This window comes from Pelmatolapia mariae, linkage group LG14 (genome assembly GCF_036321145.2).
Source record: "Pelmatolapia mariae isolate MD_Pm_ZW linkage group LG14, Pm_UMD_F_2, whole genome shotgun sequence".
In the NCBI taxonomy this organism is placed as follows: Eukaryota; Metazoa; Chordata; class Actinopteri; order Cichliformes; family Cichlidae; genus Pelmatolapia; species Pelmatolapia mariae.
In genome coordinates, this window is record NC_086239.1 from 15,306,315 (window position 1) to 15,426,694 (window position 120,380).

Consider the following 120,380-nt stretch of genomic DNA (forward strand, 5'->3'; position numbering starts at 1 on the left):
TTTTATGTTTGAGGTATAGTTTTTCATGGAAAAAAAACTGCAGTAATTTAAGACAGTTCAGTGTAATACTGAACTCAGAGGATAGAAAGAAAGTATCGATCCTATCATGCTAGTGTACCACCACCAGCGTCGGTATTGATGTCATCGATATTTGGCTCGATCCGCCAACCTGTACCTTTCAGTGTGAAATCCTTTCTAAATTACATTCTGTTCAGTTTTTCCACATGAAGTTTTTATTTTCTAAACTTTAGTTTCATTGTAAGAATGGAGCCTGCTCGAGTAAGTCTCATACGCAATAACCCTGTTAGAGTCCTTGAACAGTTTTTTTTCTTCTTCGTGAGTGGTCTACATTCCCTTTCATAAGAAATTAAGGACACTGAACATTTATATTAAAAGAATCTCCTCTACATGCAGGACTACAATGGTCTTTTTTGTTTGTTCTGTTTTTTTCCTAGTTACCGTCACTTTATTGTAATACGGTTTTCTTTTTATTTTGTTTCTTTACCCGCTGGGTACCATGGCAACCGTGAACATACATCTACAAAAAATAATAAATAAATAAAAAGCCCCAGCAACGAATAGTGAACTAATTCTGTTCGTATATAAACAAACTATAGTTTAGCCTGCTAAACATTACAGCCTGAAACAGAGAGAGGTTGAGAAGACAGCCACGCACAGAAGCAACTTAGGTTGGTTTATTAACGTTATGGCTGGTGCATTATTTATTTTACCTCGTGTAAATTCTTATTTATGCCCAGTCTGGCTTTGAACTGTGCTTTTTCTCTCAGGTAAAGAGGATTCGTGAGTGGGAGGTAGCAGGGCCTGATGATGCAGAAGGCAGTTGCCCACGAGAAGCAAGGTGAAGGTATGACCTGCAGCTCTGACACCTCTAGGTGGTCCAGTCCCTCCGGACTATATAGTAGCTCTGATGATCCACAATACACCTCTGTGTGTGAGGACAAACCAGATGCCATCCCATCATTTCAGTGGCAAGGATCAAAGCGGTCTAGAAGACTTGTATTTGGTAGTTTTCATATCTCAGACATCTCAATATCTAAATATTTTATATACAATTCCCTCTACCATGAGTAAAATGTTTTGGGGTGTCCTCCTTCCTCTTCAGGTAATAAAGCTCATGGGGGCAGCATGCAAAAGACAAACCCTACTACAAACTGCTATATGGTTAGCTTGCCTCCAATCAGGTCCCTGGAGACTCCAAAGCCAAGCCTGAAGTGCATCAGGGAGCTTAAGAACAAGGTGTGGAGTCTGCAGCAGCAGCTGTGTGAGTCCAGGGCGGAGAACAAACTCCTGAAGAACGTGCAACATCGCCACATGGTGGCACTGCAGTACTTCCAAGACTCAGAGAACAGTATTGCACAGGTGGGTTTGTGGTTTCTCCCACTAGTCTCTCCTGCTTTTCAGATTCATGTTATCAATTAACTGTATGTGTACAAAATACTGCTATTTTTCCTCATCTTTCTCTTTATAGTGCCTGTATACTTCCCTTTCACAAATAACACCAGTGTTTCAGTTATTGTCATAATATTGGCCATATCTGCTCTCAGATTGAAACCAAGCACAAAAACGAGGCCAGAGCTCTTCAGCATTTGCTCCGTGAGACACGCACCTGCCGTGACAACCTAGCAAGGCAGCTGAGGAGCACAGAAGACAAACTGTTGCATACAAGGGAAACTCTCCAGCACCTGCAGCTGCTCATCCAGGACCACAACCTGCTGGAGCGGGAGGAGCTCACCCTGAGGCTGGCCAAGGCCTCTGCAGAGCTGGAGGAGAAGGACAAGAAGATACTGGTACGAAGGAGCAGAGAGTAGAATGGTGGTGGACGATATAGCATCCTAAAAAAATATGTTTTACATTAAACATTTGCTTCTTTATTGTCTCTTCACTCTATTCTAGGACATGGAGAAGAATTTTGAGTTGTGCCAAGCTTCATTCAAGCGGCAAATAGTCACAGAGCAAAGAAAGATGAAAGAGGCGAGAAAAATATCCATCCACCTGCAAGAGCAAGTATATCAGCTCACCAGAGAACTTGCGGTAAGCTGAAGGAGATGTGTGTGCTCATTATGAGGCACCTCCCCCCCCCCCGCCGCCATATAAGTCTGGGAGAAGAAAAAGTGAAAAAGTCTTGATTAGCATTTTTTTTTCATAGAAAAATAACCAATGATCAACTGTAGAAACACAAGGCCTTATGCTTGGGTGTTACTAGTTAAACTCACTTGTCATTAAATACAATAAATATATATATATATATATATATATATACGTTACAGTAATATTTCTTATCATCTCTATGCTGATGACATTCAGTTATACTGTTCTTTCAAAGCTTCTGAGTTTTACAAATTGTCTTGTTTAAATAATTGTCTGTCAGAAATCAAACAATGGTTAAATGACAATTTCCTTCAGTTAAATGCAGATAAAACAGAAACCTTGATTATTGCACCTGATCACATGCTCTCAGAAATTCAGCAGCATATCAGTTTTTTAGACCCTTCATTTCAGTCGAGTCTCAGAAACTTAGGTGTTATATTTGACAGTTCAATGTCTCTTGAGAAACACTCAAAACAACTTGTCCGGAACTGTTTTTATCATCTAAGAAACATTTCTAAACTCAGACTACTAGTGTCAAAGACAGAACTTGAGATGATTATTCATGCTTTTATTTCTTCTCGTTTGGATTATTGTAACGGTCTTTTTACGTGTCTCAACAAATCTGCTCTGGATCGCCTTCAGTCTGTACAGAATGCAGCAGCAAGACTTTTAACTGGTGCAAACAAGAGGTCTCACATTACTCCAGTTTTGGCTTATCTTCATTGGTTGCCAGTAAATTTTAGGGTTCATTTTAAAATTTTAGTTGTAACTTTTAGAGCTCTGCACGGTGAAGCTCCCCAGTATATCTCTGACCTGTTGAAACCTCATGCTTCATCCCGAGCACTTAGGTCTTCAGGTCAGAGGCTACTGGTGGTCCCACGTACTAGGTTTAAAACACGTGGGGATCGGGCTTTTCAGGCACTGGCACCTAGGCTGTGGAACTCCCTGCCGTTGTCTTTACGCTGTCTAGACTCTACTGACTCCTTTAAAAAGCAGCTGAAGACATTTTTATACAAACGGGCTTTTAATTAATTTTAACTTGTGTGTCTGATCTTATTGTGAAGCACTTTGTGATTTTTATCTGTGAAATGTGCTATATAAATAAATTTTACTTACTTACTTACTTATATATATATAAACAATTTAAAGGCGCTGACTGATGATCGTGTGCGGTATGTTTTTTACTCATACAGTACAGAGAGCGGGAAATGGAAAAACGTAACATTTACTCCCACCGATTCCAGAATGGGTCGAGCAACAGAGGTAAAAAAAACAAAAAAAACAATCTGCCTTATCGCAGCTTGCTCATGCTTGATTGGCTGTCTGAGTGGTTTTGATTTTTAGGCAAGGAAAACAAGATGGTTCAAACAGATGGATTAGTCCTGCTCCCCATTGGCCCTGCAAGTCTTTTGGAGAATGAATATTCAGAGCCTGTTCAGAGACTGGAGCAGCAGGAGAGCTCTGTGAACTGGGTATATGGTTCAGTTACTCAAAAACAGAACAACCTTCTCATATAGCTGTCTTTTATCATTTTTAAATTATTTTATCAGCAAACCAATTTAAATCTTTCTCTTGTTTCAGGGTCGTTACGGTCCAGCGCAGGAGTCTTTGGTTATAAAACGTCTAGAGAGAGAGGGTCCTGCTCATCTGTCTTTAGAAGAGAATCACCAAGACGATGCAAAGATATCTGCAAGTAAGCTACTCAAGCCTAACAAAGTGACAATTCTCTAACAATATACAATCAAGAAACCAAACAGTGTAAAAGGGGGGGAAAAAGAACGGTTGAGATCGTAGTAACAGAGGCATAAGTTGTTTTGGCATTTTTTCAGGCTATTCAGTATTTTTCAAATTGAAATATTTGCTTCCAGATTGCAGTGACAACAGGAGTTCAGATAACAGTCCAGAGCCTCTAAATGAAGAAGATTGTATCAAAGAAAATGAGGAACCAGAACCCACACGGGCGCTCAGTGGACCTGAATCCACAGTAAAATATCAGTTTTCAGACATCTGTTCAGATGAGAGCCCAGAAAACGAAAATAACGGAGAAGCCCCACAGGTGCTGGAAGAGACGCGACAAACACAGCACGAAAGCACAATGGCCTTCACTTTAGAGAGGTGTCTGAATCGAGCAGCACCGAAGAGAAAAGAAAGCAGATTCCCCAGAATCAGAAGCAGCTACACCTTCAAACAGACCACAGAGAACCTGCACTGTGGAAGACCAGCTTACAGCACTGAGGACTTGAGCCCACAGGAAAGCTCTGAGGTGGAGATCCTCAGTAGAATTCCTGAGCTTCATCTACCAGATGAGAAAACTGATGGAGGTGGAGCACACAGCTCTTAGACTGAATAAAGTGCAATTGAAAGGAAAGTGCAGGCTAGCTCATCATATGATTATTATGCAGCTACCATAGAGAAACTCCTTTTTGCATCATAACACACACAGTGAGACTTTCTGAAACTTTCCATTATTAACACCTGTAAACTAATGTTTTCCTACTCCAGACTCTTTATTTCAATCTTTATTTCATTACAGTAATGTTTTACTACCCAATTTGCTTTGGTTGGCTCATTCCCAGGTAAAGGTAAAATAACAAAACACAAATCTTTTTTTTTTCTTTTTAATAAAAATTAATTTCCACATTTCCATACCACTGTTTCACAGTAATATACACACAATCAAATAGCCACATAATTATACTTAAATAAAAACAATGCTAACAATGATAACACTTTTTATAGTAAACTACTGCTGCAATTCGAGATCACCAAAATGCACTGCATTATTTTAACGTTCTTTGCTAGGATCAGCTGACTGAAAACGACAAAACAAAAACTGCAGCGTTCGTCATCAAAGGAAACTGTTGAGCAGAGGATTAGGAAACACTCTAGCTGACAGCATTCAGAGCCAGAGTAACTACTTTGTTGCAAACCACCAACCAGCATGTGATTCCAACTCCACCTGAAAAGGAAAAACAACAAAACAAACAGCTCATTGATGGAGCTTGACTCCAGGCGGAAAAGAACAGCACATATTGATTTACACTACATGCATCATATTGTATAAAATCTACATATTGAAGAATACCTGCACTGAAGTGAAATGAATTAGATTTTATTATCAGTGGATAATAAAATCATCATGATTTCTATTAAACTATAAGCTATGTGTAATTTTTTTGTTTTGTTTTTTAATAAAGAAGCTGTTATGGATTTACCATCCACTTCATTAGGTATACCTGTTCAACTGCTCCTCAACACAATTATCTATTCAGCTAATCACATGGCAGCAACTCCATGAATTTAGGCATGAAGCTATGTGAAACATGACATGCTAAAGTTCAAAATGGGAATCAGAATGGGAATGAAAGCTGATTTAAGTGTCTCTGAATGCGGCATGGTTAGTGTCAGATGTGTTGGTCTGAGTATTTTAGGGATTTTCCCACAAAACCATCTCTAGGGTTTACAGAGAATGGTCTGAAAATAAGAAAATATCATGATTGTTGAAGTCAGAAATCAAAGGAGTCTGAACAGACTGCTTTGAGCAGCAAATTAAAAAACAAACAAACAAACCACTACTTATAACCAAGGTATGCAGAAGAGCATCTCTGACTTTTGAAGCAGATGGGCTACAGCAGCAGAAGACCACACCAGGTGCCAATGCTGTCCACTAGGAACAGGAAACTGAGGCTACAGTTCACACGGGGTCAAAGAAAATTGGACAACAGAACAGTGTAGCCTGTTCTGATCAGATTTCTGCTACAACATTCACGTGGTTGGGCGAAATTTTGGTTTAACAACATGAAAGCACTGATAGATCCTGCCCATTACCAGTACTTCTGGATATTTTCTTCACGGTCACCAAATCTCAGGTCAATACTGCAGCTTTGGAATGTGGTAGAACAGGAGAGTCACATCAAGGACGTGCAGCTTGTGTGCATTGAGTGTATACTATAGGCTATGCTATCTAACACGAACCTGCCACTCCTGTTGGAAAAGCCACGAGGCGCTCCACAGGAGCAATCCATCTACTTGGTACCACAGTCACTGGATCAGAGTAATACTTCCATATCAATGAAATCATCAGCGCAGCCTGACAAAAAAACACAACAACAAAAAAACCCAAAACAGACATATAGTGTCAATAACAGTAAATAAGCTGATTCAACTACTGAAAAACTATTATCTGGAGGTTTTGGCCAGTGCTGTAGGCTCACAACTAAATTAAAATACATTCATGCTTCTACTCGAAACCTCCACCTACCTGGAGTATGTAAAAAACAATGCTCACAACCCACTTCATTTTGGCTTGTTGAGCGGTTCTTGATTTGACTGCAATAGACAAGAAATATGCAACTGTTAGTCTCAACATATTAATTTTTCTTTATTTTGTAGTGACACTGCCAGTTCCTTTAAATCAGATGGAACTGTCATTTTGTTTCACTTTATTATTTGACCATCCCATGTCCAGGGAACTGAAACCAGGATAAATTCCTTTTTTTAACCAGTCACAGAGTAACAGGGAAAGTATTAGTCCATTCTTTATATGGTCTTTGTTAATACCAACATTACACAAAGTAAATCTTTGCTTAAATGTAAACAGACAGCACTATTACTTTTTATTCAAGAATCAGGTGAAGACTAGAGTCAACACTTTGAGAATCACAAGACAGTGCGGTCAGAATAAAATCAAAATAATGACTTAAGTACATAGAGAAGAGCCTGGGTGTAATGCTGATTGTACAATAATTTAAAATTGACAATGTGCAGGTTTTGGAATAGGACAGCAAAGAAACAGTCTTTAGCAGCCTTTGTATTGCTAAGTAATTTATCACACAGAATAGACAGTGTTTCTTTACCAGATTGTCTGGGGTCAACCAACCAAAACAAGAGAGAATGAACAAGAGAGGTGAAGAGTAGAGGGCAGGCAGGTTGGAGTGGATGGAGACAAGTGTCAGGTGTGATTTGTGACAGAAGGATAGCAACAAGAGTGAAAGGGAAGGTTCATAAGATGGGAGTAAGATCTGCTATGATGTATTTTTTGGAGACGGTGGTGCTGACAAAAAGACGGGAGCTCAAGCTGGTGGTGGCAGAACTAAAGATGGGAGTGACCAAGATTGACAGGTCTGCAGTCTGGAGATATGGTTAGAGGCAAGCTAACATGGTTTAGACATGGTTTTAGACATGTGCAGAGGAAGCTGAATGGACATACTGGATGAAAGATGTTTAATATGGAGTTGCCAGGCAGGATGAAAAGTGGAAGACCACAGAGAAGATTGATGGATTCAGTGAAGGAACACATGCAGAGGGTTGGTGTGACAGAAGTGGATGCTAATCCTGAGGCTATGGGGCCAAAAACAGTCACTTACCTCTAAAAAACCCCCAAATATGTCTTCTGACTGATAATTTTTAACATGTAAATCTACATTAATAGACATTCACATCTATGGAAGACATAATATATGCCCTTTAAGAGTATCTACTACATATTTTCTGCTGTGTTACATAAAGAAAAAGCAATTAGTTTTAACTTTTTAGAGCTCATCACTCTGTTGCAGTTAACTTCATTTTGAGGCTCCTGTCACACCATCTATCCTCTGAACGTCAGTAGGCACTTTTACATCTCACCATGTGTTTTCAGCTTGTCTGTTGTCTTGTTGATTTTGCGCTCCAGTCTGGCATATCTAGCAAACTCATCCATCATGCTAATGGAGGACTGCTCCTTCTTCATCTCTTGGATTTCAGCCCTCATCTCACTCTCCTGCTCAGCATCTTTCTGCACCATCTTTGAGAGCTTTAAGAAGGGGAAAAAATACTATCACTGAGCAGCCTGGGCCTGATTGAAATGTTTATAATTACAGTAGTAGTCCCCATTAGGCAGTCTAATCAGTACCTACGAATGTCAGTTTAACACTTTCCATGAGGATTTCCACGAGGCAACCTTTCGAGCTACAAACAATCTTTAGCCGTAAAGCTAAGCTGTAAACAGTTTCTTAACATTAAAGCAGGACATTTGGCGATAAAGGAGGAAAGGGAATCCCAGTTAAATGCAGCAACTACCGGATTCTCGGTGAAACCCCACCCTCTGGTTGTAGCTCAGCTATAACTGAGGAGGTACAGCAGCTATAAGTTAGCTTGACAGACGGCTAAGCTAGTCAACAACAATCCACCGTGTGTCCGACGAGGACACAGATAATAATACACCGGCATTCAAACAACTTTAACAACCACCATATATGCAAACAATAACTCCTACTCACGAAGGAAGATATGGTCGGTAGAAGGATTTTCATAAGATTGCAGAGAAAAACCGAGCCAAGCACCAGGAACCATGCATAGCCGGCCGCCATGTTTGTTTCCTTTCTCCTCCACTCAGTCAGCCTCCTCCTTGTTGCAGCTGTTGAGCGACTGGACTGCTTGGTGCACTGACTTTAATAATTATCCCACTAAAGACGGGACATGCTGTTAGTAATTACGACTGTCTTTAAACACTGCAGTAGTGAAATAATGTAACGTGCATATATATGGCGTCCTCTATAATAAAGGACTGGATAGGAAAAGGGGGAAAATGCAGGCACTATTTATTTTTTTTAATATTCTTCTTTCTTTATGTAAACTATATCTCAAACTCACCATTTGCCATGCATTATTCAAACCCTACACGTACACACACAACTAATACACCCTGTGAGCAGCCAGCCAAGCGGTTATAAAGTTAGATAAGGCCTGGATTGACTGATTGGCACACTGTCCTGCCCACACAGGTAAAGATGTTGTGTTTCAAAAATATGCTGCCTCATCCTCAAAGCCAATCACAGGAAGCAGTGGGCGGGGGCTCTCTCTTCCTGGTAGGTTGGTAGGATAAGGGATAAAATATACCGAGAGGGGGATCCAATCCGGTTTGAGCTAGTTCTGGTACTGCTCGGACGTTTATGTTAAGTTACAGACTGCAGCTGGTGGAGGTGTAGGCAGAGGTGGCTGGGCTGACAAAACAACAACAACTCCTCCTTTTGTTTGTGTAACTGTTATAAGAAAGGCAGTGTTCCTTTTTTTTTTAAATTCCTGCCGTGCAACCTAAGCAACAATGGGAAGGAAGAAAGTAAGTGGAAAGAAATGTGTGCTTTACGTTTGGGTCGGCATGATGCAGAAATAACGTTTTAAGAAACTGTAGCAGTTGTTTTGTGGTGTTAATAGACGTATGCAGGAGCAATGCAATGCAACACGCTACGGCGTGTCCATGTGCGTGCCGTGGAGTCCACCTTTGCCTGCGCTCAGGTCTGTCGTGTCTCACTCCGCTGATACAGGGAAGTGGCGCCTTTTTACTTAGCACTGCTTTTTTCGCTCTCTTCCCTCCAGTCCAGTTTAAAGCTTCTGTTTTGTAAAACGTGTGCCCGGCTGAGTTTTAATAGTCACCAACTGTGCGCTGAAACAAAGGGGTGTAACCACCGTCGAGGCGCACAGGTTGGCATTTCGAGGAAATTTCTTTCGTAATTGCCTCCTTATTTATTTATTTACTTGTGCTCTGGGTTGCACGCGTGCTGTTTCAGGTACCAGCTGCACCTTCGGTCACGTGTCGCGTTTTTAAGTCGCATTTGCGGCCAAATTTGGCGGAGATTTTGACCCCAGGCGAGTGTGCGCGCACTGGAAGGCTGGTGCGCGTCACTCCTGAGGTGTGCAGTCCCTTTCCCCCCCTCTCTGGTTAGGCTCGTTAATGGCAGTTGATGGATCTTCGACAGCACAGCGACACATCTGGCCGTTTTGATGTCAAGCGGAGCTCTGTTAGTAATGGAGGATGGTCTTATTTTTTCAGTTTAGTCACGCTGGTGATATAAACAGTGACAGCAGGCGGAGCGAGTCCACTCCTCTTGTGTCCACGGAGCTGCTGTTGCTTTGTGGGAAATAAACTCGCACCCGCCAGATCCTTTGAGTCAGCTCAAAAACGTGACCCTCCCCACATACGGATTGCATAATTTCTTTGTGACTTGAGGGGAAGGAGAGGTGCCCATCCCCCCCCCCCTCACCATCCCCCCCCCCTCACATTACACACCCACTTTAGCTCACTCTTGAATGGTTGTTGGTTTTGGCTCGTTATGTTTTTCCCCCCCCCCTCACTCTCTTGTCTTTTTCAGGCTACCACTGATGCAGATGCAAGTGCAGAGGTTAGTATTTCCACTAATAAATTCAAAACTAATGCTGATACCCAGAATAAGATTGATGCTTCATAGCCAGTTCAGTGCAGCCCAGTCCTAATCGGTGGAGTTTTGAGACTGACCGTAAATCGGATGGGTTTAAAGTGCAAGTTATGTTGAGTTTGTGCAGCCCAAATTGTTCTTGTTTACCGGATTTGTCTTAAATTGAGTGCACAGGTAAAGAGTTTAGTGTTTCTAATGCCCTAAAACGGTAAACTATTTGTTCAATTTATTTCATTTAGGGGAAAAAAGGAAGGACAAAAAAATACTATACAGAATAAAGCAAATTACACTCTGATAACGCTCTATGCTGATTCAGTATACATATTGAATAGGAGCAGGAAGAAGTGCACACTTGTTTAATTCCACCCCTTCTCCTTAAGTTGGCAATTAATATTTATCCAGCTTCCTTATTGATTATAAACCTGAATAATAGCAATATAGATATTTCTAATGCTAAATTTGCAGCACGAATCAAAACTCCCAGAATGGAAAGTTTCATCTTTGCTCCCTTTAAGGACAAATAATGAAGTGCATACAGAGTGCAATTATATCCACAGTGTGTCTTTGTCCCCTGTCCTGTAACCTCAAACCAGTCACAGCAGAAGGCTGCCCCTCCCTGAGCGTTTCTGTCGAGGTTTCTTCCTGTTAAAAGGGAGTTTTTCCTTCCCACTGTCACCAAGTGCTTGGACATTGGGGATTGTCTGATTGTTGGGGTTTTCTCTATTATTGCAACATCTTTACTTTACAGTATAAAGCAGGGGTGTCAAACTCAAATACACAGTGGGCCAAAATTCAAAACTGGAACAAAGTCGTGGGCTAACATTAATATTTACTGAAAAAAAATCTTCCTCCAGATATAAGAATGAATCTTTTCTTATGGACTCAAACAAGTTTTGCTGAAAAACTGAATATGGAACAAGCAAAGCTTAATACTAAACAATATATATATTAGCTGTATAATACCAGTAGGCCAGCTCTAATAGTAATTTTGTATGGCTCCGCGGGCCAAATGTAATTAAGCTGTGGGCCAAATTTGGCCCGCGGGCCAGAGTTTGACACCTATGGTATAAAGCATCCTTAGGTGCCCTGTTGTGATTTGGTGGTATGTAAATAAAATGGCATGTCTGAAACACATGCTGGAAGTTACTACTTCCCTTTGTGGGCTCACTGTGTCATTGTAACACCTCTCATTGAGTAACATTGGTTTTTTTCCATCATAAATGCTTGGGGGAGGGGGGGGGGCTCTGTCTCTTCTGGAGTGCTTAACTGAATTAATGTGGCCTTCTGTGTTTTTTATTCTTTTTTTCTTCAGCCAAGGAGAAAGTCTCAGAGGTTGTCAGAGGTAAGTCTACAAAGCTCAGCAAAGACCTTGACAGGTTAATCTCTGGATTTTCTCATTGCTGTGTTTGTAATTTTGGAACATGATTGTGTGTTACAGAAAGAGACACAACCAAAACCCCAGCCAGAAAAGACAAAGGTAAAAGACAAATCTTACCATTGCACACAACCGCTATAACCATATAAAATGCACAGCAGGTTCATGATGCTTGGTTTGTTATTGACACCACAGGCAACCCCCAAGACCAAAAAGGTGAAAGAGGCAGCCAAGGCAGAGGAGAAAAAAGAAGAACCTCAGGCAGAAAAGGAAGAGGTGCCAGCAGAAAATGGAGAGGCCAAAGCTGATGAGGTATTCTAAGTTTCCCTCTTTTGTGAGCGCCACATGACATTTACACTGTCGCAAAACAGAACAAAATAAAAGTGCGTTTTCTCCATTCTCCAGCAGGCCGCAGCAGCAGATGAAAAGGACGCCAAGGCTGAAGAGGAGGAGAAAGCAGCAGAGTAGTCGTGTTGCCACTGAACTAACTCGTCAATGCTCCCTGTACCTCCTTTGTTGTAAAATGCAGAGAATATTTTTATCTACTATTTTCTTAAGACAGCAGTGTTTTTAGGGATATGATTGCTTTTTTAAGAATAGTACGGTTTCCATTCAGTTTCACGGCTTCTGTGAAGGGAAAGTTTATTGTGTCCTTGTGATCTTTTTGTCTTGTGTTTAATTTCTTTTTCTTTTCTTTTTTTTTTTTAAAGCCTGTTTACCCGAGACATTTCAGAGGTACCTTTTTGGAACTTTGTAACCTGTTTTGGAAAATGCATCAAAATTCTGTGCTGGATGGGTAATCGTTTGAAAGTTGTGTTCTATGCTAAGTAATGCCTTGCTCATTTTCATTATCATCACAGGAAGTCATTGGGTTAATTTTTATGTTATCGTGTGTTTGAGACCAATATGATCGATCCATGTTTTCTGCTTTGCTTTAAACTAAATGCATTAGAGTTGTACTTCTGACTTTTTTCCTATTGTGAAATCTGTTTGGTTTGGGGATTTCTCTACTAATGTACAGTTTCCTCCTTTAAACAAAACAAGTTTCCTTTTGTTATAAATGGTATAAAATACCAATTAAAGTGAGGACTTTGATTTAAGTGTGCATTTCTCAGCAGTTGTGTACTGTATTTGGCCAAAGGGATTTATTTTAAATGACCTATTTCAGATGTTTCTATTGTAAACCACTTAAATTATAGATATTAGAAATTGTGATAGAAAGTTACTAATTGTTGCTTTATAATTTTTTAGATTTCTCAGTTAATTTCATAAGAGAATCACTGAAGATCACTTTATAAAAATGGTGATCAGGAATAACATTATGACCACAGGTGAAGTAAATAACAGTGATTAAATCTCCATCATAGCACCTGATGGTGGGTGGGTTATATTAGGGAGCAAATGAACATCTTGTCTTCAAAGTCGATGTGTTGGGGGCAGGAAAAATGGACAAGCGTAAGGATTTCAGTGAGTCTGTGAAAGGGCCATATTGTGATGGCTAGATGACTGGGTCAGTCGATCTCCAAAACTTCAGCTCTTGTGGGGCGTTACTGGTCTGCAGTGGTCCATGATGAACCAGCAACAGGGTCATGGGTGGTCAAGGTTAATTGATCTGCGTGGTCAGATCCAATAGTGAGTTGCTGTAGCTCACATTGCCAAAAAAGTTGATACTAATTTTGATGGAAAGGTGTCAGAATACACAGTCTGTTGCTGTTTGTTGCATATGGTGTTTAATAACCTCAGGCTGCCCATGCTGACCCCCGTCCACTGCCAAAAGTACCAACAATGGGTGCTTGACCATCAGAACTGAAGCACAGAGCAATGGAATGGAGGTGGCTTGGAAACGGTATTCCCAGATAGCTGTGGGCTCTTTCAACAGGCCAATGAGCCATGCCACACAGCAGAAATGGTTCAGGAATGATTTGAGAAGCATGAGTTTGAGGTGTTGACTTGACCTCCAAATTCCCCAAATCTCAATTCAATTGAGCATCTGTGTGATGTGCTGGACAAATGTCTGGTCTATGAAGGCCCCACCTAGCATCTTGCAGAACAAAAATGACCTATTGCTAACATTTTGGTGCCAGATACCATAGCACACCTTCAGGGGTCTAGTCGAGTCCATGCCTAAATGGGTCAGAGTTATTTTGGCATCGAAAGGGGGACCAACACAATATTAGGCGCATAGTGTTATGACTGATCAGTGTAAATATCTGACCATTGTGCTTGGGGTAGTTGGTACTGAGCTCCTGAGCCCCTACTGTACACACAGTTTGGCCCAAGATTTTCTATGTGATTTTTGATTACGTACGTTTAAAATTGCATTTGCTCATCAGCTAAAAATAATTAAGATCTTGAACCTTGACAGTGGCACAGAACCACTTAAAAAAAAAACTTTTGCAATTCTCCACATGATATACTTGGCATGCTGGGAAATAGACCAGTCCTTTTAAAGTGCTTTATTACTCTAACCTTTTGTATAGGTTAAAGAACCAGTTGTTATGTACCACTACTAGTAAAAGTTATGATTTTATTTTTAAGAAGAAAATCATGGTGAACAACATCTGTGGCCTGCATCTCTCAGTCAGCAATGATTTTCTTTCTGTGACCCCTCCCTCAGCCACATAAGTCAGTCCTCAAACTATATATATATGACGATCAAAGAAAAGAGACCACAGAGAAGATTCGTTGGCTCATAACTTGTACTAAGTGTACATGTCGACATATACAAACACGCAGTCAAATAAATGGTCCTATATTTATTCCTGCATACACACTTCCATACATACTTTAGAAAAACAAGAGCCAAAAATAATGGGCGCAAGTTTAGGAAAAGCATCATTGGCCACATGATCAGAGAGGGCAACTGCAGTAGTTCTGCTATATATATGAAAAAGACTGGGCAGGTAGCGTTTTAAATGTAATAAACATTTTTTTTTAAAGGAACCTCACCTGAAGCACTTAAGAGGATGCAGTGAAGGAGGGTTGGTGTAACAAAAGAAGATGCTAGTGATAGGGTGAGATGAAGATAAATGTGCTGCTATGGTGGCCCCTAAAGGAAGTGAATGAAGAACAACTGACTGTGGGGGTTTTTTTTGTTTGTTTGTTGGTTTGTTTGTTTGTTTGTTTTTTTACATAAAACCCCAAAGACTACGTTCAACTTTAAAACCAAAGGCAGATCTTTTCTGTGAAACTACAACACATCTGACAATAATGTTGTCTGTAATAGCCTTACCAAGTCGTTCCATCAATATAGTGTATATCACAGATCTTTTGTTTACAGTCTAGGCTTTCAACCTTGTCATCACCCACTGCAGGTCATGCCCATCCAGAGTGGAACAGAAAGCACTGATGAGTAAGTGTAATTTTCAGCTCTCAGAATGACTCATGTAGAGAAATTTTAAAAGGTATAAGACACAATTAACCAGTATTGAAAATAAAATAAAAATGCCATGCATATTTTTTTCTTTAATTTTCAAATAAATAAAAATTTTTTTTTAACTTTTGTTGTATTTTTTTTATATATCTTTGGATATTTTTATTTGCTTTTTCAGCGATTGAAATGACCTTCCGGTATCTGTTGCTCAAGTCAAGAATGAGTTTTGATTCTCAGATTTGTAATACATCATTTTTCGTGTTTATTTAATCCTGACCGCATGCCCAATATATCCTGTCTATAGGCCCAAGAGGGGGGAAACAAAACAAAGCATGTATTTTGCATAAGGAACAATCACTAGAATATTATTATTGTGCTTGAAATAGATGAAATCATCATTTGTGGTCTGTATAAACCTAAATGCTAATCATAATCAGATTTCGATACAGCTTCTCTGGAAGACTAGTCCAAAAGATTACATAACAATGCGGGAACCAGTTAATTTTAGTGTCGAAATGTGCAATCAAATGGCAAATTCTTTGGTAAAAGCTGTCAATTTTATACAATTTACAAAGAATATAATGCAAGTATATTTCATAATAACCCACCAATAAAAATCGCCTGCTCTTTAGATAAAAAGCATGAAATACAGATTTCTATATATATTTATACAGCGTGCTAGAAACGAGGATGGCAATATTATTAGGGCTCATCACTGATAATTGCGGAAAACCGGTGAAACGCATTTATCAGGAGGTCGATAAGGCAATTTTGCGACCATTATCTATGACGTCATGTGCAGAACTCACGACCTTGGTCGCTAAAAAAAGGGGGCGCGCGATGGATTGATCGTGTGTATTTTTTTTTTAATGACTTGTTATCGACACGTGGTCGGGGAGTCGTATCAATACCTGACGTTGCACTCCGAACCTGCCGTGTACCTAACCAACACGCGAACGTATACTTTTGTCTTTTGTTGAGCGAGTGCTCCTCCCCACCCCCTTTTTCCTGTGTTACTCCGCTTTGGCGGAAGTAAGCCGTATCGCTGAGGCCTCATCCTTCCAATGGCGACTGCAAACAGGCTGAATAGAAAGCGGGAGCAACCGTGGAGGGGGCCAGAGCTGTGTAACTGAAATTAAATAAATATATCATATTCTCTGTAGCCATAAAGTTAGCGGAAAATTTGTTTCACCTCTCCAAATCACGGCCGTTTCAATGGCCAAAAATCGGAACATTTCGCTCCTTGAGTCGGGTAAGCCGTAGAAGTAAAGCCAGTTGAAAAGCTTAATATTACAACGGTGTCGCTCGTGTTATAATTGATATCCCAGTTGCTTTTCCGGCTGTTAAATGTTCTCCCCGTTCATTTCAGAGCTCTATTACTTGATATCGCGTTTTCTCACAACGGGTCCATGTCGGAGAGCGGCTGAGGTGAGCTGGCGTGCTTTGACTCTCACACTGTGTTGTATTTCAAAATAGTTGGCTAGCCACTTGATAATGAGTTGAGTTGATGGAGACATTCTCATCTGAATCGTGTGTTTTTTAATCCTTTGCAGGTCCTTGCGAGCGAACTGGAGGAATATCAGGTGTGTATCCCAGCTGTCTTTGCCTTTAACAGCTAACTAGCTGCTACCCGTCGGTGTTGACTGAGTCCGGGTATAAACTTGTTTCACTCAGGCGACTTTTAATACCCCGTTACGTCTCACTCCTTTGACATCACCCGGTTTTTTACTAGCTTGATGTGGAGCTGCTGGCGTTTTCTGTTCTGACTTCGCTTTACCAAACTCTTTTCGACAGCTCTTACCCGGGAGATTGGACTGGCTTGGAAATGAGCACCCGAGAACATATGAAGATGTGGTAAGCTTTAACTTCGTGTCTGTTGTTATGCGCTATCGGCGGTTGTTATTATTGTCTTGTGACGGGGGACCGTGCGGCCACGCTCCGTGCTTGTTTACGGTCTTTGTTCTTTTTTCCTGCTGGGTTACTGTTGGAAATCCTCGACTTGTGGCTTTGCACAAGGTCAAAACTCGCTCTCAGTGGCTACATTTTTCACTGTGAACTGTTGTGTGGTGCAGAAAAAAACGGCATTTAAACATTGAGTTTGATATTATTTAGCCCGACTGTTGTACCGCAGATAGGGTGGGTAGTTTGGCTTCTCTCTTGGTTGAGACGGCTGCACTGGCCAATCAGAAGCCGAGATGCGCTGTCTCTGCGTTAGTTCGCTTTCGAGATGCGCTGTGATTGGTCGATAAAAAGAAGCCACGCCTGTGAGAATAAGAGTTCAGAAACCTATCTTTCTCCCTGTTTGTCCATCTGTTTAACATACATTTACTATTTACTTTATTTACTGGTTATCAGAATTGCTGCGTATTCATTTTTAAATGATCTGCTTTTATAACAGTGGTCTGTTTTCACTGTCATGTCTGTACAATGATTTATTTTATTTGTTTGTTTGTTTGCCCTGGTAGGTTGCAGCCAACAGACATATTGCACCAGACCACTTGCTACAGATATGTAAGCAGATTGGACCAGTTCTTGATAAAGAGGTGCCATCATGTGTCCCAGGTGTTCACTCTCTCCTGGGGTCTGGAAAGCAGTCCATGCTTAGGACTGCAAAAGGTGAGCAGTCTTCAAGAACTTTGTATGTGGTGGGTGTTACTCAGAAACACATTTTGATCCCATTATTATAAAGGTTTGGATGGTATACTGGTCTGTATGGACAGCAGAACTGACACTGTCTATGTCAAATAGTACTACTACTGGCAATCAGCTGAATCATTCTGTGAACTTTTGGTTTTGATTTTCAGACTGTGACAGCATGAGGTTTAAAGCTTCATCATATGCAGCCCTTCACCGGGGCAGACCACCAGAGAGGCCTTTGAACTGCAAGAAACCTCCACAGCTAGGTAGGCCTGACCTTCCTCTGTATACTCTCATTGGTGTGAAGTGAAATGGATCAATGATATGCACACATTAATAACTGGCTCAGTCTAAGTGTAATACAGCTCGGGCTGCAACAATTCTTCGAGTAATTTGATAATAAAACGTTCTTGACACAAATTGTTTGTTTCAATGCTTTGTTTAATACACAGCTCTGTAGTGCACCATTGTCACCATGGAAATGCAAGCGTTTCACCGGCATTTGCGATGAAAAATAGACATGAAATAGAAATATGTTTAGGAGCAGCGAATGAATACAGAGTCTGACAACATTAAGCCCACACAGTCCCCAGTTTTAAACAAAAAACTGGTAAGAAAACAGCAGCAGTAATGATGACGCTGACATAGTTTAATGTGGAGTCGTTACCGAGATGCTGAGCTCAGGTAGAGTGAAAGAAAACGTGTTTCTAGCATCCAAAACAGCAGCGCTGTTCCTGTGATCAACATTAAATCCGTTACTTGGAAAAAGTGAGCAGGACTCTTTCCTCAAAGCATCTAAACAACAAACCCCGACTCGAAGAAAAGCAAACTGTAGCTGCTCCATTCACCACTGTTTTACACAGCGAAAAATCTGCAGTAATCCTCCAGGAGTTGTATTAAAACATGCAGATGAGCTGATAACTTAGTCTGATAGTGTGTTTAAATTTAAATTATACAGCTTGTTGAAGGCTGACGCCAGCTGCTCTATTTTACATTGAAGCGATACCTGCAGCAAACAGGGGTGAGTCTAAAGCGGGGCATGAGGTTTACTAGATCACATTAATTTCAAGGCTTTCGTAACATCTTTCAGATTGAAGGTGAAATAATATAAAATATTGTGTTCATAAAATTGCTTTACTATTTAAAAATTAAAAAATGCAAGCTTTTTCACAAGCCAATAAAAATGTACGTGGGCCAGTAAAACTCTGGACACTGAATAATAATAATAATTATTATTATTATTATTATTATAATTATAGAGTAACACCATCTACATCTACACCATCATAACATCTGTTTTGAGCAGCTCAGAAACTTTCCATCAAAGCACAGTGCAAACTTCAGAATGCTGATATGCTCGCTTGTCTTCATTGCAGCCACCACATTCTCCTTTAAAGACTTACAGGCACAAACCCACTCTTCGCTTGACTTCACACGCAGAAACATACACATGCACAAAAACTTATAAACATGAACACACAACAAATCTACCTCATCCAGGAGATAAAACTCTGAAAGAGAGTACTTGAGAGTATTTATATTTTTCAATTAAAGAATGTTTTCTTTAAAAAATTACATTTTAATATGGGACGTAAAAACAATCACAGGGTGTAGAATTTTGTTTTTGTTTTATGACGGATGTTGTGTGTAGTTAAACTTTAAATAATTGGTTTCATTTTTAGAAATTACAATGAACAGTTTATTTTGAAAGACCTTATTATTGCCCATTAATAAGACTAAAGTATTTATCTGATTACTCGATTAATTGATGATTACTTAATTACTAAAAATAATTGATTGCTGCAGCCCTAAATACAGCATTTAATTTTCTTTTGCTTGACAGGCTTACGCCCCACCAGATTGTTTGCCATGATGTAGCGAGCTGTTAATCACAAGTCGCCATTTTTAGACGTTTAAGTGGAATTATCATTTTACTCATGCAATTCTGTGGGATTTCTGATTATTCCTGTTTGATCCTGGAGCTGGGCCATCTATTTCTTTTATGCTGTCATAAACAACCTTGTAAATCCCATTCCTTCCTCCTGACAAACAGCACACACATCAAAAATACTAGTGAAGTAACTCTTTACCAAGATACTTTTGTATAAATTGTAATCTAAAATCTGTCCTTAAATTTTTAAAGCTCTAAGACCTTAAAGCAAAAAAGGAGAAAAAAAAAACCTTATGGAGGACTTCTTGTTTCTCATAGTTTGTTTCCCCTAGCAACATATAAAAACCAGATGGAGCAGATTTAAGAAAGGAAGTGATTTTGTTCTTGTTTACGAATCAGTTTTGAATTGGGAAATGGAGTTTAATTTCAAGCTGTGTTTGTGTAAATAAAGCCTATGAAACTGAAATGAAAAATGTAAAAAAGGAAAGGTGAAAGCTGGTGAGACAAACTGAAACCTGACTTTTATTTGGTGATGTATTTAAAGGCTTATATTTTCCTTTGCGTTCATCACCCTCTGCTTCTGCCTTACTGTATTTGTAGTTTATTTACAACTCTGTTTACTACTACTATTTTTCTGATTGCATGCTGCCAACAGTGAAGGTGCATCGAGGGAGAGAGCTGACCGGAGCGCAACGCTTCAGCTCCATCTGTCCTGTCAGCAACTATGAGCGCATGCGTCTACATAGGCGGATCCTGGGGCATCTGTCTGCAGTGTACTGTATTGCATTTGATCGCACTGGTCTCAGGATCTTTACAGTAAGTTGGAGCTTGTCACTCTTCTCAGAATTAAACACCTACTTTTTAAGAATAATAATCAGTGTTTTTCTGCATGAAAGAGCACTCAGATTGCACCCACTGTACATGCATTGTTAATATTACATTGTTAAGTTGCTTGTGCCCACCTTAACTGTGTACCCCAGATTCTTCTTCTCATACAGGTATACTAAAGCATATGCTCTTGGTTTTTGTTTTTAAGGGCTCAGATGACTGCTTGGTGAAGATTTGGTCTTCGTTTGATGGAAGGCTTCATTCAACGCTGCGAGGACACTCTGCAGAGATCACAGACTTGGCAGTTAACTATGAGAATACGCTAATTGCTGCAGGAAGCTGTGACAAAACCATCCGTGTGTGGTGCCTTCGTACCTGTGCCCCCGTAGCTGTGCTGCAGGGACACAGTGGATCCATTACCTCCCTTCAGGTAAAGGAGTTTCAGTCTTTATATTATGCTGTTTGTTTTAAATGTGGGTTCATCCAGTGCTTTATTTGAAGACAAAATCCTCAGGGAATCACGGTGTGACTGTATCTTTTGGTTTGGTGTGAGATTCTCTTCTTACACTCTGTGACCTAAGCAATTGTTGTCAGAAATAGACCGATTTATGGCTGTGTAGTCACGTCCTGGAACAGAAACTGCAGAGCATAAGTTGCACCTGGATCGCTCTGGCAGTGCACCAGATTTTGTGCATCAACATTCGTTGCTAGTAGGTTTAGCCCATTCTTTTATCCTTTGTTTTTCTCTCACAGTACTTAATAATTTAAACAGTCTTTTCTCCTTGGCCAGAATTTAACATAAGCACAAAATCCATTTTAGTTTTGTCCAACAACAGTTCAGTAAAGTTGATTCAAACAAGATGGCTGTATCTTCAGTGTTGCAAAATGCACTGCTGGCTTTAAATGTTCATTGAAGTTAAATATGAGCATGTGCATGCTTTTCCAAAGTAAATGATAAACTGATTTCATTAATTTCTTTAGATTTTTCTCATGTGTGAATGTTGTGTAGTGGCACTCTGAAATCACACAGTTGTAAACATTAGTGCTGGCCGATTCATGAAGAAAATGTTCTGGGTAAAACACCGGTCATAATCTTTACTTTTCTACAGTTCTCTTGCCACCTTCTTTTACTATAAAAGCATTTTTTATTTCAGTGAGTTAAGTTTACCTGCCATGCAACTGTTTTTAATGGCATAGAAACTCCCTGATTGCCTGAAATGAAACGGTACAAGTTCTGGTTTTATGTGAAAGATATGTTCCCTCATGGTTCATTTGGTCTTCTCTTTACTTCAGCTCCTCTTCACCCCATAGCTATGTGTAGAAACAGTACTGCGTGATACTGGGAACGTATTTACTGTTTAGAGTCATTTTCCGTGCTCTGTCGCCTGTTTTTCCTTTCACTTAAAGATGAACTGATGTCCTGAAGCCAGTAAGAGCATTTCTGGTCCAGTCAGTCTGAAAATCATTGTTGGTGCACACCAGAAAATAAAATTTAACCTCGTCCTTCTTAACCGTTGGCTCAAGATCAAGATTTTGTCTTGGCCAGTACAGGGGGGAGAAAAGGTTAATATTCACCTTTCTCTGTGAAATGCAGGTTTCGGTCTACATAGACTGACTCACTGTCAGATGGGGTCTGATGGGTGGTTTTTCTTGTGGTTTCAGTTTTCACCGTTTGCCAAGGGCTCCAAACGTTACATGCTGTCCACTGGAACTGATGCTACTGTCTGCTTCTGGCAGTGGGATGCCAACAGCATAAACTTTAGGTGAGTGCTGTATGTTAACTCGTTACCCCTTGAAAGCCTCCCAGGAGTAACCCTTATAGCTCCGTTCTGAACCGAGAGGTTTCTGTAATATTTCAGACCTGCTTCTAGAACAAAATGACTGGGTGTGCGTCAGACAGTAGTGAGGGTGGTCTCTGCCTCTGCGGCTGCTCTTTGGAAAAACACGGAAACTATATTAATGGTTGTCAAACCACATGCTTATTGAACACTTGATAGAGCATATCACAACTGCCACAAGACGAGATGCAGGGCACACCCTGGATGGTCGCCAGCCTGTCTCAGGGCTAAGAGACAGGTGTTAATCTGAGTGCGAATGGGTAATTTAGAATCACCAATTAGCCTCAAAATGTTGGTGGCAAATATTCTGTCAAAGCACTCATCCCAAATCAGATGAGTATTCCATTGATGAAATGCTGTTGAATACAGTTTAGCTGGAGCAGTAAACTAAGACTGCTAAAGAAGAAAAAAATAAAACTATAATAAATGTATTAAAGTACAAAACAGTTTAGTTTCTGTGTGTGTGTGTCGCTTCCACCGAGGCACAAACAACGCTAAGCTGTGCAACGCCTTGTACATAGGAGTGGGAATAATTTTCCATTAGAAATTATTATTCTAATGGAAATTAGCAGTAGGGCCTAAGGCATAACTGGAAAACAAGTCACATTGGGCTTAAAAGGTTTTTAACTCCCAGTGTTGGCTGCTGGTGTATTGCCATTACGTCATCTTTTATACTGGCGTCTGCCTTGTCTTAAAGAAGCTCAGATAGAAAGCATATAGATAAGAAAATTTGTTTGTTCGATTATTTCTTTGTAACGATGCTTCTTGGCAATAAATCTTATACCACTGGGAACGCTGATTATTTCCCTTTAAGTGGTGCCACATTTTTGGGTTGAACAGCAGAGTTGAGTAGGTGGGTTGCGCTCATGAATCACTTGTCAGATCTTTTCTGCCAATGCTAAACAGCTTATTCTTGTTTTGAGCTTCTGGTAACACAGGTGCTGCCAATCAGGTGTCTGATTGGCAGCACCTGTGAGCAGGGACCCTGCTACAGCGGTCGGTTGGTGTCTGCTCCAAACATGCTACATTTCACTAATCTGGAAACTTCAAGCTGGTGTTCCACAAACCAAGATGCAGCATTATTTGGAGTACCTAGTACCATCTCCAAGTTGAAGGGCAATTTACATATAATGGGTGATGTCAGAGAACATGTGGAGGAATGTTGTGTTCAGCGATGAATTGAGATTCTGCCTGCGGCAGGTGGATCGTTTGTGGGGTCAAAGTGTGATGATGTGGGGCGGCATCTCCCTCACTGGAAAAACGGGCTTGTCGACATTGGAGGCAATCTCGGTGCAGATAAGATAAGTTTCTGCATGCAGTGGCAATCCCACATCTGCGCTTTTTAGGACCAAACTCTATCCTCCAAGGTGACGCTCGTCCCCACACATTGGGATTTATTGCAGACTAACAGAATTTTTGAGTTGAGAGGATGGAAATGCCTGCCCTTAGTCCTGACCTCAACCCCACTGAAGATTTTTGGTATCATCTTGGGTGTGCTGTTCATACCAGAGTGACCAACACAACCACACTGGTTGATGTGCAACAATTGCTGGTTGAAGAATGGGATCCCACAGCAGTGTGTGACCAAGTTGGTGATTAGTATGAGAAAGTGGTGCCAGGTTGTTGTATCTGTCACCTTCCACATGCTACAGGGGTCCCTGTTTGTTAAATAAATAAATAGTTAAAATTCCAATATATCTTGTTTCCTCAGACTTCAATCATGTAATCCAGTAAACAACAGCAAACAATAGTCAACAGCAGAATAAGCTGTTTGGCCTTGATGCTCAACCCACAAATGCAACATTAAAGGGGAAATAAACAGGCTTTCCAGTGGTGTAAGATTTATGACAAGAAGCATTGTTACAACAAAGACATTACCCACCACACACAGATCTCCTTCTGTTTTTGTGCTAAGTTTAGTTGTATTCTAAACCTTGAACGCCTGTTTAACTGATATGCAAGTATGTTGTTGTCTCTTATCTGACCAAAACAATGGCAGCGTGACATCCGACCCGGTGTAATCTCGTCTGTCATCCAAAAAGTTGAAATGCTGGTTGGTTTAGATGTAAGGTTGACTGTCAGTTTATGTTGAAGGACAGGGCAAAAGGTAGACACTAAATATAAAAACGAAAACATCATTTTTTTTAGCGTCTGCTCCTAATTCAGTCACGTGTTCTATTTTGGATGAAATCAGTGATGTTTTCTTCTCTGCTTCCAGCGATCGACCGCACAAATTTACAGAGCGGCCAAGGCCAGGTGTTCAGACTGTGTGCTCCTCATTCAGCCCAGGTAACCAGACATTTTCATGTTGAGTCCCTTTTCCTGCCATTTCTCCACTGTCTCCTCCACCATCCTGTAAACAAAGTCTAGAACCAAAGCAATCAATAAAGAGCTGCTAGTTTTTAACGACCTCTGTGCTACTTCATGTGTCTAACTAAAGAATTATTTAGTTCTTTTATTGTTGTAATTTTAATGGTTGTCTGGAACAGGTCTCTTGTGAATGAGACATTGAGTCTCCATGGGACTACCTGTATAAATAAAGGTTAAATAAAATAAGTCAAGTGCAACACGCCATTTCATGTTATCAACTTTTTTCCAGGTGGGATGTTTTTAGCAACAGGAAGTACTGATGATGTCATCCGAATATATTACTTGGGAAGTGGGAGCCCAGAAAAGATATCAGAGCTCCATGAGCACACGGTAAGCATCATCTGAAGAGCAAAACTTTATCCTTACAAATATTTTATTGGCAGAACTTTGAGCTGCAAATGCAGATTTGATGTAAGAATTTGTTGTTCTTCTCCTTTTGATCCTGATGATCCTTTTACATGTCTCTGCTTTCTAGGACAAAGTTGATAGCATCCAATTTTGCCACTCAGGTGAAAGGTATTATAAAAGCTCATTCTATTATTATTTAAAAATTATATCAAGTATTGCAGTATTCAGAGTACACGTTTAACTGAGTGGGATGGTGTATAAAGTGATGGTGTTTGTCGCTGTCTCGTGCCAGGTTTGTGAGTGGAAGTCGAGATGGAACAGCACGGATCTGGAAGCTCCACCAGCGGCAGCAGTGGAGGTGCATCCTGCTGAACATGTCTGCCACTATTCCAGGGTGAGTCTTTGCTCTTGTGAACCAGCGCGGACGAAAGTGGGTCTTATCTTGGTGAAGATGCCTTTTTGATTTTGGTTCTGTAATAGCACAGAATAAGCTAGATTCTCATTTGGAATAAAAAGTGCCCGATTTGCTGAACGAAAAGGAAGCGTTTGCTGCCTAAGCTGCTCGGAGGAGCTGTCGGAGCATGTCCAAGTAAACCAGGTGCTGACGACAGCTGAGGAAACCGTTTGCTCAAATACTTATTTGTTCAGTTGTCGGCTTGTATTGGCTCGGTCATCTGTTTGGAAAGCAAGTCGCCAACAAAGGTTTTCTTTATATGTATAATTATACATACCACTGAAAGAACTTGTTTGCTGAGGGGTAATACTGATTGATGTATTTTCTTGTAATTACAGGGTTGTTTTATGAATAAGTTTGTCAGGTTCAGTTGTATTGTGTCCCCAGGATTAGGCTTTGTGTTGTCTTAGGTTGTGTATAGCTTCACTTCCTTACTATAGGCTAGTTATTCCTGGAGAGTAACCAGTGGAAATGGAAGACAGATCTTATGTGTTTGTTTTTATCTGCCAGTTAACGCATGTTCAGTGTCAAACTGGGGAGGCTTTCAAACATTCAGGCTGTGTTTCACTGTACATATGTATATAAATTAAAGCACAGTTCTTGTACTGGCAAAAATTTAGCTGCGTAAAATCAAAGTCTGCCTAAAAGAAGCCACTTTTCAACACTTTCAGGCGCCTATTTATGGATTTATTTTGAAGCGTTATGTAAATGAACTTTTAATTTCAGCAGTCACTAGAAGAAAGAAAGCCGCATGCATAGAATTACCAGTAAATGCAGAATGTGGGTTGGCATTGTTTTATTAAAATAAGCAAGGACTTACCTGAATGAGACTCATACCTCTAGGTATACATGGTGTTCTCAGTTTACCAGCAGAGCATTCCTCTGGACAGTTTGTTCTGTGCTAAACTAGATCTGCTTCCAAAATTCAGTCCCTATTCTGTAGCTCATGCAGAATTTATATGTATATGTAAACATGAGCATATATTTAAAATGTACAGCTCCTGTTTACCAAGGTGTTCCGATGCCGTGTAAAATGTAAATAAAGACAGAATTCAGGGATTTTGGGTGATAGCTTGTAGCTCCACATGCTGCACACATGCGCTGTCAAAGGTGTGCAAGTTACCCATGCCGTGTACTCTCCTTTAGTGTCATGAGCGCTGGGGTCAGAGCTCTGCTTTGCGTGTTTGGTTTTTATCTTGCACTTGCAAATGCAGCAACAAACCTGTGTGCACTGATGACATTTCTCAGAAGTGTTCCCTCGTCCCTTATGTACACAGGACCTCCGGATTCTCTGAATCTTCTAACGATAGCTGAATAAATCCTCTAGTGTTTCTCATCATAAAACTGCAGGGTGTTAATTTTAAATCAAACCATTTGCCCACATAATGGTGAGGCATAACACTACTTAATTCTGCAAAATTAACTCATCACACATTTTTTTTTTTTCCTAGGCTTTTGTTGCCTCTGTCAATAACGGTTGTTTTCAGTTTCAAAACTCAATGTGACGTTTGTGCTATTTTCAGTTAAATTTGGGAGGTGAGGGGCGTTCAAATGATTTCCAGGTAATTGCATTCATCTCAAACACATTTGCTAAACAAGTGAACGCTCCCCAGCTTCAATTCCGGGAGGAGACACAAATCCCTTTGGTGTTGTGTCGGGAAGGGCATCCGGAGTAAAGTCTGCCAAATCAAACATGCGGAGCTACCCCGCGTGAATAAGGGAGCAGCTGAAAGTAGCATATTTATATTCATCTTTTTTTTCTTTTTTTAAATATCTCTGCATGTGTTTTTCAAATATCTTTAAAAAAACATTCTGTTTATCATCCAGTCTTTTTGTCTTGGAAACGACTACAAACCTCTCATGTGCCAAAGCCTGCCTTTCACAAGAATTTAGTGATAATAATCTGGTACTTTGTGTTAGAATTCAAATCTGGATTTTTGTGATTACAGTGTCATCACGAGATGTGTCAAAGGGACTTTATAGATTCGTTTCCATATTACTTTTTTAGTATTATGAATAATTTGTTATTGGATGTTCGTTTGTTATTTTTCTCTCTCAGTGTTGAGCCAATGAGTGAAGAGGAAAGCTACTTCAAACCCAAAGTCACCATGGTAGCGTGGGATCGCCATGACAATACAGTCATCACGGCTGTGAACAACCATCTCCTCAAAGTGTGGAACTCCTACACAGGACAGCTGCTACATATCCTTAAAGTAATTGTGCTGCGTTCTGCTGCAGAGCTCATATTAATACTGACTATGATGTAACTGCCACAGATTCTCATTTTAAACCAGAGATCAACTCGAGTCTGCTTGTTTTTCAGGGCCACGAGGCAGAGGTGTTTGTCCTCGAACCTCACCCTTTTGACCCCAGGATCATCCTGTCTGCTGGCCACGATGGGAACGTGTTCATATGGGACCTGCTGCGAGGCACAAACACACAGCATTACTTCAACATGGTACGCTGACACAGCACTGCCTGAAGTTGGCTTTTATAGGATGGTGCACAGCGGAAAAGTTGTTAACCCCGGCGGGATGGAGCGATTACATGATGCGCCCAGAGTGTGATTCATTCGCTATAACACTTAATTGTGAGGGACTGAAGGAACAGTGTAGTTGTTTTGGCCAAGGTGCATCTCTGCACACAGTAAGAGGCAAGTGAGCCAGATTCTTTCCCCCTTTACATCCTATAACCGCGGGAGAGCACTGACTCACACATGTGACAACGAATGATCTATGACTGCTAGGCAGATGTAGTTATAAGTTATAATGTTTGTATTCTGATGGACACTAAATTAGGACAGTAGCATGATTATAATTAAAAGCAGTGCACATAAAGTTAACCCTGAAAGCAGGATTTCTTCTATTTGGATACATTTTTTGTGGTATTTTCTGTGCAAAGTGAGAGAAGGAAATACAACATCATTAGTCTTTCCCAGTTACTTTGAGGGAAGGATTTGTGCTATTGTTAAAAATTCTCATTTTCTGACAAGTTTCTTCTTCTGTTTTGTGGTTTTTCATCCAGATTGAAGGCCAGGGTCACGGAGCTGTTTTTGACTGCAAATTCACTCCCGATGGTCAGCGTTTCGCCTGCACGGACTCCCATGGCCATCTGCTCATCTTTGGCTTCGGCAGTTCCAAGCCCTATGAAAAGGCAAAAAGAACAGTTGCATTTTCGAGATCGAGAAAATGGTTGAAATTTTATGTTTTGTGAGCAAAGTGAAGACATTTACTTATTTCCTGCTTCTCCTGGTCTCCACGCAGCTTCCAGATCAGGTGTTCTTCCACACAGACTACAGACCTCTGATCCGGGATGCCAACGGCTTTGTGCTGGACGAACAGACACAGCAGGCTCCCCATCTTATGCCACCACCGTTTTTAGTGGATGTGGATGGAAACCCTCACCCCCCACGGTAGACGTCACCTTGTTTTCATTATGCAGCATTACAGTCTTCGTTTATTGCCCATAAGTTCAGATGTTTGAATGTTAAATCAGAGGTTCTGATTGCCTGAGAGCAGCATGACAAAGTTAAAATGGTTTTCCTTTGACTATTTTTGAATTCAACATTTTTCCTTGATTTTTAGGTACCAGCGACTTGTCCCAGGGCGGGAGAACATTGCTGCAGAGCACCTGGTACCTCAGCTGGGATATGTAGCCACCAGTAAGACCATAATTCTGCTACAATTAGTCCATTACCTTAATGGAAGATTATATACTTTTAAATGTCACAGACCCATTTTCACTGTTTTATTGTCCCGATTTAAGACCATCTGAACTGCATTTACAGCTAAACATATCAAGCTTGATAGTATTTGACATGTATCACATCTTCAGGTGATGGTGAGGTGGTAGAGCAGGTCATCAGCCAGCAGACTGCAGAACCCGAGGAGGTTGCGGTCAGACGCAGCAGCCTTCTGGACGAGGCCATCCGACAGCTTCAAGAGCAACAAGACAGACAGAACCAGCCTGGGACAGGAGCAGTACCCGAAGGGCCAGCCGAGGCCCAAGGCCCGGTGTTGGCTCCAGCACCAAGCACACCGCGAAGAGGTATCAGTACACCATCACTGCTGCACTGGATTGGGTTTAGTAGACGTTAGAATTTCTCAGAATATCCAGAAAAGACTTAAAGGATTTACTGATAGCGAGTATTTTTCACTCCAGTGTCCGTGAACGACCGAGCAGATGTGCAGTCACCCCCTAATGTGGGTCTTCGTCGCAGTGGACAAGTAGAGGGCGTACGACAGATGCACCAGAACGCTCCTCGCAGCCAGATGGCCACTGAGAGAGACCTGCAGGCCTGGAGACGCAGGGTGGTGGTACCCGAACTTCCACCCAGCAGCTATAGGTACAATATGTGCCAAGATGTGTGTCATTGTTTATGGGAAAGATTTTTATAGTTTATAAATAAATGGAAACCAATTTTAAAAGATTGGAATCGATTGCAGATGTAGTGAATATTGTTGATTATCCAATAACAACGGCGTGTGGGATGTTTTGATGTAGAGTGAAAAGTCACTTCTTGTAGTAGGTATGTTGGCTGTAGGTCAGATGGGCAGGTTAAAGATTAGTATAGTTTGACAACAGGTAAACCAGGGAAAGGTAAGGGCAGATAACGAGCATCTCAGAAATGGCAATTCCTGTGGGTTTCTCAATCCCAGTAGTATTTTTTGCAAATCAACTGTATAAACAGGGACAGCGTGATGGGGCTTGCAGCTTACTGGACTTAAAAAGATTTGGTGCCACGGTCTCCTTACAAGACACCACAGGGCACCTGAGTGGATCGTATCTGTTTTGCTTCATGCTGGGTAAAGATGTTCGTAATGTTCTGGCTATGCAGATTTATTCAGTAGATTCCAATATGTAATTAATTTGGGTCAATAATTAAAAAAATACATTTTTGTGTTAATCAGGTCTGTCGATTCACAAAACCTAACAGGTTTACTCAGTCCTTTGGTCTGAAATATATAGATTTTTTGTCTGCTAACGAAGGGCCAGTACCTTGTGGGAAGCACTGGGAATGACATGAACAGAAAGTCACTCATGACTAAACTTAGTCATCAGTCAGGTTTTCTAGCATTTCTCTGGGTGCTTATTTTGACGTGAATTATATTTTTCAGGAACCAGGAGGACGTTCGAGTAGCCAGAGGAGACGAGGAGGTGGTTCAGTACAATGCAAAGAAGAGACGTATTATGTACAGCAGCTGTCGAGTAGGTTTCCTGTTTTTCCACCCAGTGAAGATGGTTTTAAATAGCAGTCAACGAGTTGTTATTCACAGCATTTAGTAAACTTTTACCAATTTGCAAGGGAATGCTGCAGTTTAAAAAAAAAAAAAAAAAAAGCTTGCTAAAGGATCGAAGAACAAAAGGCACGCTATATATCGAGTGTCCTTTTGAAACGGTTAACTAAGTGATGAAAGTTGTTTTGTTTGTTTGTTTTTTTAGTACAACTTTATTTTCACCGATGCTGAATCATTCCCATCTGTCCCCCCAGGATGATTCAGACGATGAGCCTTCCACTGCGAAGCGAGCGCACAGCCGTGGAGATGCACTGGAATACATCGACGAATCGTGTGAAGAGGGAGAGGAGACGGCAAGTTCGGAGATGCACTCAGAGGTGATGCACTCTCCTCTTGATGAAAGCGCTCTTTACAAATCCCCCCCCTCTCAACTGTGTGTCATTTTTTTTTGTTTTTCATCTCTCCAGGACAATGAGCTGGATGGCAGTGACCTGGATTCCTCCAATGATGAGGAAGAGTGGAAAACTGACAGCTCGAGGTGAATATACTTTATAGTTTATAGATCAGGGTCAAAGGGCATCATTTTCCCCATCAGTCACTTTTCAGAGAAACAGGCTTACCCTGGTAACCAAACATTTCCTGTATCAAAAAAATATCTAGAGTAGCAATATTTGTGTAATTAAATGTGTAGCTTTTTGTGGTAATCACACCTGCTTTTGATTGGACAGCCATACATCCAGCGAGTACTCTGACTGGACGGCAGACGCTGGTATAAATCTGCAGCCCTCAACTCCACTGTCATCACGGAAACGAGTAAGGCGCAGACTCAGCAGCTCTGAAGAGGAGGAGGAAGAAAATGAGGAAGAGGAGGAAAAGCAGCAAAGTGATGAGGAGGAAAGACCTAAAAAGAAAGGCAAAGAGAAGGCAAAGAAAGCAAAGAACAAGTTTCCTCGGGTAAGGTTACTTAATCCTCATTTATCTTTTTCTCTTTGTGAATCTGATTAATAACTGCTTAGACATGGCTGCAGACTCTGCCACTGACAAAACAGAATGATGAGTGTGAAATATTTGAAAATATTTCATATTAACTTGTTTAATGTTTTACATGTTGGCTTCAATCAGCGTCCAAAGCCCAGACCATCCATTAACAGGGAAGTGTCCAATGAGTTCAGACCATCACCGTGGATCACTGATGTCATTCCCAGGAAGTCTCCTTTTGTTCCCCAAATGGGTGATGAGGTAAGAGGGTCATCACCTTAATGCCTAATTGGAAAAGAAAAATCATACTCTCTCATTTATGAGATTGCAGTAGCCGACATTTCTGCTTAGTGATTTATTTATTTATTTATTTATTTATTATTATTATTATTATTTATTTGAACAATTCTGCAATAAATTTGTTTAAGCTTTAACCCTGGATAAGGTCAAATGCCTTCATCACCACAAAACAACCAGTCAAGTTTATTTTTAAACTTTTTTTTATTAACAAACCAATACTTGTACTTAGTAAGTATACTTCATTTTATTGCAGCAATATTTAATAGTAAGCACACGGTGTAGAAGGAAATGAAGACACTGTTTTGGACATGAAATGTATAGTGGCTAAATTAAATGTAGTCTTGGGTTTTGGCTGAACAACATGAATAGGTCTTCTAGCCAAAAAGTACAAGATCACGATTTGGTCTGGCAGAGCTCAATCCTTCAAGGTTTTTTGTCGTTTTGGGGTTTTGTTTTGTTTTTCTTAAATTAAAAGGACAAGTACATTTACTTCTTGTGGTTTTAGTTGGCAGCCTTATACTTGTAGTCATAGTTGTAAAATCAAGAAATGATGCTCATGTCAAACCAGAGGGGTAGACTGTGAGGGAAGTTCAACCCAGCCAGGCTTTGTGTAAGCTGGCTCCACAAAACCTTAAACCCTAGTCTGATACGACCGTCATCATTCTCTGTTAAGGACTCTGTGTACACTCGCATATAAAGGATGTTGCACATGTCACGTGACTCTCATAGACAGTGATCCTATGGAGTGCCACCTGCTCCGATCGGGAACGTCATCAGATGATGATAATACAATGGTGCTTAAAATCTAGAAGTCTAAAATATAACAATAAAATGCAACACTGTTGCAAATAAACAAGATTAATGCTACAGAAAATTGTTATTTTGGTCATTTATGGCCCAAGAACGGTTAAATAAGCATTTTGATTTAATAATTATTTCATTGCAGATTGTGCTCTCAGTACTGCTGCTTATTTCTAATTTTAAAAGCAGTGTAAAAGAGACTTTCCAGCTTTATTCCATACTTGGAATCAAGTATAAAGCAAGTATACATTTTCTGCATCACCAAACGCATACAGGCACTTTCCAGAGACGGTGTGATGCACTGCTTTAACTTTAACGTTGGTAAGGTTCAGCTTAACAAGTGGCAAAGTTGCACCCCCTGAAAACATGATTGTATGAGACACATGTAACACTTGCACAAAATGCTGGGTGTAGCAAAAATGATACAAATTAAAAGTCATCGATCCAAATCGATTTAATTTACGTTTTCTTTCTAATTTCTTTTTTTAGCAGTTATTTCATATTCAGGCTGTACAGGGTTTATACACCTATGTACAAACATTCCCTCTAACCATCTGCACGATTTGTCTTTCAGGTGATCTACTTTCGGCAGGGACACGAGGCCTACGTTGAAGCTGTAAGTCGGAGTGAGCTGTACGACATCAATTTAGAAAAGCAGCCCTGGAAGAGAATGGAGCTCCGGGTAAGACGAGGAACAAACAAAATAAAGATCGTAAAAATTTCCCAGTAGATGATGAGTTCAGAGGAATACATAAAATGCTAACTGCTGCTAAAGTTCTCCAGTCTGCATGTGTCAGTTACCATTTTCAGTGGTAATATGTAACTGCAGATTAAACAGGAATCCTGCTGTGTGTTTTTGTAGGACCAAGAGTTTGTGAAGATCACTGGAATCAAATATGAAGTGTGCCCGCCAACACTTTGCTGCCTGAAGCTGACGCTCATTGACCACGGCACCGGCAAAATCACAGACAAGTCATTTTCTATCAAGTAAGCAATTCGGCCCTTTGGTTACATTCCTCTACGATAAAGCACATCAAGTGTCTGTGCTCTTCATAATCACATTACCACCTGCTCGTTGGGTCAGTATTTGAATGTAACACATCATGGAGGAAAAGAAAATGTGTGAAATGTAAAAATACTGCCCACATAATTTGGATGATCCTGGTCTTTTTTGGGAAAGGCTTTTCTTACTGTAGTATTTGTTAGTGTTTCCAGCATCAGCTTCACCCCCAAGTCTTGAAGGGATTTTTGTACCTTTTTGTCAAAGTGACAGTTTTTCCTCTTTCTTGTGTCCCTGCAGATATCACGACATGCCAGATGTGATTGATTTCTTGGTGCTGAGGCAGTGTTATGATGAGGCGCTTCGAAGAAACTGGCAACCAAGTAAGCAAAGCCAAAACTGCCTGTTAGAAATGTCCTCTGCTGATCTGTTTAATGAGTTCTGCAGGGATATATAGACAGACTAAGAAGTTTGAGAAGATTTATTCCAGTTTGATATTGCTGGTTGTTGTTTTTCTTTCTTTCCCTGCATTGCTATTTTGGTGATGAGAGGGGGGGAAATGTGTTGTTGTTCACATACATGCTGTTTCCAATGATTCATCCGTGCAGTCACCCTCACAGATGGGTGCCAGGCTTTTTTTTTTTTTTCCTCCCTCAAACACCTGAGTTTGATCGTATTCTCCTTGTCACAGACGACAGGTTTCGCTCGGTGATAGATGATGCCTGGTGGTTTGGGACCATCATCTGCCAGGAGCCCTACCAGCCGGAGTACCCAGACAGTCTCTTCCAGTGCTTCAAAGTCAAGTAAGAAACACACACTTTGTGGGGACAAAGTAAAATTCTTCAGATATTTTAACTGTTAAAAGCAAAACCTGGACATTAGATGCTGCCAGACAGCAGTGAGTAATGTGAAATTTCTAAGGGATGATACTGGGGTTGATTGAGACAGCATCAGAGGTGATGAGGCATAAATACACACCCAGGGTGTGTATTTGCATATGTTGTAATCTTCCTATAGTATTCAGTGGTTCAGCCGGGCTTTGTCCAGCATTGTTTGGTTGGTTGCTAACAGCCTACTTGTGTTTCTACCAGGTGGGATAATGGTGAAACTGAGAAACTCAGTCCTTGGGATGTGGAACCTATTCAGGATGATGGTACTAAAGGCTGTTTACTAGCTTACTGTGGTTTAATAATGGAGTACATTTCGCAGAGTTTGGTTAATAGGTGTCAGGGTGTATTGAAAGGGCTTGTCTTTGTTGTGCAGCCCCGCAGCCGGACACAGAGGGAGGTGGTATACCTGTGACCGCAGAGGAGATGAGGGAGCTGATGTACAAGCCTCTGCCAGGCGAGTGGGGTGAGAGGAGTAGGGATGAGGAGTGTGAACGAGTCATCGCTGGCATCGATCAGCTCATCACTGTCGGTGTGTATGCATAAATGGATGTTCTTTATCTTCCAGTTTGTTTGATTTCACCCACGTATTCTCTCCTTCATGTTTACTGACATGTTGTCGTCGTCATTTGCTCACATCTGCCTGATCCTTACACTCGTTCTTTCCGTGTTTGTGCCACAGAGATTGCAGCTCCGTTCTCTGGTCCCGTGGACTTGGTCCAGTATCCCAGCTACTGCACCGTGATTGCCTATCCCACAGATCTGGGCACCATCAGACTGCGGCTCATTAACAGATTCTACAGGTCAGTTTCTACCAATCTTCTCCTCAACTTTTGGCCGAGATTTGTCCTTAAAACGTGTTCATGAAATGCAAAGAAGTGAGAAGTGGTGTGTAATGTTGCGTTTCATTTGCTCCACTTTGATAATCCACAGACGCCTCTCAGCATTAATTTGGGATGCCAGGTATATTGCACATAACGCCCGCACTTTCAATGAGCCAAGGAGCAAGATTGCCCACTCTGCAAAAATCATCACCAACGTCCTCCAGAAATTTGTCAAGTATGTGTTTCTGGACTTGTTTGTTCGTAGACCTCGTGATGATGCACGAATTGTAAGCGCAGAATTGCTAATCGTATTTCTTGCTGACACATTTTCTCACTTTCCCAGTAATCCAAGCTGCACAGATATCATGGAGATCTACAATGAAGTGGAAGAAATGGATGATGATGATGAGGTAAGTCTGAACCATTTAACAACTAGGTTTTGTAGTTGGTGGGTTTGTTTTGTTTTTTCATGGACTGCTGCAAAAAAGTTTGTTAAAAGTAAATAATTTTTAAAAGAAATTCAAAAGGATCTTTTAAAAATTCAACCAAAAGTCGGTATGACTGCCCTTTGCAATTAAAACACCAAAACTCACACCCTGAGTTTAATTTCAATTAAAACTGTACTTAGTGTTTTTCTAATATGAGCACTCAAAGCACTTCTTACTACAAGCCTCATTTATCCAGTAATGCTTTTTTTTCTGTACCTATGAACCTGTTTTAACATTTGCACACTCCAAAAAACTAGGATTTGGTATTTTTGCTAAAGATATTTTGACATGCAGACCAGCTTATTTAGGGAACCCGCTCTACCTAATGAGCCACAGCCAGCCCACTCTCTTTAGTGCGGTTTATTCATACAGATACAAACACTGTTGTGCACACCAAAACAATCATACCGAGACCCTCTGTAGGAGGTGGTCTCGATGCAGTTCCAGACCTCCAGATCAGGTTATTTATTGTGAGGTTGTGATGGAGTCTCAGTTTGACCCAACTAACTGGTGTATACTGGAAATAAATGGCTTCCCATAAGCTTTGCATCCTAAGATACAGCGGAGTATCAGATGTGCAGGGGACAGTTTTGCCTGACACATAGGAGCGTTATCGACTGGTCCAGAGTGCAGCACCTTCTCTCTGTATTTCCATTTATTACTCCCACTAGATGTATCTGGCCAATAAGCAGACTCGGTCATCTCGTGTGGTTTGTAGTGATGCAGTTTGATTCACTTGGAGTTTTAACTGTATGAAAAGAAATTAAATCACAGGAGGAAGTGTGATTCACGAACTCATCAGCTGATTCAAACCAGCGTAAACAAACTGTAGATGTGAAAAACGCCTTGAGGCACAAGGTGTCTGGCAGCTATCAGAGTATGTGATCCCTGTGTGACGTGTCTGATCCTAAACAGAGTTCCTCGTGACTCTGGCTGGAAGTTTGAGGTTGTCATTAAGGGGAATTTAGAAGGCTTCCCCAATGAAAAGGAATCTAAAACAACAAGCATGCTGGAAACAACTCGGTTGTAGCACATCTGCCAGCTGTTCACTTGTGGAAATTTCAGGATCTGGTTGCCTAGGTGATCCTGTAATGCATTTACCTAACAGGTCATATGTCAATCAGCAGTATCCTTCACTCTCACTGGTAGTCTCTTCAGTCGCACAACTGAAAGTTTATCACTAGCAGTTATTTGAGCTGTAGTCGCTTCAATTCCTGTGAACGTCGCTGTGAATCGCTACCAGTGCGTTTGCAGCTCAAATTGAATGTCTAAAATCTGTGCACAGTACTGAAATATTGAGAGAAGTAGTTAAAATAAACCCAGTTAGAACATAATGGCTGACTGAAGGCTGCTTTCCATTTTGAGGCAATCATCTGTGATCCCGTTGTGTGAAATGTAATTGTCATTGCAGTTGTCTGATTAAAGGTCACAGTCAAATAATTCAAATGTGATTGCTGTCTACAGGAAGAAGACACCGAAGCGCCAGGAACATCTGCTGGACACAGACTGCGTCAGGTAGGATGGGTGATCTACGTGCCTGTTTGACATTTCAAGATTACAAAAAAAAAACAAAAACAGACAAGGGGATGATGAAACACTCTTTACATTCATTTAGATAAAAACTAACAAAAGGGGGGGGGGGGATTTGTTAGGTTGTGCTTCATGTCAGTGAGTTGTTTTTCCCTGATATTTGCAGCGCTCTGTAGAAGTGCTGCCAGACAGAGATGCCTGGAAGGAGCAGTGCAAGAGTCTGCTCAACTACATATTCGAGTGTGAGGACTCGGAGCCGTTCAGGCAACCTGTGGATCCTCAGAACTATCCAGTATGTTATCACGGCACACTACAGGCCACGCTATGAGCAGATGCTGTTTTCAGTTGTGCGTTGAAGTCCCTTTGTTTTGTGCTTGTCCAGGACTACCACGACATCATTGACACACCCATGGACTTTGGCACGGTGAAAAGGACCCTGGAGGAAGATCGCTATGAAAACCCCACAGAGCTGTGCAAAGACACACGCTTAATATTTGCCAATGCTAAAGCTTACACACCCAACAAACGCTCCAAGGTAGGGAGGGGATGTTCACATTCTCTGAGTTTATTAGTGATTTTACATTTTGGCTCGCCCGCTCAATCTTCTTTTGCTCTGTTTTCAGATTTACAGCATGACCTTGCGGCTCTCTGCCTTCTTTGAGGAGCGAATCAGAACAATCATATCAGAGTACAAAACCGCTGTGAAAAGCAGCAATAGGCTCCGCCGCAGTCAGAGGTTTCGCAAGAAGATATTGCAGCAACAGCAGGACCACCCCGACACCACAACCAGGTCTGTCTGAGTGCTGCAGCTCGCCTGAGAAGTTTCACTTTTCATTTGCACGTTATCGGTCTGATTTGAAGAGTTTCTTTCCCCTTTTTTTTCCCCAGTCAAAAGAAGGCTGCAGTCAAAACTCAGGAAAAAGTGGAGTCCGTGTCAGTGACCAAAACTACCTCAGCCAAAGTGTCTGTTCCTGAGAGAGCCAGGAGGAGTCGAAGCAGCAGCTCAGGTCACAGCTCCTCAGAGGACGACTCCGGCTCTAAAGGTGCTTCATCAACATCAGGTACAGATGTCAGAGCACCCCAGAGGTCATTTGTTACCATCACAATGGATTTTGAGCCATGATGATGATATTTGGTTTTAACAAGTAGCAAAAAAAGTTAGTGTTTTGGGTTTTTTTTTTTGTTTTTTCCCCAAAGAGTTTCTTTTGGTTTTAAGACCACAAAGAGGATAATTTTGATCTCTTGGCATTTTAAAAATAAAATAAAACCCCATCTCTTATTTTAGGGCTTTGATAAAATTGGTTTATTCATCATATTCTTGGTGTTTGTTTAATTAAAGGAGTAAATTAAATATAAAATATAAAAAATTTTTTAAAGAATTTTGATGTTTGTGGGATAAAAGGGGGGGCGGGGAATTCTATGACCACTAAATGTTACAGTCCCTGATACGGGACTGTAACATTTAGTCCTTTTTACTGAAACTGCCGAGGACGTTAATTAGACCCCATAGAAACATTTGATTTACATCAATGAAAAACGATTGTTTTCCACACATTTTGATGTGAGGGCTGTTGTAGCATAAGAGATGGCGTCGTTGCCTTTGCTGCTGTTGCTGCAGGATGGGTCGGTCTTTGATAGTGTTTAGTTTTTGTGATCAGCACAGCAAGGTCTATACATCATCCACTGCAGGATGAAACTATACTTTGTGATGGTCCTCAACACGCCATGCTAGCATGACTCACTTGCACCCTTAAGTGTTGGTCATCGATGCACCTTGAGACAAATATTGTGCAATGATGCAATATAAACCTGGGCCTACTCTAGTGCCCTTTTCTTTAATTTTAAATGCACTGTTACTACTACTACTATAATAAAGTAATGAAATTCTTATTTATATGTTTAAATCTCAGAGTCTGACAGTGAGAGCGAGGTGAGTGACTCAGAGGAGGAGAATCATCAACGTAGACATAAAGCAAGAGTAACAAGAAGCAACCGTGCGAAGCAGAGGAAAAAAGGTCAGGACTGAAGTATTTATCCAAAAATGTTTCACTCTTATATTTTATTTGTTTATTGGAAATTACATTAAAATTGTGCCCCTTGGGGCAACTGTTGTTGTGATTAGATGCTACATAAACAAAATGTAATTGAATAAAATATCCTTGGATATATTGTTGCTAGTTGCTGAGAGCAACAGTGAAGAAGAGGAAGAAGATGATGAAGAGGAGGAATTTGACAGTGAGGGTGAAGAGGGAGAGGATGGAGAGGCGTCGTCCACTTCAGATCGTCGCTATCCCAGCAGGAGTACACGGCGGACCAGAAACAGCGCTGCTGGGGACAGAAAACGTGCAGGTAACACAAATTCACTGCCTTCAGCCTCTGACCCCGTGAGATACAAAAACCCAGCGCCAAGTGTGCTTACAGACCTTTGTGAATGGCTTGTTTTCAGAGTGCAGAGCGGAGATGAACGGTCACAGCGGCAGGTCGTCTCGCAGGGAGAGGCGTCCCCGCTGCGACTCTGACAGGGCCACGTCTCAGGGCTCCGACAGGGAGGAAGTGACAGTTCGCGGGTCGCTAAAAAGAAAGACTGCTCGGGCAGCTGTGAATAAGATGAAGCTCCTTGAAGCGTCTGACGAAGACTACCAGGAGGAGGAGGAGAAGCCGAGGAGGAGCAGCAGCCGCCTTCGCCACACTGCCCGGGTCAGCAAACGCACGGCGGTGCTCAAGAGCAGCTCAGAATCAGACGAAGAGTCAGCAGCAGGTATTAAATACTCTTTAAAAGTCTGTGAATATTATTCAGACAAAGAGATTTTTACTCAGTTATGTTCTCTTCCTTCGTCTTTTAGCTTCCCAAAATACAAAGGAATCAGGAAGTGAGTTTAAGGATGAGGAGGATGGCAATGACAGCGATACCTCATCGTTCTCCCAGAGTAAGCAGAATGGAAACACAAAGAACTCCAAACAAGCTGCCAAGATTAAGAAAAATGGTGAGAAATGTCCTCATCAGTCGTATTTTTAGACTGTGCTAATGCTGCCGTGGAAGTTGCCCTAAACAGCTCGATGTTTTATTCCTTCCCGACAGGTACTTTGTCCCGTGTGAATGGACACAGTGCAAAACATCACACACCCAAGCGCAACTCTGAGCAGGAGGAAACTCCCGGAGAGAGCTCTGGAGAAGCGGAGGAGGAGGAACAGCAGCCACCTCTGTCTCAGAAACCGTCAAGGAGCACGGCAGCCGCCCCAGTGAGAAAAAGTAGGAGTACAAGCGAGGAGGAAGAGGAAACAAAAGACATCCGCCACCACCTCAGCACACGACACAAACCTCCCGTAAGCTCAGACGAAGAGGACAAACGCCCACACCAAAACGGAAGAAATGTGGAGGAAGCGGTTCACAAAGACCCGAAGAAAAAAAGCAAAGTTTCTCCGTCAAAAAGCCAAGACAAACAAAAATCTGCCTCAACTCATAAACTGGATGGTGCGGAATCAGATGAACTCTGTGATTCTCCAAAGAGATCCAGCCCACGCAAGAAAAGGCTGAAAAAAGGTGACGAGCAGGACGCGGAAAGCAAACGCTCCAGCGACGAGTCCGACTTTGAAACGAGGACGAAAAGGCTGACGAGGAACAGGATCATATGCAAACGGCCTCGCGGAGACTCCTCGGCTTCGCAGAGCTCGGAGCAAGAGTACAAACCCAAGAGGAAGTCGAGGAGGAAACGCTCCACTGGCTCCTCGGACCAGGAGTCGGATAATTCGGAAAATGCGCCGAACAGGCGGCTGAGCCTCCGAGCCCTGCCGAAAAAGAAATACATCAGTGACAACTCATTCTCTGAGGAAGACTCTGCTTCTGCGAAGCCGGGCAGGCAGAGAACTGGCAACAGAACAGAGAGAGAATCTAGAGAAGACGGTTATAACACAAGAGTGTCTAACAGGACTTCCCCGAGTGAAACCAGGAATCGTGTGTCTTCCAAGAGAAAATGCATTTACACCTCAGACTCTGATGACGGGGATGAGGACAGAGAGAAAGAGCCAGTATCCAAGAGCAACAAAAACAGCAAGTCAGGCCCCTCAAAGTGCGCCAGAAAGGACGCCAAGCGCGGTAACGGCAATGAGCAGGACACCTCTTCCCACTCTGATTCCAGTGAGGAGGAGGAAGAGGAGAAGGAAGAGGAGGAGGAGGAGGAACGTCTTGGCCGTTCGACAAGGGGAAAGAAAAGCGCGAGGCAGCCGAAACGCAAACGAAAAGAAAGCTACAGCAGCAGCAAACACAGCTCGGACTCAGAAAGCGAGCAGTCGTCTTCAGCCTCTGAAAACTCTTTTGCCAGCTCAGGGTCCCACAGCAGTCCAAAGAGAAGCCGCACACGGTCGGGGATCGGCGAAAGGACTGCCAGTCGCCAGCTTAGGCAGCGCCGCCAGAGGTCCGCCTCGGAAGAGGAGGACAGCGACGAGTCGTACAGCAAACCGCGGAGGAAGACGCGGGTGAACACCCGAAACCGTGGGAAACGGACGGTTAAGTACAACGACAGCGAATGAAGGACGTAGCTGCTGGAGGTTACAGGCTTTAGAGGGAAGACGAAGCCGGACGTTAACTGGAGAGCTTAAGACACTTGATTGGCCACCTTATGGTAGTAGCACTGGAGTCCTCGAGAGAAAAATGCTGTGAATCTTTCATTCAGGGATATTTATATTTTCTATGAAAAAAAGATTAAAGGAAAATTAAAAAAAACAACAAAAACATGTTTATAGATGTAATACAAACTCAAGCATTTGAACTGCTGGTTTTCACAAGGATGAAGAGCAAAACATCACTTCCCATACTGCGTGTGGTGATTTTTGCCAGCAAAAGGTTTGGCAGAGGCTATTCTGGGGAATCTTGTCAGCTTGGGTGCTAATCTAATATACCTCTGTTTAATCAAGCATACTGCTGGCTTGCACTAAGATACACTGTAATGAGGTATTTCATACACTAGTTTTGCATTAGAAACTCAGGGGTCAACTAAGTTTACTGTAGTCTCAGACATGCAGTTTGGTTTTGTTTTTTTTTTTTTGGTTTATTTTGTCTTTTTTGAGCTAAGGTAAGGACAAGAAGCAATTCCAGGTTGGCAGATGTCCAAGCACATTTACTGGGACAAAAACTAATCCAAGTTTAGACTTTTTGACTACAGCACTCCTTTGTAAATCCATATACTTAATGCTTGACTGTATTGTGAGTTGATATGAGCCAAATGAACTTCTTTTCCCCTTACATTTCTTCCTTTTTTCTTTTTTTTTTTTGTTTCTATTAGGTTTGTGTTGTATTCTAGTGAATCGGTGTAAATATGTGATTAAGAAATTGCCTGAACTTCTTGGTGATCGTTCAGTGGCAAAGAGTTTATTTAAATTTGAGCTATTTCCTTTTTTCTTTCTTTCTTTTTTTTTTTATACACATTAACTGCATTGTCTTGCCATATGTCACAAATTGGTACCTTTTTTTTTCTTTTTCTTTTTTTTGCCAAGTACAAGTAACCAAAAGTACTTAATGCAAAATAATGTGATTTCTCATATTGGGAAGACCTTTTATTGTTGTTCTGTGTTACCTTCTTTCAGTATTAAAGTCTTTTTTCCGGAGTTGACTTAAAACATTTTTTTTGCCAGTCATGATTTTGTTTTTGTTTATGGGGAGGTTTCTGAATACAGTCGCTTTATGACATTTTGCTTAATGTTTTTTCGTACTACACCTTTAATAAAAAGATTTCACAGGAAGACTATTAATGCAATTTGTTCATGGAGTACAATGAATGAGTTATTCTTTCTCTTAATAAAGGCATCATTTCAAGGTGTAATCTGTCTTGGACTCGGTCTTATCCGTTGATTTCATTAAGACGCTCCATCTCTTTGCACTTCCTGTGCAAACAGATGAACTTCTAGGAATAGTTCAGGCTTTTTAAAGAACATTTAAAGCTGCTCTTTGGATGTTGGCTGCCTTTTGTTTTGATGATCCCACACTGCTTCAGTAAAGTTGGTATCTGGACTCTGGGGAGGCCAATGGTAGGTTTGCTTTCACATCGTTGGCTGCGTGTTCGGGTTCATAAGCCCGAAGATTTCCAGCACCACTGGCTGAAATGCAACCCCAAACCTTGACAGACCCCCCCCCCCCCCCCCCCCCCCCCCAAATTTAAATTTCAGATTTATTACTCCACCAAATCCTGCTGCCACTAATTTTCAGTCCAGTTCCTGAGTAATTTGGCTTCCCTCAGCCTTTTCTCTCTGCTTATCCTCTACTTCTTCAGTCTTTAAGTACACAATACACACCATGCTGAGATATGCCAAGTTTTCAGCTAATTGCTCTTGGGGAATCACAATATTGGTGTGGAAATACTATTTTTATGGCTGTCAAACTGTGTTATCTTTGACATTTTTCATAAATAAGACAATTATGTTTTTGTGACATGCTGCTAGTGACAAAGGTGCGTATATCGGGGATGTCAAACTCATTTTACACTGATGGCCACTGTGACCTCACATAGACTGGACCAATGAAACTTCCCTTTCTGTCAGCGTGGAGAAGTTTAACCACACATTTAATCCCTGAGATCGTAATAAAAGAAAGTCCAGTTTCAACAGTATAACAGTACATAAATTCTGCTTCAGTAAATGAAAGAAATCTCTCAGCACGACTCTTTGGACTTAAATAGTAAGAAATAAATGTGTAAAAATAATAGAAAAAATTCTGGCAGCCCATTGACCAGAGTCCTGTAAATATATAAAAAATCATTTTGTTAATTCACAGAAAACCTTTAAAAAAAGAGTAAGATTAAAACTCTAGACCTGTGAGCCAAGACATACCCTAACCGCCACGCAACCGTGCTGCCTTATTTGTATTGTTTATATTCTAAGTGGGTGAAAAAAGATGCAATAATAAATAAATAAAACAAATAAGCTTTTGTTTTTATTTTATTTTGAAGAGACTCAAAACCCCTCAATTCTCAATCGTACTGCGCAGTCGCGTGAGTGTGACGACATCGCGAACTAATTTTCGGTAGCTCATCGCACTTTCGCCAAAAATGAAATGAAATTTCAGATAATGAAATTTTAGATAACGCTGTTTTGTTTAAATGCAGTTTATTTGAACTTATAAAAACAAAGAGTTTGTCGTTTTAATTTTTTTTAAATAACGGGACCGGAAGCCCGATTTTTTTTTTTTTAGCGAAAATACAAGTGGCAACAGTTACGGAGATTCGCTTTCATTATCCAGTGAGCTAACATGTGAGCAGTTCAATGGAACAGGTAAGCTTTATACGTCAAAGAAAGTCCGTTTTAATTATCCTGAAAAAGAAAGGTCTAAAATAAACTGACCTAGCTTTGTTTACATTTCCGGCTTTTGCAGCTAGGCTGACGTACAAACTAAAGTCGAGCATGCCCTCTGCCAATCACTGTCAGCACTCTTAGCCTCAGAATCAACAGACACAAAAGACAGTTTTGTACAACATGTCAGCGTGCAGGAGGATGCTTTACCTGGTAAAGCACAGGAGCCTGTTGACGCATGTCCGGAGAAATCTCACTACATGGTCTCCCGTTGGAGCTGCTTTCAATGCCAGACCTCACAGAAAACTGGACCTGTTTCAGAAAAATGTGGTTTGTACTTTAAAAATTTAAAAAAAAAAAAAAAAACAACTTGCAAAACTGGCAGAATAACATTTACAGTATGTAGGTAAGTCTTGCTTTAGTTGTTGGTGATAACTGTGTGTTTCTGTGTGGTTGCAGGGTTTGTTTGGAGTGCCAGAGCTGAGCTGTCCCGCAGGCTTTCAGGTGGCCACAGAGACAGCTCTGAAGAACACGGAGCGTCTAGTGGAGAAAGCCTGTTCTTCTTACCCAGGAGTTCAGACAGTCCAGTGCTTTGACCAGCTCTCAGATGAACTGTGTAAAGTGGCCGATCTGGTGAGTTCTACACACAAAAGTGTGCTAAACCTTTGTAGCAAAAGTGTAAATAGGGTTATTTTATTCCCCACATAGCTAAGACCAGCCCTACTGACTAACAACTGGCCTGTATGTGTAAATAGACTGCGGAGTCCTAGCCTGACACTTAGCCAGAGGTTGTTTGGTTTCCCCAAAGTCACGGCAATCCTCCTGGCACTTAAAAGCGTACACTATGTTACTCTGTTTGTGCCAGGGGTCCTGATCCTTGGGGTGGACCAATCTTAGGCGTAGCTTTTTTGTGTGTTTCGAAAGCCAAAGAGTCGTGATATTTTGAGACAGTGCGTCTCAGCTGTTTCAGTACTCTTGACACAAGGGATCAGAAGTGGTTTTTGCTTAAGCAGCAGTTGTGTCCCTGGCTGCTGTGTCTGTGGGGATGGTGTTCACTCTGTTTGTGCTCCAGTGGATGATGAGAGTCAAACCTTAAATACTGACCCATATGTGTTGGTTTATGATCAACACAACAACTTTTAAATGTCCCTCATTACTGATGGAAATCTTTTTCATATCCTCCTTGTTGAATTTGATGTGTTGGTCCACCGCGTTAATGTGATCAGTGAATTGTTATGTCCTGAGATTTGATTTTCACCGAGGTGCCATCCACATACCTGAACCTGACTCTGTGGTGTTCCAGGGTAGGATAAGAGAGCCCTCTTTTCCACTTCCTCTATATACAGATTGGCCACAGTGGGTGAAAGTGGGGAATCCACAGTGTACCTATGTTTCTGGCCGTGGACCTTTTATGTGAAGACTAAAGAAGTCACTCGAATGAGTGACAAAACATTTCTCCCACTGAAAATGCAAAGTCCAAAAAAAGACCATTGTTTTAACCTCAACCTCCTAAAATTACATATGAGCAGAGATTGCTTGTTTTCTTGACAATCTTGTCAATAATAATCATTCTCCCTGTGAACAGGCAGACTTTATAAAAGTAGCTCACCCCGATCCAGCTTTCCGCGAGGCTGCTGAGAAGACCTGCATCGAGATCGGCACAGTCGTGGAGAAGTAAGAAGCGACCTATACTCAGATCTCGCCTTCACAAATGTCGTTCATAGCTGCACAACACCAAGAACATGTTTTTATACGCTGTCTCCAACGGTATGATACAGGTCATTTATGCTTCAGTTTGTCCCCATGACAGATGTTGATGGTTTTTATGTTTCAGACTGAACACTAATGTTGAGTTATGCAAGAGCCTGAAGAATTTGCTGGACAACCCGGACATCGTGGCTCAGCTGGATCCCGATACAAGGTAATCTTACCTGGTTTTGTATCTGACCTGATTTATCCTTCATCTCGTTATGAGATTATCTGATTGTTTATTTTGGCCTGTTGTGGCTTTTGTTAATGTTTGCCTCTGCAGGCGAGTGGCAGACCTGTTCATGTTCGACTTTGAAATCAGTGGAATTCATCTAGATGACACGCTGGTGCGTTTTTATTAATGGAGTTAAACACACGATGTAGGAAACAATACCTGAAGGCAACATAACGGTGATTGTGCTCGGTGCTTTTTAACCCTGCAGAGGAAAGAAGCGGTTACTCTTCACGTGAAGCTGCTGGATCTAAACAACGAGTTCCTGGTCGGCTCCCACATGCCGAACAGGATCGCCAGGTCTGCGATTCCCGAGCACCTACATCTGCACTTTGCAACAGAAGGAAGCTTCATTCAAATCGGGGGACTGCATGCAGATTCCCCCAATGACTTGGTATGCATTTACTGTGGCTTAGCAAACGTTTCTCTCTTCTGCCCAGAAGGTGGCGCCACTGCCACGTCTCAGCGCACAACATAGGATTTGGGTACTGGTTATGAGAAACACTAAACCTGTTAGAGCTCAAATTTTCAGTCAAGCAGCTGTTGTTGCTTTTTTGTTTGTTTGTTTTTATCATATTTAATTTAATTTTAATCTATTTTTATACTGGATAGCAGTATGAAATAGTTTTAAAAAATTAGACCTGCAAACTTAAAATGACTTTCTGACAGTTGTGTTGTACCATTGTTGAATTTAAGCATGCTAAACTATTTTCTTTAAGCTTGAGATGAAAGAGTACAAAGAAAGGGGGGAAAAAAATGGAAGCACATTTTAACATTTTCTGTTTGAAAACAGAGTTACTGTTTTATCTAGTCGTCTACCTCTGACCCTGCAAAAATCAGCAGCCTAGTTGATATGCTATTTTAACAATACTAGATTTTGTCATTAATTTTTCTCTCCCCTTCTTCCTCTTCCACTTGTGTAGGTGCGAGAAATTGCCTACAGGATTTATCTCTATCCCAACGCAGAGCTGATGGGATGTTTGAAAGAGCTGCTGAAATGCAGATACAAACTGGCCACGCTGGTGGGCTACGAGTCCTACGGACACAGAGCCCTAAAGGGAACAATGGCCAAAACCCCAGGTTACTACACCTCTCTGGGGTTTTTTCTCACAGTCGGGACATTTTCATTATTCAGCACTGTCAGTATTTTGTGCCTTTGAGAACTATTCTCGGGAGGTTTACATGCTGGATTTTTGTTCTTATCCCTCTTTGCAGAGACCGTGATGAGCTTTCTTCAGCTGTTAACAGACAAGCTGTCAGACAGGTACAGTTTTCCATGTTTTTCATAATAAAAATCCACTGATCAGCTATTTCAGTTTGGCAGGTTGAATCTTCAGCACGAGCTGATTTACGTTTTTGTTGCCTTTGGTGTAAAGGCTTCATTAAATCGGTGCTTCCCCTCGAGGTTAACCATGAGTTATTAGGCTATTTAAGATGTTTCCCAAAGATCCACAATTACTGAAACGAGTGACCCTTTAATTTGTTTTGTCATACATGCGAATATGAGTTTGATCATTTCCACAATGATTCATGTTCAGAAAGTCTTTGTGTTCCTCTTTTTGTGTGGGATGTATTCTCTGTGTGCTTAGATTTCTTCAAACAGTCCAAAAATATGCAATTCAGGTGGACTGGGAGACTCTAAATTACCCACAGGTATGAATGTGAGCCTGTTAGCCTGGCAGCCTGTCCAGGGTGTTTCCCTGCCTTCAGCCAAATGCATGCTGGGATTGGCTCTGGCCCCTGTTGACCCTGAGTAGAGATAGGTGGGTAGAAAGGAGGAATGAACGCCTCGAGTCATCACGCTAATAACTTGTTTGGTGCTTCTCTTTCAGAACAGCAAAAGACTTTAAGATGATGAGAGACATGAAGAAGAAACTCAGCCCTCGACATTCTGTGGGTGATTTTTAGTTTTTTAATGTGCAAGAATATTTTTGCCCACTACACAACATTACACTCACTATTACACATTTCCCTCTATGCTGTTATGCCTTAAAGCAATTAATACTGATTACACGATATTATATTTGAACTCCTGTAAGTTCATTCTGATTTAGAGTTACGATGAGTTCTGTGTTTTCTAACAGGAGCTCATGCCCTGGGATCATCCATACCTCAGCGGTGTCTTGCGTGCTGAAAGGTGAGTATTTAGCTTTTATGAAACATATTTTTCAGCTTGCTGTCACTTGATAGTCATTCACATGTTTGTAATTCCATATTGCTTCACAGCGGCAGCTCTTATTACGTCCCACTTCTTTATCAAGTGTCGCTTTTTACAAAAGGTGTTAGGAGAGACGCATGGGAGTAAACTTCAGGTCTGATTTTCGGTCTAATCGACCTCCTTTTTTTTTTTTTTTTTTTTTTTTTTAAACCCAGTGGCTTCTTATGACTTGATGATCTAATCAGCCAATCACATGGCAGCTACTCACTGCAATCAGGCATGTAGACACGGTCATGATGAGCATCAGAATGGGAAAGAAGGAGGATTTAACAACATTGTTGGCTGTTGGTGTCAGATGGGCTACTCTCAAAAACGCTAAAGTTGAACATGGCGATGACTTTACTATACTCAAGTGACCCCCACAGTCATCAGATCTCAATGCAGTACCCAGTATCAGCAAGCCAGATGTAACTAAATGAAAACAAATGAAGTTGGACTAAAAATAAAGACTTGGAATTGTATTAAAAAAACAGGTGAGGTTCAAATGCATCGATGCGTGATAGAAAGCATGTGCTAGCAAACCGTCCTGGATGTCACCCATGACGTGGAACAATGTGTTCCACAGTTGACTCGCACTTGAATAAACCGTGGTCGTCTTTGGCATTCAGCAAATTCAAGGAGCCATAAGTTTCACTTTTATTAGTTTTTCTTTTCACTTTCCTTAACATTTAGTGTTTTATACACTATATACAATACATTTTTAGACAATTAAAGAAAAAAGCCAGATATACAAATGCGATACAAATTAAAAGTCGTCTATGGAAGCACATTTTTCAGATGGTTTAGAGAAATCATAAATGTGAAATAAAAATAATTTCACATTTCAGACTTTAAAGGGTTAATGAGCTGTACTTTACAGAGCAGAGGCTAATTATATGTTGAGTCACATGTTCTGGGGAGGCATTAGGTAACTCTTTTTTGCAGACATTAGTGATCTGTCATGTGTTCTTTGAACTTAAGCAGCTACTAAGTTTTCTTGAAGCTTGGACTTGATGAGTCTTTACAGATTTTCTGAGGAGGAGTGGGGTCTGTGCTCTCCTTCCTCATGCTGCCAGTCCTCTGGGAGAGGACTGATAGTTGACAGGACTGGTCCATCCATCCTCTTCCGTTTATCCTTGTCAGGGTCATGGGGTGGGGGTAGAGGCTATCCCAGCTACCATAGGGCGAGAGGCAGGGCACACCATGGATAGCTCGCCAGCCTGACCCAGGGCTAACACAGAGAGACAGACAATCATTCGCACTCACGTTCACAACTATGGACAATTTAGAATGACAGGTTAACCTAACAGCACTAAGCGCATGTCTTTGGACTGAGGGAGGAAGCCGGAGTACCCGGAGAGAAACCACGCAATGACAGGGAGCCACCATGCTGCCTAAAAAATGATGTGGCATTTTTAAAAAAAAAGAAAAAGAAAGAAAAGCCCTTTTGAATTGGTGTATGACGGCGAGGAAAGGTCAGAATAGCCAAGATCCCAAATTTAAGATTTAAGTCCTCACAAAGACGGTCATACAAGTACACTCTTACACGCTCACATTATGTTAATTCCTCCCACTGAGGCTCTTTAGTCACAATCGCAGGCTTTTTTTTTTCTCTCAGTCACTCATTTTCTTTTTATCGGTGCTTTTCCAGCAGGACCAGCTTGAACCGGTGTGTGTTCAGACCCTACTGAAACAGGGACTAGAGCGTGTGTGTGGTAAACACAGCTAGTAGCTGTGTTCAGCAGTGGCCTGTTATTCATCACTGATAATATATGGATGTGGTGTTCTAGCTAAACAACCGTTTTGGCTCGGTGGTCTTTATCTTTGATGCCTTATAAGCAGCATGAATGAAAGGAGCCATTTTAAGCATGGGTGGCCCCAGGAGAGAGACGGCCTCGCCAAACCTGAGCCCTGGCACTGTGGTGGCTTTGCCCTGCCAGCTGAGCTCACATATGAGTAATAGTCAGGATCCCTTTTCTTTTTTTCTTAGCTAGTCAAGTGAGCAACCTGCAGCTAAACGTATAGAGAAATATGTCCTGGTTCAAAGCGGGCAGGCGTTGCCATTCTTTGTTCATCTGGGCTTCAAGTTCTGGTTCAGTAATATAAAAAAGGGCCTTTTGGGCCATTTTGACACTCTAAAAAAATATAAATTTTGAAGTCCCACTGCTGATCTTCCTGTCTTAGAAGATGCACACGATTCCTATTTGTTGTTTTTATGTACTTTGTTGGATCACGGTGCTGAAGGTCACACGCTTCTTCTTTCATTGATACGTTCTGATTTGTCACGGCAGGTACAACATAGAGCCCAGTCTGTACAGTCCCTACTTGTCTCTTGGTTCCTGTATGGAGGGTTTGAACAATCTCTTCTCTCAGCTGTACGGCGTCTCCCTCATGTCTGAACAACCCAGAGCTGGAGAGGTCTGGAGCGAGGATGTCCGCAAACTGGTAACTCATTATTAGTGAGGAAAAAAGGTTCGCTTGTGTGGAATAGTCTGTGCCAAGCGCTAATCCACGGACCGTTTTTAAAGATCAAAGTTTCTGATGCTGTGTCTGTGTGCAGTTATTGGGTGATTACATCACTGTGCGTGCATTTCTCCAGGCTGTGGTCCATGAGACGGAGGGATTACTGGGATACATCTACTGTGACTTTTTCCACCGGCAAGATAAACCTCATCAGGTATGAGCACACACTCATCGACGTACTCGAGATTTTAAAGTATCTCTTCCTTCTTTGAAATGTAGTTAACCATTCCCAAACGAGTTTTGTAAAATGTGGATTAAAAACAGAAAACCCACATTTTATTCACACTAGAACATAGAAACCATATTTTAACATACATGTTTAAACTCAGACTATTTCATGAAAAAAGCAACATTTCAAGTAAAGTTGGGACTGGGGCAGCGAAAGGCTGGAAAACTAAATGCTACTAAAGGGAAACAGCTGGAGGAACATTTTGCAACCAATTAGGTTAATCGACAACAGGTCAGAGTTTCACAGAAGTAAAGATGAGCAGAGGTTCAGCAATCTGCAAAAAACTGTCTACAAATTATGGGAGAACATCAGAATAATGTTCAACATCAATGTCTCTTAATCGACATAATATCAAAACATTCAGAGAATTCTTTGTGCAGAAGGCTGAAATTCAATATTGGATGCTCTTAAAATGATACATTTTCTCTGTGTAAAAATTTGATTTCTATTGTGAGTAAAATTTGTTCATGAGATTTGCCATTCTCTACATTCTGTTTGTTTTTTCACATTTTTAAAAGTGTCCCAACTTTTTTTGAGTTTGTATTTAATTAGGTTTTGGTAACTTCATTAGTATATATCAGCATTATTTTCTATAGTAGCACTTTAGCCTCACTCCTCATTTTCCTCCCAGGACTGTCACTTCACCATCCGCGGTGGGCGCCAGTGCCAGGAAACGGGTCAGTACCAGTTGCCAGTCGTGGTGCTGATGCTGAGTCTGCCTCACCCTACCAAGGGCGCCCCCACCTTGCTCACTCCCGGCATGATGGAGAACCTCTTCCACGAGATGGGCCACGCTATGCACTCCATGCTGGGACGCACTCGCTACCAGCACGTAACAGGTGCGGAGTGACCCTTACAATGAGTAGGGCTCTTCAGTGGATCCTGGTTTGCTGAGGATTTAGAGAAGTAATAATATTGGAACATTATGGCTTTGCATTTCCAAATGTCGCAAGGTAGAATTACATAGATTGATACAGAGCTGTAGGCAGGGGTTATACATTACACTGTGGTGAATTGAACAAGGAAAGTAAGCCCCGAGGAGAGGGTAGACTATAGCACGCTGCTAACGCTGTCATTTGATATGGCTTGGTTTGCAGATACCTTCAGTAGTAATTTAAGATCCAAAAGTCTTTATTTGAGCCTGACAGCAGTATCTATTAACTGCACTGGAGGTTGTTTCTTTAGTAGGCACAATGTTTAGACATTTTGGTTAAGTTTATGTTGTGTAAATCTCACGACAGTTGCTCTTTTTCACCTCTGTTCTACACATCTATTCCTGACATATGTGCTTTTGCTTACTTATTGATATTGCTGAGTGTCACAAGATCACAAGGACTTGTATTGATTCTGACTTTTGGTTGGGGCTGTAAAGACTTTGGTTTCTCATTCTGGCTCACTTAAGCACCAAAGCACTTAAGCAGCCAAGAATAAAGTCACCCATATCCTGCTTTGTTTTAAAGTCTCTCATGCCTTCTCTAGGAACCAGATGTGCAACTGATTTTGCTGAAGTCCCCTCCATCCTCATGGAATACTTTGCCACCGACTACCGAGTCATCAGCCAGTTTGCACGACACTATGAAACTGGACAGGTAAACCTTAAACACTCAAAATGATTTAAACTGAGGACAGATTTGAATCGATAAAGCACAGAAATATGTTCTGATGAAGTATTACAGTCATGGCATTGCCATTAAAATTTACAGGATGAAGGCTTCGGATGAAAATTCTGTTCACTTGTAGCTTTAATTTGTTTTATCGTCTCTTTAGCCGCTACCCGAGAGTATGGTGGCTCGCTTGTGTGAGTCCAAAAAGGTGTGTGGAGCTGCAGACACCCAGTTGCAGGTAAGATTAATGTCTTTGCATGTACGTTGTCACAGAGCACCCAACGGCAGGAACCATCCATAACACATGTCAGCTAATTTATGATGCTTGTGTGGGACTATTTTAGTGTTACGCCCACCCCTAAGAAAAAAAAAAAAAACAACTGAAAATCTCACACAAACACCCGGGGTGCAAAAGTCATAAAAAACATAAAAAAAAACCTGAGGAGCTGATGTTGTGATAAAGAACAGTCCTTCTCCTCTGTTCATAAACAGCATCTGGTGGCTATGAAAGGTTTTGTTTTGTTTTTATCTTTTTGATTGGTTCCCATTCTGTTATAGCCTTTATCCCCTTTTTTCTATTAGGAAAGCTCTTGTTTTTGTGCTCCTGGCTTATCTGTTTTTCTTTACAAAGCTAAAACTGATTCAAACAACACAACCACAAAACATGTTAAAAGTTTAATGGGCATTCATGTCAAATGGTGTAACATTAGTCACCGTTTTACTCTATTTCTGCAGTTTAAGAGTTCGCACATTGGTGATTGTTTTTGCTTTTTTTCTTGCTGTGTAGATTTTCTATGCAGTCTTGGACCAGATCTACCACAGCAAACCACAGAACCGCTCTACCACAGAAATCCTGAAGGACATGCAGCAGAAATTCTACGGCTTGCCTTGCACGCCCAACACGGTACATCCCCCCCTTTAACTTTCTGCTCACTTTTCCCTTTCTTATTCGCTGTCCTTCCTCTTTCTCTCACTGGTTTTATATCTTTCACCCAGGCACAGCAGTGTTTAAAGGATTAAAGCTGTTTTTTGAAGGACTGCTAAAATAACAAAGCAGGGGGATACTTTAAATGAACCCTCCCAGGGGGAAATATTTGAGCCTCTTCCTCCCTCCTCTTTAATGAAAAAAGTGCTTTATTCCCCCACTTTAGCAGCTGTGGGCTGAGGAGGATGAGGCCAGGAGACAGAAGGGAATCAAAAACACAGTCATAATTTAGCCAGAAATGGCCTTCATACAGCATTTACTCAGGGCTGTAATTATGTGGGGTTGCCATCAGGAATAAAGATTACAGGACTGCTGTATATTCTGCCCGGACGACCGTGTCCCAGCCAGCGTTTCTCCTCACAGGAGTCCTCCCACTCCTCTGTACGTGCCTCGCTTTGTAGCTCCCTCTCCGGAGATTGCGGTTTATGTTATATAGTTTCCCACTGTCGCAGTCATTTCTCTTCAAGCTTTCAAGCCATATGGGAAGCTCTAACAGGCACTTTGCCTCCGTGTGCACAGCCACAACCACAAGCGAGATCGCTTTCCTCATTTGAACTGAGGGCGATTGCAGTGCTTAAACGTCGAGTATTAGATCACGATTGGATCGGAGCAAGTGAAAACAGATTTGTTTAGATCCTTAAAATGTTCTTTTTTGTGTGGTTTACCCTCTGAATCCATCCCTGTCTGACTGCCTTCATGGAAACGCAGCTCAGGAAAAAGTTTCCGCAGTAAAGAGAAGTTTGGAGTGGCTAATGGGTTACGGAGAGCCACAGATTATAAACATTAGGGTGATGCTGACATGTGTATAGTTTATAGAGGAGGGCTATCAGTTCCCGCTGTGTACAGAGTGAGAGGATCAGCTGCGAGTAACACAGACCACATGCTCACTCTTGAGCTGAAGATAATATTTGGGAATAAGAGGCAGAAAGCGAGGTGTCCTGCTCGCTTTTGTTGACATTTCTCTGACTGCCAATCCGTGCCTTTAACACTTGCATGCCTGTCCCTTTTATTTCCCCAAAGGATGAGTCGATGTGTATGCGACGGCTCACGTTCTTCTCACAAGTCGAGTTTGGAAAGACCTAAAAATGTCTTTTAACTGACACTGAAGAGGAGCAGAGTAAAAAGCAAGGGCTTACTCAGTTTCCTTTTGTATGTGAGGATCAAAAGGATATCTTGCTGACATGTGACCCGCTCGCACTCTCTCAGAAAAGCTGACGATAATTATTTGATGTGAGACGAAGGGATTGAAAACAAAGAGAAGCTTGGAAGCCTGATAATCAAGGCACTTTGTGATGAGTGCTTAAAGCATCCTGTCAGATGCTGCGACATCTTACCAAACAGTTTTTCAGTAGCAGCCTATTTATTACCAAAACATCAGCAGTCAGGAAGCACAGAGGAATCAAAGAGCCTCCGAATTAAAACAAATCAAAGCAGGCTTTTCGTAATTTTCTGGATGTGTTATCGCATTTGTTAGTGCGGCCTACATTTTCTATTTCATAGCACTTGAAAGAGCTGATCCGAGCTCCTGTATTTGTGTTCCTGCTTCTCTAACCCACACTTTCCTGAGCCGTGACTCCTCTCAGGAGTGCTATCGACTCTTATTAAAGTCACTACATCCCTGAGGAGTCTTGTCAAGTCAACACTGGAGTGTTTTTCATGCTGTTGAGCAACTGCGCTTAGGTCAGCAGACACAGCTCCTTCCAAAAAGCAGCTGTTTTAGAGCTTACAACCTACAGTGCTCTTTGTCTTATTTTTTTAAATTTATATCCCTTTATTATTCAAATTTATGAAAAAAAGATTAACCTTTTTATGTTAAGGGTGATGTATAGCATCAGTAGGTTTTTTTAAAATATTTTTTCACAAACGTGAGTTTAATAGATGTTTCCCAGCATAAAGAATTTAAGATTTTTTTTATCCACACTAATGCATTATTTGGCTTTTTGCTGGCGAACATGTACCTTGATGTCAGACGATCCTTTGGAAGCTTCTTGGGCACCAGTCTGCAAGCACATCCCTCAGTTTCATGATTATTTCACTTTAATTGGAGTTCAAATCTTTAACGTGTATGAAGTCTGCTTCCCCCCCATGTGGATGTGCAAGGAGGCGTCTGCAGTCTGTTATGTTTTGTTAACTACAGCAGCTGCTGCCTTTTCTAGCTGAATGTTTGAGTGTTTGCCAGCTGAATTTCCCAGTGTCGCCGTTTTCAGAGATCATAAAAGAGCTCGTCTTTATAGATATGGAGAAGCTCCCCCTCAGGCAACAACACGGGAGAAAAGGAGCGAGCGGGGCTTTCTAGCTGTTAGGAATTTCCATGTTTTGTCCGTTTTATAAAAGGACCTGACAGGATGTGATTTAATGTTTGTCAAAGATGTTTGTTCAAGGAAACTTGTATTCATTTCACCAGTTTAATATCATCAGTGAAGACGACGTAGGCAGCTCAAAAGATTGAGAATGTGTGGCATATTTATGAGTCTGCTTTCTGTTAATATCTACTGACGTGTTGTTTTCACCTCGTCGGTCTGTAGTCAGGGTGTAGTCATTGCAAAATCTGGTCCTGAGTCACTGACTGAAGCAGGCGTTACCACAAACGCCTCTGAAGTACTTTGGCAGGTGTTTATGTGTCTGACTGTCTGGATGTTTCAGAGCAGGTTGTGTCAGCATGAAGGGCTGGATATTAAAGGGGGAAGTAATGAGATTAGAAATATGAGCTGAACTGAGTGCAGGTACTTATGTAAAATTAGATTATAGCTAGGTTGTCCAAGATTGCTCGATTACACCTTGGTTACTTATTTCAAATATGACTGTTTTAAAGACATCAAACTGTTTGGTGTTTGGCCTTTTATCACCTCAGTGTTATACAGGAACCCTTTAAAATTTCTCTCTCTACGAGACAAACAGATGATTTTTCTGTCGGCGATAGACAGCAGTACCTTGTGAATGATTTGTTCTACCGTGACATACCGAATATCTGCGTAAAGCTCGTCTTCTCTTCTTACCAAAACAGTTTACATTTCGTCTCTTATTTTAGCACTAACGGTGACGGAGGAGTTATGGTCATTTAAAGAGCACTTGTGAGATGTGCACGCTGCCAGGCCGTAGGGTAATGGTAAAAAAAACCTCACTCTATCCTTTTATTTTACCCATTTTTATTTTTTTTAGTGTAAGGTGCCGAATCTTCATGATTTGGTTTTTGAATACAAATGATTTATTCATTTTTAAATTTGATGGAGTGTGTGAATAACTACAAAAAATCTGCTGTTTTTATTCATTAGCAGATTTTAAAGTTGCATTTTTTTAAAGTAATCTGTCAGGCGCAACAGCGTGTCACCTTGGATACGGTGACACGCGACTGATGCTGTTAGGAAAGTTGCAGCCGTGTGGGTTTAACCTAGCATTAGCTTTGTCAGGATTGGCTTTGCTGTCTTTAAAGTGATAAAGTTGTTTATTTTTCTTGTTTCTTTTTTTTCTTCTTAAGGCATGGCAGCTGAGATTCAGCCACCTGATTGGGTACGGGGCCAAGTACTACTCCTACCTCATGTCACGGGCGGTGGCCTCGATGGTGTGGAAACAATGCTTCATAGAGGATCCTTTAAACAGGTGAGACCAAAGCTTAACATACTGTTAAATTAAATATATATATGAGCTGAATTATAGGGAAAACTGTCTTATAAGGCCATAATCTCAAAGGAATGTAGTGTTGAACTTTACCATCAGAGCTTTCGCTGAGTTAAAGATGTTTTTAATAGAGGGAACTGAATAAAGGAATTATTTTTGTAGGGAGGCAGATATTTAACTGGACACATGGTTCATTATTTATAAGGGCAATAAATACTAAATTGGCTGGAATGAGGAGTCCTCCTAACAATGACTAAATTACCCTGAAATTGAAGTACAGGTGGTGAAGAGTTGCAGAAACATAGTTCATATCATCTGTATCAAAGCCCTGGCTTTAATGTGAATGTGGCATCTGCTGTGATCACGGACAACCCTGATGTGGATGCTGTGGTCTCCCAGCATCCACATTACCAGATCCTCTTCTATCTAAAGCATTTGCCCCTGGACAAGCAATAAGGTTCTGTTGTGGAAAACCAACCCTTAATCGTATCAGCATCGCGTTGAGCCCTGCAGCAGTTTCACTTCTTTTTGTTTCCCTTTCTGTCGGTCTGTCCCCCTGGCCTCCTTTACCTCGTCTCGGTAACACCTGCAGTTGTCAGATCTCTGTTGTTTTTATCACCTGTCTGTTGTTTACAGACAGCTTAGCAGACTTGGCCCTGGGCTCCCAGTGGCAGCAGCAGTGATGGAGGGGTTGACAGGTGAATACAGGTGTCTGTAACCTTATCTCTTTCTCTTTCCTGCCTGTCTTCCCTCTTGGTTTCTTTCTTAGGGAAATGGGTGAGCGGTATCGACGGGAGATGTTGGCCCACGGAGGAGCTAAGGAGCCCATGCTTATGGTGGAGGGTAGGTTCAATCTTTTTGCCACAAATACTGATAGAATATCATGTTTGCCCACAAACAACTGTAAAGCGCCGTTCTGTGCCAACAGTTTGAGGTTTCGCCACAGTTCATCTCCAGGTTTCCTCCCAGATTATGGAGTTGTCAGTCCATTGGCGTCTTGCCCCATGAATTTTTTAAAAAAAAAAGGGTGTGTCTAATTACTGCAGGTTGTGCCACAAAATTTGTTTTGACTTGCTGGACAGCCCAGAGTGTGACTCCTGCTTGGATTTGTTGTTTTTCTTTTCTCATATGAAGCAGAAAAGGCGTCCTCACTTAAAAGAAAGATGGAAGCTGCTGATTCAGCTGCTGTTGTTTCAGGTGGTCGCAGCTGCCACTGTTATGGTTTGTCCCACTCTGCGCTTTAGATTCCACCGTGGTACATGTTTACTAGTTTAACACGCCTCCCAAGGTCTCTTATCTTTGTTTACAGGAGCTTTGTCAGCCCAAAGACAAAGCCTGTCCTGCTCTCGGCGAGCTCACTCTGCGGCGGCTACACAGTGCCCCTTGCTAGTCCAGCCCTTATTTGATCTACTTTTAAAGGTTAACTAAAGAAGATAATTAAAAAGATAACGATATGGCTCGTAGTGCTTTTTGTGTACACAGGCGATCATGAAGGAGGGAAAGACGAAATGTTTGATTATAGGTTTGAGTGCTTAACGCTGCTGACTCTGCAGGGCTGAAAACACAGACCGGACTTTTGTGTTTCAGATCAAACAAACTAAAATATTCCAGTAACTATTCAATAGATGCATCGTTCTCAGTAAATCCTCAGGATTTCTGTGACTCAATTTTCGTGTTGTAACACCATGACATTCACATTCCTTTTGTTTGATTATTGGCACCAAATGGATCAATTTATGACGAATGTGTCACAGTAAACGTAATAATTTTGGTGATCTGGTTACTTTTATCCAATCCCCATATAAGGTCAAATGTCAGCAGCCTCTCACAGTTGTACATGGGACTCCTGTTACGTTGCGAGTGCACCAACTAAACTGGCAGTGTCTTTGCTTAAGGTGTTTAGTGCTGATATATCCGTATGGATCTGGTTGTGTGATGAAATTGCAGCAGCGCATTACGTGACCAACGCAGCATTAACAGGAATGGCTACTCAACCGTTGGGTCTCCAGCTATCTGTGTCCCTTTTTACAACGTACAGTAAGGCCTTACCAAGCTGCATTTATGGGTGAAACCCACAGACACTCATATTCTGATTAGTGCCAAGTAACGTGTTAATAAAACTAGAATTTCACTCACCAAAACTGAAGCACACACTTGTGGGATGGTGTGTACCACAGAGCAAGCCATTATATTAGTCAGATAACCTATTAAAATGATCCCAACGGCACCAGTAGCACACACATACAGCAGAGAGGTCCTTTATAAGTGAATGAGGCTAGCAGACAGGACCTCTCAATCAGCGCGGTCACGCCCCTAACTTATTCAAGCAAATATTTAAAATTAAAAAAATCATCCCACTCGGAATTGCTATGGAAATTATCCATAGAGGCAAAAATATTTTTATACCAGTCTTTAAATATGCTTTTCAAGACTGGTGAAATAAGTTTAATTTAATACGGGAGTCTGTGGGAAAGAGCCTACGTTTGGATGCTGCCTCAAGTGGCACCTAGAGGAACTGCAGTTTTCGCCATTGTTGCATTGACTTCATTTTTAATCTCAGGAGGTTACTCCTTGGAACATAAATGTCTTTGAGAGTATAGCCGGACACAAGGCAAGCTAAGTATATGCTTTATTAATTTATTAATTAACAATTATTAAGGAATAAAAATGCATGAAAGGGTTTAGTTTCACCACCCTACACTTTACTGTCTTTTTAGTGCTGATTAGCCGTTGTTAGCATGCTAATCCCAATTCGAGATGGCTAATGATTAGCATGTTAGCACTCGTTTTTATTTTAAATATGCTGATATTTGAGATATTTGAGGTATAAAAATTAGTGACAAGCTGGGCTGCAAACTCATCAAACTGCAGTTGTAGTAGAAACGATCCTTGCTTACGAGTGGAACTGGGCCTATGTGATGATGTCCAGGAGCAGTTTCCTTTTATTACTTGAAGTAATCAAACAGAAGTCACATTTTTGAGTGTATGAAATTTCCCCCATATCAGAAAAAAAGATGTGTAATGCACTTTCAAGGAGTTTGGGTAGTTGAGCTTCATCAATGCTTCATCAGGGAAGAAAGCTTTCACATTAAAGCACAAACAGAGAGTGTTGGAAGAGGGTGGACTTGAACTGCAAATCAAACGCATGCTTTCTGCTGTTGCCCTCATCCTTTCTTTCCTTCTACACCCCCTCCTCCAGCAGTTGCTGTGGCCTGTCTGGACAGGACAAAAGTGGAGAAGGTGAGAAGAGAGAGACACAGATAGAAGATAGTGATATCGGGTAACGTTTAGGAGCATACTGTAAATCTCTCCCTCAGGGTCACCCCCTCCCTCCTCCACTGGATTGTTCCTGTGACAGCTCCAAACAGGGCTGCACCCACACTCTGAAATTAAAACCACCATTGGATCAGAGCCTCGCTGTAAGATCTGTTGTCCAATTAACTGTTGCTTAACTGACGATATTTGCTTTTATGGTTTTCTTTGTAGCAAATGCTACTCTAATTATAGTCCAAAGCCCTGCGTGCAGCAGAGTTTTAATGGTGGTTTTTATCGCTCTGGCTGCAAGTCACGGGAGAAGGAAGGCTCTAAAAAATATCTGCTCTGGGAATAATGATTAACCCAACGATTGCATTGTCTGACAGAAGATGCAGATCAAATGAAAGAGCCTTGGGATGGCTAGATGGTAGATCCACTCTCACATTTTTTGGCGGCCTGTCCATTGTGTGCACCTGCATTTATAATAATATTATAATAATAATTTTTTCCATGTCTGCAGAAATGCTTCAGCTAAAGCAGAAACTCTCTGCAGTTTAAAGAACCCTCATTGAACCACCTCACCATTTTGATGAAAAACTACAAAACACCGGCGCATGTGCTGAAATATTTAAGTTTCCACAGTATTGCTGAAGGGTTGATGGGTTCATAGCCGACATCCTGAAATCTTATTGAGGAATGGAAAATTGATTTGAAGTGAATTAGAAGGGCTCTTTTTATGTCCTTAGCGGGGATTAGGCCAGCAGAGACCAGAACACTAGAGGAAGGAGACAGAATCCAGATCCAACCCATTACACATAATCCTTTCAAACAAAGAGCCTTGTAAATGGAGGTGTGTATCATTTCCCTGCTTATCCCCCTTAGGTGAGGTGGTAGAAGGGGCATAAGGGCACACGGGGAACCGGAGCAGACCTGGAAAGGCCAATCAGAGGCCAGTCTTTATCTGGATGCCTCCCTGCCTGCTCCTGGATGTTTCCCAGGAAAAGATGGTGTTGAAATGTAAACCCAGGTATTAAATTCATTGCGGCAGCATCACTGCAGTGAGAGAGAGAGAGTGAAAGCCGATCGACTGGCTAAACTGAACCTCGGGTCCTCCTACAGAGAGGGCTTTCATGGCCCAGGCTGTTCCCATAGTCTCAAACACTGAGCACAGAAAATGGATCTACTCGGGCTCTGTAGCAGGGACTCGGGACTTCGTTCGTTCTTTGTCCGGGGGAAGCGTGACTGAATAGTTCTTATGACTGCTTGTACAGTCAGTAATAAACCCCGAGGCGGGGTGCTTTGTACAATCCCACAGCACTTGTGAGACAGTGATGCATAGTTCTGTCTGAAGTCGAGGAGAGGATTGGATAAACCTCATAGTCCAGATGTTAAGCTGCAAAAAGCATAATTTACAGCCCGTACTTGAGTCAGACTCAATGTTTGATCAGGTAAATGTTTAACTCGGGGGCTTTCCAAAATTGTCCTGAATTCTTACTTTGTCTTTGTCAGATGGGATGTGATTGATGGCTAACTGAAGTGCAAGTTCAAGAAAATTAAATTTTGTTTTTGCGCAGCAAGGGTGGACAATAGATTTTGTTTGGAGCACATTTCATGACAAACCATAAAGTGCAGGAAGAGCCTGTGCTGAGAGTAATTTACTTTGCTTTTCATCACATCTGTCTGCTTTTTGGCTTTTTATTTTCTCTGCCCGACCCTCCTTGGGGGGCCCTGACCCGCAGATATACGAGTTACCGAAGTTATTACGATTCACCCTGAGCGGGGACATAAATATGTTCAATAAATTTTATAGTAATCCATCCAAAAGCTGCAAAATAAATCGCATGGGAGCCATGAGCATCTGTATTATCCATCAAACATTTATTTAAATACTACACAGTAGAAGTGACCTGCAGCAGGTCACAGGATTCATGCTCAGAGGACCAGAAATGGCAGCGTGTCATGGCCATCCAAACAATAGCGGCTGAGGTATTTCAGTTTGGACTAAAGTGGTGGACCCACCGCAGACCTGTCTGTCTGCATAAACACTTAAAAAAAACTTTTAGAATGACTCGATGCATTAAGCTGAATAAATCTGTTTGATGCAATTTTTAACGTAGGTGTTGCTTTGGAAAGTTTATGAAGAGGTTGATGTGTTGATGTTCCTTTTAATTTTTTTTTTTGTGTGTGTGTGCTTACTCAACAAAGAGCCTCCCAGCGCAGTGTTTGTCATCACCCTTGTCTTGCTTGCTTTCTGGGCCTGTCTTAAGTGCGGTTTGTAGAAAAAGCTTCCTGAACTTCAAAGCTGTAATTACAGAGGCGGCGAGCCCCCGGGCCTGCCTGCAGGTCTGACAGACGTAGCTACTTTTTACACCGTGACACGTTTGGAATAGTTATGAGAATCGGCTACTGAAGCAGCAAGTACCTTAAGATTTGTGAAAACGGTGTCAAACACTTACGGGGGAATACGAGGCCGCAGAGGAGACGAGGCTAGTTATCGCACGCTCCAGTTTGTGCACATTTCCTACGTGACACTGTGGCACAGTGCTGCCTCGGGGTTGCAACTGGGTGTAATTGGCCTTCAAAAGAAGCCTATTAAATTGTGAAGTACCAAAAATACAAGCTATAACAAGGAGTTAAGATCAGTATGTTCTTATGAAAAAGTTTCAGCTTTTTCAGAAATGTTGAGGTATCTGTTGTGTTCTGTGAGGGAACCACGAATGCCATTCATGGCCTGTTTGAAGGGGACAAATTAAATATGTGTTATTTGCAAGAATAAATAAATAAGATGAGACACTATTTTTTTTCATTTATTTATTTTTTTTGCTTTATCAAATCATGGAGGTCATCAGACAGACTTTATCCATGCCATCCAAACTTCTGTTATTCATTTATTTATTTGTTTTTAGTCAGCATCCCAGATCTTTGATAAATTCATCCAGCAGTAGCTGCAGGCTGGACTGCAATTTTAGAGCACTTGTACTAAATTCATGTCCCCTGAGCTGTCATTACCCAGACTCAGAGCTGCCAGCCAGCCACAGTGGCCTTCGTTGGACTGATACCCATCGCCCACCACCCTTTGAGTAAATAAACAAGCTTTTCTTTGCAGGCTATCTATTTACTGATGTGAAATGTAAAGCCCAGTGTAATTTAAAGATTTTACCATGAGACTGGACCCACGTTTAATTGTGGAAAGACGTCAGGACATATCTTTATACCTGAGGATGTCGTTTCAGGGAGCTGAAAAGATTTTGCCCTTTAAAGTTTTTATGGTTTTTTTGGGGGGGCATTTTGTGCTGATAGCTGGTGACATAAGCGGAAAAACCAGGGGCTATTGTACGCCAGCAATTTGCAGTGTTTTCCATCTCCCTGAGAACCACTCTGTCCTGTTTAAAGAAAACAATTGTCACAAACAACAGGAGGCAGTGGAAGTTGCGCTAAAGAAGAGGGTCTTCAAATGTTTTTACATCAGCTGGATAAATTGGGTGGGGTGGAGGAGGGGGACTTTTGATGTACCCTTGAGCAAGGTAGTCAGTGGCCAGCTGGTCCATTGAGGCTCCATTTTATTTGTCTTTTAACATCCCAAAACTCCGTTGGCCAAGTTGGCTAACGATGCAAGCCCTGAGATGACTGTAATGATTAGAAGCCCCGCTCTTCAATAGCTGTGTCAGTGCCATTATGAATGGAAATGGAAACTCTTAAATACGAGATGACTCACACTGCAAAGGCTCTGTCCTCGGGCTGCACCAACAATGGGCACAAAGCACAGCCTATGTTTAGTTTGGCTCTGGTTTTTCCTCGGTGCTAAGCCAAGAGTAAGTGTACAGTTCTCCCCACCGTTAGTGACGCAGAGCCACTCACACCGTGTCTGTGCCTCTGCGCTGCTGTCGTCGTGAGCCATGGGTACCTGGATGGCCTGTTTGAATGGATCTGTAGATCTCAGCTGTCTAGATTTGTTAAAGTGGTTTCGAACAAACCGCAAAAAATCAACTAGAGTTGCAGCGATTGAGTATTTTTTAATGTCAAAAACTATATTAAGAAACACGACATTAATAGTAATAATGTCAGTAATAGTTCAGGCAAACCTTGGTGGTTTCAGCTTTTCTTTCTTATATATCGCACTAAAATGAGTATTACTGGCTTTTGAGCTGTCTGTTGAACAAAAGAGCATGCTGCCGCCATCACCAGAGGCTCTGAGAAACTGTAAATCTTCAATCATACTCAGTTTTCTTATCCCTATTAATTCAAGTGCAATCCTCGCTGCTGTAGTTCATCTACAGTGAGTGCAGGCTGTCAGTCTGCTGTTTACCTCAGCTGTAAATATGACTGCAGTCTCAATATGCCGGGTGTCAATTTGTGTTTGTTTACTTTTTACAAACCTATTGTTTTATATTTGTTGCGATTTCTGCTGCCCTCTCGACCAGATCACTCTTAAAAATGTGATCTGGTCTATTAATCAGATTGAAAGTGATTTTTTATTTATTTATTTATTTTTTTTTTAGGACATTTGAGCCCATCAGTATCTTCCATAGCGTTAGCTTTTAGCCAGCTGCTGCTGCTGTCTTCCATCAATCAGCACCTGCTGTAATGTATTTTTAATGGATTAGTTTTATGTTTATGAGAACCCATCTGTTTGTTGGAAGACATAATTGCACACTGAGTACAATATTCAGTTTTTCTATTACATAACCTCCAAAATTACCGACTGTACCTTTTAACTACCCGGTGCTTCCATTCACTTAAACAGATTCAGTGAAAATCATGAGCTGAGTAAAAAAAATTATTCAGTTGACATTTTGATACTTGGAGCCATAAATTGAGAAAAGATCTGATATGTTCTAAACAACATCAAGCCTGTGAGCTTCATCTCTTTTACAGCGCGGTGATTCCCCCCTGTGGGGAGGGGGGGGGGGTCTTGTGTGACTCGGCCCCTCCTCCCTGTGTGTATGTATAAGGGCAGCTTCTGAGATCAGATACTCCTCCTCAGTGTTGTTATGACTCTGAGGTTATCTGTGCATTCCTCTCCAACTCTCCCAGGGATCGCGGCTGAGAAAATCTCAGTCCTCACTGCGTATTGTTTTGCTTGTTGTCATGTACCGTAAGAACTGTGTGCCAACACCACGAGCTGCTGCTGCTGAGCAGCTAGTATGGGAACTATTGTTTACCTGACTAAGCTCCTTCACAGATTGCACTTCCTTTTCCACCTTTAGCCCCCGCAACAGACACGCACGTGCACGCACACACACACACACACACCACCAGCACCTGTGCGTCTCTCATCAGTCTTGTAGAGTAAACTTTGCTTGTTTAACACCACGGAAACTTGTAGCAGGTCAGGCCCCTTCGAACACACAGCAAGGAAATGAAATCTATCTGAGAAAGTGACGGTGATGCTGCAGACAGTATGTATGGAGAGTTCAGCTCAGTAGCCCTTAGCTCTGTTTGCACTCATGCTGTAAAAAATCAACCAAAGTAAACAAGTGTCATGTCAGGACATGTGCGTACCTGTGTGTCTGTTTCTCTGTTGATTTTTGTGCTGCATATTTGAGAAGTAAAGGGGGGATTTGATTAAGTTAAGGCAGGAAAACTCTTCTGGGTTAAACTTGAGATTTTCAAAAGCATTTACGCGTCTATGAGAAGCCTGCGTGACGGACAACTTGAAGGCAAACTTCCTCTGAGAGCTGCTAACAGGATTGTGGTCTTCGACTCATATTTCTCATCATTAATTGGAAAACTAAAGTCTCCATGATGGCTCCATGAAAAGAAAGTTGGGGCTTAAATTACAACGCTCACTTTGATCTGAGGTATAAATTCAGCGTACTCTTTGTGAGCATCTAATAATGCATTTTGGTCTCTGCTTCAAACACGCCACAGACGTCAGCAGCGGTCACAGGAGAAAACACCCTTCGGCTCTATAAACAGGACTATCAGTTTATGGTTGGAGTCGTCTCTGTGATGTGGCTGCCGTGTTCACAGGGATCCCGGGGCCCTGCGGTTACGGCGTGTTAGGGACCCCTGTGTGATGGTATCTTGCGTTGTAGCCAAGGGGCAGGGTGCGACTGGTGGGTAAGGAGAGATGGCAATCCTGCTGAGTCAGAATCATGGTGGAAACAGCACAGACTCCCGTGTGTGTGTGTGTGTGTATGTATGTGTGTGTGTGTGTGTGTGTGTGTGTGTGTGTGTGTGTGTGTGTGTGTGTGTGTGTGACTGTCCACATCTTGATATCTGTCTAAATTCAGGATCGCTGTGTGAAACTCTTTGCGTCGCCATTCATGCATGTCTGCAGACGTTCCTGTGTGCGTGTATGTGTGTGTGTTCGTGCACTCGGTGGAGGTGACCTATGCAGGAAAGACGGGGAGGGGGAGAGTGCCTATTTACATTGGCAGCTGCACAAGGGGAAATGAACTGACTTCAAAGCGGGCGTGCTGCTGAATTGTAAAGCGAGCTAGGGAGTCCTCAATGCATGAGCTGGCAGACAAGCTCTGAAAACACACAGACATTCCCAGAGCTCACTCTCGGCTCCACCGTCATATTTGCTCCACGACACTGGACACATTCGTGTGTAATCTGTGTGTGTGAGACAGAGAATATGGGTTCACTATCGCCCCTGTAAAACATTGTAAATATACAGGAAATCTGCACATTTTGGTTACTTTAGTGCATATATTGTGATGGACGTTATTACCAGCTGAGGCCTGTTAAAGTGTGAGTGTTTGAGCCCATTTCCTCAGCGTAAGTACAATGTGTGAGGAGTAAAAAGTGCTGCACTACATCTGCAGTAGTTTAGGATGTGTTGAGGCGCTTTTGTGGTAAAATGTGGCAATGTCCTTAAATCTTCACTTCAAAATGCAGATGATGGTGAGCAACATTGCACTGGGAAAAATCCATTGTAGTGTTGAGGAAGAGAAGCTGGAATTAAAGCAAGTGCTGCAGCTGAAATCCATTAACTTAAAACGATTTTAGCTTAATTTGGGGAGAAAAAATGTAGCACTTGCTTCAAGGGATCTCGAAAAACAAAGTTTTTCTTTTCCTTTTTTATAACCACTCCTCTGACATCAGATTAAAAATATTTCAGCGCTACGGAAAGCATGAATGAGGTGAGATGGAGTGATTGAAAACAGCAAATTAATTCTGGTGCCTCTCCTCGCAGCCTGCAAACACCCCCTAATACCTGCTTGTGTGTGTGTGTGTGTGTGTGTGTGTGTGTGAGACAGGCATGCTGCAGAGACGGCCCACCATTGAGGACTTTGTGGACGCGCTCGTGTCTGAGCTCAACCCAAACTTTGAGACCTTCATCATGGACTCTGAGAGTTGAAGGCCAGTTTTGGCTGCAAGGAAACGAACTTTATGAGGCAAAGATTGAGAGAACGCTGGAGAAATCAAAGACATGCCATCATATTTCATGGTCACTGTTTCTAAAGATCTTCATGTTTTCTGCAAATGAACATAATGTATATTTAATATATTCGACATGTTCTCTTGCTGCACACAGTTAAAAAGTTAAAGAACCCTGAAACTGTTGTAAAACCTTTTTTTTTTTTTTTACCATTTAAACTTTAAAAAGTTTAACACTTTAAACTTTTGAAAGAATGAATAACAAAATGCAATCATTTTCACAGTTTATACCCCCAAAAGATTGTTCTGAGCTTGTGTAACAGCAGAACATTGTTTTGTTTTGGTTTTTTCCTGATCAAATCAGCATGAGGAAGAATACTTAATCCGTTCTTCCTGTCATGTGGACATTGTTTAGGCTTTAAATTAATACCGCTCCATCTGTTTTGTCTGTCAGGAGTTTGGGGAGGGGTGAAAAAGAAGAGCTTCAGCTTGTGAGTTTTTTACAGCACAATAGGAAAGATTTGGTCAGTTCTTATCATATTATTCATAAAAGCTGCTGCAACAGTATAAATCACAAAGCCACACAGTCTCTGGAAGTTTAAGAAGTTGTGCATATTTACAAAAACGCTTCAGAGTCTGCTCCACAGAGGCTGTTTGCATCTGTTCCAACAGTTTCACACTGTAGTCGTCAGCTGGGCTCTGACTGCAGCTGCCTTTGCTTGCCTTGTGCCAGCTCCGAGATGCAGATTCACGTCGCTGTTGAAAGTGTAAACACGCCATCAGACAGGCGGAGCCTGAGCGAGCTGGGTGGCTCGAACCACACAGAGGCTGCAACACTGTGATTTGACAGTTATGTGGATGTGATGTCTCTCCAACATTGCTTTGCTTTCAGATCTATTTCCAATTAAACCTGAAGCAAATTATATCAGCAGAGATTAAATGTAACTTAAGTGCAGCCCCAGTATTAATGTTAGTGTAATTTTAGGCATCAAAACAGGTTGACTTGTCACACTGAGTGCTACGCTGCCTGTACAGATGGCTTTGGAAGAAACATGATGTTTAGATGAAATCATTCTTTAGTGATTTTTTTTTTTCCCGTGGTGATCAGCTGTCATATTTATAAAATGCTTGTTTGTTTGTTTTTTAATTAGAAGAATAGATGGCAATATTCACTTACCTGTTCATCTGCTGGTTAACACAAAAATCGAATGAGCCAGTTTCTTGGCAGCACTGCATTTAGACTGGATCCTGCTGAAGTTCAAACTGAGCATCAGGATGGGAAATAAAGGTGAGTTATGTGACTTTGGACTGATTTACAGAGACTGGTCTGACAAGAAAAATATCCAGTGAGTGGCAGCTCTCTGGATGAAAATGCCTTGATGATGTCAGAGGAGACCGAGTTGATAGGAAGGCAACAAGTAACTGTTCGCTCATTCAGAGATGCTCATCTGCATACTTTGTAACAACACGGGAACTTTGAAACATATGGACTACAGAAGACCACACCAGGTGACACTCATCAGCTAAGAACAGGACACTGAGGCTACAGTTCGCATTGGGATCACCAAAATTACATAATAAACTAGAAAATGTTGCCTGGTCTGATGAGTACTGATTCTTCAGCAACATTCAGTTCAGTTTTAATTATACTGCCCCAAATTACAACAACAGTCACCTCGAGGCCCTTTATATTAAAAGGTAGACCCTACAATAATACAACAGAGAAAAACCCAACAATCATGACTCCCTATGAGCAAACACTTTGGTGTAAGTGGAAAGGAAAAAATCCCTTTTAATAGGAAGAATACTTTAGAAGAACCAGGCTGAGGGAGGGGCGGCCATCAGCTGCAACCAGTTGGGGTGAACAAAGGAAGACAGAACAAAAGATGTGCTATGAAAGGGAACCAGAGATTAACAAGTAATGATTCAATGCAGAGAAGTCTATTATTACATGAGTGAGTGACTGATTCAAAGCAGCGCAGTACTTAACTATGAGTTTGTGGTTATTGATTAAAAAAAAAAAGACCTCAGAACTTCATCCATATGACTGACTTTTTAATTTCATTAAAGAATTTTTACATTTAACAAAAAATAAAAATGAAGACAGAATGTATGTAAACATGTTCAAGTGGTTTATTTACAAAAATGGCACATGGAAGTGACCAAATACAACCATCGTCATAACTGGGTGCATGGGAGGGGGACATACATGATGCCTATCTATGTTACAAAAATATTGACCTATTTACTATCTTACAGTATCTACAACACATTTATCACTTAGACATTCCTCATCTTAACTTGTTCCATATTATCAAGATTGTCTTCAATGTGCAACATAATCACTTTTGACACTTTTTGTCACACTTCAAACTTTACAACTTTACACACAAAAGCTTCATAACACCAGCTGCTAAATGAGCGGTACAGTTTTTTTTGTTTGTTTGTTTGTTCTCTTACACATGAAGATGCAAGACATTCTCGATGCAGAGCAGAGGCTCATTTTGATTCACTGCGCTCCGCAGTAATAGGTCAGTACTCCTCGACATTTGAACTTCATATGATTTTTACCTTCTGGGTCAACGAATTCACAGTCTCTATGCTTTTGTTTGCATGTAAGCACATATTCTGGTAGATGGAGGGCTCTGAAGTGGGCAGAGTGGCCACACTGGTTGTCTGGGTGTATGTAGTGGTGGTTGCAGTGGGGTTTTTTTTTTTGTGTGTGTGTGTTTGATGGGGGTGGACTAGTGAGAAATCCGAGACAGGATCCGGCCACGGCTGTTGTCGAGTCCAGGGTGGTTCAAGGGTGGAACACAAGCCAAAGAAATCTATGTCATCCTGGAAAGAGAGCAGGAAGAGGAATGCAGACACGCAGCGATTAGTAACGTATCTACCCTCGCCCAGCCAAGAACCTGACTTAAAACAGGACAGTCTTGTCTACATCAAAGAACTTTGTTTACCAGCTGCTCCTCATGGACACAGAGTCGCGTCCAAGGCTATAAAAAGGCAAGCCGTGAGTTTGAGAGCAGTTGATGAACAGCTTCTAACTCTCAGCAGGGATTATGGGATTTATTTCATACCGAGTCTGTGTTTTAAATCATGGGAGAGGCCATGTGATTTTTTTCTTTGCACAAGCAAGTGAGTTAATACACCAATAAAACATGAAGAATTTAATTTTTTTAACCAATTAAAAAAAAAAGTCTGTATCAGTGTTTCTGGTTTGTTCTCTGAAAGAGGAGTTGAGCTAATATTGCCTTACCTTCCTGAATCGGTACATCTGTCACAGCTTCACTGCAGCTCCGTGAGCTCCTCTCAGGGGATTTGTCCCTCAACCCGCACCTTTCCCCCTCATCGTCCTCTTCTCCCACCACCCCAGGTCCTTCTGCAGGTTCATCAAAATACTCAGCCCTACAGATGGCCTCGGGATGTCCTTCCAGCTCCTCGTCCATGTTTGCATTTCTGGGAACCATAATTAAGAAAATTGTAGTTAATATCATCCCAAATCTGTCAGCAGCCACACCCTGTGGCTTCTGTGTGCTGTCAGCACTTCAAAGGTGTCATTTAAATTGTATCTGCAACACCTCGCTGAAACACCTGAAAATAGAACGTTGGGCCTGAGGCGGTAAAGCAGAAGGGTACCAGTTTTGCAGCTGACTAGCCTACTCTGAAGCTCCACCCACCTGATTATCAGACATTCTGTTTGCAAGGGACAACCAATCAGTAGAAAGGTTAACGAGAGAGTAGCTAAAAGACTTGTTTTGAACTGTGAATCATGCACATTTAGTCTGGTAGAGAATAAAGACTAAAAATGCAGAGCTGGACATGAGGTTTAATGTTGAATTTAGTCATTAGCCACTCAGCAGAGCCAAGTAGTGCAAACACTGCAGGTTCTTAGTCATTTCTGTCTGTGCTGACAAATGTTTGGATAAAGGTGTTAACCAAAACCAGCATGTTATCATAAGCTTTAATGTAATGCAAGTAATATGGAGTTACTCAGCAGCAGCATCTTAACCTCAGCTAGTTGCTCTTTGTACTGTAAAAAAAAACCAAAACAAAAAACTTCTCTCTTAAATATCAGTTGTATTTTTTTATCCTCACCCTTCACTGAGACTCATCTGGGACTGGAAAGGACTGTTACCCTGGCTGCGGCCCAGACTGCAGCTCTCATCGCAGCACAGAGACGGGATTAGATGGACGGGACCTGAACAGCACACACAGGGACACAACTTTACACAAACAGAAATTCACCCAGCGTTTGTAGTCATTGTCTGTCGATTTTAGTGCAAAATCCCTTTGATGTGAACCACAGCCTACCACAGGTGTGTCCGGGGCCCAGGTGACACTGGCAGCAAGGTCTCTGTGGAAAGTCATGGAGCCAGCGGGCGTCCAGGCAGGAGAGCTCTGCTCCGCGGTAAGGACAGTCCTGAGACCTCAGAGAAGCTGCTGAGGAAACACACACAGACGACAGATTAAGTAATGACTGTGAAACTTTTATAACAGCATTATTACCTCGAATGAGAACTACCAAATAAAAGGTGGGACTTTTAAGACTAATTACAGAAACCAGTGTGGTACAGCTTTGCTCGTATTATGACTTCTGTCAGGTGAAATCCTTCCAGCTCCAACCGTAGTGTTTATCTACTAAATTTACATGCTCTCTTATGCGTTGGGAAATGCCTTACAACCCTCGGGTCCATAAGACCAATTAAAATTCCTTTGTATAATTAAAAAAAACAACTGTTAGCATTTCGCTTGAGTGAAGGGCGGGGTGCGTGTTTCTACTGGCTGAAACTACTGATGAAATAATTAACTCACTTTACATCACACAAGTATGAAAACCCAAAAAAAACAATACACAACTGGTACCTCCTTGGTAACTTCTACCGCACTCTTTGTTTGGAGCAAGCACAGCAAGGGAAACGTGATGTCATTAATTCTTTGCCTGGGGACATTTCACATATTGAGGCATTTTTGGACTCAAGAATGCCGCAAATATGCAACATCAGGGTTTGATAAAGCTCAACACTGCACCCTGTTCTTACAGTTAAAAGGAGCAATGGCATGTTCATACAGCTGCCTTATTTACAGCTATAGAGTCCCTTCATATGCAGAATATTTCTTTGTTCTTTTTCCAGGTTGGATTGCATACATCTTTAATGACTTTCAAAACCAGGAATTGGGTGCACAAGTTTGAATTTAAATCCATTCAAATGAGTTGCTTTCCTGGTACGGCCCTGGCTTTTACCATAGTTCACAGCTTAATGTTCGCCTGCTTTATCCCAAAACCAGTTCTGATGTGCGTTTGGAATCATTGTCCTGTTCAAACACCCAACTGTGCCCAAGTCTTAAATGTGTAGCTGTTTATTTGAGGTAAAGCTGAAGCTACCACTATTATGCTTGACAGTTTATACAGTGTTCTTTAGTTTGAAACCCTCACCTTTACTCCTCCAAACATATCTCTTGTCATTGTGGCCAAACAGCTCAATCTTTGTCTCATCTGACAATAAAACCTTTCCCTAGAAGACTTGTCCATGTGGGCAGCTGAAAACTTCAGAAGAGCATGAGGATCTACTCGTACAGTTATTTGAACTGATGATCTTAAAACCTGCAGTTGTTTAGAAATACCTCAAAGAGACCTTCCCTACTTGTCTAAATCTTAGATCTTCACCGAGTTCCTTGGACTTTCCCATTGTTCTGAATATTGGTCAATCCACTGAGTGCTATCAAGTAAATCCTTTTTATGCGGGCAAACAGAAACTACCAAAAATCCAAAATAATTTCAAACTTGTACATCCAAGTCTTGTTTTTTTTAAATCATTAAAGATGTATGCTGTGCAACTGGAAAAAGAACAGTGCAAAATAACCATAAATAGCCCAAAATAACCATGACATTCATGCCCAGAAGGGGTGTGTAAACCTCTGATTACGTTGTGTAAGGACTACAGACTCCAGCTTCCACATAGCTGCCCTCTCGGCACGTCTTAAAGCACACGTTTGAGATAACATATCGCCATCTTATCTACACTGTTTGATGTTGTATAACTAAGTACGTTTTGGAACACTGATGAGCTTTCCTTTGTTTTTGGAAAGCTTGACTAGAGTACATATCGAACTAGAAATTTTACTGTGCCCTGAAAGTTCAGCACCTGATGCAGGCGTTCAAAGTCCAATGCTTGCTGTGTTGTCAAGGTGCATGAAAACGTTCTTGCACTAAAACTTTAATCTTACTTTACACATCTGCCACAACCACGCTCATTAAGTTCCAGCTCTTATTCCGATGGTTCTTTTGGGCACAAGAAAATGTGAAACATGCGGCTTCAGAGCATCGGGACTCACCGCTGGGCTTCTTCTCCAGCAGCTGCCTCTTGCAGTAGATGACACACAGAACGAGCAGGGCCAGCAGCACTGTAGCAAGAGCGCTGCAGATGACCGCAGCCAGAGCCATGTCCCGTGGACTGGTCACTACCGAGGGCAGCGGCACCAGATTCACACGCCCGCTGCCTGTCGAGGAAATGGAAAGGAGAGAAATGTGAAGTACAGTTTACCAGCTAGGTATCAGACACAAAAAAGGGTTAAAACAACGACGACAAAAATGAGGATAATACTTTTTGCTTAAAAGAGTTCTCAGCCAATCAACTTCTATTTGCCTCAAGTCAGTAATCTCCATGCTAATGCAAAAAGTAGAGTTCAAAGAGAAGAGACTGCATGTTAAATTCTTTTATCTGCCTCTGCCTCATACTCTGCAGAAGATGATTTACAGTTGTTTCCCCCCCTCTACCCTCAGGCTGCCCTAACAGCTTTTAAATCAAGAGGCGGACATACTGGTCACATAGGAGTGTGTATGTGGCAGAGGGAAAGCTTAATGTTGTGTCACTGAGTGTGTGAGCGTGGCATTACAGTCCTCCTTCCTGAGGGGAAATGTGATGTCAGTGTGTGTACCCACCTTCGTGACCTTTAACACAAAGACAAAAACTCATATGGATAGGGCAGGCTTACAAAGAATGCAGCTCAAGTTCCCACACATGCAGAACATCAGCGTATAATGTGGATTAATGCTGTTTGGAAAAAAAATTGGCTCCTGCTATGTATAATTATCCTTCTCAACACCCCACAGATATAGATAAAATACAGGCTCCATGTAAACTAAGAGCAGCTAGACTGAAAACTTCTATGTGTTTTCTAACGCTGTTTAAAGCTGCTTTATGTGGCATTTTTGGCCACTTTGTGCAAACATGGAAGCAAACAATAGACACTTAGCTGTAGCATTAGCATACACTTAACAGTAACGTGTCAGTTTTGAAGCTTTTTATTTTGCCCTTTTGCCGACTCCCAAGCAAAAATGTCTGTCTGCTTACCTGCTGAGTGTCCCTGTATTTTCTCAACTAGTTGCTACACACAGTCGACTACCAAAGCAGGAAAGTAAAGTCATTGCTAACATTTTGGCTAATGCTAAGTGAATGACCAGACAATGTTGATCCTTGACCAACATTATTCTGATGATGTAGGAACAACACCAACACAGGGATATTAGATCGTACATGTGAAACAAGCAATTTGAGCTCCATTTTTCTCTCTGTGAGCCACGTTCCTCCTGATTGGCTGCCACAAATAAACAATAATTTGAACAGGGAGGTGGGTGGGGCTGCTGTGCCAGAAATGACCAAATTAGGCATATCAACACTCTGACATCATACAGAGCAAAGAGTAGAAAAAACTGTCAAAAACCAAGCGTGTAGAGGAGTCTGAAGCTTTCTTTTGCAACTTTCTGAAATTATTTGAAACTTTAGCCTTATTAGCAGATAAAAATATGTCTGCTTTAGGATTTATACTTTGATAGAGAAACAAACAAACAAACAAAAATTGCAAAACAAACTTAAAATTTAGTTTTAAATGTTGAACTCTTATGTGTGTTATTTATCCCAAATGTTAATCACACAAGGTTGCCGAGGATATTTGATTTGGCAGATTTTTAAACACAGTAGTTTTTAAACCTGATTTGCAACACATAATAAAAACAAGTTTGCTGCACCTTTTCTTTCTAAACGCTGTTTGTTTGTTTGTTTTTTTAGGGTTAGGCAACATTTTTTCTTAACCCATGTAAATTTACCAGGGTTATAAAACTAAGCACGTCTGCAGCAGCACGTTCTCAATCCTCTCCAGATTTTAATCACAGCAATACACAGAAACAGTGTGGCACAGACATCCTGAGTGATGAGATATCAGGAGACAGGGTAACATGTATAGCATGTAAGCTGCACGTCTCCACATTAGTCTGCAGCTTTAAGAAGACGTGAACAAAAAAACAAAAGCAGCGTGTTTGGAAGAAACTTATCTCCGAGACCACGTGCAACTAGCTTAGCATTACTGTCTCTGATCATCATGGATGCAAAGCAGACTGAAAAGTATGGCAAATATAATGAATGACATTTGTTTGAGAAAACTTCGCTGTTTGCTTTCAGTATATTAATCATAAAGACAGCTGGTTTGAGCCTTTTCACTTCCAAGAGCTCTTTGTTATGCAATGTAAACATTTAACTTCGTGGAGGGTTTTTTTTTTTTCTTTAATGCAGACAGATAGGGGATAGGGGTATTTTAACATTCCTTTAAAAAAAGCGGGTGGGGGGGGGGAGACCAACTAAAAATAATAATAATAACCAAGCGGAGTTACAATACTCAGTTTGACCTAGGGGACAGAGTAAAGGATACGTTTGAGATAAGCACAGAAAAGAACATAATGTCAGAAACGTGACTTATTGCTTGTTACTAAAAATGTAAAATACTGCAGTTTGGCGAAGAGCAGCAACAGACATCAAGGCACGCTACAGAATTTGCACCTTATTTAGGGGATTTTGTGCCTAAAGACTTTGTGTGAAGTGAAGCATTCAATCCTGCTCCGGCATCAATAAACACTAAATGACAGCGGAGACGAATGGGATAACACATCCCAGTAAAATTTACACACTTGACTATTTACATTATATTCCATGTTTTGTGATTTTTTTTTGTTTAAATATGCAACTGAGGCACTATTTATGTAATTTCTCATTTGCAGACTTTTACAAAATAGACATTTGAACAGTGGTTACAGCTGGATTCAAAGTTCATGTTACCTGATGGATTCAAAGGTTTTCATCGAGAGGGTATTTGGAAGGAAATAGTTTTTTTACCTGGAAAAAAAGTCTAAATAGATGTGCATCTTCAAAGTGCATATTATTATTTTTTCCTAATCTAATCATTATTGCCATGAAAGACACTGAGCTGATTACTTACAGTAAGACCATTTGTTTATATCTGGCCAGTTTTCTAAAACGGTGGTTTTAATATGCAAATAAGGAGCCAGACTTTGAATGTGACCTCAAACAATAGCTCTTCAGGCTTTCTGAAGTTTTCTTTGGACATTGGCTGCTTTTTCAGTTACGTTTACTCATGTTCAGTCCACTCCTTGTACCTGACCATTTTCAGAGGCTTGTTTTATTTCTGTTTGTTAAGCCACCTAATGCTGACCTGTGAATCATTCAAGCACCTAATTCAAGGCATGAACCAGCCTTGTGCCAATACATAACAAACAACTTGGCAAAGAACGTTACTTGTTACTGCTGACCTGTGGCAAAAACACAATTTGTTCCAGTTTCTTTAGCTGAATCTGTGAAAAATGCGAATGACAGCACAGTTTGAGGGACAAACGGAAATCTACAGCAGATCCAAAAGCCGTACCCTTAAGAAATACAAAACAAATCTAGCAAAGGCCTCACGCAGGACCTGAGTTATACATCTGTCCCTTCAGTTGATCATCTACTGTTCACTGAAGCTTTATCAGAAATGACCGCAGTGGCCGTCAAGAAATGGTTTGGGACTACATTTCAGCCCTCAGATTTTAATCTAATGTGCAGTACCATCTAGAAAGAACCTGATTGACAACAGCTTCATTTTTTCAATATGGCAATGATCCTAAACACACTGCAAACACCTTTTTCCCAAAATTTCCTATCAAAATATAAAGAAATGAGGGGTAGCTCAAGACTTTTGCACAGTACTATATGCCATTTGTAAAATATATATTCCTCACCCCACACTGACACTGACAAGCTGAAATATCAGCATGTTTGTGTTTTGTGAGACTTATGCCAATAATCTCTCTGTACTGTATCTGACGTCTGACCGTTATGTTTAAACTCTGCCTTCATTGTCATGGTCAAATTCAGCTCATCCGAAGCGAGCATCACAAGCCAGCCTGTTATCGGAGACGCAGCAGCTGCAGCAAACACAGACCAACACTGGTCCATTGAAGAGAGCTCACCTGCTGATATTATCTGCATACAAACCAGACCAATAAACCACAGCCTTTCATAGCCTGCTGACTTTATGGAATGCCACAAAGTCCAAATAAAAGAAGCACTTCTTTACACCTCTGAAGGCTCTTTGACCGTCTATGAACACTATTTTAAGAGCTTCTTTAGTAGAGCTGAACAAAAGTTTTGGAGTATTTAATTGGGAGCTGTCAAAACGCCTGAATGCTTTTATAATGGAGCTCTATCAAAGTCTAAACATGTTATGTGGTATAAAATTTAAGGTGGAGCAATATGCTAATGACATATATCTATAAGCTCTGTTTTTTTCTCTAACATTATGAATTTCTAAATAGGACTGCCATCACAATGGATGTCACTCCTGTCAGCTTAGAACAGAAAACTGAGGCTACATGCAATTACCAGCATTGAAGAAGACCGAGACTCATCAGACAGGGCGGCATTTGCCCAATTTCTGCTGCAACATTCAGATGGTAGGGTCAGAATCTGGAGTAAACAACATGAAAGCATCCATCCACTCTCCCTTGAATCGACAGATCAGGCTGCTGGTGGTGTAATAGTTCAGGGATATTTCCTTGACATACTTAAGCACTAGCTGAGCATTGCTTAAACACCACAGCCTACTAAAGTATTCTTGCTGACCATGTCTATCCCCTTAGGTCCACAGTGTACCCATCTTTTGATGGCTGCTTCACCACAAAGCTCGAATCATCTCAAACTGGTTTCTTGAACATGACACTGAGCTCACTGTACTCAGATGTCCTCCACAGTCACCAGATCTCAATCTAATACAGCACCTTTGTGATGTGTCTAATGGGAGATTCCCATCATGGATGTGCAGCTCAGAAATCTGTAGCAACTGTGTGATGCTGTCACGTCAACATGGACCAAAATCTGTTTCCTGCACCTTGTTGAATCTGTGCCACAAAGGCTTACGGCTGTTCTGAAGGCAAAAGAGGGACCAGCCTGTTATTAGCAAGCTGTACCTATTAAAGTGGCAAGTGAGTGTGTGTAGTAGCACTATCAGGAAGTAGTAATATTATCACAGTTTTTCCAACCTGCCTCAAATATACCTAATAATATAACTGTGGTTTATAGCTGACGGCACTGTTTCTCTGTTCTCTGAACAAAAATAAGGATCAAATTCCCATCTGACTCGCTCTAAATCCTTTCTGACACTGTAATAAATGTGATACCGGGACAAGCCACAAAGAGCAGGTAGCATTCCTTCAACAAGTGTGTGTATGTGTGCGCGCGTGCACACATATCTGTCTGCACGCCCGTGTGTTATTTAGTCTCTGAGATCTACCGTGACAGTGAAGAACTTCAGCAGATGAAACGCATTAAAGAGGCTGAAGGGAATCCATAAAACACAACCTCATTTTTAACTCAGCTCCAAGAAGCCACTGGGGGAGGTGGGGGTGGGGGGCATAAAAGAAAAAGGGAGGAGAAGAAAGGAGGGGTTTGAGATTTACAGTCCGCCACAGACGGCAGCATACCTCCCCTGCACAGCTGCACCTTTACCCCCACCACCACCAGCCCCCGGGCCCAGTGTGGCCTATTAGAATGATCTGCCCTTTAAGTTTTCACCACCCTGCTCAAGATAACACTGGAGGTGGAGGTGGAGGGAGAAGGGAGGGGGGGAGATTTTCAAACATTTGGAAATGTTCCACTGAGAGTCTCTGTAGGAGCTAACTACCAACTATGTTCTCAGACACAATGGCCATTTTGTTTCACGGGGGCTGCACTATTATCAAAACGGGGAGCTGCGCAGATGGACGAACGTGCAGACGGGGAGGGGGGCTGTCCCAAGGCCAGCGCTCATTACACGCGCTACACCGACAGAAATACAAAGATGAAAAACCCAACCGGGAGCGGACGATCCGATGAAGCGACTCTTTTTTTATACCTGGGGCTCGTGCGCAAAGTTTAAAAAAGTTTTTCTGTTTTTTTTTCCTTTTTAAGAGTTTTCCCAGAGCTGTGCTCATTTATTTGACACAGGGGTGTTAACTCTGGCTTGAACAGCCCCGATGTTCTTGTTGCCAAAAAAAAAGCCTTGTTGGAAACAGCTGCCGTATCCTCCGCCATCAGGAAGTCACACTCAATTACCAAAAGGTATAAGTTCACTCGCCTATTGGTTTTATGTGGAAACGTGAAATCATAAGGTTGCACTTAACTACTTACAAAGGCCAGAAGAAAGAAGTTAACTGGATCTGCAGCCTACAGGAATGCATGCCCACAATGCTTTGTGAATGCATCAGAGCACACCTCCTTGTTTTTTTTGTTTTTTTTTTGCATAATGGAAATAAATTATGCTGCTCGAAGCGGCACACTCCTGTGGACATGTTTACTTTGGTGCTGGGACAAAGACAAAGAACATTAGGGTCGTTTTTAGGAATGCCGTTGGGTTTTTGTTTAAGGAAGTTTGCGCATTTAATCCAAACAGATTTTTTTTTAAATGAGTGACATGCTCTGAACTAATATAATCCACTGTTGGCAAATCCACTATTATGCTACTCAGCTTTTCAAGTGCTCAGCTTGTAAATCCAAGCATTTATTTGCACATATAGCGTAGCTGGCAGGCTCAGCGAGGGCTGGTGAATGAAATATGGCTGCGGTGCTGGTTACTCCACTACCGTGTGCTGGCATGTGCGTGCCCGGCACTTTTTTTTGGTTCCAGCAGCAGTTTGGCAAGGAGTTCAAAAGTTTGTCATGGAGGGTGATGTTTGCTTTTGGACTATTGTATCCCTGTTGTTTCATGTTAAAACATCATCTATTGTGAGTTAGGAATGAATGGGGTGTGTTCATGAGAACAGTGGACAAAATCTCTCACTCATGTTAGTCCAACTGTTAGAAGAGGTCAGAGAAAGCAAAGGTGCTTACAGTTGGGCTCATAAGGAGGTGGAGGGTCTCCACAAGGTATGCACTCCATGTCCTGGAAACCGCTTAGTTTTGTCTTCCTGTAATATCTGTGCAAGACACAAAATCACATGTTTGTTAACCAAAACAGATGCCATTAATGTGTAGGGTTTCGTAAAACTGACCAGTAAGATGCGTCCTCTCACCCTGGCAGGCAGTCGCCACACACGGCGTTGCTCGTGGTGGAGCAGTTGCCCTTCTGGAAGCGGTTGATCAGTCCACAGTCCAGGCAGGGTTTGCACTTCTGCAGGCTCCGGTCCTCTTTGAAGCGACTGCTCCGACAGGGCACACACCGGGCATCCTCTCCATAACCAAAGCCACATTCCTGGAAGGATTAATGGGAGAAATACACCGGCTAAGAGGTGGGGTTGTTGGTTTGGGGTGATGTGCAGCTGGTGAAAAGAGGGCTTGAATGCGGACTACCGGGGGTCTGGAATTAAAGAACGATCTTGGCTAGCGGGATCAGACAAGAACAGTGGCCTGCCTCTTTTGAGAGTCCATCTTACACTGGCAATAAGCTCCCTGACTCTGTCAGTATGAATGAGTAGCCTTCCGCTGCAAGACCCAGAAAGGCCATGCATTTGAATAATAAAGGCTGGAGGGGACACCCACTGTTGTATTATTGCAGGTTTATTGCTGCGTTTGTGTGGGACTCCCACTCCAAGCAGACTCAGTGAGTGTCCCGTTGATTGAGAGGCCAGCAAAGCAAAGGAAACGCTTCAGGAAGGGGGCAAGGATTATGGAGAGGTATATGGAGAAAACAAGATGAATACTCTTTTTGTGTTCAGCAATTGAAAGTGCACATAAAAAGCACAGCTTCCTTCAACTGTGTGAATGATCTAATGCCTAAAAAAACCCTTTATTATCACCTGAGCGAAGCAAAAATAAGGATAATGTCAATTAAAAGATATGATTTTTATTATTTTATTGGTTGTGTGGAATTGAATGTGTATATTTTTTTGCTTGTGTGAGGGTTTTTTTAAGACTTTCCCAGTTTTTATATCAGCTGGCAAAGTAGAAACACAAAAGTCTTCAACATTTTAAAGCAACATTATAAAGTTTTCCTAAGGAGAAGCCAAAACTGTTTCAGTTCTTTCCCCTGTCTGTTTTTCTCCCTTTCTTTGTGTCACATCTCTAAAATGACTCTGCGAGACCTCAGTGACAAACTGACATTTCCATGACAGCTGACGTTACCCCGAGGGAATGACATCATACATCGATCATTCATTATCAGCTCCACAGCAGCTGCCCTCCTGTTATCCAGCATTACCACACTGAAATCTAAATCCAGGAAGATACACAGGGAGCGGTGGGGTGGGGTGCTCGTATATCATTAAAGTGAAGGTCAGCTTCAAACAGGGCTTCTCCCTTCTCTTCTCTCTTCACCCGTGTCCCGTTTCACCGGCCAGGCGTGCATTCCTGTTGGAATGTGGGATGAAGGTTTAGATATGATTGGGGGGGCGGGGAATTGGCGAAGCATGCTGGCAAGAAATAAAAATGGAGGCTGGAGCCTAAGATGTGATCTTGTGATGGCACCGCAGAGTCAGGACAGAAGACGAGGAATTTAGTGCTTCCAGCCAAACACATGTGAGCCTGACATTGAACCCCTGGGCAAGGCCTGGCCCGAGGTGGACCCATAAGGCTGGACTTCTGCAGCTGTTGCTGTGAACTCGCCATATAAGGCCTTACCCCTCTAGTCGTGCAGACCAGAAGAACCCAGGGAGGGGAGTGGATGTGGGTGACCGATGAGTGATAAAGAGGGGGGAAAGTCAGGATAAAGATTTGGCTGCCCACAATTGCACACCACGAGAGAGAGAGACACTTGAATCTGATCTTTAAGAACGCACAGCCAAGCCCGCTCGCGCAGTGGTTCTGTGACCCACTTCTTCATGAAGGAGGGGGCCCCGGGATGATTCGTTCTCGCTCAGCCCGGCACTGGCACGAGCTCTGTCCATGGGGCACCGCATGGCAGGAAGGGCTGATGCTACGAAAGACACAAGCAGGTCAGAGCACTGAAACAAAAGGAAAATGGAGCCAGTTCCTGCCCCTCTGATCAAGGAGCCGTCCCTTTCTTCCTTTATCCCCGCTAACAAAGCTCAACAAAGACCCAACTGAGATGTGTTCAGCAGCTAAAGGAAAGCCTGCACTCTGATGCGGAAATCTGTGATGACGGGAGTTATTATTTACGCAAAAAGGGCAACATAACAAACAGTCTGTTAAAACATTTTTGAGTGCATCAAGGCGATACGCTGAGATGAGAGAAATCATCTGGGGAGAAAACTATTTGAACTGTAGTGTGCAAAAAGACAGGAAAAAAGCCCAACGAAAACGAATAAACCTCGAAGCGTGGCTGCTCCCATAGTTTTGCATGAAGTTCTCTTATGCCTTTTTTCACCTGAAAACACGTAGAAAAACTGATGCTTAACATCCCGTTTCCCTGCCCTATCTCCTGATCTACTTTGGGCGAGACTGCCAAGCACAACACAGCACTGTAGTGTGGGGAGAGAAGGCGGTGGTGGTGGGGGTGTGCTGGCTGGGACCTGAAGCAAGTTCAGACGCACAGATATTTCTGAGATTAAGAGGGAATCACAAGGGGGCGGGGAGGCCCTGCCAGTCATCTGATCCGGGGGATGAAACACGACGAAAAACAACAGCGTGCTACTTGAAAGAGGAGTTTTGTGCGGGACATAACGCGCTCTCTTTGATTCTGTTTAAACTCTACTACAGCCTGGCTTGTTTAAACACAACGATCACTGTGATTTTGACACTTCTGCTGCCTGTTGCTCCCTCTCTTTAGCCGGTGCCACCCAGAAGTCCTTTGTCCTAGAAGTGTGGCCGGAGGAAATGCTACACTCTCCCTTACATTCTACAAGATGCTGACATGCCAAAGTTGTGTTCCTGCCTCGCTTTTTTTATGCCCCCGGCAATCTTCCAGCATGCACTGGAAGGCGATTTACGCCTTCACCTTCATGCTTGATGCAACACAGCTTAACTAAGTAACCTCCTATAATGAAACCTAAAGTGAAGTATGTCAGGGAGAGCTGGTTTTAATTGATGCTCCCTCTGTATGGGTGGTTCTTTTAGCAACAGTTAGCGTGGAGGAGCTAATTGATGTTTGTCAGCCAGCCTCAGAGCGGCTTCCAGAGGCAAACTTCCAGAGCAAACTGGGCCACATTCCTCTGGGATCTCTATGGCAGCTGCACAGAGGGACTCCAAAAGTTTTTTGCTTCCCTCTCGACAGTCAGGCTAGCCTTTAAGAATACAGACAGATTGTCTGAGCTCAGATCACAAAGTTGTTTCTCTGGGAAACTTTCTCCTAGAGCAAGGCCCAGGTTTCCATTTTGAGTCGGCATCCCGCTACCTTCAGAGAAAGAATGAGGCAGCCAATTATTAACCAGGACCCCAGGGTGGCTAGCGGCATTCATGCCCGTCGACGCTGCAGGGGAACACGAGGACTACTGAAGCGTATCAGCAACCACAGAGTGCATGTCTGTGTGCACTGAGATTAAAGGCGACCCAGACTTAAATGCATGTGTGCAACAGATGTCAAGGGGGGGTGATACAGAGTTTTTCGTCAGTGCTAAAAGATGTTTTGAAGTGTAAAGTCACCCGAAAGTCAGTTTAGCAGATGTTTTATGTGCAGTATAATCTTCACTTTAAGAGCTTTTCATGTTTTTTTACTGCAGCAAATCCTGCAGTCTGGAAGTTTTCATTTTTGCTTTCGACAGTTCACTGTCAAATATACGTTTTTATTAATAATTGTACTGCTTTTTAATCAATCAAACAGCACAAAGACAAAAGTGTTAGAGAAATTACCCTTCAAAGAGGACCTATTTTTTTGGAGTCTATTAGAGTAGCTTTGAATGATTCACAATTCAAAATAACTCAAAATAATCAGTCATGTAGCCCCTCAGTACTCCTGTTGTATGAAATAAGCCGTTTTAGCTTGCCTTTCCCTCACCTTCCTTCTGATTGGCCGCTGCATGCAAACAGTGGGTTTTAACAGCAGGTAGGTGGGGACTTGGTGTTCAAAGAAATGAGAAACTTTGGTTTAATTATCTCAGCTTTTTTACTGCATCGTACCAGCGCACGGGGGGGTGGGGGGTATATGCAAGGTTTTACTGTGTTCCACTATCATTATTAAATCAAACTCATTAATTCAGTTACTCACTTTTACATCACTGCCTACACTTGCAGAAGTAGGTAGGCACATAGCTGCTGCCAGAGAGGAAAGCCTCTGCTTACCAGCCTTAACTGACACTAAAGAGGCCTGTTTGTACAAAGCGAGCGCGCGCGCACACACACACACACACACACAAACCTGTGGGTAAGGTGGTGGAAAAAATTGTATTCCCAGTCGAAAGAGCAGCAAGCTTAGGCATGGCTGCCTTCAAACAGTAAAGACAATAAGTTGGACGGGGCGCAATGGGGGGAAAAACAATGGAAGCCATTCAGCTGCAGAAGGTCAAAAGTATGGGTGTGACTGATTAAAGAAGGGTCGGTGTTCTACAAAAGCTAATAACAGCTTGGCTGTTTTTGTGCATGAAAGACAGGAAGTAATAAATAATGTCTGTTCCCTGGAAAAGATACGCTTTTCTAAACAGTGATGTCCATTCTTTTCATAAACCAACAGTTTTTCCCCCACAAATCCAGCCAACTTTGTTCAGCTCAGGGAAACTGACTCGGCTGACCTGTTATGGATTACAACACTCTCCATTTCTTAAATAAACTGAGGCACACACTGCTTTTGGGGAAAACGCTCTTGTGGACAAATCAAAAAAGTTTAGACTAAATCCAACCTTTGAAAGCTCCTGTCCTGCATCACACTGCTTGCAGGGTTTGCAGTTTCCAAAGCGGTCCTTGTACTCCTGCTCTCGGCATTCTCTGGTCTGCTCTTCGGCTCTTGCGTGAATCTGAATGAGAGACAATCATTTGGAGAAAGTTAGAAGATTCCTGCATTTCATCCAGAACAGATAAAGCAGTCTGATTCCATAATCATTTATGGAGGCCGCCCTCCCTTCCCTTCAAACCCTGGGACTCCTGTTTGAAAATAAGTCTCGATCCTACAGGGAAGAGATAAGATCGAACCTGAATGAGCCCTGTGGGAAAACTGTAAAGCTTCAGCAGCAGAATCTAAGTCAAAAGCAACAATGCAGTGAATGCTAAGCCCAGAGACAGTGGTTGACAATCTCTTCAGCAAGGATTTTACTGATCCCACAGGTTGAGTCGCCTAGTTAACGCATATGCAGTGTATCTGCCGTTTTTCACTTTTGCAGAATATATACAAACTGCGCATGCTGAAAGCATTTGGCTCACGTGTCATCCAGCTTCCCTTGCACACATTGCAACAGACAAGACATGCATAGCAAAATTATCCATTTTAAGTTTGTGCAAAATTAAAAAAAAAAAAAAAAACTTACCAGAGATGAATACAGGACATGCAACGTTAGCACAAGTGAGAAGGTGTTCTGAAGCATCCTAACCATTTTGATGGGCCGCTCAGAGCTTGAAGCTGAAACAACAAAAACAGCAATCAGACAAGTGAGTGTGCACAAGTATGTTATTATACACTTATAGACCCTAAAAAAAAAGAAAAGAAAAAAGTGCAAAGTCTATCAGGAAGAAATGCTGGTTGGGTAAAATCATCTGAGACTAAACAACACAATGATGTGATTTGATTCTTCTCCACCCAATGCAAGCAAGCTCAGGGTTAAACTTTTAAACTGCACTGATTTGTTGAAGGTTTGTTAAATGCAAATTTGCTGGGCGGACAAACCTTACCCACCAAAAACACAAAACACTTTTATTGGGTATTTAAGTGAAAATTAGTTCACAAAGAAACCAGATATGCCAGCACGAAGGGAGGGAGGGAGGAAACCCGTTTAATATCATATCATAAAAACATGGAAGTTGTGCGTTTGAATATGCAAACACCAATATAGCTCAAGCTCATTGTAAATAAGTAGCCTATAAAACTATACAGACAGTGTGTGAGTAAAGATTAAAATTCCTTTATGTGGAAAACTGTTAAAAACAATCTCAGAGAGCATCCACAGCTTTGCAAAAGGGACGTGTCATTCTTCTTCTTCCTTTTCAAAGTGTGTAAATAAATAAATAAATAATGAAAACTAAATTTTGCAACCATAGACTGGATACTGGAGAATAAGTTCTCCAAATACGCGTGCACAGACTGCGAGTTTCAGTCGTCTCGTGCCTTTAAAGCGAGGTTTGTCCCGTCCTTTGGATACAGCAATCAAGGCTCGGTCTGTCGTTTATCTACGAGCGTCTAAAAGCGACATCAAAGCTCTTCTTACCTGCTACAAACGGGGCCTGCTGATTACAGAGTGTCGCTTAGAAGTCCAAAGCTGACCGGTGAGAGGTGTGGTGGGCTGTTTCCCGCACCGGTCCGCTCACCATGCCAGTGCTGCTGCTGCTGCTGCTCCAGCCCAGCACGGCTCGACTCCGAGCCGCTGCGGATCGAGGGCAGACCGAGATCAAAGGCGGAGAGAGAGGAAGGGAGGGAGGGAGAGGGGTTGGCTTTCTGGATACGAAGCGCGTGTATCTGATCTGTGATCAGCCTGTCTACATCAAAGACCCGGTCTCTCTCACACACACACAGACACCTGCACACCTACACTGCTCCACAGGCTGATCAGTAGTACCGTTTCCGTTCAGCTGGTTTCTATCGAGATGTTTTACAAACCCTCTGTCTGTGCGTGCTTTATTTGATGCCTTTGCTTTGCCCTTATGTGCTGGCCCGTGTGGTCCCACGGCCCCCTCTGACCTCACACGTTAAACTAGTTTAACGGAAAAGTTAAGACAGCAGTCTAGCAGACAATAAAGAGTTGTTTAGCCTGCCTGCTTTTCTCCTTCTAACTTGGTCACATTTATTTATTTGGTAAGCCCTCATCTCTGCTGCAGATTTTATGATGTCAGCGTGCTGCTTCACCATTGGCTGAGCCTGTGCTTAATCCATCTAATAGGAAGAGCAGAGTTCAGGGGATATACAGTGACTACTGCAGTAATTCAGTGTAAATATCGGCTCTTGAATCCTCTCTCTGATGTAAGATGAAGGTGTTAACGGTGAGTTCAGAGCTTTTGACGTAGCCTGTTATTTTCTTCATTGTCCTTCTTTTTTTCTCTCTCTTTTTAATACTGCTGGTTAATTTGTAAAAAGAGTGGCAACCAGAAGAAAACTGATTTTCCAAAGGCCACACTGAAACGAAAAGTTCGTATATCCACCTGAGGTAGAAAAAAGTGAGCAGTGTGCACACTGGTGTGTGTGTCTGAACCAAGGCAAAGACACAGAGGACAAAAGTTCAGCACTGCAGTAAAAGTGGCCAATTACTGTACATGTCTGGACACGCTGTGTATCGATTCCCGGAAGCTCACTGTGTGCTTTGCAAATGTTACTTTGAATGTTATATGTAATCCAATTTCTTCACGTAGTCTATGTGGCAGGTAAGTACTTTCTCTTGCAGTACTTTCCAAAAGTAAAAGTCTTTGACCTTGCAAAGGCTGAACTACGAAATAATTGCCAGAAAATTCTTCTTCTTTTTTTTTTTTTTTTTGAACAGTCTAACAGTTTTTTTTTAAAAAAATATCAGTTTGCATATGTGGTTTTTAATTTGTATCAGGGAGGTTTTGTTTTTTTTAAAAAAGAAGCATTTTTGTGCAATTTATTGCTTAAAAGTGTATTGTGTAATTTAAGGAGCTTGGAAAGACATCACAGACATATTGTGTAATTTCTTCAGGGTTTTCAATAAATCAAACTGATGATGCAGAGGTCTGAAAAACTCACAAAAACTCATGTATTAAATATGATGGACTTGGTGTTATTGGGTTACGTATTTGTCATGATGTCACATGTAGCAGTTTAAGTAGTAGTTTAATGTTAGCAGTCCCATGAAAATATTCTCATTTCTGTGATTCATGTTTTATGGCCTGTATTCATTCGTTTCCATCAAATCTATAAATCACTGCGTGTCTGTAGCCTGAGTCCTCTAGCTGTGGGAAGACATCACTGCAAGCCAAACTTTTCTTCCTGGAGCTTTGCTGCTGTCGCCATCTAGTGGTGCAGGTGATTTAAAAATGCATGGACTTTGTGCACACTGTGTACAGTGAATATAATCAATATTCAACAATAACACTTATAGTATTATCCCAGAAAAAAATGAGCCAACTCTGTTATCCTCTAATACCGTTCCCTATGTCTGAAGGCCTCCACCATAACTTCCATCCCCAAAAGACTCATATAGAGAGCCTCAATGACTACAGACCTATAGCCCTCACATCAGTAATTATGAAGTGTTTTGAGCGAATAGCAAATTGATCTACAGAGGATGCCATCACCATCAGCCTTCACAGAGAGCTGAGCCATCTGGAGAACAGGGAGAGCTACTTGAGGATGTTCTTTGTGGACTACATCTCAAATCAAATCAAATCAAATCAAATCACTTTTATTGTCACATCACATGTGCAGGTACACTGGTACAGTACATGCGAGTGAAATTCTTGTGTGCGAGCTTCACAAGCAACAGAGTTGTGCAAAAATACAATAACGTAAAACAAGCAAAATATAAGAATGGCTAAATCTGAAAGTAATAAATATATGTACAATATATAAGAGTATATGCTTTACTGGATGTGTATACTAAATATGTTTTTCTACGTGTGTGTGTGTGTGTGTGTATGTGAGTGTGTATATACATATTTTACAAATGAAATAGAGTAAACAATAAAATAAGATATATAAAATATACAGAGGTTGGTAGTTGACATGTGCAAAACAGTGGCATTAATGTACAGTATGGAGTGCATAATGTTGAAGTTCCAGTAGTGAGGGTGAGGTGTCTATGACGTGTTCAGCAGTCTGATGGCCTGGTGGAAAAAGCTGTCTCTCAGTCTGCTGGTACGGGACCAGATGCTGCAGAACCTCCTTCCTGATGGTAGTAGTCTGAACAGTTTATGGCTAGGGTGACTGGAGTCCTTGATGATCCTCCCCACTTTCCTCAGGCACCGCTTCCTGTAGATGTCTTGGAGGGAGGGAAGCTCACCTCCAATTATCCGTTCAGCACACCGCACTACTCTCTGGAGAGCTTTGCGGTTGTAAGCGGTGCTGTTGCCGTACCAGGTGGTGATGCATCTCAGCATTCAACACCATAATACCAGACGTCCTCACCACTAAACTGGCCCACCTTCAGATCCCCATGCCACCTGCTCCTGGATCAAAGAAAGACTTGCTAACCAACTGGCCTTAATCGACCACTCCTAGATTGGGGAGCGTGCTCTCCTACTGCCTGGCTGTTTGATATGCAGAAGTCACAACTGAGAACAGGAAAGCTGCGCAGAGGGTAAAAATCATTAGCATCTCTCTGACACCCCTGGAGGCCATCACCACATTCTCCTGTCTCAGGAAAACCAGGGCCATCATAGGTGACCCCTTGCACCCTGCCCACCACCTATTTGACTCCCTGCCCTCTGGTTGGCACCTCAGGTCAATCAGATCCCACACATCCAGACTCACAAGCAGCTTCTTCCCCTGGGCCATTCAGACTGTTAACAAACACTATTCCCCAACACCCCACCCCACCACCCCTGCCCACTCATCTCACCAATCTGAGCCATGGCCTGAGTAACCACCATCACTCAGGCCACTCACACACAGACTATTTTCAGACCAAGTCCTTTGCACTACTTCCAAGCACGTTCTTTTCCAGTGTGTGCCTTTCTCTTGTTTTGTATATATTCCTCTTGATTGTATTTTTTTTTCTGTTTGTTATTTATTCCTGCTGTCTTACCATTTATATTTTACACCAATAACTTTGTGGTTCATGTACAATGACAATAAAGGGCTATTCTATTCTAGAGACAGCTGAAGAAACTACATGAGAACTGTTGTCAGTCACATTTATGACAGGAGAGCATATGGGTGCAATGACTGTTAACCTCACATCATTTGATGGAGGTGCTGGAGAGACTAGTTTTGCCCCTCTGCAGTCTGCACACAGACAAAATCTGGGAGTGGAAGATGTTATCATGCTGCAGAGGAACACCTTTAAAAGTGCGTTTAGGACTATCCAGCTGCTGCTATCGAGAGAGACTCTAAAGGAAATGTCTTTAAACATGTACATGATTTTGTGGATTACTGTTCACATGACAGACAGGTTGCAGCATATGAGACTGGGCAGTGCTCTGTCTGATATGACAATCTGCAGCACGGTAACTCCACCGGGGCTGTGTTGCCTCCATTCCTGTTTACCTTGTACACCTCAGACTTTTAACACAGTCTACAGAAGGACTCTGATGGTTCTGCAGAGGCTGGATGTATAAGTAATAAATAAGACCACAGAAATGGTGATTAACTTCAAGGTGAAAAGGACAGCTACACATCTCTCTATCCTGGGACAGGATGTTGATGTTGTTGGAGGACCACAAGTATCCAGGCTCTCATCCTCTTCTTGTATACAGAAGCTGGGATCCTTCAATGTGTGCACCAAATGTTAGCAATTTTTTCCACCAGTTAGCTCTGGTACCACTGTGTACTTTGCTGTGTTCTTATACTACAGCATTATTGCATTACACATTTATACCAAAGTCCTTCAGAAGACCCATGTAAAAACTCATAATTTTCCTTTTTATTCTGTTATTTTCTACAGAGTATTCAATTTGATGCAGTATTGATTTAGTTCAATTCAATATTTATTTATAGAGTGCCAACTCACAACAAAATTTGCCACAGGGTGCTTTGTATTGTAAGGTAAAGACCTTATAATAAAAGAAATAAACCCCCAACAATCAGACGTCTCCTATGAACAATAAGATACTTGGCGACAGTGGGAAGAAAGAACTCATTTTCAACAGGAAGAAACCTCCAACAGAACCAGGTTCAGGGAGGGGCAGCCATCTGCAGCGACCAGTTGGTTGGTGGGGAAGAGGACAAAGACACACTATGAAGAGCCAGACTTTAATAATTACCCGTGATTAAACGCAGTAATGATGTATTAACATATAAAAAAGTGGAAAAAAAGGTGAGTGAAGAAGAAACACTCAGTGTATTATGGGAAGCCTCCAGCAGCCTAAGCCCAGTGCAGTGTAACTAAGGGAGGATTCAGGGTCATCGAATTCATTCCTAACTAGAAGCTTTATCGAAACAGGAACGTTTTAAGCCTCAATAGTAGAGGGGGTGGCTGTCTTCCGAAACCAAACTGGGAGCTGGTTTCACAGAAGAGGGGACCGAAAGCTGAAGGCTCTGCGTCCCATTCTACTTTTAAATACCCAAGAAACCACAAGTAAGCCTGCAGTCTCAGAGCAAAGTGCTCTATTAGAATAACAAGACACAAGAGGACTTTAAGCTATGACAGGGACTCATATATTCAACATTATTCAAGATTTTGTATGTCAGGAGCTTGATTTTAGATCCAATTCTGGATTTAACAGGGAGCCAATGAAGAGAAGCCAATATGGGAGAAATATGCTCTCTCTTTCTAGTCCCTGTCAGTACTCTTTCTGCGGCATTTTGGATTTCAGTTTTTAGAGTGACCTGATGATAATATATCACAGCCTAGAAGTAATAAATGCATGAACTAGCAAATGCAAGAAAGCAGTCCTACATTTTTATTTTATATTCTCACTGAAGCATCAAAAATGTCTCCAGGATTCCCTGCAGTTTTTCTGGAGGTCAAGGTAACACAGTCCAGAGTAGAGATTTGGTCAGAAACCATGTTTTCAAAATATTTAGGACCAAGTACAATACGCTGAGTTTAATCTCAATTTTAAAACAGGAAATTAGAGGCCCTACAGTCTTTCATGTCTTTGAGACACGCTTGCAACTTAAGTAGTTGCTTGTATCATCTGGCTTCATGGTTAATAAAACTGGGCATCATCTGCATTATACTGCAAAAAAAGAAGCAGCTAATTAGTATTAGTATAAGCATTGGTCCCAGCACAGAACCCTGTGGAACTCCATGACAAACTTTTGTGTGTGAAGGAGGAACCCCATGTACATGAACAAACTGGAGTCTATTAGAGGGATATGATTCAAACCACTCCAGGGCAGTACCTTTAATACCGATGGTGTATCCTAATCTCTGTAGTAAAATATTGTGGTCTATGGTATGCACTGAGGTCTAACAGAACCAGCACGATATACAGAGATTTATTTATTTTTTTGCTCTAAGATACTATTCTCTTGCAGTTGACTTATTCGAACCTATTCCTCAGGATTATTTGGACACACTATATAATATTTCACATAAAAATGTAAGTGATGGCCCATCTAAAGTGGACACATTCTCTTCTTCTCAATTACATTTACCACACTTGTGTCTTTTTCTCACTCTTCTGCCACTCAGCAGAAGTGGCAGAAGAGTTACTACTTTTAAAAATATTATTAACTGTTTTAACAAATAATTATTAATTATTTGTTCTAGTCTACAACAGTTTGCACTCTGTATAATGCACAGTGTCTATTCGCCCATCCCATAATATGCTAGTGTGGTGCGTCCCATCGGACGTTTCCACAGATGCTGTCTCTTTAAGAGACCTGCGCGTTAAAACCTGCAGTATGAAACAAGTACAGAGGTGTTCACGCCTGTTAGAGATCACATCTGAGGGCTGATTCCGTTTAAACTAACATCCCTGGAGTGTTGGTGCGGTCATTTAACGGAACTTGAGTCCTCCTCTGCGGAGCAGCAGGCAGTGCAGAGATGCTGCGCTGATGCTGCTGCGTTTCCTCATGTGAGTATCCTCCTCTCTCCAATGCGGCAATAATAAGATGTGGTCTGCTGGGGCGATAGAGCACTATAGGACATGTATTTCGGCTCAGAGGATGAAAATATCCTCGTAAACGTCTATTGTTACAACATAGAAGTGGGCCTGCGTGGAATTGTTATCTTTATTATAGCATTGAATATCCGAAATCGCAGCACCAGGCTAAGTTTGAAGTGTTTTTTTTTAACGTATTTAGTAGACAGACTGCGTGTCCTCAGACAACCCAGCACGATCTAGCTGAGAGTAGGGTTATACCTGAAGGTGCTGGGAGTCCTTGACTTTCAAGTGATGATGTCACTTTTCTACGTAAATCTGCCCTAAGGTATTGCACCATACTCTCAAATATAGAGTGGATAGGCTATATGATTCCTGCCAAAGACACCAGTATGAGAACAGCCTCTATATATTGAGAGCATACCCAGAAAGCAGGAGAGATAAAGGTGGTATATTTCACTGAGAAATATACTGAGAAATTAATTCTGTAGGATTTTAATGTGATGGCGACAGGCCTCATGTCTCTGCCAGTGTTTCTCCTCTACAAAGTTGATTTGCGCATCTTTGACTGCAGTGTGCTGGCGTCTGAGCTCTTTGGTTGAGACTCCAACTCCCAGAAGTCAGCAGGTTAAGCCGCTTAGACTGGTGAAAAGTAACGCAAAGTATATGGGAAGGAGTTCACATTTGGAAGCACACATGCCAATTCTAGCACACTTCACTTTTTTCCCACCATATTAGAAAATAGTATGTTGCGTTAGCAGCATTTTTGGTGTTTTTGCTGCTTATGTCATTACATATAGAGATGGTGCCACTTGGTTTAATTGTAGAGAAAATCAATAAATGTCTCCTAATCAAATAAAACAATGACATTGTAAAATAAATAAGTCAATAAAAAATAATTAGAAGCAGGAAGTTACATTTCCAGTTACATAAAGGAGGATTAAGTGTTCCCTTTCTTTAAATAATTGCACAACTAACTTTAAAGAGGCTTTTAAATTTTAATTTTCATACATGTAGTTTTCATATGTAGGTGATCTGTTTGTTATCCTTCATGTCACATTTTATGCTTATTTTGCATTAAATTACATTTTCCATTTTGTGCCCAACTGCTTTGACTTCAAATGTATGAAATGGTGCCCCCTAAATAATGAATTAGCCTACTGACAAGGCAACAACACAGGTTCTGATTGGCCAGCCGGAAAAATTTATAGGTGCAGATTATTTAAAGACCAACAACAGTCAATAATAGACTTACATTCACTTGTAAGAACATGGAAAGCTATATATTTTTTCATTTATTGTAAAAAGGCGGCTGTTTGATGCTAAATTTTGGCACAGTTTATATTCCACGGGAATCCTTTTCCATGTATAGATGTATCTTTCTATTAAATATTAAGTGAACGTGATTTTTTAGTATCAAATGATGAATTTTATACACACTGAAACCTTGGTAGTGCTGCAGCGGCAAGTCGCTCAGCAGGTTACTTCCGGATCACGGAAAAGAACACAGAGCGACTCTTGATTTTTTATAGTCTTTGCTGACCGCGTGACCTTAATTGATTTAAAGATTAACTGGAACCTAGTGCATATTGTTGTGCAGATTAATAATGTTGAAAGATAGTTATTAGTACAGTCAGTTAAAGAATAGAAAAATTATTACTGAGAAAAATCCTAAAGGGAGATTTATTCCGTTAATGTGCTTCTACGCATGCGCCTACAAAATTGGTCATCACACCACTGCATCACGTTACAGGAGAAACTTATAATAATGAATTCACGCTTGCAGAAGAAAATATTTAAATATATTTGAAATATCTCAGTGAATTCACACCCAGAAGAAAGACAACAGTTAATTAAAGGTTAGTTGAGACTGCTTAGTCTTCCTGACGGGCTTTAAGACGAAGCGGAAGTAACCGCCCGGGAATCCTCTCGCTTCGTGTTCCCCCGTTTTGCTCTCACGCTCAGTGTAATTCATTATTATTAGAACATCGCCTTTGAAGGAGTCGGTGTGTAGTTGGGGGATCTAACAGTGTCACTTGCTATTGTTGTTGCAATTGTTTCCAGGAATACCGAGTGCCGTGAAATGTCTCTGCTTTTCGAGAGGACCATTATCGGCGCGCGCTGGACACACACAAGTGAGTGGGGTTTGTTGGGATAACGCTCCTAAAGAGGCTCAGTGGAAAAATAACAACCGGCACCGGCGGTGTACGGCCACAACGAAAACTCTCAGACAAATCACATCAACACATAAATGCTATATATATGTGTGTAATACATCATCGAGAGGACTGGTATAAATTTACCGGACTGTCAACGGGCAGGTGATGGAAAATAACGGTTTTCTTGTTTCACGACAGCCTTTTCTCGGATGGTGTATTCCTGCGCGCAGTGGGGAAGATAGTCCAATGAACGTGTATGTGCTGGGACACAAAGCAGCAGCGACATGGCAAACTGTCCAGACCCCTGGTAAGTTTACTGTTTGCTGTCATATACTCCTGGCAACATGTAACATACTGAATATTTGCAGCTGATAGCCCTCCTATAATTCCTCGGTAGTTGAGGTGTTCAGACTTCCCAGTGAATATCTCAACTAACAGTCAAGGCAGGAATAACAACATTTTTTACAGCTTCCCTTTATGGACCAGGCATAAACGTTTCGGCAAAATGGTTCTATTGCCCGTGTGAAGGTAAATAATCACTGTAATGCTTTTTAACCATCCTCTGCTGGATCTGGTTGCCACACCCACCCAGCTACAGTGGTCCAGAGGGACTTAACCACAAAGCTCCAATGGCCTCCTGCTGAATGAGCAGAAATATATTGTTTTATTTCTGTTAACAGGCTAGCCTAAGGTTGTCTTATTCAACTGCAACAACCACATAGTTTCCAGAAATAGCAGCATGTTTCTATAAAGCACTCCAGTGCACTTTGAAGAAATGACCAGGAACAAAATGAGGAAGGGTTTTATTTGTTTTTTTTTTTTTTTTTTTTTTTTTTGGGGGGGGGGGGGGGGGCGGGGGGGGCTTATTGTCAGGAAACAGCACAGCTCTTGAAGGCTTTGAGAGATCAATGATCTTGGGTGGGACTGCAGTAAGGTTTCACTTTTAAGGATGTGATAGGATGGTCAGTTAGTTCAATTAAATTTCATTTATATAGTCCCATTTCACAACAACAGTTGCCTCAATACGCTTTAAATTGTAAGGTAAAGACCCTAGAATCTTAAAGAAAAAGCACACAACCCCCTATGAGCAAGCACTTGGTGGTAGTAGGTAGGAAAAAGTCCCTATTTTACAGGAAGAAGCCTCTATCAGAAGCAGGCTCAGCCATCTGCCTTAACCGTTTGGGGGTGAAGAGAAAGAGAAGAGAGCAGTGTTCTCAATATGATATTGTAGAACTTTACACAGACATAAAATGGCATTAATGGACAGTTGGTATATGGACCTGGTGAAGAGTCCACGTTCTCATGTTTCTTCCAAACTTAAACCTTGATCAATAGTGACCGTAAGCAAGACTCTTATTTCTTGTGATGAAATTTAACACCTTTCCTTCTTTGCTGCTGAATTGTAGTGTTGTGTCTGTTGGAAGATTATTATAAATAAGAAAAATTTGTTGCCATTGTTTGTTGTTAAAACTTGAAATGTGTGTTTGTATTTTCAAGGTTGCCATGGGTGACAGTTCGTCATGAGTGCATTGGCCTGAGGTCCTACAGGGTCTCTCCATTTACATCTGTTCAAGATGTCAAGCAGTTGCTGTACGAGGAGACAAACCTCCCAGTCAAAGAGCAACGACTGACTCACAATGGGAGAATGGTGAGAATTTATTTTTCTGTAATAGAAGAGTACAAATAAAACTGATAAGGAAAACAATAAAATTGTCATTTTAAACATCTTTGAAAATGCCACAGTATTATCACAGCAAAACAAAATGCACATGATGTGCAACGGCAAATCTTCCATCTTTTCTGGTCGCTTGTATGTTACATTAGAGCAAGACTCACAAGTCTGTTACTTTGTTTATTAGTGAGCCACTTCTTGTATTTTGGGTTTATGTAAGTACTTGAGTGCAAAGTAAATTAATGGTTTTTGTTAGTTTTTTTGTTTTGTTTTTTGACATTCTAGTAATGTCATTGCAGAAAGACACGAGGAAGAAATTTGACTTCTCTCTCTTAAAATAGATAATTACAAACAGCAGAAAGCTGCTCTATTTTAATGACCCTGTTCCATAACTGCACAACAAATGGTGTGACACTCATTTAAACTGTTAAGAGGGACAAGGCCCTCATTGTTAGAAGTGCTGTGAGTTTCCCTCGTGGTGTAATTAGTTATTTGTGTTAGTAATTATTTGAAGCCTTGGAGTGTTATCGATCTTATGACTATCTATCTATCTATCTATCTATCTATCTATCTATCTATCTATCTATCTATCTATCTATCCATCCATCCATCCATCCATCCATCCATCCATCCATCCATCCATCCATCCATCCATCCATCCATCTATCATTCTTACAGTGACAGTTATGCAGTAATCCTAAACACAGGATCTGCTCCACTGGCTGCTGCCCAGTGATCTCACTCATACTGCAGACAGCATGACTCGGCACCTCTTCATCACAGTGTACTGAATAATACTAAAGTTACTGCATTCAGAGGATTGGAATAAAAACGCTGCGTTAAACGAAAGCTTGTTTAATTTTCCAGATTTAGAAATATCACATTGTGTATTCCAAAATATTGCAGTTTTAAGATCATGATTATTAAGTTGTGTGCATATATAATTGTACAGTTATATGAATGAACGGTCTGTGATTGTATGGTAATTATTTATTTGAAACAAACCGATGTGTTACTGTTAAAAATTTGATCCGTTAATCTAATTCGTAACACATACATAATCTAAACTCATTAATAACACTGCAGATTTGTGGGCAGATAAATCTATAGTGTGACTGTGGTGTGCTAGTTTGTAATCGTTCACTCAGTGACTTACACGACTAGCAGGACTGCAGTTGGCCCCGTGTCTTGTGGCTCAGCTGATGGAAAGCACCAGATGGTGGGCAGTGCTTGGCAGCCCCCCCTCCACCCCATCCCATCTCATATGCAGAAATTAGCTGCAAGCCAATCCTACAAGCAACACCACATACACTGCAGGGCCAGTTTTAAGTAAAAGTAATACAGTCATGAATTCTGCTGCGCCTGAAGCTGCGTTACATGATGTGTTTCCTAGGAAGCAATAACAGAAAGTAACTTCGGATGTAAGTCTATATTTGATGTTACACTGATGCAATTAAATCTGCAGCAGTGTGATGGAAGGGGTGCTGTGCGCTTTAAGGCAAGCTTGGCTTGTTCTCATTGAGTCTCTAAAGCATTCTTCATTGTAAATGCCTGGCAGTGGGTGCTCTCAGATCAAATTAAACCTTCAATCCTAGCAGCCAAATATTTGATAGAGGACCCTAAAGCTATTATAAAAAAGTCTTTTAAGGCATTAGTAATGAAGACTGCCTGTGTGCAACTACATAAAAGGTGTTATTTACATTTATTGAAGGTTTTATACAGATTTATATACTCACTTTTTCCCTAATAATATTATTACATATAACCACAAGGCCTCACCTTCCTCTGTGTGTCGAGCTCTGTCACTGTATATTTGTTCTAAGAAACATATTGCTTACAATATACATCACAAAACGTCTTTATACTGTGAAATAATAATTGTACAGTGGCGTGACAATGATGAAGATGATGAGTGGGATGGCTCAGTTTGCCAGAGAGCATGTTGATGTGCAAAGACTGCTGAGTGCAGGAGGGCACAGTGTCACCTTGAAGAGCCCCACGCAGCTGAGTCAGGCGTTGCTGCATTGATTCAGAAATGCTCACCAGGAAAAGGCAGTCTGTCAACTAATGTGCAATAACCCCAACTCCGAATGATTTAACAGTAGCTGTGGTGAAAGATTGAAGACTATAAGTCTGTTGTTAAGTCTCATTAAATGATATGTCTCATTCTATTCATGCAGTTACATGTTAATTTTGTAAGGACTTTTTAAAAATACATATTTTCTTCATGTCACCTGATCACACACAGTTTTTTTTCAGTGTGGTGCATTCTTGCTGTACATTAAAACAAGCTCTCTCAATCCTGCATAGCTGGATAACAGTGTGCAAATTGGTACTTTGGTGCCCGTGGGAAGCCCAGAAGTATCTGTCATTCTGGAGGGACGAGGCCTAAAAGGAGGAGGTAACATAAAACCTGCACATGTCTGCAATCAATGAGTCAGTATTAAAGAGAATCTTACACAGTGTGTCTTTACAGGAAGGTTTGGACAGACAACACCTCCGTTAGTTGAATTTTTGAAAGATATCCTGAGGAGATATCCTGAAGGTGGACAGATTCTAAAGGTAAGAGTGCTTTTTAAAAAAAAATGTGTTTGTATAGACTACATATTAAACATAATTAGCATACAGAGGTTGTACAGAATTTATACATTTCTGATAGTATTTAAAACTCTCTTGATCTGTTTAAAGTTGTTGGCTATTTAGTTATTATTTTTAGTACACATGCACCGGATTGGCGGTATTTTATGAGTTTATATCATCAGTCTGCTATGGTAGGGATTCATCCAAGAGAAGGCTGTTTGTAGGCAAAAAAAAGAATTTTAAATGAGAAAATATGCCAAGTTTGCACAGAAAGAAACGTCATAGTTTTATTTTGGCTTTAACTTGCCGATCTCAGGTCCTTTACCATATATGGTTGTACTTTTTCCAAAGCTGAAGTCCCAAATGACGGCATCTATTTTAATAAGGTCTTAATTTTTTTGGCAAGGCCTTTTAGATAAAATTATCCACCTATAAAGCTGATATCTCAGTGTGGTTTTGTTACAATTCCCTGTCTTCATATTTGATGATCTTTCCTCTGTTTTATTTTGAAGGAGCTGATCCAAAATGCTGAGGATGCTGGAGCCACAGAGGTCAAGTTCATGTACGATGAGACAGAGTATGGAGCGGAGTCACTGTGGTCACCTGACATGGCTCAGCATCAAGGTTAGCAGTCAGTAACAAGTTAAGTCCAGCAGCATAGCCCAGTGATCAGCTCTTAAATCAGAGGGCAAACCTTCAAGCTCTCATGCTGGCAAGAATCTGTCCTGGTTAAATATCTGTTAGCAGCTATTCTGTTACTCTGACTTCTTTGGGAAGAGAGGCAACAATTTAGTCAAAGAAAATACATTATCTTTACTCACTCACTTTAGAATAATCACATTTGTTTTTTGGAGTTTTTCCCAGCATGGTCACGTTGATTCTGACTTGCAGGAACAGCACTGTACGTGTACAATGACGCGGTGTTCACTGTAGAAGACTGGAATGGGATTCAGGAGATCGCAAGGAGCAGGAAGAGAGAAGATCCTTTAAAAGTTGGACGATTTGGCATCGGCTTCAATTCTGTGTACCATATTACAGGTACAGTGTTAGTTATCTAGCGAAATGTTGAATGATGTTTTGTTTTCTCATGTGGAGTCAGTGTGTTGAACCAAGGAATATTTGCCTGTATTTTCCAGAGTCTCACCGCAACCAAATTTAGACTGAGAGGCAGTAAGTTTGGAACATAAATCACAGTGGTAACAAATCGCAGATAATTGCCTCCAGAGATCCTTCCACTGATATTAAAGGCTACAAAAACAATTTCACTAATGCATTTACTGAAATGTCCAAGCAAAGCAGAAGCCCAAATATATATCTACGTCTTCCAGTCAACATTGGGCATGAAACGTGGTGCACCCTGCCTGGTCATAGAGCAGAGTTGTTATTGTTTTGTATTTTCTGATTATTTTGTATTTTTATTTCATTTTGTCTTTTTTTTTAATCATTTAAGTTTCATTTAGTTTCCAGAGTGTGTTTCCTCGTTTTACTTTAGTTTTAGTCCTCCCACATATGGAGGGCATACCCTGGTCTAGTCTGGTTTTTATTTTTATTTCAGTTAACTACAATGGTTTTTCACATCTAGTTTTAGTTTTTAATTTAGTTTTAGTTAACGGTAATAAGCTTACTACCATTCATGGTGACATCAGCAACTACAACATGTCTTTGGACTGTGGGAGAAACCCAGAACACCTGCAAAAAACCTCCTGCACTCCACACAGAAACATCCCACCCGACCATCGGGTTCAAACTCAGAAACATTTGCCGTGAGGCGACTGTGCCACTTGCCTAATATGCTGATCTAAATGTAACCACTTACCATTGTTACATTATTGTTGTTCTTTGTATGTATGTTTCAGATGTTCCCAGTATATTCAGTGGAGACCAGATCGCCATGCTGGACCCCCATCAGACCCTGTTTGGGGTGAATGAGTCGGGCCAATGCTGGAACTTGAAGTCGGACATTAAGGAGATCACGGAACTAGCTGACCAGTTTGCTCCATACTTTGGGATGTTTGGGAGTTCCGATCAAACCATTCAGGATGGCCACTTTCCTGGAACTCTGTTTCGCTTCCCGCTTCGCATGAAACCATCTCAGCTCAGCAGCAACATTTACAACAAGGAAAAAGTTTTGGAGCTCTTTGAATCTTTCAAAGCTGACGCAGACACGGTGCTCCTCTTCCTTAAAAGTGTGCAGAAAATATCCTTGCATGTGCGCGAGTCTGATGGCACAGAGCGCATGTTGTTTCAGGTTACAGCAACGGAGAATACTGATGATAAGCTAGAAAGACCGAATGCACTGAAGATACTGGGACAGGCTACAGACAGCTATAGCAACGGCGTTCCCAGCTCTGCCATCACGTGCGTCACTTACCAGCTCAACATCGAGACTCAGGATGAAACAGCTAAAGAGACCCAGAGGATGACGTGGCTGGTGTGTAATGGAGTTGGGGGAAGAGGGATGTGTGCTGAGTTGGACTCTTTGGCAGATGATTTGAAGTTTATGCCTAGCATAGGCATTGCCCTGCCTCTTACTCTGTTTAACAGAGAGGACCAAGGTGCAACATCCGGTTTCTCAGGACGAGCTTTTTGTTTCCTTCCTCTTCCTCCCGGAGAAGAGAGTGAAACGGGCCTTCCTGTTCATGTCAGCGGCTTCTTTGGCCTCACGGACAACCGCAGGAGTATCAAGTGGCGGGAAGTGGACCAGTGGAGGGATCCAGCTGCCTTGTGGAATGAGCTTCTTATAATTACTGTCATCCCGAGGGCTTACTTCACTCTCATAATTGAGGCTATCAAAAGGGTACAGATAAAAAAGGACCAAGACTTTCCATTGTCTCCTACAGGAACCTATAGGGCCTGGCCAGACCCTAAGCGGGTCAAGTCCCGCTGGAAACCCATTCTCCAGCCACTGTTTGATGAATTGTTGAAGCACCAAGTAATCTATTCCCTCAGCGAGAGCTGGGTCAGGGTGGACCAGACTGTGTTCTCAGAGCTGGACACAGATGATGGCATTTCAGAGACTGTGATCAACTACCTCCAAAGCTCAGGAATGCAGGTGGCAAAGGTGCCTTCTGCTGTGGACTTTGTCTTGGCTGCCTACATGACTCAGTCTGGTGAAGTGAGGAAGGTGACGCCATCGTTGGTGCGGCAAGTGATCAGGAAGAGCAGACACACAGGTCCCTCACAGGAGAAGCTTCTGCTGCTGGAGTTTGCACTTGGAGATGCTAATTACAGTGACCTTATAGGACTTGAGCTCCTGCCACTCCAAGATGAGACCTTTATAACATTTTCATCCTCTGTGACCGAAAAAGATGCCATTTACATTGCTTCTGAAGAGTACCCCAGGTACAGACAGAGTGAGATGGTTTATTTTTACATATAAGCTTCTGCCAGTTTCATCATGTTTTTGTAATTCTCTTCTTAATTTGATTTCTTTTATTATTCCTGAATGGATTTTAACAGGAGAAGACAATATTTATTTTATATATTTTACCATAAACTATTCACACGTTGTTTTTTTTCATGGATAAGGAATCCATTTCTCATTTTTCTTTTCTCAAGCATTAGTTCCAAATACATTTATATAAACAGTCTGGTTCATTCTTCATGGCTTTAAGTAAGATTACTGCTCTTTGCAAGGTTTAGTGGCAAGGTAAGAAATTTCCAGATTAGGAAGGCTGATGCTGATTTATTCAGAAATATTGACAGACTAATTGCATGATTATCTAGTGAGTATTGCTGATGCCTTTGAAAAATGAGACAATAATACAATTTAAAAAAGCAAACTGAATTACATGCACAGTGCGAAATCTGCTGTCCCTCTGTGAACATGGCCTTTGATAGCTTCTTGTTTCAAAACTGTGCCTACCATTATACAAACTGCATCCAGCTGGATTTGGCTTTATGTGTAAGCTCAGAATAAAATTTGCAAAATTTATGACCTTTCTTCTTTTTTTTTTAACTTTATCCTAAGGTCATTATATCCAGGACTGGAGCATCGATTCATATTAGAGAGTATCAAGCCTTCGGTGATGGACAGTTTGAAGAAAGCTGCCAAATGCAGAGGTAATGTCACCTATTTCCTTTTAATAAATGTATATATAATCAGCTTTATTCCAGCAGTGACCAGCAGAGAGTTTAACAATGTTAAACATTTTTAACAAATTTTATTTGTAATCTTGACAATAGGAATTGAATCTAATCTGTTAGATTAAGAGTCTTTTTAGGGAAGCCTAAAAATGAATTAATTGATTCATTTTATTATATTTGATTTTCATTTAAAGTATTATGTAAATTTTTTAGTTGGCCTGTATCTCCAAAAGAAACTTTTTGCAGACCTGTGATGAACAAGTAGGTTATGTGGGTTCAGCCATGTTGTAACACTGGACTGTTGTACTCTCAGCATGCCAGCGGGGCATTAAATCTGGTACCCAGCTGATAGGCTGATAGAAAATTTAGGGGAGAGAGAGAGAAAATGGAAGAGAGAGTGAGCACGCTGATTCATGGATGAGTTGTTTTTGTGCCACGCATTCCACTCGGTCTGCAAGAGCAGATCCTGAGTGCAAGCTCTGCCATACTCATGCCATAGTCATGACTGTGGGTCACGACCCAGGCAGAGGAAAAGTGCTGAGAAAACAATTTTCTCCCCAAAGCCCAAAGTAGAAGACACAGAGAATATTCCATTTATACATAGCTGCAACAATTTGGAACTAACCGCTTATTATTTTTCTGCTAGCTAACATTTTGCTATTATTCATTTTTATTACATAAAGAATTCAATTTTAAACAGACATCTTAGCTGTACTTCCAAACCTTGGCCTTAGGGTGGGTAAGGCCTTAATGTTACTCACATATACAGAAGTTCTGAACTGGATAATTATCATTTGTTTACTTTTTAAATTCTTTTTTTTTTTTTTTTTTACCACATTATTCTTAAAGAAACAGTAAAAATCATCCCACATCTCTTAAATTTTACAGTGCAACAGTTTCTATGGGGGTGTTCAGGTAAGGCATTTCAAAGTGTGTGACCTGTTTATTATTAACCTAAACTCATATGTTGGAATGATAAGACTGGATTCAGATTGGCATGACTTTAGTATCTTACTGTAGTGATCGTATCATATGTATGTATGTGTGTTCCCCAACTCCTTGGCACTTTTGAAGTCTTATCGTCATTATCTATAAATAAGTCTTCATCAAACAGTGACATCAAACACAATGTTTATGTAGCTGGGAAAGAAGAATTAGAAGAAATATATTTATTTAATATTTTTTGGCTTAGTGTTTATGAACAACTGTTTTTGCCATCTGACTATATAAAGTGATACAAGGTAAAAATGAATAACATGATAAATTACCATACATGTCTGTGTTTTAATACATGAGCGAAGTGAACAAGTGCCACAGGCCTGGAAAAAGCATTTTTTCCTTGTTAAATTAACAGTTTGTGTGTGTGTGTGTGTGTGTGTGTGGATACACAGTAAAGTTTGTGCAAGCGTGTTTGCATGACTTACATGTCTTAAATATATTTAGATTCTGAGTATTTGAGGTGATGTGTCTGAGGAAAAAAATATACTCATCATTTAATGAGTAAAATTTGACAAGAGACTAAGAAGAAGACAAAACACTTCAAAAATTAAATGACATTGTGTGGCTGAGCTATGAATGAAAAGGTGCATTTAAAGGTGTAGCAGCTGTATCAATAACAAGAACAAACCTAACCCATTGATCGGATTTTATTTTGCATCTGTGTCTCTAATAATAACTTGTGCTAATTTCTAAATTTCACTGTTATAACAGGTAGACCCTGCACTCAGCTACAAGTGCTGAACCCTGAACGTTCAGCTCGACTCATCAAGGAGATCCTGTCAACAGCCTGGCCAACCAGAGACTTTAAAGTTCATTGGGATCCTGGAAACAGGGAGTTGAAGCATCCTACACTTTCCTGGCTAAAGATGATTTGGAAGCATCTCTATATATATTTTGCTGATGACCTAAATACATTTGAAGACATGCCTTTGATCCCACTTGTGCCACTCGAGGAAAGCACACACACAGTTGAGCTTCTTCGTTTCAAAACTCCATCACCCATAGTACTTGTGGATGAGGAAGAGGCGCCACTTTCTGAAAACGTGCTTGACATCATAGAAAAGCTTGGAGGAGTAGTGATAAAAAAGCTGGATCCCTGTTTGCAGCATCCTCTGCTAAAAAATTACATTCACCCATGCTCTCCTGGTATGCTTCTGCAAATTATGAATAGAACATCAACCCAACGATTATCAAGCCAAGTCTCTTCTTTCTCAGTGGAAGAGAAAATTGCACTCAGAAATTTTCTTGCAGGGCTGTCTGACATTACAGAGAAGGAGAAGCATATCCTACTTGACCTTTCCATCTTTGAGAAACTGGGTACATGCTCTAAAGGTACCTCAGCATTCACATCACTGAGAGGGGCCAGAGCTTTACACCACAGAGCCAAGCACCCACCAGATGTGAAATTATCTGAAAATCTTGTTTCTTGCTCTGATGAGGAATCAATCCGCCTCATCAAAATGCTAAATGTTGAACAAGTGAAAACAACAGAATGTTTCAAAATGATTATTCAGGATATTGAGAGAGGTTACTACACAACAGATGAGACAACTGAAATCATGCTCTGGGCTCTTAAACATCTGGCTTTTCTAAAGAATGAAAACTCAGCCGTGATTGGATGGCTTTCTGCTCTTAAATTCATTCAGCTGCCTTGTGGAAAGTCAGTCAAAGCAACAGATCTTTTTGATCCTGAGCTAGAGATCCTGCAACATCTATTCTTCATGGAGGAAAAAACCAGGTTTCCCACAAGTACATTCACGTCATCTCCAGATATTCTTCATTCACTCAGACAACTGGGACTAAGAAATGAAGTACAGCTCAGTGAAAAAGATGTACTTCGAGTGGCAAAGAAGATAGAGGAGTTGCAAAGCAGTGAGGAACCTAAATGGGACTTGATAATTAAAAAGGCAAAAACACTGCTGCAAATACTTAACAAACAGACCAAGCTTGTAAAATCAGCTGATGCTCAGACAGCTTTGCTTAAACTAAAATGGGCACCGGTCTGTAAAGACAGACCCTTAACTTACCCTAAATCTCTTGCTTGGGTTGGAGATACTCTCCATATCTGCTCTTTGTCTGAAATGTGTGAAATATCCCATGCAGTGCTTGTGGGATCTTCAGTACCACTGGTTGAACACACATCTGCAGGTATGAAGAAGGCACTGAAACTGACTATAGAGCCACAAGTGGATCAAGTATTACAACACTTGAAAGCAGTGAATGACTGGCATAAATCTCAGGCATTCACCACAGAGGATTGGTATCAGTTCCAGCAGATCTTGTTTGAGATTTATGGCTTCATGCAGGCTCATCTTGAGGATGCAAGAGAAGCAATGAAATCACTGCCTTTTGATTGGGTGTGGACAGGGAAGACGTTCTCGTCACCTGGCCAGACAGTTTTAAAAGCCCTCCCTGATCTAGACTTGCAGCCTTACCTCTACTCTCTGCCCAAGACAATTAGGAAGTTTCACAAGCTTTTTAAGTTCTGTGGTTCAGTTGAAGAGGTTGTCCCAGACCATGTGTTCAAAGTCATTGCTCTCATTCGACAGAGATGTGAAGGAGAGATGACCAAGGAAGAAAGCAAACGTGATATTCTTCTTTTAATCAACATCCTGAGATGGCTGTACAACAATCAGATACCTGTAGACACTAACATGCATGTGCCCATTCTTTGTTACAAGGACCCAAGCAGGTTAGCGATGAAGCCCATCCATGAATGTACCTACTGTGATATCAAAGTTGATGATTTGAACGACTTACTCGAAGACGCTTCAGAACCAATTATATTGGTCCATGATGACATTCCTATGAAAACAGCAGAGTGGCTGAAGGTCCCATGTTTGAGCACACGCTTGATAAACCCAGAGAATCTTGGCTTTGAACAGTCTGGCCAACAAGAACCTCTAACAGTGAGAATAAAAAATATCTTGGAGGAATATCCATCTGTAGCAGACATTTTCAAAGAGCTTCTTCAAAATGCTGATGATGCAAGTGCAACAGAGTGCAGTTTTCTCATTGACATGAGAAAAAACACTGACATTCGGGAGAATCTACTTGACCCTGGCATGATTGTTTGCCACGGGCCTGCTTTGTGGTCTTTCAATAATGCCGTATTTTCAGACACAGACTTTCTGAACATCACAAGATTAGGTGGATCAGTGAAAAGGTGTGAAGCAGACAAAGTTGGCAAGTTTGGCTTGGGTTTTAACTCTGTTTATCACGTTACAGATATCCCCATCATAATGAGCAGAGAGTTCATGATTATGTTTGATCCAAACATTAATCACATCAGCAAGCACATCAGAGACAGGTCTAATCCAGGGATCAAAATCAACTGGAACAAACAACAGAGGAGGCTGAGAAAGTTTCCCAATCAGTTCAAACCTTTCATTAATGTCTTCAACTGCCAGCTTCCTTTAGCTCAGGACTCGCCATACAAATACAATGGTACACTGTTCAGACTTCCATTCAGAACAGAGCAGGAAGCGTCAGTAAGTGAAATCAGCAGTCTGTACTACAATACCACAGATATCTACTCTCTCGTTGATGAGTTCAGCATATGTGGCCACAGATTCATTCTGTTCACTCAACATGTTGGAAGCATGGTCTTGAAATACCTGAAATATGAGGAACCAAATCCAGCAGGAGCGCAAGATGTCGTGGTAATCAACAAAAGTGTGTGGTCATCCAAAGCCTCATATGGACCTCTAAGTATCCTAAAATCTGCAGCAAAGGTTATGAAGAAAGTAGCAAGCACCAGCAAGGTACCTTCTGATGTTCCCAAGTCTGGATGCATCATACGTGTTATGGTGGAGGAGTTTCACAACGTGTTCAAGCGCATTGTTGATCTCCACTCCCCACTGTTCCGAGGTTCAGAGGAAGATCCTAACCAGTACTTTGAGATGGCTGCTAAAGGTGTTCAGACAAGAAGACTCACAGATGAAATGCCCCAGAAGGCAGTTGAGGTCACAAACTGGCTCATTTGCTCATGCATGGATGCAAATGAGGCACTCAAATTTTCCCTTAGTGATAGTGGAAAAAGATTAGGACTAGTGCCTTGTGGAGGGGTGGCCGTTCTTCTCTCAGAGGAGGAGAATAGAAAATGGACAGTGAAGACAAATGCAACACCAATCGGAGAGGTGTTTTGTTACTTACCTTTAAGAATCAAAACAGGCCTACCAGTCCAAATTAATGGCTGCTTTGCTGTGACATCAAACCGTAAAGAGATTTGGAAGACAGACACCAAAGGACAGTGGAATTCTGTATTTATGAGACATGTCATTGTCCAGGCCTATTTAGCAGCTCTCACCATGCTACGGTCAATGGCCGAAAGTGGAGAACTACTGAAGTATAACTACTATGCAGCTTGGCCAGATCCAAGTCAGGTACATGATGACTTCAGACTGATCAGCCAGGGTGTCTACCAAGAAATAGCCAAAGGAGGTGACAGTGAGCATGCAAGAATTTTCTCAGATGGCAAAACGTGGGTGTCAATCAAATGTGTCAGATTCCTTGATGATGCCTTACTCTGCAGGTCAGACATAGGACCCGCTGCTTTCAAAATCTTCTTGAAATACCTCAAAAAGAGTGGCTCACAAAACCTCTGTGCTGTTGAGCTGCCTGACTGGGTGAAGGAAGGATTTGATGATGCTGGGTGTAAAGGAAAGCTGATGGAAAACACCCTGACAGAGAAGCAGTTCTTTTCAGATGTCTTTTTCCCACACATCCAGGAAATTGACAAAGAGCTTAGGGACCCTCTAATGCATTATGTTTTGAATGAGAAACTAGAGGATTTTGCATCAATCCTCAGGGTTACGCCTTGTATCCCATGCTCTGGCCCCAACAAGGAACTGGTTTTACCTTCTAAACTTATTCACCCAGAGGGAAGAGTTGCTAAACTCTACAACGCTGATGATGGAAGATTTCCTGAAGGAACTTCTACAGACTATGTAAACCCTGTATGTTTAGTAAAGCTAGTGCAGTTAGGCATGGTAAAAGACGATCTGTCATGGGAGGACCTGATTGAACGTGCTCATTCTGTCATGGATCTTAATGAAAGTGATCATACAGCTGCATGCTTCCGTAGTAGTATACTACTCAATCTCATTGACGAAAAGCTGAAGATGAGAGATGAAGGAACAGCTGAGCATTTGGAGAAACTGCAGGACATCAGGTTTCTTCCATTCCTGACAAGGCCTGCAGGATTCTCTCTCCCGTGGCATGGGAACAACTTTTCCCCAACAACAGTGTTCTCTGCTAGAGAGCTCTTCACAACTGAACATCAGGACACAGTGTGTCTGATGAAGCCAATCCTGAACGAGAATTCCCCATCCTTTAAAGGTTGTGGTGCAATCTCGCTGGCTGTGAAAGACTGTCTTGGTCTAATAAGGAAACCCTCAGTTGGACTGGTCATCAGTCAGCTAAAGAAGCTCTCTCAGGCTTTTGATGGTGTAACTCTGTATCAGGAAAACATAACAAATGCCTGTTACAAATATCTTCATGAGGAGATGCTACAGGACGAAAGTGCAAAAGATCAGATAACTGAGGAACTGAAATCCTTCAGCTCCATCCTGGTAGAGAACACATATGTCAGTCCTTCCAAAGTTGCTTTCCACCTAAATTTTGATGCAGCTCCACATCTTTACCAGCTCCCCAACAAGTACAGAAACAGTTGCCGTGAACTTTTTGAAAGTGTTGGGGTACAACCTAGCTTCACAGTGGAAGATTTCTCAGCAGTTCTGGAAACTATGAAGCAAGAATGTGGACGAAAAGCACTCAGTGAGGAAAACTTCCAGTTATGTCGCAGAATTATTAGTGAAGGAATATGGAGCCTAATACGAGACAAGAACCAAGAATACTGTCAAGTGAATTATGGTGAGATTCTGTTACCCGACTCGAATCTAATGCTGCAGCCATCAAAATCTCTGTGCTACAATGACTGCCCCTGGATCAAAGTCAGAGACTCTACGGTGAAATACTGTCACGGGGATATTCCAAGAGAGGTTGCTGTAAAATTAGGAGCAGTCCCAAAACGTCATAAAGCATTGGAGAGATATGCCTCAAATGTCTGCTTTACCACACTTGGGAGTGAGTTTGGACAAAAAGAAAAGCTCACAAGCAGAATTAAAAGCATTCTCAATGCTTACCCATCAGAAAAAGAAATGCTGAAAGAGCTGCTTCAAAATGCAGATGATGCCAAAGCAACAGAGATTTACTTTGTTTTTGATCCAAGAACGCACCCCACAGATAGAATATTTGATGATAAATGGATCCCGATGCAAGGCCCAGCGCTCTGTGTATTTAACAATCAACCATTCACAGAAGATGATATCAGAGGTATACAGAATCTTGGGAGAGGAACAAAAGAGGCCAATCCAGGAAAAACTGGTCAATATGGCATAGGATTCAATTCAGTCTATCACATAACTGACTGTCCATCCTTCATCTCTAACAATGACATTCTTTGTATCTTTGATCCACATGCACGGTATGCACCTGGGGCCACATCTGTGAGTCCAGGAAGAATGTTTCGAGACTTGGACTCTGACTTCAGGTCTCAGTTTTCAGATGTTCTTAATCTTTACTTGGGAGCTCACTTTAAGTTGGAACGCAGCACGATGTTCAGATTCCCCATCCGCTCTACAGACATGGCAAAGACATCAGAGATCAGTTCTGTCGCTGCGTCTGACAGGATGGTACAAAACCTTCTGGATAAGCTTAAAACTGATGGTGCAGAGCTTTTGATGTTTCTTAACCACATGGAGAAAATATCAATCTGTACTATTGATCATTCATCTGGTGAACTAAAAGTGCTCTACTCTGTGACAGCCAAAATAACAGATGGTGACCGATTGAAACGCAAACAATTTCATGCCTCTGTCATTGACAGTGTGACCAAAAAGAAGGCACTTACTGCTATCCCAGTCCAGCAGATAACCTACACAATGGACATAGAGGATACTGAGGGAAATCTGACTACATGGATGATCTGCAACAGATCTGGCTTCCCTAACATTGAAAATGTCTCTAAAAGTGTGATCTCAGCTCACAAAAATGAAGACATCACCCTGTTTCCACGTGGAGGGGTAGCTGCATGTGTAAGTCACAACTACAAAAAACCCCACAGAGCTTTCTGCTTTCTTCCTCTTTCACTCGAGACAGGGTTACCCTTTCATGTCAATGGACATTTTGCCCTAGATTCTGCTAGAAGAAACCTGTGGAGAGATGACAATGGAGTTGGGGTGAGGAGTGACTGGAATAACAATCTGATGACATCACTGATAGCACCCGCCTGTGTGGAACTGCTGATTCAGCTCAAGCGTCGATACTTCCCAGGTCCAGATCCCACCATGACTATAGTCCAAGGAACACCACTTCATGTTGTTAAAGATACACTGCGGAAATATCTGTTCTTCTTCCCAGCCAACAGACTTGATATACAGCCAGACTGGTACTGCCTGGTTAAAGCAGTATACAGCTGTATCCATGCTGACCTGAAACGTCTCCTTCCTGTTGTCAGAGCAGCACAGATGGACAACTCTGAGATGCACTCTGTCATTTATATTTCATGGGTGAATACATCTACAACAAACAAGGGAAGAGCCTTTTTTGATAACCTGCTACAAGATGAACTTCAGCATTTGAAAAACACAGAGTACAACCTAACTTCAAGGAAGTCTGTGGCTGAAAATGTCTACAGGCTGAAAACCTTGCTTCTTGATATTGGTTTCAACCTGATTCACAGCTGCGATGAGACTGCAAATCTCTACTTCTGTTTGGAAGATGCAGGGATTCCAGTACGTTATGTTACACCAAGTGATGTCCGTAACTTTCTTTACACTTTCTCATCACCGGATACATCATGCCATGTTGGAAAACTCCCCTGTCGTCTCCAGCAGTCAAACTATAAGCTAGTTCATAACTTGAAGCTTCTAGTGGACTACTGTTTTAAAGATATAGAGGAAAATGAAGTCAAAGTCGAGGGCTTGCCTCTGTCGGTAACAATGGACAACATGCTTCAGGTGTTTGATTCAAAGAGACCAAAGTTCCTGACAGCACACCATGAACTGATATCATCTAGGAAAGACATGTTCATGAACACATTGTACATTAAGTACAGCAACATCCTGTTGAATGCAGGAGTTGCAAAAAGCTTTGACATCAGCAGCTTTGGGGACCTACTTGGGTCTGTTCTTCCAAGAGAGTATCGATCAAAGATTCCTGTGAAATGGAGAGATACCTTTGCAAGTGAATCCTGGCTAAAGAATGTGTGGAACTTCATCAGTGAGAACATCGCTGTTAAGGAGAATCAGGCGGAGATGAAACCTAGCTTCGACACAGTGCTTGAAATTCTGAAAGATTGGGCTTTGCTGCCTGGAATCAAATTCATGGCCAGAGAAAAGCTTGTTGTTCCAGAGTATGATGTGCTTCTACCTCTGAGCTTGATGAGCATTGCCATATTTCCACAGGGCCAAAATGACAAAGTCTTTCATACCCTAATGAAAGCAGGGTGTATTCAACTTGCAGTTAACAAAATCTGTGTCAAAGAGAGTCAGCTCGTGCCTTTTCTGACACAGTACACTGCAAACATTGAAAATCCATCAAGTGTTCTGAAAGCTGTAGAGTACATGATTCAGACATCTGCATTCAAATCGGGAAACCTGAATGACAAGGACTTTGAGGCTTTTTTGTTATATTTCAACTGCAACTTGGCTAGCCTCACACAAGAAGATGCACAGAGCCTAAAACTCCTCCCGTGCTTTAAATCAGTAAGCGGAAAATATATCAGCATTGCTAACTACGGGGCAAACTATGTTCTTGCCAAAAGTCTCCCTTCTGCGGACATAGACAAATGGGCAAACACGAACTCCTTTGCATTTCTTGCAGATTGTCCGCAGCTCAAAGAGTTGTATACCCTCCTTGGCTGCATGCCAATAGATGACTTAGAAATCTACCTCCATCATCTTCTGCCAAAGTTTGAGAGTCTTTCCTATGATGCCAAAGTTGAACACATTGTCTATCTGAAGGAGAGGCTTTTGGCAATGGAAGAACCATGTGAGATGAAAGATCAGCTCTATGAGAAACTGAAGGAACTGTCGTTCATCTATGACTACTCAAACAGAATCAGGCCAACTAAGTTCTTCTATGATAAAACAGTTAAAGTGTTTGAAGTTATGCTACCTACAAAGTCATTCATACCTGCTGAGTTTTTTAAAAAAGTAGAGCAAGTGTCAAAACCCAAGAATGGGACATTGTTGCTCACCTCATGGATAAATTTTCTGAGAAACATTGGTCTCAAGCATGAAGTATCACAGCAGCAAATTCTTCAGTTTGCAAAAGAGATCAGCATCAAAGCGCAAACAGAGAGCTGGACCAAGGAAAAAGTGCAAACCATTGTCGATGTTCTTTTGAACCATATTTTCAGTGAGAGGGCGGACCTTTTTCAGGGTACTTTTCTCAAAGAGCTCTCAATGATACCTTTTCTGTGCCCTGAGAGAGCACCCAAAGAACTCATCAAACTTCATTCTCAGTACCAAGAGATGAGTGGCACACTTCCTCTCATACGTTTCAGTGGGTCCCAAGTGAATCCAAAGTTCAAGCAAACAGATATTATTCATTTGCTTTGGACATCATGTCCAATACTACCGGAGAAAGCTACACCTTTAAGCATAAGGGACCAAGAGGGTAGCACTTTCACTGGGCAGGAACAACTTGACCAAGTGTTAAACATGCTAGGTGTCAACTTGGACCCACCTCTGGAGAAAGTCATAAGTAACTGTAAGAATATCTGCAGTATATCCAATCCTGATGATGAAATGGTGAAAACCAGGAACAAAGTTCTAAGATCCACATATGAGTTCCTCAATGCAGATAAAAGAGATTTCCGTTACCAGCTCCGTGGAGTAGCCTTTGTCATGGTAGAAGATGGCTGGAAACTGCTAAAACCTGAAGAAGTGGTCATCAATTTGGACAATGAATCTGACTTCAAACCCTACTTGTACAAACTACCTCTAGAACTCGGTACCTTTCATCAACTGTTCAAAGAGCTTGGCACAGAGGATGTTGTGTCAACCAGACAATATGTCGAAGTGCTGTGGAGAATTTACAGAAATTCAGAGGGAAAGCAGCTTGACCCAAATGAAATGAGAACTGTGAAAAGGGTTGTTTCGGGATTGTTCAAGTCTCTTCATAATGAACCAAAGGACATTCGCAAAGACCTTGAAGATCTAAGAGATTTGATATTTTACCTGCCAAGCCATGATGGTAGATTAGCCAAATCTAATGTGTTGGTGTTTGATGACGCGCCACACTACAAGAGCAGAATTCAGGGTAATGTTGGAGTCCAGATGCTTGTGGATCTGAGCCAGTGTTATCTAGGCAAAGATCACGCCTACCACACAAAACTAATCATGCTACTTCCACAGAAGCTAAGGCCTAGACTGCTGAGTAGCATTCTTGAAGAGCAACTTGATGAGGACTCTCCAAAAATGTGCCAGTTCGGTGCCCTTTGCTCGCTACAAGGTCGCCTTCAGCTGTTGCTCTCATCAGAACAGTTCATCACGGGACTGATCAGAATAATGAAACATGAGAACGATAATGCATACCTTGTGAATGAAGACAAAGCCATACGTCTCTGCAAAGCGCTTTGTGAAGGACTCAAAGTGTCCTGTTTTGAGAAACTCCAGACAACTTTAAGAGTGAAAGGATGTAGCCCCATCCCGCACAGTCGCAGCGAAACGCTAGCATTCCTCAAGAGATATGGGACAGCTGTGATTCACCTCTACATCCAACATTCAGACAGCAAAGACATTAACTTTCTTTTGGCTCTTGCTATGACACTGAAGTCTGCTACAGACAATTTGATTTCAGACACGTCGTACCTGATTGCCATGTTGGGCTGTAATGACATCTATAGAATCACAGAGAAGCTGGACAACCTTGGTGTTAAATATGATTCAACAGAGCCTTCACAGCTTGAGTTACCCCTCCCTGGAACCCCAATTCCAGCAGAGATACATCACACACTGCTCATGGATCCAATGAATGTATTCTATCCAGGGGAATATGTGGGTTATCTTGTAGACTCTGAGGGGGGAGACATATATGGCTCATATCAGCCCACCTATACATACGCCATCATTGTACAAGAAGTCGAAAGAGAAGAGGAAGAAAACACAAGTTTCCTTGGGAAATGCTTCCAGATCGACATTGGTTATAGTGAGTACAAAATAGTTAGTTCCCTCGACTTATACAAGTTCTCCAGACAAGATGAAAGCACTCAAGTTCGAGACACATCTACACCATCAACACCTACGAGCCCAGACAGTCGTTCCTCTGGTCTACGAATGGTCCCCCCTCCATTTCCTGGCAAAGAAAACTTGCGACCCCCTCCACATAAACAGTCTCCAAAAAAGATCAAACTTAAGGCATTGCCTGAGATTCTTAAAGAAGTGACCTTAGTAGTTGAACAAGCCTGGAAGCTTCCTGAGACGGAGAGAAAAAAGATTATCCGAAGACTGTATCTCAAATGGCATCCAGACAAAAATGCAGAAAATCTGGACATTGCCACAGAAGTCTTCAAACACCTACAGAATGAGATAAACAGGATGGAGAAGCAGTCTTTGGCTGATCAGCAAAATACAGACAGGGCTTCCAGGAGAGCCTACTCTGCATCATCAACCCGCTTCCAGTCAGAGAAATTCTCATTTCAAAGGTTTTATTCATCGTGGAACCAGGAAGCAACCAGTCACAAATCAGAAAGGCAACAGTTCAGGGAACATTATCCAAGTTATGCAAGTTCATCACACTCACATCGTTTCTTTGTTCCCCCAACCTTTAAGACAGTTGGAAACCCTGTGGAGGCCCGCAGGTGGCTGAGACAAGCCAGAGCAAACTACTCTGCTGCTCGCAATGACCTTCATAAGAATGCTAACGAGTGGGTTTGTTTCAAGTGCTACTTGGCCACAAAGCTTGCATTGATAGCTGCTGATTATGCTGTCAGAGGAAAGTCAGACAAAGATGTAAAGCCTACTGCGCTGGCTCAAAAAGTAGAGGAGTACAACTCCCAGCTCAAAGGCCTTGCCAGTGACGTTCAGATCCTGGAAGGATACGGTGTGGACAGCCTGAGAACTCGCTACCCTGATCTCCTGCCATTCCCGCAGATTCCCAATGACAGATACACATCTGAGGTTGCAATGAGAGTGATGGAATGTACCGCACGGATAATCATAAAGCTTGAAACCTTTGTGCAGCAAAAAATATGATACTGCTGTTGATGAAGACGAGTATGCATAGATCTCTGTGGAATCGAGGAAATGTGTTATTGTGTGCAATACAGACCATGTATCAAGAATCCCCCTGGCAGCTTATGGTACATATGCAGTTCACACCTGTGATGGCGGTGCTGTGGCTCATGCACAGTAAATACATGTATGGCTTCCATAACCTGTTAGGCTGCATTCATAGAAATTTGCTGTAATATGTAAAAAAAACCATAAACCATAATGTAATATGTAAAAAAGCCATTTGTGCATATGCTGTACATACAGATGCCTCAGCAATACATTTTGTTTACCAAAGTCCCCACATTGACTATCTTTGCTCTAAGTTAGAAAAAATGCTGCTTTTTTTTACTTTATCTTTTATAAAAATAAATGAATATATTTTCTTGCTACGGAAAACCCGTTGGGTGTACTTAAAGGCTGTGCATATTATGAAAAAGGTCAAATCTGTCAAGTAATGCAGTTACTGTCATGCAACATCTCCTATTTGCAAAAGCTCAGCAAGTCAAGGAAATACAATCATGTTTGTACATTTTTTTTTGTACTTTTATGCTTGATTTCGTATCATTTTGTTTTAAGTTGTACATTCTCTGTAACATAGCCAGGCACTTGTTTATGGACAGAGCACTTTTTGAAACTCGTGTACTTGCACTTGTGTAGCATTAGTCAGCCCAGAAACTTGGGACAATCCAGCTGTGAACAGAAACATGTTCTGTTACTTTTAACTCACTTGTATGTTTTGTGTCAGTCACTATGAAGTACCTGTACTCAAAGCTGGAGTGCAAGTGTCTTGCTTTGATCTGTGAAGTTTTAGAAAAGGCGATTAGTCAAGTATTCTTGGAGGTTTTTTTGGTTTTGTTTTTTACCTGTTTGTTAATACTCAGCAGGATTTGTGATAAAGAGCCATATTCTGTAATCTGGGCACAACCCAACATGTTAACCTTTGCCAGCATTAACCCATGTTCATACTTTTTATTTTTGTCAGTTGAATCTTTTGGTTTAAGGAACATATATAAGCACCAGACTGTGGTGCTCTTGTGTTTTTACTGATTTAGCAGCTTGGTTTTACCTCTGATTTGAGGGACGATACACACACTGATCACACATTGTAAACAGAAACAATAACTTATACCTCAAGCTTGAGGTCACTCAGTCAAGACTGTCCCCTGAATAAACTTTGGAGTTCTTTCTGTAGATCATGAAGATGTACACTGGCCATAGAAAGCCCTAATAAATTCACCCCCCAAATACTCTGTGTCAGTTATTGTTTGGAGATTATTTTAAAATAAGGTGTATTTTGAATAGAGGAGTGTCACTTTAATTTTGCATTGACAGAAACTGATATTTTAAAATGAAATATTGATATTGTATCAGTAATGTATATTGTTTTACAGTGAGGTATGAGTTTTAATTACTTTGTTAAAAAAACAAGATGCAAAGTTATAGATGAATTGGACTGAATCACTGCAATCCTGTGAAAAAGAACTCTGTGCCATCCTGAGATAAACTATGCAAACCCCACTGCATATATCATATACACTGTGGGGTTATCAGTCTCTCACATCGTTGGGCAAATGTTGGTTTTGGAAAGATGTAGTGCAGTGTATTATAACTAGAGCTAAATAGCTTCTCTTTGGTCATTTTTCCAGATGTCTTGTGATTTGTTCAGATGCAATTTAACAAACCAAAGCATGGTACGTCTTGGAGATACGATTCTTGCTTCCGGTAACCCTTCTAAAAAAAGCCATACTTGTCCAGCTAACTGAGGTCTGTAGTCTGAGATGTAGTGCTTGGTTTTTTGCAGTTTCTCTGAGCATTGCATGGGCTGACCTCTGGGTGAACTTCTTGAGACATCAACTGTTAACTGTCTTGAATGTCTTCCACTTTTAAAGAATCTCTCACTGTAGAATGACGGACTTCATATTGTTTGGAAATTACCTTATACCCATTGGCACACTGATGGGCAGCAAAATTTGCTTTTCTAAAAAAAAAGCTGGTGTCTTTCCTCACAATCATGTTAACACACACCCGAATGCTCCAGACTAGCAAACAGCCAAAATGTCTGCTATTATAAAGGTGCTTACACTTGTTCATGATCAATTAATGAAGTGCATTTATAGCAACACTGGCCACTACTTAACTTTTCCATTCCCATG

The 120,380-nt window shown here is 41.5% G+C and overlaps 6 protein-coding genes across 8 annotated transcripts; 4 read left to right on the forward strand and 2 right to left on the reverse strand.

Moving 5' to 3' along the window:
* Window positions 1-4,730: 4,730 nt before the first annotated feature.
* get1 (guided entry of tail-anchored proteins factor 1) lies at window positions 4,731-8,588 on the reverse strand. Its single transcript, XM_063493804.1, has 5 exons — window positions 8,367-8,588; window positions 7,735-7,900; window positions 6,371-6,438; window positions 6,085-6,199; window positions 4,731-5,068 (listed from the first exon to the last, which is right to left on the reverse strand). The coding sequence occupies exons 1-5, from the start codon at window positions 8,454-8,456 to the stop codon at window positions 4,995-4,997; spliced, it is 513 nt and encodes a 170-aa protein (XP_063349874.1). The 5' UTR covers window positions 8,457-8,588; the 3' UTR covers window positions 4,731-4,994.
* Window positions 8,589-8,996: 408 nt separating this feature from the next.
* Window positions 8,997-12,744, forward strand: hmgn1a (high mobility group nucleosome binding domain 1a). The gene is made up of 6 exons (XM_063492410.1): window positions 8,997-9,205; window positions 10,236-10,265; window positions 11,611-11,640; window positions 11,737-11,775; window positions 11,869-11,985; window positions 12,079-12,744. The coding sequence occupies exons 1-6, from the start codon at window positions 9,191-9,193 to the stop codon at window positions 12,139-12,141; spliced, it is 294 nt and encodes a 97-aa protein (XP_063348480.1). The 5' UTR covers window positions 8,997-9,190; the 3' UTR covers window positions 12,142-12,744.
* A 3,257-nt stretch (window positions 12,745-16,001) lies between these two features.
* On the forward strand, window positions 16,002-43,251 carry brwd1 (bromodomain and WD repeat domain containing 1). The gene is made up of 44 exons (XM_063492408.1): window positions 16,002-16,298; window positions 16,416-16,474; window positions 16,600-16,629; window positions 16,841-16,900; window positions 17,512-17,662; window positions 17,851-17,949; window positions 20,230-20,390; window positions 20,611-20,832; window positions 22,065-22,165; window positions 24,459-24,529; window positions 24,840-24,940; window positions 25,086-25,126; window positions 25,251-25,352; window positions 27,472-27,625; window positions 27,736-27,870; window positions 28,437-28,565; window positions 28,676-28,824; window positions 28,997-29,073; window positions 29,247-29,459; window positions 29,574-29,757; window positions 30,530-30,620; window positions 30,904-31,026; window positions 31,117-31,187; window positions 31,378-31,603; window positions 31,772-31,888; window positions 33,303-33,410; window positions 33,591-33,715; window positions 34,029-34,111; window positions 34,420-34,531; window positions 34,820-34,881; window positions 34,992-35,147; window positions 35,298-35,418; window positions 35,549-35,674; window positions 35,783-35,849; window positions 37,392-37,442; window positions 37,624-37,749; window positions 37,840-37,992; window positions 38,081-38,247; window positions 38,346-38,518; window positions 39,368-39,472; window positions 39,636-39,806; window positions 39,904-40,215; window positions 40,301-40,441; window positions 40,537-43,251. The coding sequence occupies exons 1-44, from the start codon at window positions 16,262-16,264 to the stop codon at window positions 41,982-41,984; spliced, it is 6,711 nt and encodes a 2,236-aa protein (XP_063348478.1). The 5' UTR covers window positions 16,002-16,261; the 3' UTR covers window positions 41,985-43,251.
* A 1,370-nt stretch (window positions 43,252-44,621) lies between these two features.
* Window positions 44,622-70,056, forward strand: LOC134640542 (mitochondrial intermediate peptidase-like). Its single transcript, XM_063492419.1, has 20 exons — window positions 44,622-44,717; window positions 44,818-45,065; window positions 45,195-45,368; window positions 46,321-46,409; window positions 46,570-46,656; window positions 46,768-46,831; window positions 46,928-47,110; window positions 47,640-47,796; window positions 47,932-47,980; window positions 48,549-48,609; window positions 48,801-48,853; window positions 51,205-51,358; window positions 51,513-51,590; window positions 52,297-52,504; window positions 53,145-53,254; window positions 53,433-53,507; window positions 54,057-54,173; window positions 57,730-57,851; window positions 58,639-58,712; window positions 68,336-70,056. The coding sequence occupies exons 2-20, from the start codon at window positions 44,919-44,921 to the stop codon at window positions 68,434-68,436; spliced, it is 2,103 nt and encodes a 700-aa protein (XP_063348489.1). The 5' UTR covers window positions 44,622-44,717; window positions 44,818-44,918; the 3' UTR covers window positions 68,437-70,056.
* On the reverse strand, window positions 68,404-88,171 carry LOC134640543 (tumor necrosis factor receptor superfamily member 19-like). Of its 2 annotated transcripts, none has more exons than XM_063492421.1 (10): window positions 87,997-88,171; window positions 87,103-87,194; window positions 86,482-86,595; window positions 81,829-82,007; window positions 81,647-81,732; window positions 74,793-74,957; window positions 72,771-72,896; window positions 72,555-72,657; window positions 71,716-71,915; window positions 68,404-71,294 (listed from the first exon to the last, which is right to left on the reverse strand). In XM_063492421.1, exons 2-10 carry the CDS (start codon window positions 87,166-87,168, stop codon window positions 71,290-71,292), a joined length of 1,044 nt encoding a protein of 347 aa, XP_063348491.1. In that variant the 5' UTR covers window positions 87,169-87,194; window positions 87,997-88,171; the 3' UTR covers window positions 68,404-71,289. The 2 variants fall into 2 exon arrangements, with proteins under 2 accessions (XP_063348491.1, XP_063348490.1); XM_063492420.1 differs by having other exon boundaries at window positions 72,771-72,899; window positions 87,997-88,170.
* A 6,138-nt stretch (window positions 88,172-94,309) lies between these two features.
* On the forward strand, window positions 94,310-119,464 carry sacs (sacsin molecular chaperone). Of its 2 annotated transcripts, XM_063492337.1 has the most exons (12): window positions 94,310-94,420; window positions 96,512-96,582; window positions 96,805-96,913; window positions 98,104-98,254; window positions 100,589-100,679; window positions 100,755-100,840; window positions 101,371-101,482; window positions 101,750-101,896; window positions 102,715-104,200; window positions 104,829-104,920; window positions 105,833-105,859; window positions 106,655-119,464. In XM_063492337.1, exons 3-12 carry the CDS (start codon window positions 96,891-96,893, stop codon window positions 118,204-118,206), a joined length of 13,767 nt encoding a protein of 4,588 aa, XP_063348407.1. In that variant the 5' UTR covers window positions 94,310-94,420; window positions 96,512-96,582; window positions 96,805-96,890; the 3' UTR covers window positions 118,207-119,464. The 2 variants fall into 2 exon arrangements, with proteins under 2 accessions (XP_063348407.1, XP_063348409.1); XM_063492339.1 differs by lacking the exons at window positions 94,310-94,420; window positions 105,833-105,859 and having other exon boundaries at window positions 96,447-96,582.
* The last annotated feature ends 916 nt before the right edge of the window (window positions 119,465-120,380 follow it).

Coding starts and splice junctions, on each gene's coding strand:
- get1 (XM_063493804.1), bottom strand. CDS start 8,456: ATGGCGGCCGGCTATGCATGGTTCCTGGTGCTTGGCTCGGTTTTTCTC. Junction 6,439..7,734: donor AGACAAGCTGAAAACACATG/GTGAGATGTAAA, acceptor TGTCTATTGCAG/TCAAATCAAGAACCGCTCAA. Junction 6,200..6,370: donor TTGTTTTTTACATACTCCAG/GTAGGTGGAGGT, acceptor TTTTTTTGTCAG/GCTGCGCTGATGATTTCATT.
- hmgn1a (XM_063492410.1), top strand. Junction 11,641..11,736: donor AGTCTCAGAGGTTGTCAGAG/GTAAGTCTACAA, acceptor TGTGTGTTACAG/AAAGAGACACAACCAAAACC. Junction 11,986..12,078: donor GAGAGGCCAAAGCTGATGAG/GTATTCTAAGTT, acceptor TCCATTCTCCAG/CAGGCCGCAGCAGCAGATGA.
- brwd1 (XM_063492408.1), top strand. CDS start 16,262: ATGGCCAAAAATCGGAACATTTCGCTCCTTGAGTCGG. Junction 37,443..37,623: donor CTGGACACAGACTGCGTCAG/GTAGGATGGGTG, acceptor TGATATTTGCAG/CGCTCTGTAGAAGTGCTGCC. Junction 40,216..40,300: donor AGACGAAGAGTCAGCAGCAG/GTATTAAATACT, acceptor TTCGTCTTTTAG/CTTCCCAAAATACAAAGGAA.
- LOC134640542 (XM_063492419.1), top strand. CDS start 44,919: ATGTCAGCGTGCAGGAGGATGCTTTACCTGGTAAAGCACAGGAGCCTG. Junction 48,610..48,800: donor AACTCAGCCCTCGACATTCT/GTGGGTGATTTT, acceptor GTTTTCTAACAG/GAGCTCATGCCCTGGGATCA. Junction 51,359..51,512: donor GCGAGGATGTCCGCAAACTG/GTAACTCATTAT, acceptor GCATTTCTCCAG/GCTGTGGTCCATGAGACGGA.
- LOC134640543 (XM_063492420.1), bottom strand. CDS start 87,168: ATGGTTAGGATGCTTCAGAACACCTTCTCACTTGTGCTAACGTTGCAT. Junction 82,008..86,481: donor CAGGACAGGAGCTTTCAAAG/GTTGGATTTAGT, acceptor TAATCCTTCCAG/GAATGTGGCTTTGGTTATGG. Junction 72,658..72,770: donor GGGCCCCGGACACACCTGTG/GTAGGCTGTGGT, acceptor TGTGCTGTTCAG/GTCCCGTCCATCTAATCCCG.
- sacs (XM_063492337.1), top strand. CDS start 96,891: ATGGCAAACTGTCCAGACCCCTG. Junction 101,897..102,714: donor TTCTGTGTACCATATTACAG/GTACAGTGTTAG, acceptor TGTATGTTTCAG/ATGTTCCCAGTATATTCAGT. Junction 104,201..104,828: donor GCTTCTGAAGAGTACCCCAG/GTACAGACAGAG, acceptor CTTTATCCTAAG/GTCATTATATCCAGGACTGG.